The sequence below is a fragment of the Mesoplodon bidens genome (genome assembly GCF_964165515.1).
Source record: "Mesoplodon bidens genome assembly, chromosome: 11".
Lineage (NCBI taxonomy): Eukaryota > Metazoa > Chordata > Mammalia > Artiodactyla > Ziphiidae > Mesoplodon > Mesoplodon bidens.
Genome location: NC_138167.1, coordinates 32,949,891 through 33,078,999, shown reverse-complemented (window position 1 = coordinate 33,078,999; position 129,109 = coordinate 32,949,891). Strand labels below are relative to the sequence as shown.

The 129,109-nt window shown below is 38.1% G+C and overlaps 1 protein-coding gene across 1 annotated transcript; it reads left to right on the top strand.

Annotated features, from left to right (window-relative positions):
* The first annotated feature begins 30,851 nt into the window (after positions 1–30,851).
* CAND1 (cullin associated and neddylation dissociated 1) lies at positions 30,852–74,109 on the top strand. The gene is made up of 15 exons (XM_081250121.1): positions 30,852–31,236; positions 46,256–46,399; positions 55,177–55,331; positions 57,146–57,269; positions 58,574–58,830; positions 58,911–59,016; positions 60,243–60,388; positions 63,595–63,887; positions 65,510–65,651; positions 66,005–67,498; positions 68,621–68,716; positions 71,115–71,284; positions 71,363–71,527; positions 72,658–72,765; positions 73,548–74,109. The coding sequence occupies exons 1-15, from the start codon at positions 31,169–31,171 to the stop codon at positions 73,770–73,772; spliced, it is 3,693 nt and encodes a 1,230-aa protein (XP_081106247.1). The 5' UTR covers positions 30,852–31,168; the 3' UTR covers positions 73,773–74,109.
* The last annotated feature ends 55,000 nt before the right edge of the window (positions 74,110–129,109 follow it).

Below are 129,109 nucleotides of genomic sequence, written 5' to 3'. Positions count from 1 at the left end.
ATTAAGCGGTGGGAGACAGCAAACCCTGAGAGACAGAAAACAAGTGACATGAGCCCTATTGTTGCCCCAACTTAGCACCCTGAGTTTCCAGGCCAGAGCACCGGGGAGGGGGGGAACCCAGGCAAATCCTTGTGGACACCCTGAGTTGAGAAGATACAGCTGAGAGTCTGAGGAGACCAAGACCAGAAATTCTAGAAACTAGAAACGAGAGAGCTTCACAGAGAGAGAACTCTGAACATCTGCAGAACCCCCCTGAAGCATTCAGCAAAGTACTCATTAGTTCATCAGTGTGAAGAAGTCATCCAAGGTTAGGATAAAAATCAAATCAAAGCATTAGAAAACTGTGCCTGGTGCTCAAAAGGGCTGGCAGTTGTGCCTATTCCCACCAGACAGACTAGACAAAAAAAACCATAATTCACAGGACAATGGGTAATAAGCTCAGGAAGTTGCCTCAGTAGTTGAGAATAATTCCATGGAGAACTACTCTGGATCTGGGAAATAAGTCATAAAAGGATCACATTGTTTGTATCCTTGTATCTAAATTCATTGGATCCCGGAACAAATCTCAAAAATATTTACAGGAATAAAAACACATATACCTAACAAGGTAAAGTTTCAATATCTGGCATCCAGTCAGCTGATGAGTGAGTTAGCGAGGTTGCAGAGCATAATATAATATGTGAAAAGACATTATATTTCTACGTACCATCAGCGTACAACCAGAAATTGAAATAAAAACATTTTAAATAGCATCAGAAAGATGAAATATTTAGGGATAAATCTGTAAAAAGATGTGAAAGTCTTGCAAACTGCAAACTGTAAATGACTGGATTGCCTGGCCTGAATGGCAGGGAAGCTTCTTACATCTTATCTTGGACCTATTGCAGAGCCCCTCTTGCTCTGGGTGTCTTAGGAAATGGAACCTTTCTGCGTCATCCAATAAGTAGTTCAAAGCAGTATTCTGTATTACAGTATGTACTTCCTCCAAACTCCAGGGGCCCACAAAGCACAGTGCTTATTTTCTTGTGGCACGAGGTGTGAGGTACAAAAATAGATTCATCTTGGAAAGAGGTATCCCGGTAAGGCCCAGTCCATTGGTATATAGAAAACTATAGCAACATGGCAAGCTTTTGAATCCCCATAGGGCTTTTCTTCCACTTTCTAGTACTAGGCCATCATCCAGGGTACTTGCCACTTCTTGCTCACCAGATTCAATCTGCATGATGTCATCAGTAGAGTGGACCAGAGATGTTCCATGAAATATCAAGATGACGAATAGCCTGCAGACACATTATGACAGAGAGCAAGAAACTTAACATAGGTCTGGGTCAAGACAATAAGTATACTATGCAAAAGCAAACTGCTCTTGATCCTTTCTACTGATTGAAATTGAGCAAATCAATAGTTGGATATTGAATACCATTGGCTATGTTGATGTGCTCCAATAAAGTTATCATATTTGACATGGCTTTTGCAGTAGGGGCTACCACCTGTTTATATTTATGATATTCCAATAATATCCCCCATTATCCATGTGTTTTTTACAGGAGCAAGAATTAAACCTTGAGATGATAGGGGGCACCATTCCTGCATCCTTTCAGTCTTATAGTGGTACTCATCTCTGCAATTCCTCTTGAATGGTATTGCTTCTGACTTACTATCTTTGCCAAGGAGGTCGGGGTGACAGTTTCAGGAACTCTCACTTGGCTCTTACTACCATTATGGGCCTTACTTTGCAAGTCTATGGTCAAATGTAAAAGTTTCATTTGTGCCAAGAATATGTATTCCAATTATACATTCAGTACAGGGAAAATTACCACAAGACGGATCTGTGGACTCACTAGATAAGCTGTAAGATGCACTTGGACCAGTTGGCTCTGGGTCTGTGTACTGTCTTAGCTCTGGAAAGTGAATGAGAAATTGTAATTTCCTATTATAATAGCTGACATCAACTCACTAGTCACCAACTCTCACTATTAAAAATTGTTTTGTTGTTGTTTTACAAATCAGGTGGATTTTTAGTCCACTGTCCTTGTATTTTGACCGTAGAAACATCATGATCTAATAGCCATCACCCTAGATCCCTGTGGATCAAGGCATCCTGGTTGCCATTCCATTCTTTCTGTCCATTACTAGGATGACCAAAGACTTATTGTCTAAACCAGGGTGTCAAGAGTGAAAGCTGGCACTATTAATAATTATACTGGGACAACATGCAAAAACTGTCTGGAGCAAACTATGACGTGTGTTGTTCTTACTCATTTTTGTAATTGGATCCATCTTGACTCCGATGATTCAGTGCTGCCACCTGGCTTATGACATTTCTTAATGCCTTCATTCTCCTGAATTCCAAGGATTACAATTCCCATGCAGCATCTCACACTGTCAGCTCCAGTCTATGTAAGACAGAAACCATCAAACTTCTCAAAGATATTGGTGACTCCTTCACAGGTACATTTTTTTACTCCTTTAGAAAAGGAGCATCCATTAGGACCTCTCATGAACTGTTAGGTGGTGGGTCCTTCAAACTTTCCCATATTCTTGAGCCCTCTGAATGCTTTCTGAATCTCATGCCAAGGAAATTCTGGCATCTCCTCTTCACTTATTAGAAGGTATTGCTGTATCCAAACTTCAGAGAGCCATCTCAGCAGACTGGGAGGACTAGGTCCTGGTGTCTTTGCCAAAACATTGAATCCCAAGTCATAGATGAGTGACCTCATATCAGTAAATTACCCGCATCTATCCTTATATTTCAAATTCCTCCCCAGTCCAACGCTCTAAAGATCTGGTCCCTCACACATTCCGCTAGTTAATGCCTGTACATATGATCCACATTACTCAATTCCCTTGACATGTAAACTATTCCTTCCTGGAGCAGACTACTTCTTCATTCAACTTGTGCTAAAATTTGACCCTACTTTTCTGCCTGGGGTAATGGGGTGCGGGTGTATGTGCTAATAATTAGCATGATCTTATGAGATACCTGCTATAGCTGAGGTCATTGCTTGGTCTTCAGGTACAAGAAGCTCTCTCTCCCTAGCAAGTGGAAGGATCTGCTTTTGTCAGCTTAGAGGGTTTAGAGGAATTTAGGCATCATGGACTCTCAAGCTCACCTATCTAAATGTACCAATTCCAGATCTCAGGACCCCATCCTTTTTCTATCAAGGCCCCGTCATTTACATAGGAAATCTGTCAAGTTTGTGTAGTCTCCTTTGCAGCATCTCCACCCTTAAAATCAGATCCAGGGCCTGATTTTCAGCACAGTCTACCTTGTGGCTGCAGGAGTTGAGCATTGTCTTGTAACCTATTCTAGAAGCTGACTCAGCCACGTTCTGAGTATTTCCTCTCCCTTAGCAAACAGTCATGATAGTAATTGACTGCTATATCTCTGAGAAAAGCTTGGAGGAAGAGTTACAGTATATACTTGTGGCCACTTTGCAGGGTACTTTCTCAAGGGACTCACCCTCCTCTTCAATCAAAGGGCTTTGAGTTTGTGAACTGGCTTAGGTCCACAAGCTAGATGAAAGGTCTTGACTCAAGTCAACTTTCTGGGCACAAAACCTGGATTTTTTTTTTTTCTGTTACAAGGATCAAGTAACACTTCAGTAGAATGTCTATCTATTTCATTTCTGTGGCTGGCGGCCAAACATTCTGGTTAGCCCTTCATCTGTGATGTTCCTCACCAGAAATGTGTCCCCATTATCCCTAGTAGGTAAGTGCTCTGCTGGCACCCCAACATTCTCATTGAAATCGGGGACCCATTGCAATGGCAGCATCTCTCAACATCCTGCCTGGCTTACAGAGGACAAAGACTGTAGAGCTTTTCTAGGATACTGGTGTTCCCCTCATCTTCACTGGTGCTTAGTGCCCTAGTGAAGGAAGCATCCTGTGAGTCATCCAAGATGATGTAATGAGGGTGGGTCAAGGGTGTTAGTGTACAGGTCACTGATGATAAGTCTACTCCAACATCCCCATCCTCTGAAACCTTTAAATTTCATCTTCTGCATTACATGAGGGAAAGTTCTGCATCCCCATCCCAATGAATGCAGGCCATCATTGAACCCAAGTTCTGTCAACCAACCAAGTAAACTATTAGAACCAATTTCAGATATACCAGATAATACATTACTTCCATAATCTCTGGAAAGCGTACCCCTTTCGATTTATTTGACTTAATCCAGTTGTATAAGAAACAATGTGTCATAAACAATTGGTTAAATGGATATCGAAAGACTGAAAAGGCAAAAGGAAAACATTGAGAAAACACAGAAATAATGGCATAGAAAGAAGCTAGCATTCCAGGGACTGGGGAACAAAGGAAAGAGGTTGGATTTATTAAAAAGCCTAGAGGCTTGAAGAGCCGCCATTAGAGCAGGAACTCAGGCCTCTGAGGAAAGGTGCTGGAGCTGGTATCTGTGACGGGTGATGTTGACAGACACAGAACACAAAACGGGAGGGGGCTGATGGTCTCTCCTCCAGGCTTTCAGTCTCCCTCTAGTGTTCCTTTGTGGAAAAACCTAACAGGGAGCCCGCTGCTAAAGCAGAAATGGCAGAAATGGCTCATAGAGCCTCACGAAGCATAGTATAGAAAAGTGGGATTGGAGCTGAGAAACAACAGCTTTGTAATCAGCACGGTGTTCCTCAGACTATCAAAGTGGCAACTGGCTCAGTGTGGCCTTATTTGGGTTGCCCAATGCTATGAACAGGATCCAATCTCCTTCATAATCCTCATGCTTATGATTGTTCCCGTATACCCGAGACATGAGATGTGCGATAGCCCCAGCACATGCCAGAGCCTCACTTTCCCTTGTACCTCATCCCAATTAACCCTAGATAAAAGTCTTAGTGATTCTGATGCTATTGCAAGCAGGAGTTATTGCCACCTCCACTTACCATCAGCAACAGAGTCTCTACTGACATCAGACCGGAGAGAAACAACTCCAAAATCCTATGCTGAGGGGTCTGCTTTCAAGGGTTATGCCTGGTTCCAGCAGTCTTAGCCGGAGTTCTCCAGAGCATAGAACCTGAGGCAAACACCTATGTGTTGCTACTTTACCCGAGGATGCAAGACCAGGAGTGAAGGAAAGGGGGGAAAAGGCAGGGAAGTAGGGGGAGGCAACACAAGGTATATTACTGTGCAGGCTTCCATCTGGTTTCAAACAAGATCTGGGAGATCTTGTGGGATCCTAAGACCTTATGAATTACTGCATTTCAGGACAGTTGCAGGATGGAGGGAGGTAGGGTTGATCATTTTTCTGCTGGTTTCCATCTCCCATTGTTCTAAGATTCACTCTCTCATTCTCTTTAAGTTTCCTTTTCCTGCAATTCTGGTTTGAATGCAAGGGTGCTGAGCCTGTCCTGGGACATCTCATACCTCAGGAGCAACAGGGGGACCCTAAGTTAGGACAGAAAGTCACATGTCTTGGGCATTGGACAAGGCACTGTCTGGTTGGAGTAAAGCATAGCTCGTGCTAGATTGGTCATCACAGGAGTGCGAGAGGAAAAATTAGTGAAAAAGGATCCTGATGAGGCTGAAATGATCCAAGTGATGTCTGTTACAAACATCATTTATAACAACAAAAAGTGAAAAACAATCCAAAGGCTATCAATAGGAGAATGATTGAACAAAAAATATATAATATTATGTAGCTATAAAAAATTAGAAAGTATCTTATGTAGTGTTATGGAAAATCTATAAAATATATTATTAAGTGAAACAGAAGGGTCAGGATGAGTATTTATAATATGTAACCTTTTATTAAAAAGTAGGAAAATGAGCGGGCTTCCCTGGTGGCGCAGTGGTTGAGAGTCCTGGAGAGGCCACAACAGTGAGAGGCCCACATACCACACACACACAAAAAAGTAGGAAAATGAGACTATATGTATTATTATATTCATGAAGACCATCTATAATGACGCATGGGAAACTAAGAACAGTACTCGCCTGTGTGTACCATGGTAAGAAATGAGCATATGGGGACAAGTATGGAAGGTTGGGTTTCCACTGCAAAATGTTTTGTACTTTCAGGCCTTTGAGCCATGAGAATAAGCTAAGCATTCAGTGAAGAAGCTGGGGTGGGGAGAATCATTAGAGAAAATCTAGAAAAACAAAAGGTAAGGAAATACTACTTATCTTCTCACAGGCATAACACTTTTTTTTGTTTGTTTTTGCGGTACGCGGGCCTCTCACTGTTGTGGCCTCTCCTGTTGCAGAGCACAGGCTCTGGATGCGCAGGCTCAGCGGCCATGGCTCACGGGCCCAGCTGCTCCGCGGCATGTGGGATCCTCCCGGACCGGGGCACGAACCCATGTCCCCTGCATCAGCAGGCGGGCTCTCAACCACTGCGCCACCAGGGAAGCCCAACACTTTGAAACAGATAAAAATGACAATGATAGTAAAAATTAGTGAAGATTTTTTTAAAACCCAGATTTTGTTCTTCATAAAGTTTAATTAGACAGCCATGCAAGACTAATACATAAAAAGAGAAAATATGAAAATAGATAAAATACAGAATGAAAAACAGGGATGAAAATGCAAACACAATAATACAGTGTATGCTAACCAATTTAAAAACTTTGATGAAAAGGAAAAATTCAAAGAAAAATATGATGCTGTAATTAAAAAGTGAGAATTTGAAGAAAACACTAAGAATTAAAAAAATCAAAGTGGTAGTCAGTGACCTCCACTCCACCCCATCTCACTCCCAAATTATCCCAGGCCTGAATGGCTTTACAGTGAGTTCTATCAATACTTTATGGAAAGGTTAGTTCCTATTTGATGCAAGTTTTATTAAAGGTGGAACAAAAGTTGCCCAGATCACTTTATGAAGCCAAGGAAATCTTGGTTCCCACAACACAAGGACAAATCAAGGAAAAAGATTACATGCCACTGATTTTATAAATATAAATGCTACTTTCAAAATACAAGCAAAATCTGACCACTTATTGCCTCCTCAAAAATCTAAGCCACCATTATCTCTCATCTGGACTTTTTGAAACGTGTCTCCCTGGTCCCATTCCTGGCCCACTGTCATCTATTCTCCACACTGGCAAGAGTGGTTTTTGTTTTTAAATGTAAAACATCACCCTGTCATTTCTTTCAGATATCTGCTCAAATATCTCTTGATAAAAGAGGGTTTCATCTTCTTCCACAGCCCCATCATCCCTTAATATGTATTACTTTGTTTTACTTATTACCAGCAGATATATTATGTATTGCTTTGTTTATGCTTTATTGTCTGTCTTCCCAGTCCAGAATTAAATTTCATGAAAGCAGTGATTTTGTTCTGTCACTATGTTTGCTCTGTACTTAAAAGAGTGGTTGGCACAGAGTACATATTCAAGTATTTACTGAGGAATGTCATTTATATAACTACATGGAAGTAATAGTGTATACTACACAGTATTTTAATATATATGAGAAACCTAAAGACATGCATATGAATGATAGCCACCAAATTCAGGACAGTGTAATCTGTACATAGGGTAATGTTTTATTTCTTATGTAGAGTGATAGGTACATAGGTATTTATTATATTATTTTCCTTACCTTTTTAAGGTACATGGACAGTCAGTATACTAGTGGTCAAGTATAGACTCAAGAGCCTGACCAACTAGATTTGAATTCTGTCTCTGCCATTTAGAAGTTGTATGACTTGAGAAGTTCCACTTAACCTCTCTGGGTTTCAGTGCCTTTCTCTGTAACATGATGATAGTAATACCCATCTTATCTGTGAATATATGAAAAGTGGTTGCACATAATCAGTGCTATGTAAGACTCTTCCCCTATTTCCTGCTATTGAGTTCAAATTCCACAGAGGATTCTACTCTAAGCAACAAAATAACAACAGGCCCTCTTGGCATGACCCATCTTTGTATCTTAATGAGCACAGAATAGAGGAAAGAGACATATCTATGTTTAACTTTTGACCATGCCACTTCCTAGTTATGTGACCTTCAGCAGCTTATTTTCCTTTTATGATCCTCACTTACTTCTGAAAAATGGGAATAATAACTTACTCTTTTATCAACAAACATTGACCAAGTGTCCACTGTATTCAAACACATGAGACAATGTCTAACATAGAATAGGTTAGCTATCATTGTTGTTGCCTAGAACAGTGATAGCACTGTAGAATATAGATAACAAACACATTGACCCTATTCTTAAGGAGCTTATACCCTAGTGGAAACAGTCTGACACCTAGACAAATTATAATGCAATGTGAAAAGTTCAACACTAGAAATAACATAGATAAGGGACTAGTTAAAATATGACAGAGTCCAGTGAGGTTTACTGGGAAGCCTCCCTCTAAGTGCCAGAGGAAGCTGTCCATGGGGGATTCTACATACTTTTGACCTCTGCACTCTCCTTCTTTGTGCTTCCAGTGGGCTCCACTGATGAAGCTTAACACTGTGCCAGCTGTCAAGGGAGAAATGTTCCAATATCACCAGCTTGGCAATGAAGGGTGAATGTGGAGCAGAGAGGCAATAGATTGATAATGGTATAAACCAGTGAATCCATAATTATGTTAAATGTAAGTAAACCAAATGATTCAATGAAAAGGCAAATTTTTTGAGACCATTACAACTAGGTGCTGTATAAGGAACACATTTAGAAAATTAAAAACATGGAAGTTTAAACAAAAAGTTTCTATTTCAATTATCAGAAATAAAGAAGGATGATAAGAAGTTCAATTTGCAAGAAATTTATAACAAATGAAAAATTGTATGCATCTAATAACTTAGCCTTAAAATGTCAGAAGTAAAAATTGATAGTTACAAAGTGAAATATACAAATCCACAATCATATTGAGAAATCATAACAGTTTTCAGTAATTGATTAAATAAATAGATAAAAATCACTGAGGATATAGAAGATTTGTGGGATTGTTACAATGATAGACACATAGATCAATGGAACCATAAAGAGAACCTGCAAACAGACCTGTACATACATGGATGCTTGATTTATATCAGAAGTAGCACTGGAGTGCAGTGAGGGAAAAGATCTTTTCAAAAAGCATTTTTAGGACAAAGGAAAGCCCTTAAAATAAAGGAAAAAATTGATATGGTGGACTAATATTAAAATTATGAACTTCTGTTCCTCAAAAGACACTAGGAAGATATTGAAAGACAAGGTATAGAGTGGGAAAAGTCATTTGCATAACATTTATATTACATATACTAACAAAAAGATTACATACAGAGCATAATGAAAAAGACAACTCAATTAATAAGGGGGGGACAAAATCTTAAACAGGCATTTCGCATAAGAGGAAATGCAAACGTGCTCAATCTTATTAGTAATCAGGGATGTGAGATTTAATGTAAAATAAGATCTATACCCACTGGAATAGCTAAAATTAAAAGTCTGACAATACCAAGATTTCGTGAGAAAGTGGTACAAAAGCAACTCTTATCCACTGCTGCTTAGAGGGTAAATTGGTGCAAATACTTTGGAAAACAGTTAGACATTATATAGCAGGAACAAAGATACATATGTTCTATGACCCAGCAATTCTTCTCCTAAGTATATACTCTGCAGAAATGCAGGCTTAGATGTACCAAAACACACGGACAACAATTTTAATCGCAGCACTTTGTGTAATAGCCAAACAGTGGAAACAAACAAAATGTTCATGGATGATAGAGTGAATTAAAATAGAAAATGTGGTATGTTTATTCAAATGAAAATTATACAGCAACAGAAATGAATTAACTACAACTCACATTTATAATGAGGGTAATTTTAAAAATAATGTGATAAGTACGAGGAATTCCCTGGCGGTCCAGTGGTTAGGACTCAATGCTTTTACTGCCAAGGCCTGGGTTCAATCCCTGGTCAGGGAACCAATATCCTGTAAGCCATGTGGTACGGCCCCAAAATCATCATCATCATCATTGTCATCATCATAATGATAAGTAAAAGAAGGCAGCTAGAACAGATTGTATATAAAATTCAAAATCAGGTTAAACCAAACTGTAATATGTAGCATGCATACCTATGTGGTAAAAAAAAAAAGAAAAAAAAAGAAAACAAGACAGTGATAACTGTAAAAGTCAAGAAGGTGGCTACCTTCTGGGAGGGAGTGGTTGTGATTAGGTATAGCAAAGACGTATTTCTGGGGTAACAGCAATATTCTATTTCTATATCTGAGTTTCAGTTACATGAGTGTTTGCTTTTTAATAATTCATTTAGCTGAATAGACGTGTTTTTGCACTTTTCTGTGTGTTCTATTTCATAATAAAATGGATTCAAATACAAAAAAAAGAAACAAATAATCCTAACATGGGTGAACCATTGTGCTGGATATTTCCTCTTTGTTCTCTCTTTTAATTCTCATAATAATATTATGAGAACAGTATTACAGTATTATCGTCCCTATTTTAGGGGTGTGCACTATATTTTAGTCATCTTTGTCTTTTAAAATCTAGCACCGTATCTGGCACGTGACAATACCCTATATGTTTGTTATTAACCTAATGCTCAGAGAAGTGAAATGCCTTTTTTCCAAGGCAGTGTAATTCACAAGAAGTGGAACCTACAAACCCCAGTTTTCCGAGTCCAAGTTCTGTCACATTCGCCTCTCCAAATTTCTGCTGTGGCAGATAGAAGGGCTCCCCGATTCTGGTCACCCAGATGCACACACAGCTATATAAAAAACCTATTTCCAACCATGGACTGCAAGTAGATTGCAAGATTAGAGGCATCCAGAAAGTTGGGGGAAAAAAGCCTTGACACACAGACTCTACCCATGGTAGGACAAAATGGGAATTGTGCACCTTTTACTGCTGTACGAAACTGAGATCAGACAAGGAACCAGAATCCCTTCTTCCAGGCAAGAGGCACTGTCCCTTTGCCCTAAGCAAAATATTTGTAGTTGTCATTCTGGAAGCAGCAGAGATAATGTTAAATTTTTATTTTAAAGTACTTTGCATTTCCCTCTTTTTTTCCCCATAGCTCATCATAGGTTTAACAAGTTCATCAGAATGGAGTTAAGAAGTATTAGTATAAAGATTATTTGAATACTGTCAAACGAACTTCAGACCTAGGTCTGTGGGCATATTTGTCATTGTGGACCTAACAAAAATCTGTCTCCTACTGGTTTTTGACATACAGAAATTATACAAATGTCTAACAGAACAGAAGGGTTTTACCCTGTACCCTAATAATGAGAAACTCAACAGACTCTCAGCAGGAGAAGCAAGTTTTAGGGACTCTCCTGAGAAGGGGGTTTTCAAACTGCAGGTCACAATCCATTGGTGGGTCCCAACCAGTTAGAAAAAAAGTGAAATAAAATAGATCAGAGGGCCTCCCTGGTGGCGCAGTGGTTGAGAGTCAGCCTGCCGATGCAGGGGACATGGGTTCGTGCCCCGGTCCGGGAAGATCCCACAAGCCGCGGAGCGGCTGGGCCCGTGAGCTGTGGCCGCTGAACCTGAGTGTCCGGAGCCTGTGCTCCGCAACGGGAGAGGCCCCAACAGTGAGACGCCCGTGTACTGCAAAAAAAAAAAAAAAAAAGATCAGAAAATATTAGACTGTCTGGCCTATAGTAAGTACTGTTTCATGAAACGTTTGTTTCACATTATCTGTGCGTGTGTAGATACATGCCTTTTTTGAGTTCCTGACCCAATTTCAATGTGTGTCGGGGGGAGGGGAGGAGGAGTTACTTCCCTACACACCACCATGCAGTACTAGCTGGATGTTCCACAATTTAACTTAATTCTGACACTGTCTACCCAGAGATAGCATCAGATCCCACAGGTAAGGGGTCAGTCCTACAAAACTGCCCCTCACCCCTTTCAGATGCCAGTCACAAACCCAGGTTATCACCTGTGTTTCTGGCTGACCAGCTATAGTATGGAGGTTCCAAAGACCTCCTTCAACTCAGGACGCCAATTCCAAGTCCAGGTTGTTACTGGTACTTCTGACAGAGTGGGTATAGATCAGTGGTTCCCATGACCCACTCCTTGGGTTCGATTAATTTGCTAGACTGGCTCACAGAACTCAAAGAAACACGTTACTGACTAGATAACCAGTTTATTATAAAAGCATATATCTCAGGGACAGCCAGATGGAAGAGATGGATAGGGCAAGGGATGGGGAAAGGGTGTGGTGCTTCCGTGCCCTCTCCAGGTAGGCCACTCTCCCCAAATCTCCATGTATTCACCAGCTCCGAAGCTCTCCAGACCGCATCCTTTGGGTTTTTATGGAGGCTTCATTACATAGGGATGAATGATTAATTCACTGGGCATGGGTGATTCATTCAACCTCCAGCCCCTCTCCCTCGAGGTTAAGGTGGTGGGACTGAAAGTTCCAATTCTCTAATCACACAGTAGGCTCCACTGGCAACCAACCCCCATCCTTGAGCTTTCCAAGAGTCAGCTCATTAACATGACAAGAGGCACGTTGACTGCACTCAGCACTTCAGAAATACCAAGGGTTTTAGGAGCTCTGTGCCAGAAATGGGATGAAGACCACATATATGTATATTTCTTTTTTTTTTTTTTTTTTTTTCTTTTTGCGGTATGCGGGCCTCTCACTGTTGTGGCCTCTCCCGTTGCGGAGCACAGGCTCCGGATGCGCAGGCCCAGTGGCCATGGCTCACGGGCCCAGCCGCTCCGCGGCATATGGGATCCTCCCAGACCGGGGCACGAACCCGTATCCCCTGCATCGGCAGGCGGACTCTCAACCACTGCACCACCGGGGAGGCCCCAATGTATATTTCTTATATAAATCACAATATCACACATGCATATGTGTGTATATATACACAGTCGTATTTATCAAATATATCGAATATATATTGTATATATCAAAATTTTGATCCATCGTTGGTTGATGTGAGGATGCAAAACCCTTGGATGTGGGCCAACTGTATCTATAAATTTGCATGTCCTGAGTTGTGATATAGAATGTTTTTCTTAATGTGTGACATGGTAAAAAAATATGTTTGAAAATCCCTGCTTTGGATATTTTTCTTTCATACTCCGTAAGTTTCATGTTAAAAGCCCATCGTTTTAAGTGTTCACTTTTGTGGTAATTCAGATTGTAAAAAAAGAAATATTGGAGGTGAATGGTCGCTCATAGCACACGACCTAATTTATCTGAATAAGTAACTTGATAGTGGCCCAGAAGCAAAGCTAGAAAATTCTGTGACGTATTAAACTCAAGCAAGGAACAACTATTCCTTTTTTTTTTCCACACACATACACTGTATTTTATTTTTACAAGAGATAAATAAGCTGACACCAAGCATTGTAAATGGATGACCACAACAAAAGCAACAATGATTGCAATTACCAAACACGAAACACACTCATACTGTGTCATAATATTGACATTCAGTTCGGTAATCCTCCACTGTAACAGCTCCTTTACTTTGCAGTGAAAATTGATTTGTATATTTTTTGCCTCTGAGTCCTTGTGGGATTTTTTTTTTTGGGGGGGATTTTTTTTTTTAATTCAAACAGAAAGTCACAAAAATTATAATCATCCAACTATTCTTAACTGTTATTTTAACGTTGTCCAAAAGCCACAAAGTGACACACAGCTGAGAGCAAGGTCTGTGCCAAGGCACACTGAAGACTAATCCTCTAACTGATCCTGACACCACCAGACTCTAGAACCACTCAGGTCACCGACCTTCAGTTAGATGTTGACCAAAAAACCTGATGAGGAAGCAAAAACTTCTTCACCATGTCTTTAAATATTTCTCCTTACTTAATTTAGGAACTCCTTTTATTTTAGTGTTTTCTGTTCACCTTTGTCCCTGTGAATGAAAAATGTTACCAGCCATATAAGCAAACTAAGGATGCTGCAGCCATCAAGCCATCAGCCACTACAGCTGTCCCCAACAGTGTACCCTGAGGCGACTCAGGATGGGAAAGAACGGGATACTAGCCCTAGATAGCTAAGGTGCATATGAAAGGAATGATTTTGATGAACCCTGATTCTTGCATCTTCCCATACATAGAAAAGTGCTAAATTCATTAACTTTAGATATCTGGTTTTCTTTAATTAAACAGTAATCTTTGGAAGTTCCAACTACTTGGTCTTCACTCCTATATATCTTGGCTTCTCCCCTACCACTTTGGAGCAGTGCCTCCTAGCTGAGAGGTTGCCTCCTGGGCTTGAAGTCCTCAGAATGTATACCAAATAAGACATAATTCTCAACTTAAAGCTTCTGAATTTTTTTTTTAGTTGACATCTCTAATGGCACAGGGGTTAGTTTCATATATGAAAGAGATTTTAAAGTTACCTTGACTCCGAATATTTCTCTTTCTAGCATAATGATCTTATTTATATACTGAATTATTTGGGGTCTATGAAAAAAACTCTTTAATATTGTTAAAACAAATTTAAAAAGAGATCCAGGAGTATCCAGAGGTAAATTTGCCCTTACAAACTATACGTAAATAAGAGTTTTGTAAATTGATTATTTTTCCATTGCTTCATTGCTTAAGAGCACCTGACATTTTAACTTCACGCTTCTCAACCAGCCCTTTGTCTTCTTCAAGAAGCTAATGATAAAGGAATTCTGATGCGAATAACCACTCCCTAAGCAATCTATTTGACACACTTGAAATTTTTTTTGTGATTGCTAAAAATGAAGACAAAACTATATTCAGTTATTACATTTGTGGTAAGAACTGCTTGTCTATTGGCCCAAAGCTTTACACAAGTGCAGAAGCATATATGTATGTTATGAAGGTTTGTGAAGTGATTTGGTAGAGATAAATAGGAATAAAGACAAAATTCTGCTTGTGCACATAAATAGGCTAGGTATCTTTTGAATTTCTTATGAGCACAAGCAATGGCCTGGCTGAATCCTGGATGGATGTAAAAGAGGCGGACATAGATTGAAAAGCAGGGAGAGCTGAATTTTGTATCTGATTCTACACAGAATCGATTACCCTTGATCAGCATGACTTCTTTTACTCAGAAGTTTCCACGGGAATGACATTCATAGAACGTTTTAACTTCTGAGAATAGTTTGCTCCATTTCTGAACTATGGAGCTGAATACTGCTGATGAAAAGAGAGGAAACATTTGGAGGGGAGATTAACTGTTTTGGGGGTTTTTTTCCCCCCAAAATACAAACACTACTGCTAATTTCTTACAAACTTTCAGTCTCCAGGAAGAGGATATAGCCCTGTTTTAAGACTTTGACAGGTACTTCCCTGGTGGTCCAGTGGTTAATACTCCGCACTTCCACTGCAGAGGGCTCAGGTTCGATCTGTGGTCGGGGAACTAAGATCTCGCATGCCGATGGGCACCGCCAAACTAAGATTAAAAAAGAAAAGAAGACCTTTGACAGGTTAGCACAGCATCGCTGTCAGCTGCCTCCTCACAGAAGGCTTACCCATGTGCCAGATGCTGAGTAAGTCTTGTATCTGTGTATTTCCATTTTGTCTTCACAAGAAACTTATGAACTAGAAGTTGTTATTCTTATAAGGCTAGTTAAGCTCTGGATCCTCTTTTCTAACTCATGCATTTCTATCCAACTCCAAAGCCTTATGCTGCTATCTGACAGCATTTTGCTTCTATCTCTTATGATGCTCTGTGCTACCAAAAAACAATTCAGAAACTTCAAGTAACTTAAAGGCAAGATGATATTTATATCTAAAAATCATAAACTGCCCCTATATAATTATGTATTTGTTGGAAGGCCATCCTGTACACATAGCTATTATTTATAAGCTGTACAAATGGATGCAACACTTTACATTATTATTCAAAAATTTTATTAAGCACCTCATATTCTAACAAACTGTTAGAAAAAAATTATTGAAAAAAATTATTAGGTGATTTTTTTCATGCTGAATTTTTTGCTTACTCTTCAAGCACTAATTTTAGGAGAGACTACTGTTCGACAACACTCAGTGTCATGACCGGTACAGAAATTATATCCTTTGAGTTCACCTTTTAAGGTGAAAATGTTTCTTTCTGAAAAGACTAGAAGCAAGTATAGGCTCACCACTAGAGAGGACCCAGCATAAACAAGTACTGCGTGTCTTATTTCTTGTAGGGTGGATGATAAACCCTTTCATCTCTGAGATTACGTGTACTCAGCAGTGAGCTCATTATGTAAAACAAACTTGATAGCATGTACTGGCAGAAATGGGAAACCAAGAAGAAAAGCAGTTACCTTTATACCTAAAAATTCCAAATGCATGTGGTTGTAGGATCTTTCTCTATTTTTTTATATTAGAGAATTCTTATCCTTCCTGATGAAAAAAAAATAACACGAGAAATACTCTCAAAGTATACTCTCAAGTATACTTTCAAAAGTCAAGTATTTGAAAAGTCAGAAAACAGGATCAGAAAGAGTGTTAAATGTTTCATTAGGCTACATCAGTATTCTCCTAAGATTTATTTTTTAAGGTACTGGTCACTCAAAAGAATGCTTGAAGTAAAACTAGACATAATAGATCCCCACCCCAGTTGACCAGAGTCTCAATTTAACAATAACAGTCTGACAGTGACATATTTTCAGAGAAAGGGGTAGATGATAAGAACAGGATGTCAATTTAAGTATTTTGTGAAAAAAATCCCTAAATGTCAGGTGTTTCCTTGAGGTCAGTACACACTGTTTATTCTCCTACTGCTGTACTTCTAGGGATTGAAACTTGGTATCAAGAATGGTAATCCTGAATCCTTATAAAATACTTTATCAGGAAAAAAGAGAGAGAGAGATTTAGTCATCTTTACTGTAATGAAGTATGCTATAACATCTTGAAATCATTTATTTTATTGAAGTATAATTGATTTACAATGTTGTGTTAGTTCTGCTGTACAGCAAAGTGATTCAGTTATACATATATATACTCTTTTTCATATTCTTATGGTTTATCACAGGATATTGAATATAGTTCCCTGTAGGACCTTGTTGTTTATATATTATCTATATATAATAGCTTGCATCTGCTAACCCCAAACTCCCAATCCATCCCTCTTCCACCCCCCTTCTGGGTTGGCAACCACGAGTCTGTTCTCTGTGTCTGTTTGTTCCCCAGATAGGTTCATTTAAGTCATATTTTATATTCCAAATATTAGTGATATCATATGGTATTTGTCTTTCTCTTTCTGGCTTACTTAGTATGATAATCTCCATGTCTAATCATGTTGTTGCAAATTACATTATTTCATTCCTTTTAATGGCTGAGTAATATTCCATGGTGTGTGTGTGTGTGTGTGTGTGTGTGTGTGTGTGTGTGTGTACACACACATATCTTCTTTATCCATTCATCTGTCAATGGACATTTAGGTTGTTTCCATGTCTTGGCTATTGTAAATAGTGCTGCTATGAACATAGGGGTGCATGTATCTCTTTGAATTGTAGTTTTGTTCAGATATATGCCCAGGAGTGGGATTGCTGGATCACATGGCAACTCTGTTTTAGCTTTTTGAGGAACCTCCATACTGTTTTCCATAATGACTTCACCAACTTACATGCCCACCAACAGTGTAGGAGGGTTCCCTTTTCTCCACACCCTCTCTAGCATTTGTTATTTGTAGACTTTTTAATTATGGCCATTCTGACCAGTGTGAGGTGGTACCTCATTTTAGTTCTGACTTGCATTTCTCTAATAATTAGTGATGCTGAGCATCTTTTCATGGGCCTATTGGCCATCTGTGTATCTTCTTTGGAGAAATGTCTGTTTAGGTCTAATGTACATTTTTTGATTGGGTTATTTTTTTGTTATTCAGTTGTATAAGCTGTTTGTATATTTTGGAAATTAAGCCCTTATTGGTTGCATCATTTGCAAATATTTTCTCCCAGTCCACAGGTTGTCTTTTTGGTTTGTGGTTTCTGTTGCTTTACAAAAGCTTATGTTTGATTAGGTCCCATTTGTTTATTTTTGCTTTTATTTCTATTGCCTTGGGAGACTGACCTCAGAACACATTGGTAAAATTTATGTCAGCGAATGTTTTGCCTATGTTCTCTTCTAAGAGTTTTATGGTGTCATGTCTTATATATAAGTCTTTAAGCCATTTTGAGTTTATTTTTGTGTGTGGTGTGAGGGTGTGTTCTCACCTCATTGATTTACATGTGGCTATCCAGCTTTCCCAACACCACTTGCTGAAGAGACTTTTTCTCATTGTACATTCTTGACTCTTTTGTCGAAGTCCACAGGTGTGTGGGTTTATTTCTGGGCTCTCTATTCTATACCATTGATCCATATGTCTGTTTTTATGCCAATAATATGCTGTTTTGATTACTGTAGCTTTGTAGTATTGTCTGAAGTCTGGGAAGGTTATGCCTCCTGCTTTGTCTTTTTTCCTCAGGATTGCTTTGGCAATTCTGGGTCTTTTATGGTTCCATACAAATTTTAGAATTATTTGTTCTAGTTCTGTGAAAAAATGTCATGGGTAATTTGATAGGGATTGCATTAAATCTGTAGATTGCTTTGGATAGTATGGCCATTTTAACAGTATTCTTCCAATCCAAGAGCATGGGATATTTTTCCATTTCTTTAGATCATCTTCAACTTCCTTTATTAATGTTTTATAGTTCTCAGTGCATAAATCTTTCACCTCCTTGGTCAGGTTTATTGAAGTTATTTTTAATACAAGCATTGGTTAAAAAGCATTTTTTTTAGATTAACCAAAATTTATTCTGGGAAAAAAATCAACCAGAGCATCCTTCATTCCCCCCAATTGAGAGGATCTCTCATTAACAGCCTTTTTTTGGGGGTGGGGGGTGGAGCGAGGGTGGTGGGTGGGGGAGGGGTGGTGTTGGTGGTCTGGGGCTTCCCACAGGAAGAGTTAACAAATAGTTTCTACATTCGAGATTAAAGTCCTCCTCTTCTGGAGCCAAGGCAGGTAAAAGAAGCCTGTCACTGTGATCCATTATATTTTCCATGAGATCCAAAATTATTCAATAAGCAACAACAGTGTGCTTTGTTTCATTATGAAGATAGTATTAATTGTTATTGAAAATCTCAAGCTGATAAATCAAAACAGTACAAGGATATTTACTAAAACCAGGGCCATGGGATAGAGTACTTTTGTGGTTTAAAACAAAACAAAGCAAAACAAAACAGCAAAACACCTACATCCGTGAAGCAAGTACAAAAGTCCAAATCTCACAAGTGTATCTAGTCTCTGACAGAAGATATGTTGAATGACATCATGGGTCTGGCTTTTTCCTGCTGTGTAACCAACCCTGGCATAGTCCCCAGAGCACAAGATTCAAAAGGCACTAATTCTCCTTGTGCAGTGTTTCAGGACCGCAGCAGCTTCTGACAGGAGCACAGGGTGGTGCCCACAGCCCACAGAATGAGGCAATCCAGGCTCTCTTGGACCTGATGCTGCATCTGCAAAATGGGAAGAAGAGGGTGTGATGTTTCTCCATTTCACCCCCCATCCAGTGTTTTTAATTGCATATCCCTAACATGTAAAAATGATTGAGCACATCCCCCCAACATAGGTAAATGTATTTATTTACAAATTGTATACATACGTTATTATACTAATAAATGATGCACATAGTAAAACTTATACAAATAGAATTTTTAAATTAAAATACGTAAACCAAATTTCTCCTATTTTCCGGCTATATCTCAATGGGTTGTTTTCAGCAATCCCTGGAGTGCACATACCCACCCTCCTCCCACTGTGTGCACCGCTGGCCTGGATGGGACAAGTACAGGCTGGTCTGTCCTTTCTTTCAAATCTACGAGTTCCCTGATTAGCAACTATCTTGATGGCCTTAATTGTTAAGAACAATATGAAGCAACATTTGAAAAAATTACCACACTTATTTATTCAGGAACAACATTTCTAGAGACTGTGTGCCATTGTGAAAAAGAATTTCCCTGGTATCTAAGCTATTGGTCACATTGTGAAACATTCTGCTCAAAACAGAGTTAAAGCCAGTTTGAGAGGAACCAGTAAAACACATTCAGGGTTTTACAAGATTTTAATACAAGTTTAGTTAAAAAGAATCTGCTGGATAGAGATGGGCCTAATGTGTGGAAATCCTCAGTTTTTACTTTAAAAGTAATTTTTGGCTAATTATATATCATAGTGAGTTTAAAATGTACGTATTTTGGGTTATATCAGATCATAACTTTTTCACAGCATATTCATTTGGATATTTCACAAAATATAAACAATAAAATGGCAGATTTATATATATATGTAATCATAAAATAACATTTATATTATTTAAATGTTTAAGTCAAATCATAAGGCATAAATATTTTTAAACTTTGAGTGTTTTATTCATAAACCAAACAATATTGTTTTTCTCCTGGCCCCGCTGCAGTTCCACCTTCTGTAGTCGTAGCCATGTTTCAAAGTTCCCCTCTAATTTTATTTCTTTATCAAATATTTTGAAATCACTCCTCACTATAGTCAGAACTAGTCACTTCCCTCTAGTCCACATGTTGCATATTGTGGCGCTTTTCATCATCAGCCTGAATAATATCAGTTATTTTGCTCAAGATCATAGTTTGTAAATGACAGATCTAAGAAGAGCTCAAGTCTATGTGACTGCAGAGGCCAAACCCCTCTGCATACAGCATCTTACGAAGTATAGCGACTATACTGGGATCCCCAAAGGCCTGGCATGGTAGTACTGCAGCATCTAACCATCTAACCACTAATGTATTATTAACCATCTACTGTGAATTGGGAAGAGTCAAAGAAGAACAAAAATTTTAGACACAGATTGTAAAATGAGCCCATTCTCTCAAGTAATGAATTTATTTTCTTTTCAATATCTCCCCATCTAAATTGTATTCCCCTGTTTCCTAATCCTTTTCTTTAGAATAGTACATTATTGTAATCCATTGATTTTCTCCCCATATTCCTTTCCACATTCTTTTCCTTAAAAAACTAAAAAGGGTGTCCCTGGCGGCACAGTGGTTAAGAAACCGCCTGCCAATGCAGGGCTCACAGATTTGATCTCTGGTCTGGGAAGATCCCATGCTGCAGAGCAACTAAGCCCGTACACTGCAACTACTGAGCTTGTGCTCTAGAGCCCATGAGCCACAACTACTGAGCCCATGTGCCACAACTACTGAAGCTCGTGTGCCCTAGAGCCTGTGCTCTGCAACAAGAGAAACCACCGCAATGAGAAGCCAGTGCACCGCAACGAAGAGTAGCCCCTGCGCACCGCAACTAGAGAAAGCCCATGCGGAGCAATTAAGACCCAATGCAGGCAAAAGAAAAACTAACACAAGTATATTTAAGGAACAATATGCGTTTTAAGTGCCAATGCAATGACTTATTAAATTATACATTAATACATATAATTTGAATATATATATTCAAAGTTTTTTTTTTTTTTGCATTTATCATTTCAAATTACCAAACATTTGTGATTCCTCATTTTGTACAAGGTCCTATGCTAGAAGCTACAATACCATGCCAGGCCTTTGGGGACCCAAATCTAGTCATTATATTTCATAAGTACTAGATATTAGTACTTGAACATATCTTTTGGGGGGATATAATTCAACCTACAATAGTTCCCAACAGAAATGTGAGTTTAAGAGATGCTGAGTTTATTTATTTACATGATTATTATTATCATTTTTCCCTACTGACTGTAATGTGTATTATATATTTTGACCCCTCTCTGGCAGGGGCTGACAAATTACAGCCCTCACGTGAATTCTACCCAACCACTTGTTTTGACAAGACTCATCAACTGAAAATAGATTTTTAAATGATTTTAAACAAATCAAAAGAAGAATATTTTATAACATGTGAAATGTATGTAAAATCCCAAAATAGGTGCCTACAAATACTGTTCTATTGGAACACAGTCACTCATTTATTTGTGTATTTTCTATGGCTGCTTTTGTTCTGCAATGACAGAGTTGAGTAAATACAAGAGACTGCAGGCCCACAAAGCCTAAAATATTTACTGTGTCTTTACAGAAAAAGTTTGCCTATCTCTGATTGATAGTGATGAAGAAGAAAAGGGGAGGAACATAAAATGATGAATATGAATGCATAGAGAATTCTCCAGTGAGTTCATGAATTCATATTTAAGACTCTTGAAAAAATGTGAAAAGAAATATGAGGGAAAGTTTCATAAGAAGGAGAAGAAGGAGAGGAAGAAATAATTTGGAGAAGTAGCAGGAAATGTATGGAAATGTCAGTGAGGCTAAAAGCTCAGAAGATTCTGAAGCTTGTGACAACTATAAACAGCAAGAAAAATGACTCTTGTTTATAAGTTAAGGAAATAAGAATAGCGTATAAGGCTACCACTTGGGGTGAATGGCACAATGCTACTGAATAGAGAAAATTAAGCTGATTACTTAACTCTCTAACTCTACTACCTCCCTAAGTATGTTTCTATCTTTTATATGAAGATTTATCATCATCTGAGAAGAACAAAATTAATAGTAATAGGAAGAAATGGAGATTAACAGAGTAAAATAGTGAAAAATACCCATCTACTCTAGTTTACCTCGGGCTTGGGTGAACAATATCTCAAGATACCAAAAAGATATCATCATCTCAATCTACCAAAAAGCTAGTGGTAATCTTCAGGAATTTGGAGAGAACTGAAAAGGTGCTTAAAATATAGAGTTAGATTAAAAGTCTCATTTAAAAAAAATAAAAGGATGCTGCAAACTATGGGACTGAGAGCTTGCCATGACTCCCAGTAAAACTGTACGATTAATTGTTGAGCCTTTAAGAACTGAGGAAGGGAACCTGAGATCAGGAAGAGAATAGGTTTATTAAGAAAATCATACCAGATAAAACCTCATATCAGTTTTAGATAGGATTATAATATATATCTTGATTTTAGAAAATCCTTTGATAGGTTCTCTCAAAATATCCTTTGTAGAAGATTTAGAAGGGATGATGTTTGCAGATTAGGAAGTATCATCAGTGCAGTTATGTGGATTTGTAATTAAAGTACTTGATTAACGATATTCTCCAAAGTGCTGATGAATGAACTAATGCCAAGCTATGGAGAATTCTCCAGGAGTATGTTACTATTTCTCTCTCTCTCTTTCTCTCTCTCTCTCTCTCTCTCTCTCTCTCTCTCACACACACACACACACACACACACACACAAATGATTCGGTTAAGGATATTGCTGCACGATACCTAAAGTTGCAGAAACTCAGTAGCAGCAAAGGGTAGCTAGCATGTCTCGTGGTAAAATCAGGATCCAAATAAGATCTTCAGAACCTGACGCAAATCCTACAATTAGATCCCAAACAAAACAAAGCAAAACATGAACAAACAAAACCAAAAGCAAACAAGCAAAACAAAATTGTGGTTCTCAATGCCAGTTGCACATTAGAATTAGAGATTATTATTTAATTGGTCTTGGGTGCAGCCTGAGCATCAATAATTTTTAGAGGCATTCCCGTTGATTCGAAGTTCAGCCAGAGCTAAGAATCACTTGGAATACACTAACTATGAAAGATGAGGAGGGCATGGTACGTGGAATAACCACAGTCCAGTTCAAGTATGGAAATGTTTAGAGGATTCTGTGGACCGTAAAATCAATGCAGCCATGGCGAGATGCGACAACTTAAAAAGCTAAAATGACTGTAAGTTATAAATATTGAACAGAATTCGGAAATGGTAAAAGTAGCACCCATTTGTCAGGCAATTACTCTTGTATCAGGCACAGTAAAAAGGACTTTTAGTGCATTATACAGTCATCCCCAGTTTACGGTGGAGAAAACTGAAGTTTAATGAGGTTAACTGACTTGCCTAAATCACCCAGCTAGCACCTAGTGTGGCTACAGTTTACTGAATTACTAGGTAGTAATGAATTGACAGCCTGAAGAGACTAATTGCACTGGGAATTTATTAGAAAGGGAAAATCTAAGTGACATTTTAAGGAAGAATTGGTATTAAAGTGAATATAGATAATGAATATAGAATGTAGATAAATACAAAATTCAAATATTTTCCCAAGATTTTCAGTCTACGAGATGGGAGTATTTGTAGGACCTACGAAAAGAAATGTGGTGGTAGGCAAGAGGGCTCATTTTTCTGTAGAAAAATAATTTTGGTTTTTAATAATAGGTATTATTTATAAAGTACGTGTGCCAAGCATTTTACATTCATTGCATTGAAACCTCATACAACCCTAGGTTCTATTAGCATTATTCTATTTTAGAGAAGTTGACCAGGTGGAATAAGTGGTACAGCCAGGATGTGAACCTAGGTCTTTGTGAGTTAGAGCCTGAATCACCTGGCTATACAGTATCACACAGTGAGTGTAAGGTGACTATGTAATATCTAAGCAGAAAAATGCCAGAACAGTTGGAAATATGGAGTAGAACACAGGCAAAATGATTGGATTATATGTTCAGGTAACTAATAGTTTATAAATATATCTACTAAGTCCTTTTATTTATTTATTTAATTAATTGAAGTATAGCTGATTTACAATGTTGTGTTAATTTCTGCTGTACAGCAAAGTGATTCAGTTATACATATATATACATTCTTTTTTGTATTCTTTTCCATTATGGTTTATCACAGGGCATTGAATACAGTTCCCTGTGCTATACAGTAGGACCCTGTTGTTTACCCATTCTATATGTAATAGCTTACATCTGCTAACCCCAGCCTCCCAATCCATCCCTCCCCCACCCCCTCCCCCTTGGCAACCACAAGTCTGTTCTCTGTCTGTGAGTCTGTTTCTGTTTCATAAAAGTTCATTTGTGTCATATTTTAGATTCCACATACAAGTGATATCATATGGTGTTTGTCTTTCTCTTTCTGACTTAATGTGGTGGTAGGCAAACTTCACTTAGTATGATAATCTCTAGGTCCATTCATTTTGCTGAAAATGGCATTATTTCATTTTTTATGGCTGAGTAGTATTCCATTGTATATATGTACCACATCTTCTTTATTCATTCATCTGTCGATGGACATTTAAGTTGTTGCCATGTCTTGCCTATTGTGAATAGTGCTGCTATGAACACAGGGGTGCATGTATACCAACACTTGGTATGATCACCCTTTTTGATTTTAACTATTCTGATGTAGTAGTGTCTCAAGTAGCTTTAAATTATCTTTCCCTGATACTAATGATATTGAGTGCCTTTTCATTTGTCATTCTGTAGCTTCTTCTGTGAAGTGTCTGGTCAAATCTTGCTCATTTTTAAGCCGGGATTTCTGTCTTCTTATTACGGAGTTATATAAGTTCTGAATAAAAGTCCTTTGTCAAATATGTGTTCTACAAATATATTTTTTCTGTGTTAAGCCTTGGTTGTACTGTTAAAAGAAATAGTTTGCCCCAATCAATAAACATTTTCTTCTAAACCAATTCTAGGCTGCAACATATCTTAAGCATTAATAACTACATCCATTATAACAAAACTCTCGCATTTAGAAATTGATGGAAAAATATTGCATTCTCCATGAAGTAAAAAGGGTTTACCTGATCATACAGAAAAGTCTGTATTTTCCAAAATGATATAAATAGAGCAAAAACACATTTTACATAATTGGCAACTTTTTTCTAGAATGCGATATTTTTACCACTTTATCTAATAGTATAAGTGATAATGATGGACTTATTTCATTGTATAAATATTCATTGCTGAGGGAATCTCAGTACCACTTCATTAAATTTATTTTCACTAAAGTTAGTATTTTTCCCCGCCTCATTTTTTTTCAATTTTTTCCAATCCCTGATCCTATGGGCTAATGATTTCTCTTTAATTAGTCTTTCACACCTTTTTTTCCCCAAAATCAAAACTTTCACTTGGTGGTAAGCAGAATATCTTTTTAAGCAGTGCTTCAAGTCATCAGCAAACATCTGTATTTAAAGCAAAATGCAGCATTTGCTGAATTCTAGCCTTTTCTTCTGCCTCCTTCTGCCAAAACTGATAACCAGCTTTACATATGTAAAGTTATATTTTCAGTTGTTTGGAAATCCTGGACAGTGCTTTTATAAATTCATATCGGAAAATGTTACGATTTTAAAATGCCAGATGATGGTTAATACTACTATAAAAGTCGAAAGTGAGAATGAAATGGAAGATATTCCAAATGAAGCAACTTTGTGACTTAGTCTTTGTAATTTTCACTAATATGATGCAAATGTATTTCTAACTCTAAAAAAATAATTCCTTCAGAGAGTAACAATTAAATTTGATTTAGAGTGCCACTAAAAATTAACCAAGAGCTTCTAGCAGTTGTTTAGAAGAGAGTAAATCATAGAAAAACTCTAGTTGCTGGGCTGTTTTCAATCAAATGGAAATCTTCTTAAGATTAATGTTATGTAGCATTTACTTCCTTTTGCATCTAAGTTGAATTCAGTATTGACACATGGTCTGTAACAGGAAGCATTTTGTGTCTGTTTATTTGTGTGCAAAGCTGTCTACCCTGAAATGCAAATCAGAGCTGCCCTTTTCCTCTCTCATTAACATATCAGCTTTGACATTCAACAAAGAACTATGTTTCAGAAACTAATAACTAGTTGAATAAATAGCTCTATTTTCTTTATTTCCTTTAACTCAATTTATAGCAAATGTATGAAGTAAGCACAGTCCACATTTACTTGGCATAAGGTTGTGCTAAAATGAACGTCAAATAAACTTATTTTCTACCAAGACTCTCCTCCTCCACATCACCCATTCATCATTCAGTTCAGAGAAAAAAAAAAATTACCAATGGAACAGTGATTTCCAAATTATGTTTTATGGTACTCTCATCCCTTGAGATGGTAATAGGTAGGACCTTAAAAAATTCTACACTTGAATATGTCAGGTAGCTGCACACTTGTATTAGTCAGCTTGGGCTGCCATAACAAAATACCATAGAGTTCTCTTCCTGGCTTTCAGATGGCTGCCTTCTTTCTGTGTCTTCATATGGAGGAGAGGAAGGGGAGTGGGGGTGGGGAACACTCAAACCAAACTTACTTTGGAGGGAGTTGTCTACTTTGCCTGCTGGAGACCCATGCATCCTTGCCACACTAAATGGAGGGAGTTGGTAGTATGACGGTAACAAGTCATTTCTAAAAAGGGTGATTGGCACCCCCCTTGGTGTGTGTCTTTATTTTTAAAGGAGGGAGTGCAGCTGCTACAATGCAGTATCCCTATCTATCCTCCATTTCTCTTCTTCCCTCCTCAAATGGGCACGAATCAGTAGGTGGCCAGCCAAGGGATGAATAATCTGAAGCTTTGAGGGTACCAAAGTGAAATATTTCTTTCTTGTTTTGTTTTCCAATTACTGCTTTCTAACACACTCCGTCAAATATTTTCCTTCACCCGGAATAACATCTTGGGCAAACCTCAAAGCTTTCCAGGTCCTTCTCTTCCTATGGGGATTCTCATTTCCTCTGAGTGGTGGGGTTTTTTGTTTGTTTTGGGTTTTTTTTTTTTTTTGAGGGGGAAGGGAAGGAAAGACCCAGCACCCAGCACTCTGCCAACTAATAACCATATTTCTCTTAGAATCCTCTCTTCCCATGGTGGTCCTGATATAGACAGTAGGGTGTGCTTGGCACAGTGTAGACACTCAATAAATGAGAAACAAGTTAAACTACTGGTTGATATTTGAAGAACCTCCCAACAGCTTGAAAGACTCCATTTTTTTTTTTTTTACTTTTATCAAATGTCTTATCTCAGTTTTGCATTATAACCACTAAACGGAAAGAAAATTCTTAGAGGATAGCCTTACCTAGACTTACTTCCTTTTGCACTTAACATTAATTTAGCATTTACAGATCCTTAAAGGAAAACATTTTCCCACTGTTTAGCAACAAGCTATATTCAGTGATACACAAATCAAATTTCTAAGTGGTCAAGAATACAAAATAAAATTAAGTACTATTGAGTGCCTATTACGAATTTGGCAAGGGCTAAGTACTTGAAAGAAGCAGAAGTGATTTCAAGTTGGTATAAGCTCTTAAGGAACTTACACTGTAGTTGGAGGCTAGCATATAAACATTATGATTGGTTCAAGATCTTAGAAAGTGAGATAGGGGAGGTGAGAGGCATTCCAAGTAGGGAGAGGCATTCCAGTACAAGGTTTGGAGTATGGACTCTGAAGCAACACCTGCCTGGGTTTTCATCCTGACTGCTCTTTATTGCTGATCTTTGGCACGTTACATAACCAATCTGTGCCTCTCATACTTAAAAAGCAGATGAAATGAGTTAATGCAGCACTTCACCTATAAGTAAGTGCTTATTATTATGATGACAGTAATGATGTACAAAAACTTGGAGCTGGGTCTTTGAGGTACTTAAAAAAATTGACCCGAGCAATTCCTATACTGTATTAGAATAGTGGGAGAGAGATCAGAAAGGGTTAGGGACAGATGAAGGAGGTCACTGATTGCAAACATTTGGACTTTATTTAGTAGCAGAAACCTGCTGAACTTTTAAAACTGGTGAGTAGCCCTATAAAAACAATGTTTTGGGAAACTCTAAACTGGCTATGTAGGATGGTTTGGGATAGGGGCAAGACTGAGAATGTAGTCATAATAACAATAGCCAACTTTTATTAGATGTGTTCCATGACCTTTGTAAGTATGCAAAAAAATCAGTCATAAATATTATTATTATGTTCGGACAGTGTGCTGAGCACTTTATATGGGATATCTGTTATGGACTGAATTGTGTTGTTCCTGCCCCCCACTCATATATTGAAGCCCTAACCTCCAGTATGACAGTATTTGGAGATAGGGCCTTTAAAGAGGTAATTACGGTTACATGAGGACACAATAAAGGCTAAATGAGGTTAAAAAGGTGGGGTCCTAATCCAGTATGATTGGTGTCCTTATAAGAAGAGAAAGAGATACCAGGCTGTGGGTGCATAGAGAAAAGGCTTTGTGAGAACAAAGGAAAAGGTGGCTGTCTGCAAGCCAAGGCCTCAGGAGAAACCCACCTTGCTAGCTCACTGACCTTGGACCACCAGCCTCAAGTGAGAAAATAAATTTCTGTTGTTTAAGCCACCCAATCCGTGGTATTTTGTTATGGCAACCCTGGCGGACTAAGACAATAGCTAATTTGACTCTTAAAACAGCCCTATGGGGAAATACTCTGATGATCATTGTGCTACCCATGAAGAAAGAGAGGCTCAGAGAGCTTAAAATGAATTGCCTACGACAGCTAATAAGTGGCAGTAAACAGGATTTATATTTAAGCTAACTACAAATATTATAGTTCAGTTGGAAATTGATAAATGAAAGATTTGTACACACAAAAGGAAAAAACATGACTTGGTTCTCATTAGATTCAGGCTAAAAAAAAGGGTTATCACTAGATGGTTCAGATTTTAGGCCTTGAGGTTCACACAAGATAAATGACTGGCTTGTTCGTGTGTGATGTGTGTGGGGTGTGTGTGTATAGTTTATATTAAATACTGTGAAAAGGTTGTTCAGAGCAGAATGGAATTGTGGCTGAAGCACTCATGGAACCTAATAATAGCTAACTTGGGTAAAGTACAGGATACGTACAGGTAAACGAGTAATGAGGGGAAATTTAAATATGAATTATTAGGTCAGAAAGTGTTTCATCTATTTTGTTATTGCCTATAACTATGCCTGTCTTTTCTAAGACACTAAATAACTTTTGGTGAATATAGGAAAGAATGGTGAAGAAATGTTGAGATTTATTACCTGGAAGAAAGGACCTATTTAAATTCTTTTTTCCCCTAGAAAACTAGAGCAATAACAGATTTAGACTGAATTTTCCTTGTCTCTTAACTGGGCTTTCTCTCTCTCTCTCTCTCTTTTTAAAAAAAAATTATTTTTTTAATTTTTAGGAAGGCCAGCTCCAATTCGAATGAAGGAGATAAAAACATGGATACTGAAACACATGATTCGGTATCTCCGATTGCTGTGTGTGTATGTTTTAGGGAACAATAAAATAGCTGCAGGAATATTAATTCCACAAATGCTGAATACAGAGAGTAATCATTTAGCTATTCCAGATAAAAGGAATAAGCCCTGAATACAATCATCGGTCATCGGCCTTTGGTCTTACTATGGTCCTTCTTGCTTTAGGGGGCTGGCTCTTCAATGCACGTTGGGAGTGCCCAGAAGAGGCTCAGCTGCCTTCAGAGGATGAGGCGACCATCACTCTCATGGATTAGTGCTAGGAAGCCTCTACTAGGCCTCTGCCAAGAACATCAACTCATCCGCAATGCGCCTGCCCAGACCGCAGCAGCCTAGCTCTGCAGACACCCCACAACAGCCAAAAACAACTGTAAGAGAAAATTCGAATCTGCTGTTGAAACCTAATCCACCGTACTCCAAAGGATTTACTCAACACAGCTGCCTCGCCAGACTACAAATCCCAGCATTCAGGCCTCCCATGGAGCCAATGAGGAAGCTACAAGTTCCTTCAGCCAATCATATCTTGACCCAGTGTAACATATGGACTGAATTCTGGGATTTGTGGTTTTCACGTGGCAACATTACACCATCGTGGTTAAAGCAATGCAGGCCACGCGTCTGATTCAGAACGAAAGCTCCTTCTAATAACTCTTCTGTTGGCCCCGAGTCTAACCTGTTAATTAGCTTTACTTCTAGGCCTTATGCGCCTTAAAAATCGTAATCTTTTCCTCTTACTGTCGTACAGGAAAAACAAGTTATTTTCGGATGAAGATATCCTCGTTCCAGTGGTTCCCCAATACTTTAACCGCCGCTTTCAAGTCTCGCGACAACAGCCCCTTTTGGCCGTTGTCATGCCTCCTGAAGGGCGGGTCACGCGAAGATTGATACAGGCTTTAGCCAACAGGATTGTCCTTTACTAGCGTCTCCGCAGCGTGCGTGGGGAGACTTCCTTGAACCCTGACCTCAGCTTTCCGTAAAGTCCCGCGTTTGCCGCGCCCTCCCCCGGAGCGAAGGAGGCGGGTTTTGGCCTCTTGCCTTAGGGAGCGAGTGCGGAGGGAGTGGGAGTGGGACGGCCCCGAGTGGAAGTGTCTGCCTCTCCGGAGAGAGCCTGCTGTACTCCTCGCTGCTCATGAGTTCGTTTTCCGGTGAGCAGCGCCGTCGTTAGCCCGGCCCCATAGCCTCTGCTTCCCCCGGGACAGGCCCACGCCTCGCCGGGGAGGGGGCAGCCCGTCGAGGCGCCTCCCTTGTCAGCGTCTGCGTCGCGCTGCGACCCTGGAAGCGGGAGCCGCGGCGAGCGAGAGGAGGAGCCCCAACGGCGGCGGCGGCGGCGGGCAGCAGCACGAGCAGCGCCGGCGGGCGGGATCGAGGCCGGCAACATGGCGAGCGCCTCGTACCACATTTCCAATTTGCTGGAAAAAATGACATCCAGCGACAAGGACTTCAGGTGAGGCCGAAATCCGACCCTCAGCTCCCCTCGGGGTCCCCCATCCGCGGCCCTGGCCCTCACACAGGCCTTGCCCCACCCCTTTGGCCTTAACTGGTTGCTCGGCTTTGCGGAGGTCTCCAGGCCACCCTCCGCTCCCCGATTCCGGCAGGTCCCTTTCCTCGCCCACCTTCTAACCCCCTTCCCCCATTCTTTCCTCTAGGCCGTTGCCCGTCTCCGGTCCTAGGCCTCTTCTGCGTCCCCCACCGCATGCTCTGCCCTCCCAGGACGTGACTTTCGCGTCCCAGGTAGCGTGAAGGGGCGAGATCACGCACCATTGTGGGCAACGGAGTCGCTCTAGGCTTGGAGACCCGGAGGCCAGGCCTACCCGCCGGCCTGCCCGAGGCGCTAGGCCGCCCTGCTCCCGGGGCCAGAGCTGCTGCTGCTGCCCACTCGGGGTCCCAGCTGCCGCCTCCTTTCCCGCAGACGTGAGCGGGCCTAGGTGTATTCAGCTCGAACGATTTGCTTTCTTTTCCAGCCCTTCGGGGATTGGGCTATAAACTTTTTCTTTGGATTATCCCTTTCGTCAAGGTGGGAAGAAGGTGGAGGGGGAGCCAGGAGGGTGGAAACTTGACTCGTAGGCTTTTCCCGCCAGCATTTCTTGTCATTTTCCCTCGTCAGGCAAAAACCCAAGCAGGATCTCGGGGTTTCAGTCTCATTTCCTTATATCCAAAATTACTGCCAGAAAGGTGAATTGCTGAACCTGAAACAAAAAGGTGCAACAAGCAAATGGGTCTTACTGAAAGGGGTTTTCTAATATGGGGATGGTGAATGTGAAGGTTTGTTATAAAGTTCTGTTCCAGGAGACTTGTACGGTTGGTTCCAAACCTTGGCCACATGCATATTGAAGAATTGTTATATGTTCACGGGTAATCTTGGTTTCTCTCCCTCTTTTTTTTTTTTTTTTTGCACTACGGTAATTGTTAAATTCCTTCCTTCCCGCCTTCTATCCTATCACAAAATCAGTCAACTCCCGATCTAATTAGCTTTTTAAGGCTTTGATACTTGTTTTGTTCTCTAGTGGTTTTATTTTCTGTGCATTTTAAAGGGAAGAACAAATAGTCTTCAATTTAAATTGTGGCTGACGGGCTTATTTGTCTTTTTTTTTGTATGAACGGTACGTTTTAACACCCGAAAACACGCCCAAACCTTATGTACTGGGGAAACATTTTTTGATTTGTGAAAGGAGAACCAAGAAAAATGTAATAATCTGTTCCTAATTAAGTTAATATGCTGGCATATTAAAATGGCCAATGAAATACATTTTGGTTCTGTGACTTCATAGCCAGAAATGATTCTCAGAAAGTTTTGCTATCTAGGGAGATTTTAAGTATTGTATTCAAAAGTTTTAAAATCAGTTTGCTAATAATAAAGGTTCGAGTGTTCGTTTTTGGAAGAGACGTGTTTATTTTGGGCATTAATATTTTTAGATTTGTGAGTTCTAGGGTCAAAATGAAGATTAAAATAAATAAAAGGTTTTGTTTGTTTTTTAAGGGATTAGAATGCTGTTTACTTCCCTTTGGAACTTTGCTTGCTCCCAATGCAAGCCATTAAAATTCAAATAAACATTTGAATGGAACATACATAAAAAACTTTAAGTAGTGTAGAATGTGTGGTGTGATTTTACCCCCTCCCATTTCTGTCAGTTTGGCTCATTCTGTAAAAGTACTGAGTTTCATTATGATTGTGTTCAGTTTTAGTCTAAAGATAGGACTTTCCCTATAATAGTACAGTTTTGTTCCACTAGTCAGACTTGTGTATGGATAATATGTTTAGAATAAAGAAGTCAAGTCATGTGATAATACTGCATATGTGATTATTGACTGAAGCTTCCTTTCTTAAATTTCTTCTAAAGGAAAGGTAATACATACATGCTTGAGGAGTTTTTTGTTTTTTCTAATTATATGGAAGAGTAATGCTCTGATGTTAAGGTATACTAGTGTTGAACTTGATAAGGATTATCTACCAATTTGGGCTTGAATAAGTTAAAACATTGCTTGGAGGATTACTCCTAAAAATGTGATACTGATAATATTTTTAATAGTTGGTGAATATTATAGAAGATATGCCTAAGAACAGTAAGTGACTTCCAGTAATTTGTCATTAAGATATTTTTAACAACTAAGTTTTTAAGACTCAATACGCTCAGACCATTCAGTAATAGACAAGTCTTGGGAACCAAAGAACTATATGTATTAAATTACTGACATTTAAGATATTAATTAAAATAGCGTTTGCAGTCAAGTGTTTTGAAGATTTTTCCGTATTTGAATACGTGTTCTATTTTTAAATGATGCTTTCTAATTTCTCATTAGAAATTTATTTACTTGTTTATTTTGCTCTAAATATCATAGTTATTGTTACATGTTTTAAAATACCTAGTGCTAGAAGGATCTTGAGGACAAGATTAATTAACATTATAGAAGATCTAACATGTGCAGACCACTCTACCTTGTGCTAAGGGGAGAAGATAGTACATCTAAAAGGAAGAAAAAAACATTTTTCTCATGGTGGAATCCAAAGGGAATATGACCTACCAGTTACAGATATGGGTTCTAGTCCTGTAGGATTCTTTGCTGTGAACTATCTGATATCTTGGGCAGGCTACTTAGTTTGGGATTAAATTCACTTTTGAGAGACTTGTACATGGGTGATTACAAAAGGTCCCTTATAGGCCCAAATTTTCAGGTGTCTGAATAACTAAATAGTTTTTTTAATGTAAAGAAGGGAAAGAAATGGATGCAGACTTCAAAATTTTGGAATGTCAACGTTTTTTTAAATTTTTTTTTTTTTGGTAAGACTTAAATTATAGGCTCAATTTATTGGGGGGAAAACCTAGTGTCCTTTTTTCTTTCATGTTTTAGTGTTCTGCGTTCTTCGAAGGTAGGATACTATGGTTTAGTGGCAGTAAGTAGTGATTCTGTAGATAACAGAATGAAAACTTTAATGTGTATAAACAAAGTGAATGCGCACCTATAAATATTAATACTGAATATTCAGTGGGTTGAGGTAACTAATAAGGTTCTGCCTTTATTTTCATATGCTTCATCACCAGCTTTTATTTTCATATGCTTCATCACCAGCTGAATTCCAGTATTCCAAGGAATCAAGAGCTAAAAAAAAAACTTTTACCATTCTTTTATTTCTCTGTACATAATTGTTAATGCTTACTGTGGACTTTATACACTTGATCCTTACAACTTTAGTAAAGTGGATACTAGCAATCTCTGTTTCAGCTGAGGAAACTTCAATCTGGTGATGCTGAGTGCTTGCCCAAGGCCAGTTAAACAGTAGTAGATCAGGGATTTCCAGATACCCCCAGAGCATGAACTCTCAACTACCATATTCTACTTTTGCAAGATTTTGACTAGGGGACATTAAGAGTAAGACCTTACATTTCAGTTCCCTCTAAGTTAGGCTTAGGGAGTATTTTGTGCTAGAAGATTAAATAATTCACTGAGAGGGACTACAAAAAGTTGAAGATAGGGCTTGCCTTCAGCATTCTCTGCACGCTTGTTGAGTGGTTAAGGCATTTGTAAAAACATAAATAACCCAGGGCAGTATGTAGTGTTCAGGCTTAAGTGTCAGAGAAGATGAAAGCAAGGAGATTCATTCATGTTCAAGGAGTGATCTGAGCTAGGTCTTGAAGTTCTAGGTAGGTGTGAAAGCACACAATACAAACACCACTCTCAGGGGTGGGGATAGGAACGGGTAGGGACCTTGTCTTACTGAACTGAATCCTTCACTTTATTTAGTGCCTTGGCCATGTGGGTTCTCAATAGATAACTTGTTTTAGTTGAATTTGATTTTAATTCCAGAGTTAAAAAAGCATGTAAGGATTGGGGAAGTTTAAGAAGTCATTGTAAAATCTACCAATCTATTTTTTTAAAATACCATTTGATACAATCTTAAAATAATTCACTGCATTGTAGAATTTCCTAGCTTGATTATGGTTTATGTCACCAAATATATTTATGTGTTTTGACTATTGGAAGGCATTTCCCCTTGGAAACTGTTTATAATGCTAATAAAAATCTCGGGCCTGTTACAGAGTCAGTTTTCAGAGTTGGAAGGGAGCTTAGAGATCCTATAACATAGCTGAAAGTACTGTGTGGGCATTTACAGTAATGTAACAGGAAAGACTACATTATCTGGACTGCTTGTGCTTGAAGAAAAGTAAGTTTAATCAGAAGAAATAGATTTGTATAGATTAAGAAGGTGATTTCTGAGCATTTTCTAAGTTCTTTGTGCATTGATGGATGGCATTAAGTTACACGATTTCACTTGTGATTTGGTGGGGAGGGATACAGGTATAGTACTGCTAACACTCATTATCAGCAATGATGAGGGCTCACTACTGAAAAAGAGGAGAAAGGGACCTCACTGAGGAAACTGTGAAGAAGAAAGATGACTAAACATTAGTTTTATTTACGTGAACAATATTAAGACTGTCCCAAGTTAATTCATAACTCTAGGAGAATAAATGAGAAAAAGCGAGACAGCAGTGGGGTGTGTACAAGATACATGAAGGATAATTGGTTCACTGGGTGATGCAGTTGGCCGATAGCATTTCGATTTCTGTTGGAAACAAGGGTAAAATTGTGTTTATATGTTAGGGGAAGGGTTTTGGAAACCACTCATTGTGCAGTACAAAGTATCTGTTTCTACCATTATTTTTGCTTCTCTAATTGGATTTACTAAAGATGAATAAGTTCTCCCCTCAGTGGACTTTCAGTTGCCAAGTGTGTGTGTTGCAGTCTGACTGTCTTGCTCATAACTTTGCAGAGCCTGGCACAGTTTCTAATGATGGTACCCCCAAAATACTTGAATAAATGAATGAGATGGCACTGCCTGTAGGTTAATCCACCTGGGACTCCCATAGAAGTCTGAAAGTTAACATCTTAACTTCCTCCTCTCCCACCTTAAATCTTTTTTATTCTTATTTTGTTGTGTTATATTACCATCCACCAATGTCCCAGTTGGAAAGCTTGATGTCACCCTTTCCTCTTTACCTTAGTTCCCTGATGAGTATTTCTCAAATAAGTCTATCTCAGGCCTCTTTTTAATCCAATCTTTTGGTAATTCTTCCATTAGAATTTTCTCCCTAAATATCACAGCTGATCACTGCCTTCTGCACTAATTCCCATAGACTATGAGATAAACTCTAAACTTAGAGGTTGCCCGCCTAGGCTTACTGAAATTACTCTCCCTCAAATCCCTAATAATCTCCAGGTAACTAATTTAGTGGGTGTTTTCTTTGCTCTTTTATTTGATATGTAATGATATGTAATGTAAGCACTGTTTACCACTTTTTTCTTCTTGATATTCTCTTATATGTATAGATGTCCCTCACACAGGTTTGGTTTGTTACCATTTAGCGAGGGAGAACACATACTATGGGATATCTCAGTAAGAGGGTGTTAGAACCTATTTGGGTAATTTTGGGAAGGAAGCAGAGGTTTGCTTTAGATTGGATGTTGTCAGAAAGGGGCAATTCTTTTTAAATTTTTTTATTATTACTTTTTATACAGCACATTCTTATTAGTCATCAATTTTATACACATCAGTGTATACATGTCAATCCCAGTCACCCAATTCAGCACACCACCAGCCCCACCCCCCCGGGACTTTCCCCCCCTTAGTGTCCATACGTTTGTTCTCTACATCTGTGTCTCAACTTCTGCCCTGCAAACTGGTTCATCGGTACCATTTTTCTAGGTTCCACATACATGCGTTAACATACGATATTTGTTTTTCTCTTTCTGACTTACTTCCCTCTGTATGACAGTCTCTAGGTCCATCCACTTCTCAACAAATGACTCAGTTTCGTTCCTTTTTATGGCTAGGTAATATTCCATTGTGTATATTTACCACATCTTTATCCATTCATCTGTCGATGGGCATTTAGGTTGCTTCCATGACCTGGCTATTGTAAATAGTGCTGCAGTGGACATTGAGGTGCATGTCTCTTTTTGAATTATGGTTTTCTCTGGGTATATGCCCAGTAGTGGTATTGCTGGATCATATGGTAATTCTATTTTTACTTTTTAAAAGAACCTCTGTACTGTTCTCCATAGTGGCTGTATCAATTTACATTCCCACCAACAGTGCAAGAGGGTTCTCTTTTCTCCACACCTTTTCCAGCATTTGTTGTTTGTAGATTTTCTGATGATGCCCATTCTAACTGGTGTGAGGTGGTACCTCATTGTAGTTTTGATTTGCATTTCTCTAATAATTAGTGATGTTGAGCAGCTTTTCATGTGCTTCTTGGCCATCTGTATGTCTTCTTTGGAGAAATGTCTATTTAGGTCTTCTCCCCATTTTTGGATTGGGTTGTTTGGTTTTATATTTTGGAGATTAATCCTTTGTCCGTTGTTTCGTTTGCAAATATTTTCTCCCATTCTGAGGGTTGTCTTTTCATCTTGTTTGTAGTTTCCTTTGCTGTGCAAAAACTTTTAAGTTTCATTAGGTCCCATTTGTTTATTTTTGTTTTTATTTCCATTACTCTAGGAGGTGGATCAAAAAGATCTTGCTGTGATTTATGTCAAAGAGTGTTCTTCCTATGTTTTTCTCTAAGAGTTTTGTAGTGTCTGGTCTTACATTTAGGTCTCTAATCCATTTTGAGTTTATTTTTGTGTATGGTGTTAGGGAGTGTTCTAATTTCATTCATTTACATGTAGCTGTCCAGTTTTCCCAGCACCACTTATTGAAGAGACTGTCTTTTCTCCATTGTATATCCTTGCCTCCTTTGTCATAGATTAGTTGGCCATAGGTGCGTGGGTTTATCTCCGGGCTTTCTATCTTGTTCCACTGATCTATGTTTCTGTTTTTGTTCCAGTACCATATTGTCTTGATTACTGTAACTTTGTAATATAGTCTGAAGTCAGGGAGTCTGATTCCTCCAGCTCTGTTTTATTCCCTCAAGACTGCTTTGGCTATTTGGGGTCTTTTGTATCTCTATACAAATTTTAAGATTATTTGTTCTAGTTCTGTGAAAGATGCCAGTGGTAGTTTGATAGGGATTGAATTGAATCTGTAGATTGCTTTGGGTAGTATAGTCATTTTCACCATATTGATTCTTCCAATTCAAGAACATGGTATATCTTTCCATATCTTGGTATCATCTTTAATTTCTTTCATCACTGTCTTCTAGTTTTCTGCATACAGGTCTTTTGTCTCCCTAGGTAGGTTTATTCCTAGGTATTTTATTCTTTTTGTTGCAGTGGTAAATGGGAGTGTTTCCTTAATTTCTCTTTCAGATCTTTCATCATTAGTGTATAGAAATGCAAGAGATTTCTGTGCATTAATTTTGTATCCTGCAACTTTACCAAACTCATTGATTAGCTCTAGTAGTTTTCTAGTGGCATCTTTAGGATTCTCTATGTATAGTATCATATTATCTGCAAACAGTGACAGTTTTACTTCTTCTTTTCCAATTTGGATTCCTTTTATTTCTTTTTCTTCTCTGATAGCCATGGCTAGGACTTCCAAGACTATGTTGAGTAATAGTGGTGAGAGTGGATATCCTTGTCTCGTTCCTGATCTTAGAGGAAAAGCTTTTAGTTTTTCACCATTGAGAATGTTTGCTGTGGGTTTGTTATATATGGCCTTTACTATGTTGAGGTAGGTTCCCTCTATGCCCACTTTCTGGAGAGTTTTTATAAATGGGTGTTGAATTTTGTCAAAAGCTTTTTCTGCATCTTTTGAGATGATCACATGGTTTTTATTCTTCAATTTGTTAATATGGTGTATCACATTGATTTGTGTATGTTGAAGAGTCCTTGCATCCCTGGGATAAATCCCATTTGATCATGGTGTATGATCCTTTTAATGTGTTGTTGGATTCTGTTTGCTAGTATTTTGTTGAGGATTTTTTGTTGTTTTTTTTTTTGCAATACACGGGCCTCTCACTGTTGTGGCCTCTCCCGTTGCGGAGCACAGGATCCGGACGCGCAGGCTCAGTGGCCATGGCTCACGGGCCCAGCCTCTCCACTGCATGTAGGATCTTCCCGGACCGGGGCACAAACCTGTGTCCCTTGCATCGACAAGCGGACTGTCAACCACTGCGCCACCAGGGAAGCCCTTGCTGAGGATTTTTGCATCTATATTCATCAGTGATATTGGTCTGTGATTTTCTTTTTTTGTAGTATCTTTGTCTGGTTTTGTTATCAGGGTGATGGTGGCTTCATAGGATGAGTTTGGGAGTGTTCCTCCCTCTGCTATATTTTGGAAGAGTTTGAGAAGGATAGGTGTTAGCTCTTCTCTAAATGTTTGATAGAATTCACCTGTGAAGCCATCTGGTCCTGGACTTTTGTTTGTTGGAAGACTTTTAATCACAGTTTCAATTTCATTACTTGTGATTGGTCTGTTCATATTCTCTATTTCTTCCTGGTTCAGTCTTGGAAGGTTATACCTTTCTAAGAATTTGTCCATTTCTTCCCGGTTGTCCATTTTACTGGCATAGAGTTGCTTGTAGTAGTCTCTTAGGATGCTTTGTATTTCTGCTGTGTCTGTGGTAACTTCTCCTTTTTCATTTCTAATTTTATTGATTTGAGTCCTCTCCCTCTTTTTCTTGATGAGTCTGGCTAATGGTTTTTCAATTTTGTTTATCTTCTCAAAGAACCAGCTTTTAGTTTTATTGATCTTTGCTGTTGTTTTCTTTGTTTGTATTTCATTTATTTCTGCTCTGATCTTTATGATTTCTTTCCTTCTGCTAACTTTTGGTTTTGTTTGTTCTTCTTTCTCTAGTTCCTTTAGGTGTAAGGTTAGATTTTTTATTTGAGATATTTCTTGTTTCTTGAGGTAGGCTTGTATAGCTATAAACTTCCCTCTTAGAACTGCTTTTGCTGCATCCCATTTGGATCGTTGTGTTTTCATCGTCATTTGTCTCTAGGTGTTTTTTGATTTTCTCTTTGATTTCTTCAGTGATTTCTTGGTTATTTAGTAATGTATTGTTTAGCCTCCATGTGTTTGTGTTTTTTACATTTTTTCCCTGTAATTCATTTCTAATCTCATAGTGTTGTAGTCAGAACAGATGTTTGATATGATTTCAGTTTTCTTAAATTTACTGAGGCTTGATTTGTGACCCAAGATGTGATCTCTCCTGGACAATGTTCCGTGCGCACTTGAGAAGAAAGCGTAATCTGCTGTTTTTGGATGGAATGTCCTATAAATATCAATTAAATCCATCTTGTTCAATGTGTCATTAAAAGCTTGTATTTCCTTATTTATTTTCATTTTGGATGATCTGTCCATTGGTGTAAGAGAGGTGTTAAAGTGTCCCAGTATTATTGTGTTACTGTCAGTTTCCTCTTTTATAGCTGTTAGCAGTTGCCTTATGTATTGAGGTGCTCCTATGTTGGGTGCATATATATTTATAATTGTTATATTTTCTTCTTGGATTGATCCATTGATCATTATATAGTGTCCTTCCTTGTCTCTTGTAACATTCTTTAAAGTCTATTTTATCTGATATGAGTATGGCCACTCCAGCTTTCTTTTGATTTCCATTTTCATGGAATATCTTTTTCCGTCCCCTCACTTTCAGTCTGTATGTGTCCCTAGGTCTGAAGTGGGTCTCTTGTAGACAGCATATATATGGGTCTTGTTTTTGTATCCATTCAGCAAGCCTGTGTCTTTTGGTTGGAGCATTTAATCCATTCACGTTTAAGGCAGTTATCGATATGTATCTTCCTATGACCATTTTCCTAATTGTTTTGGGTTTGTTTTTGTAGGTCCTTTTCTTCTCTTGTGTTTCCCACTTAGAGAAGTTCCTTTAGCATTTGTTGTAGAGCTGGTTTGGTGGTGCTGAATTCTCTTAGCTTTTGCTTGTCTGTAAAGCTTTTGATTTCTCCATCGAATCTGAATGAGATCCTTGCCGGGTAGAGTAATCTTGGTTGTAGGTTCTTCCCTTTCATCACTTTAAGTCTATCATGCCAGTCCCTTCTGGCTTGTAGAGTTTCTGCTGAGAAATCAGCTGTTAATCTTATGGGAGTTCCCTTGTATGTTATTTGTTGTTTTTCCCTTACTGCCTTTAATAATTTTTCTTTGTCTTTAGTTTTTGCCCATTTGATTACTATGTGTCTTGGCGTGTTTCTCCTTGGGTTTATCCTGTATGGGACCTGCTGCGCTTCCTGGACTTGGGTGGTTATTTCCTTTCCCATGTTAGGGAAGTTTTCAACTATAATCTCTTCAAATATTTTCTCTGGTCCTTTCTCTCTCTCTTCTCCTTCTGGGACCCCTATAACGCGAATGTTGTTGCATTTAATGTTGTCCCAGAGGTCTCTTAGGTTGTCTTCATTTCTTTTCATTCTTTTTTCTTTATTCTGTTCTGCAGCAGTGAATTCCACCATTCTGTCTTCCAGGTCACTTATCCGTTCTTCTGCCTCAGTTATTCTGCTATTGATTCCTTCTAGTGTAGTTTTCACTTCAGTTATTGTATTGTTCATCTCTGTTTGTTTGTTCTTTAATTCTTCTAGGTCTTTGTTAAACATTTCTTGCATCTTCTCGATCTTTGCCTCCATTCCTTTTCCGAAGTCCTGGATCATCTTCACTATCATTATTCTGAATTCTTTTTCTGGAAGGTTGCCTGTCTCCACTTCATTTAGTTGTTTTTCTGGGTTTTTTTCTTGTTCCTTCATCTGGTACATAGCCCTCTGCCTTTTCATCTCGTCTGTCTTTCTGTGAATGTCAGAAAGGGGCAATTTTGTCATTAGACATCTTAATAAATGTTATAAGGAGGGCATAGTAAAGCAGAGGAAAAGCTATAATTGGTAAAGAAGTAGCAGTCACTCATTTAGTTAGGAGGATGTTTGGTATTTTATGTTGCTAAGTGAACTTACCTGAAATGGATGTTCTGTGTGTTTATGCCCAGGAAAAAAATATGCTTTCCCTGAAAGCATCAGATCTGTTTGGGTTATTCATTTGGATGTTATCATTTAAGTTTAGGTATGAGCCTCAGAACAGTTCCTGGACTGTAGGGGCTGCTGGGTCACCCCCACCCCCTTGCCAGTCCTTACTTTTGGCCAAGGGCAGACAAAGTTGGTCTACAGGGCACTAAGTCACGTTGTTGATGTCTTCACTTTGGCTGCGATTTTGCTGATTAGGATCAGAGGAGTGGCCATTCAGTATAGTCTGTAGTTGAACCAGGCTTGTTAAATCTCTCTTCCTGTGTTGTAAGATGAGTGGTTGAACCGTCTAATGTGTGACAGTGGTTATTCAATAACACTAAGACTGGACAGGACGTATACCGACTATAACACCCAAGTCCTGTGGTTTCCCTTCTACTTCTTTGTCCTTTTCCTAACTCATCCTTCACCATCCCCATATCTAATCCATTTCAAAGACCTATAAACTTTAATCATGTAAATCTCAAATAGGGTTTGTTCTCATTATATTATTCGCAGTAGTTACTTATCTAACATGTATTTTTTCTGGAAGACACATCATGGCCTTCTTGTATTTAGGAACACTAGGTAGCACTTCAACACCATGCTTGGGGGTCATTTTAAACAGCAAAATTACCAACAGAAAGCACAAACATGCAAAAAAACAAAACAAAAAAACATGTGGCACCAGATAGACTGAGAAGAGGATGCTTGTTTACAGTATGAGAGCTGAAATAGGCAGAGTGTCACCTGGTGCAGTGTGAGCTGGGAGTGTGTGCAGAATGTGTGCTTTGGGTGATTCAAATATTTCCTGGTTCTTCACATGTCTGCAAATGTCATGAAAGCGCTGGAGAATTGATTTGGGGGTAACAACAAATTTTACTCTGCTAATAATGAGAATTGACTGTGTGTCCATTTTTTCCGTCTCCATTTACTGTCATGACCCTAATTCTGGCTACCATCATCTCTCACTTAGACTGCTGCCATAGCTCTCCTAACTGTTCTCTATCCAGTCTGCTAAATGAAGTTTGGTTCTCTCAGACTGTTTTCCACAGTGTAGATGGAGTAATACTTCTGAAATGTAAATCTGATCATTCCATTTACTCCCCATCTCTACCTCAGATGAGTAGCTTTCCATCACTTTTATTTTATTATTATTTTTTAATTTTAAAAAGTTGTCTGGCCACGCTGCACAGCATGTGGGATCTTAGTTCCCGGACCAGGGATCGAACCTGTTCCACCTGCATTGGAAGCGTGGAGTGTTAACCACTGGACTGCCAGGGAAGTCCCTCCCATCACTTTTATTTATTTATTTTAAAACATCTTTATTGGAGTATAACTGCTTTACATTCTTATGTTAGTTTCTGCTGTATAACAAAGTGAATCAGCCATACATATACATATATCCCCTTATCCCCTCCCTCTTGCGTCTCCCTATCCCACCCCTCTAGGTGGTCACAAAGCACCGAGCTGATCTCCCTGTGCTATGTGTCTGCTTCCCACTAGCTATCTATTTTACGTTTGGTAGTGTATATATGTCCATGCCACTCTCTCACTTTGTCCCAGCTTACCCTTCCCCCTCCCCGTGTCCTCAAGTCCATTCTCTACGGCTGCGTCTTTATTCCTGCCCTGCCCCTAGGTTCTTCAGAACCATCCTCCCATCACTTTTAGAATAAAGACCAGAATCCTAGTAAGATTTTCAAATCTCTTTAATCTTTTGGCCCCTGCCTACTTGGCCATAACCTCTCCACTCCCCACACACAGTTCCTTTTCATGCTTAGGATCTCAGTCTTCCCTGATACACAACTTTCATTCCAGTCTAGGTCATGTTACTTTGTTATCCCATTATCTTTTCTTTGTGCCACATTCCTTTCCTTCATAGCATTTATCTCAGTTCATAACTACATGTGTAAGTACTCATATATGTAGTTTAAAAAAAATCAATATGCCTCTATTCAACTGTTATGTAAGTTCCAAGATAGCAGGAAGCAACTGTGTTTGCTTTTGCCAGCCCTAGTATCTGTAGTACCTAGCACAGTACCTGACACATAAAAGGTTCTCAGTACATAGTGAATGAGTATATATAACCTTTCCCATCTTGACCTCAGCCTACATTTCCATCTTCCTGTTAGGTTTCTATTTCGCTCTGCCTCAGACACACTGAATTGCTTCACTCTGAGGTATTATGCCGCTCACCACCACCACCACCACCACCATGCACACAAATACATTTAAAATCCCGAACCAGCTTTCCCCATGCAAGCCCTGGTAATCCTTTGAGATCCAAACTAACTATCGGTTCTTTGGTGTGATCATTGCCAAACACCCTTGAGTGTTTTAGAAAATGTGTGTGAGATTTTTCCATTTACCTGTCTGCTGTGTTAGATGAGTAAGTTAAGAGGAGGGGACTGAGTATAAATTTATCATCTCAGCCCTTAGCCCCATACCTAAAGCAGTAAATGCCTAAGAGACGTTTTACAAATTGACTTTTGAATCTTCCATAGACAGCTTTCAAACTGGTCAAACAACTTCCTTATAAGATTTATAGTGCAAACCTTTTAACACATGAACAGAAGGAACTTTCTGGTTTCAGGGTCACAATTAAAAAGTAGTCCTTCTTAAAACCTCATACTATCTCAGTCCAGGTTTTCTGAGTTTTAAAAATATTATCTATTGCTAATTTTGCCGGTACTCATTTCAACTTTTAAAAAATGTTTAACCGTTAATTATTGATTTTTGAAAATCAGTAGACTTGTTTATTAGAGTATAAGCTCTCCGAGGCTAGGAGTCAAGACTTAGGTCTTATCTGTTCTTTGCTTATAGTCCAGCCTTCGTAACATCATAACAGGCAGTGAATAAATAAATGGTAAATAAAGGAAGGAATCTGTGTAGCAGTATAGTTACTTCAGAACTATAAAGTAACTTTTTTTTTATTGGGATTACATGCTTTTTTACTTAAATTGATGATCACTATGTTTTCTCTTCAACCAGCTGATTAACATTTCAGGGGTTCTTAGAGGTCCTAACTGGTATGGTTGTTTAATGGATTTTATCTAAGTAAAATAGTTAAGGTGGTTTTCATGCTTTGTGTGTAGATATGCCTGCATTAGTGTTCTATTCAGTTTGTTCTTTTAACTTTCTGGAATATTGTGTGGTTTTAATTTCATTTTGTCATCATATAAAATGGGGAGGGGCTTCCAATTAGGAGAGTGGTGTTAATTTTTAAAAGGCCCATGCTTAATTTACCTTGTATTATCCCAATTTGAACATATGCTTTTCTTTATAAGCAGTTTAATAAGATTTGATAAGAACTGTGCTTGCGCATAGTTTAAAACTTTGTCCTTTGGTAGTGGTTCTTAAGGAAAGGGGGCTGGATGTCAGTTGGGATAACTTTTGGAATCACCTCTTCATCGTTTTGAAAATACATTTGATCCTGGTGGTGGGAGTTGGGGTGGAGGTGAGAATTTGCATTTTGGAATTTTCCCAGTGATTTGTAATATGTAACCCCCAATCCAACACAACAGTATTACACAGGAAGGTATTCTTAATGTTAAAGACTTCCTAGATAAAATTCAAATCACATGCAATGAAAAAGTAAAGAGGAGCTTTTCTTCCCCTAAAAGCAGTGATGCAATTACAGCTGACCCCTGAACAATGGGTTTGATCTGCACGGGTCCACTTATATGGGAAATTTTTTCACTAAATATGTACTACATGTACTACACTATCTGTGGTCAGTTGAATCTGCAGATGCGGAAGTGCGGATGTGGACGGTGACTGTAAAGTTATACATGGATTTTTAGTGAGGTGGGGGGAGGGTGACCCCCTTGACCCTCACGTTGTTCAGTGGTCAACTTTATTAGAATGAAAGAGCATTCATTGAAGGTCCGGTCAGTAAATTTGAAATCAAGACTAACCCGGGGAAAATAATTTTAGCCAATGATACCTTGTTCAGGAGAGTAGATCAGGACTTAGATATGAATGATAGCATTGGCTTTGAAGATACGAATGATAGCATTGGATTTGAAAACTGTGATTTTTTTTATTAGTGCTTAAAAATTTTTAATTACCAACAAATTTTAATTTTTTGACAGGTTTATGGCTACAAATGATTTGATGACAGAACTGCAGAAAGACTCCATCAAGTTGGATGATGATAGTGAAAGGAAGGTAGTGAAAATGATCTTGAAGTTACTGGAAGATAAAAATGGAGAGGTACAGAATTTAGCTGTCAAATGGTAAGTTGTTTTTTACTTGCTTCCTACCGCCTTCACTTTCCATTAAAAAATTCAGTGTAATAACTGTTAAATTATCTTAGTCTTGTACTATGTCTTTCTGGAGTTTTTCTTTAGAATTTGTAGGTGGTTTGGTTTAGTATTTGTTCTTGGTACATGAGACACATTTCCTTATATGTAGTTTCTGTATTGGCTGGACATGTTATTTTAATTCTTATGAAATACGTGTAGGAAACTCCAGAAAGAGTAGTTCTCTTACTTGTTTGGCCAGGTTTTTTAGCTAGGTTAAAAGGCCTATCCATCTCTGTATTAGTTAAAACGCTTTCCATCTCTGTATTCTGGGGAGGAGCGGTGGTTTTAAGAACCAATGACAAGGAAGTTAAAAATAAGACTTGATAAAGGATAACAACAGTTAAAACCATAGTTTAATTAACACTGATGATACCGTAGTTACAAAGAATCTTTCCTAAAAATTGAGAATTCCAATTACCTTTGTGTGTACGGTGCACTGACAACATCTCGTTAGATGTGATATTGACAGCTGGACTCTTATTCTTAGTTAAAGGTACAGAATTTGAGTTCTTGGTAGATTGTATTAGTGCATCTATTTAATTTATGCATACCAAATATTAGAAACCCTTAAAAATTTACAAGTAAGTTATTAGTAAGTATAACTTCTGGTTTCATATAAAAATTAAATTATAGAATTTTATGTCATTTTATGTGGCATATAATATCTGGTATCAATTTAAATAAAGTATTGTCTCATTATTACCTTTGTTGGATTTTCTTATAAAGGTTTTACATTTATTTTAGGCTAAGGTTTTACATATCTGCTGTAAAAACAGGCAAAAGTATGAGAAACCATTGGTCAGCATAGAATTTCTAGACATGTAGTACAACTTTCTTTAACTTGGGACATTAGCAAGTTTAAAATCAAACGGGTCTTCAAAAAATGGTAAGTTGCAGAATAATGCGAATGAGTCTAGTTTTACTTAAATAATTATTTTTCATCTTTTGTTTCTTTTGCCATGTGCTTATTAATAAACAAAATTTTTTGGTTCAAATTATGTGCTGAGCAATAAGCAGCCTTTAAAAATGATAATAAAATGTAAGCTTTGTCTCAGATTGAGAGGTGAGAGGTACACAGGTCTTTATTCACTTGAGTATGAATCTTGTTAGAAACCTGAGCGTTTGAGCTTTTGATGATCTTCTATACTTAAAATTTAACAGGTTGGGGGGAAAATGACGTATATTCAGGAAAATTAGAAAGGAATTAAGATATTAACAAAAGTAATATATTAGGTGATAAAACCCAAGAACTGATTCTTGGAGGAGGGAAAATCCTAATAGATAGAAATTGGAAAATTTATCAAAGAACTCATCACCCAAAAGAAACTCATGCCCAGAAATCTTTCACACAACTCTTTGAAACCTCGAAGAGCAGGTAATTCCAGTATAGATAGTTTTTGAACTATTTCAGAACATAAAGTATGAAAACCTTCCAGTCTTTTTTTTAAACCAAATACTGATGATAAATTCTGACTAAATACAACACTAAAAAAGAAAACTACACACCAGTTTCATTTAAATGTTCAAAATAAAACCCAACAATACATTAAGTATAATATACTTTGACCAAGTGAGGTTCATTCATCCCAAGAGTATAAGGACAGTTTAATATTATGTGCTTTATTAATATTTTTATTCCATCATGTTAATAGATCAGAGGAAGAAAAAAATAATATAAACAATAATTCAATGAAGGAACTGGATGTAAAATTAATGAACAAAAATAAGTAGCCTTCACATAAGCAAATAACCAGTTAGAAGATACGGAAGCAAATGTCCATTTATTATAGTAACAGAAAGACAAAATGCCTAGCAATAAATGTGACAAAAAATGTTACAGTGGTGACCTTGGGTGAGGGTGTTGCATAGTTTAAGGTAAGGTTACAATTTTCTTTTTAAAAACTTTCTTTTATAGAAGAAAAACTTTACTCTTGACCAATAACAAAAACATACTTGCAGAAAAATGTACTTGGAACCAATGGAAAGACATCTCAGGTCCTTGGATAGGATAACTCAACAGGGTTGTCAGTTCTCTCCGGGTTATTTTAATGCTAACTTAATTCTAAAAATCAGTAAGTTTTTTCCACAGGCTAGACAAGTTGATTCTAAAGTATATTTTGGTGGAAGGGAGAAGAGGGACAGGGTATTTGCTCAAGAGAGACAAAAAATTCCCTGAAAATTTCTGGAGGTGGAGGTGTGTTGGCTAGCCCTACTAGATACGAAAACATACTATTATGTTTATCTAATGAAAGCAGTGAGGTAGTGAGGCATTAATAGACCAGTAGTGTAAAATAGAATGGAAAGTATTCGATACATGTTGCAGTTGGTGGCATCATGAGAAAAGCTGGACCTTTTTTCAAAACACTGGATAACCATTTGAAAAAGATAAAATTGTGTCCTTACCTCACAACTTCCCTACTTAAGGTCAACATTGTTCACCTTAAATTGGTTTTATGTTGGATGTATTAGTGTTTTGTGACTTTTTATTACTGATTAGTAGTTCACTGATAGCACAATGATATCTTCCTAGGTTTGGCTATTGTGAATAAAGAGACAGTGAACATTCTTGTGTGAGTCCTTTTCAGGACATGTGTCTTTATTTCTTAGGAAGAGTGAAATTGCTGTTGTCCATTTAGATTTTTAAGAAACTGTGGAATTGTTTGCCAAAGTATTTTTACCATTTTACATGAAAGTACCAGTTGTTCCACATTATCATCAGCAGTTGGTTGTGTCACTCTTCTTTTTTTTTGGGCCGCGGCATGTGGGATCTTAGTTCCCCTACCAGGGGTGGAAGCGTGTAGTCTTAACCACTGGACCACCAAGGAAATTTCGGTTGTGTCACTCCTTAATTTTAGCGATTCCAGTTGGTGTATAGGTGTAGTTTTAATTTACATTACCCTGATGACTAATGATGTCTAATGTTATTTTGTTTATTGGCCATTTATTTATTTTTTTGTGGACTTTTCCCTGTTTTTAAAATTGAGGCTGTCTTTTTACTATTGAATTATAGGAGTTCATATATTCTGGATATAGGTCCTTTGGCACATATATGTCTTATAGTATTTTCTCCCAATTTGATGATCTTAAGTTTTTAATTTATTTTAAAATTTAGTTTAGTTTGATTTAATTTATAAATTAATTTCAACTTTTATGGTTATTGCTTTCTGTGCTGAAGAAATCTTTGTTTACTTTATGTTGCAAAGATTTTTCTCTTGTGTTTTCATCTAAAAGCTTTGTAGTTTCAGCTTTTAATTTTAGTCCTGTGATCTAGAATTAATTTTTGTGAAGTAGGAATTGAGCTGTTTTTTTTCCATATGGAAATACAGTTGTTGAAGTACCAATTTATTGAAAACATCTTCGTTTCGATCCTGAATTGCTTTGACATCTCTGTCAGAGTCAGTTGACTATAAAAGTGTAAGTCTATTTCTAGACTCTGTTCTGTTCCCACTGATCTATTTGTCTGTTCTAATGCTAGTACCATACAGTTTTATTAGCTTAGCTCAGGCTTTTTCAGGCTTGGCGCTGTTGAGTTTTGGGGCCAGATAATTCTTTGTTATGGCAAGGTATCTTGTGTATTGCGTGTGTTGTTGGATGTTTAGCAGTATCTAAGCCTTTACCCACTATTTTTCCCAGTAGCATTCCTTCATCCTCCAGTAGGAACAACCAAAAATGCCTCCAGACTTTGCCAAATGTCTGTTGAAGGGCAAAAGTCACCCCTGGTTGAGAAACGCTGGTGTAGATCTATAGAAGTCTGAAGTAAGGTAGTGTAAGTTCTCTAGCTTCATCCTTTTCTCAAGCGTATTTTGATTTTTTAAGTTCTCTGTATTTCCATGTAAATTTTAGAATGTTAATTTCTGTTTTAAAAGTAAGCTTGCTCAAATTTTGATTGAGATTGTGTTGAACCTATAGAAATATTAGAAGAGAATCAACAATTAACAATACTGAATCTTTTAACTGCAAACTGTAGTATCATAATTATTACAGTAATTTTTGTTGATTCCTCGGGATAGTCTATCTAAACAATCGTCATCAGTGAATATCCCCCTCTTTCGATCCTGATTTTGGTAATTTGTGATTTCTCCCCCCCCGCCCCCGCAATTCATTTAATCAGGGATTTACCAACTTTACTAATCTTATCAAAGAACTGACTTTAGGGTTTGTTATTTTCCCTATTGTCTGTTGCCTTATTTAACTGATTGCTTCTCTTTTATTATTCCTTTCTTTCCACTCATTTTTTTCCTTTCTAATTCTTAAACATTTAAAGGTATATATTCTCTTCTTAGTAAATTGTGGTTTTTTAATTATCATTCAGTTTGAAATATTTTTAATCTCCATTGTGATTATTTAGAAGCAATTTTCAAATATTTGGAGGCTATCTGGATCTTTATTTTTATTTTTAATGGTTTCTAACTTAATTGCGTATGGTCAGAGAACCATACTCTTTTAAGGTTTCAGGGAGGTTTATTTGTTTGTTTTGGTTTCTTTTGTCTACTCATTGAGATTGGTTTTATGGTTCAGCATATGATAGGTCTTGGTGGATGTGGATGTTCCCTGTCCACTTGAAAGAGTATTCTACAGTAGTTGGGTATGATATATTATAAATGTTAGGTCAGGGTAGCTGGTAGTGTTGTTCAGATTTATATCCTTTGTGATTTTTTTTTCTTTTCTTAATATTAAATACTGAGAAAGGAGTGTTAAAATTTCCAACTATAATTGTCAATTTATCTGTTTTTCTCTTTAATGCCAATTTTTGCTTCATGTATTTTAAAGTTGTATTGATTAGGGGCATACGCATTTATAATTATGTCTTCCTAATGTTTGATGTTTTTTTTTTTTTTTTTTTTTTTTTTTTGTGGTACGTGGGCCTCTCACTGTTGTGGCCCCTCACGCCGCAGAGCACAGGCTCCGGACGCACAGGCTCAGCGGCCATGGCTCGTGGGCCCAGCCGCTCGGCGGCATGTGGGATCTTCCCAGACCCGGGCACGAACCCGCGTCCCCTGCATCGGCAGGCGGACTCTCAACCACTGCGCCACCAGGGAAGCCCTGTTTGATGTTTTTATGAGTATAAAATGTTTCTTTTTAAATACATTTGGAACATATTTTTTCTTGGAATATATTTTTTCTTATGTTCATATAGCTGCTCCAGTTTTCTTTTAAGATTAGTGTATCTTTTTCTATTTCAGCTTTTAATCTGTTTTTATTTGTATTTGTTTATTTTTTGGCTGCATTGGGTCTTTGTTGCTGCTCGCGTGGGCCTTCTCTAGTTGAGGCGAGTGGGAGCTACTCTTCGTTGCGGTGCACCGGCTTCTTTCTCATTGCGGTGGCTTCCCTTGTTGTGGAGCACCGGCTCTAGGTGTGTGGGCTTCAGTAGTTGTGGCACACGGGCTCAGTAGCTGTGGCTCATGGGCTCTAGAGCACAGGCTCAGTGGTTGTGGCGCACGGGTTTAGTTGCTCCGCGGCATGTGGGATCTTCCCAGACCAGGGATCGAACCCGTGTCCCCTGCATTGGCAGGCTGATTCTTAACCACTGTGCCACCAGGGAAGTCCTGTGTTTTAAAATTATGCGTCTTGTAGACAGCAGATGGTTAGGTCTTGCTTTTTTTCCTTCTATTCAGTTTCATAATTTCTTCCCTTTGATATGAGTGTTTTAGTCCATTGTTGTTTATTGTAAGTATTGATGTAGTTAGATTTAGGTGTGCCATTTTACTTTTTTTTTTTTTCCATTTGTTTCTTTTGTTGTGTGTTTTTTTGGGGGGGGTTGTTTTTAATTGTTTCTTTTCATGCCTTCTTTTGGGTTAATCAAATATTTTATAGCAGCAGTTCTCAAAATTTGATTTGGGGGTCCCTGGGACATCTGTGACCACGAAAGTTCAAAACTGTAGTATGAGTAACACTAGGTGTTACCCTTTGATACTCATTTTCCCATAAGTATACGGTATAATTTGCTCATTTTCCCATAAGTATACGGTATAATTTCCACAGGCTACATGACATGTTATATCACAAAAAAATTGAATGCAAAAGCAGATGTGAGAATCCAGTTATTTTAAGCCCAAATATTAATTTGCAAAAATGTGAAACAGCTATTTTTCTCATTTTTTGTTTTTTGGAAAATATAGTTATTCCTTTAAAATGTTAAATTTATGTTAACATGTGCCTTTATTATTGTTATTTTTAATTGTTATTGTGGTAAGCATTGACAGATACATACAGCCCACATAAAGAAAAATTCTTTGGGGTCTTCATTGATTTTCAAAGTGTTAAAAGGGTTCCTGAAACCAAAAGTTGGGAAGTGTCTTGTTTTATAATATTTAATTTTGATTTCGTCTGTTGACTTTTCAGATACATCATCTTTGTGTTATTTTTAAAATTGTCACTCTAGGCTACGGATTATAAATTGCATCTTAAATTTACCACAGTCTTAAAAGTTAACATTGTACCACTTGATATAAATTATATAAACCTTGAAATAACATTTTTCCATTTACCTTCCTCCTGGCTATGTGCTACTCTTGTTTTTTAAATTTGTGTGTGTGTGTGTGTCCATAATACAGTATTATTGATAGTTGGGAGAAAAACTATATAGTCTCTTAAATGTAGCCTTTTAGGTATACACACATTTACCATTTCTGGTGATCTTTATTCCTTTCTGTAAATCTGAGTTATCATCTGGTTTAATTTTCCTTTAGCCTAAAGAACTTCCCTTGGCAATTTCTGTAGTATAGGTCTGGTTGCCATGTAGTCTCAGCTTTTATCTGAAGTTGTCTTTAATATAAATTTTTATTATTCATTTTTAAAGGGTGATTTCACGGAATATGGAATTCTAGGTAGACACCTTTTTCCATCTGTTTTTAGTTCCATCATTATGCATTCAAATTGTTCTCTAAAATACAGTTTTAGAGATTTTGTAATTGTTACCTGCAGGAGGTTTAGTCCAACAAAGTTATTTTGCCATTTTATTTAATGAATGAATGAATGAATGAATTTTTAAAAATAAATTTATTTATATTGTATTTTTGACTGCGTTGGGTCTTCGTTGCTGCGTGCAGGCTTCCTCTAGTTGTGGCCAGCAGGAGCTACTTATTTATTTATTTATTTATTTATGTATGTATTTATTTATTTATTTATTTATGGCTGTGTTGGGTCTTCGTTTCTGTGCGAGGGCTTTCTCTAGTTGCGGCGAGTGGGGGCCACTCTTCATCGTGGTGCGCGGGCCTCTCACTGTCGCGGCCTCTCTTGTTGCAGAGCACAAGCTCCAGACGCGCAGGCTCAGTAGTTGTGGCTCATGGGCCTAGTTGCTCTGTGGCATGTGGAATCTTCCCAGACCAGGGCTCGAACCTGTGTCCCCTGCATTGGCAGGCAGATTCTCAACCACTGTGCCGCCAGAGAAGCCTTATTTTGCCATTTTAGAAGCTAGAAGTCTTTAAATTCATTTTTGGAATTCCTTTTATTTTCAATCCCAATTTGTATTGTTTCACATTAGGTCTCTACATATATGCTGTGTCTCTTATTATCATTTCCATCCATTTGGATTGAGCTGTTCTTGGATTTCTCCAACTTTTCTGTTTATTTTTCTTCTTTCTTAATTCCCCAGATCATACTGCCTACTACATTTCTAGTCAAACAGTCAGTCAGCTGTTATTTATTGAGAATCTGTATGTGAAACATTGACCTGAGCATTTATCAAATTAAATTATTTTCATCATGTCACTAATGATTGAGAAAATGCATTGGCTCCCAACTTTACCATATCACATGTAAATTTATTGGCCTAACTTTAAAGACGCTCCTTAATGTCCCAGGTGTTTGCCTTTCCTATTTTGTGTTTCATCTGCCTTTTGCATCAAGCAATTCTTTTGACTTCTCATTTCTTTCAGCATGTATTCTATTCATTCTAGTCTCTCATTTGAAATGCTCTTTTTTTCTAACTATACCCCATAAATACAAGTACCTAAAAATCTGTCTCCAAGGTGCAGTCTCCTGTCTGTAAATAAATACTAACATTGAATTTAAAAGTTTTTTGTTTTTAATTTTGCAGAGTAGTGAATGCCTGCATAATTTCTAAAGTAGTTATGTGAGTTCCTTACCTCACCAACCAGATGGTAAATTTTTGAAGATAGGGGCCATACTTTTGTTATTCAATACAGTCTTGAATACAGTGGCTCCTCAATGAATAGTCATGCACCAAACGTTATCTCCGATGTGCTAAATTCTGTGGAAAGGACACAGTGGAAGAGCTTTTCCCAGTTACTTGATACTTCTAAAATTTAAACAAGAAAATAAAAAGAATAGAAATTTTTTGGTTCATGAGTTGGAGTTGGTGATAGATGGTAGGAAGGAAGGGTCACAGTTGGCAAAATGTGATACACTGGATGGAATTTCTATTGCAGGTAAATCATAGGATCCTTGTTAGGAGCAGACTCCTAATTAGCCTTCTTATTAAAAGATGTTGTGTGTATTCGAAGGGTTTGGCGGGAGAGGGTGAAAGCATCTTGAGTTTCATGATACTGTGATGAAAATAAGTGGGAAAAAATTGGAAACTGCAAAGAGCTTATTAAGAATTTTTTAACACTTGTTCATATACTGTCTATGTTACAGGCATAGCATTTATTTCGTGTTGACAGTTGCTAGGCAGAAAAGTTAATGTTTTCACTCATCTGTTTTTGTTTATCTAGATTAAAAAATGTTTTTTCTTCCTTATGTTACAGTCTTGGCCCTTTAGTGAGTAAAGTGAAAGAATACCAAGTAGAGACAATTGTAGATACCCTCTGCACTAACATGCTTTCTGATAAAGAGCAACTTCGAGATATTTCAAGTATTGGCCTTAAAACAGTAATTGGAGAACTCCCTCCAGCTTCCAGTGGTAAGCAAGAATGCTTTTTTCTCCTATTTCCCTTTTATAAATGGAGGTATTTCTCCTCCACCGTTTTTTTTTTTTTCCCTCCTGACCAGGGAGGGAGAGAGGTATCTATCCCTAAAAGATCTTTGTAAAAAAAAAGTCCAGAGTCTTATTTTTGCTTAAAAATATTATTTTGATTGAATTTTAGTATCTCTTTGAAATGAATACCAGTTCTGAAGGATTTTTATGTTGGAGCAAGATTTTATATTGTATTAACTGTGACTTGCAGAATAGAGTTAAGCCAGCCTATGCAATGAGAGAAAAGATAACCAAAATCATGAGTTATTTCTGATTAGGTTTCTATTTTCAGTGTTAATTTTGCTTTGCTTTAGAATATATGATGTAAAACTTAGCACCATTAAGACAGCTGTGAAAGAGTTCAGTTTACTAGTATCTTTAATTAAGGCTGAGCCTTTTATAGCGACTTATAATTTTTAAAAAATTTAAAACTACGATTAATGAATTTGTCAGGTAATTAGCTTTTGACCTCTGACAGATGTTTATGTAATGTAAGTTTTAGAATTTGTCTTGACTGCTAAGCTATAGGCTAAAATTGCAGCCTAAAGTTACTGTCTCATCTGCAAATGGGGTGAAATTACTCTCTTTCATGGAAAGATGTATATTGGTAATAATGTAGTCTTAGTATGTAGTTTTCACTCATTTACTTAATAAATATTTATTATTCTCTATGCTAGGTATCATGCTAGATAGTGCGTGTATATTATTTCACTGTCTAAAAATGTCAGTCATATGGGAGGTCTTAAATGTAGATTGTTGATAAGGGAACTGAAATTCAGAGATTAAGTTAATTCATCCAAAGTTTTGATTACCTGGTTGGATGAAGATTCATACCCATTATCTTTTAATCCAAAGGTGATGGTTTTTTTTCACTATATCATGCCAATGTTACTTTATTTCACCAACTCTGAAGTATGTTATTTGTAGTTGTATTAGCTACATTGATATTTTCCTCATTTTTTCCCTCTCATTGAAACATGTTTGTTTTTAGCTGATTTCTGGCTCTAACAAGAATTCTATTAACCATTCAGATTTTTACTTTCACAGTTTCTTGTTTCCTTTTTTTTCTCCCTGGTCAGTAACAACACAGATCTACTTTAAAATAGTCATAATCTTTATTGATGAGTCTCCTGGAACAACATTTCTACGTTGTTTGGATTGGAAAGGATCTTATTAGGTTACTAGTAAAGAGGACTTAAATAGAGAAAAATGTCATCGCTGCTTTCTAATCTAGAGGTGTAAGCACTACAGTTACTTTTAGCTCCGTAGCTGGCATTTGTGCCAGTGCACAGAAATAGTTGTCCAGTAGAGTTTACTGAATCGATACTGTTTTCCCTGTGTCGTGTACTCCTGCAGCGGGGTCTAATTCTTACTTATGTCTAATAAATTGATTGAAAAACAACCTGTTTTGAAACATTTTTCTTTTTTAAGATTTTTTTTTGATGTGGACCATTTTTAAAGTCTTTATTGAATTTGTTACAATATTGCTTCTGTTTTATGTTTTGGTTTTTTGGCCTCGAGGCATGTGGGATCTTAACTCCCCAACCAGGAATCGAACCCTCGCCACCTGTGTTGGAAGGCGAAGTCTTAACCACTGGACCGCCAGGGAAGTCCCTTGAAACATACTTTTCTGACATGGATCTCTTGAGTCAGTTTTAAAATCAAGTTTAGAGTTGCTGAATATTTGCTAACTAGCATGAATATAAGGTGGAATTCAACATACTTGCCTTGAAATCATAATGGGTTTCTTATTCATGCAGGCTCTGCATTAGCTGCTAATGTATGTAAAAAGATTACTGGGCGTCTTACCAGTGCAATAGCAAAGCAGGAAGATGTCTCTGTTCAGCTAGAAGCCTTGGATATTATGGCTGATATGTTGAGCAGGTAAACATGACTGTTGTTTGTATTACTTATAATACAAATATTTGTGCATTTATTAAGAACCCTTTTGGATAAATATAATAAAACTTGGTCTAAAATTATTCATGTTTAAATTGTGTCTGTTTTATAAATGTGTGTGGTTAGGAGGGAGGGAAGAAAAAAGCTAATTATATTATCATGTAATACTGCATAGCAAGCATATTTCTTGTAGTTTTGAAAAATAATAAAATTTGTGATTTAAACATTTCAGCAGAGTTTTTATATTTTGTTTTACTCTTTGATGTTCTTGAATACAATGAGCTACTTGGATAAGGAGATGTGCTGGTAGGAGTGGCAAGTTTTCCAGTTAAAATAATGCTGGTATTCTTCAGCAGCCATGTTTTTTTAGAGCATGTGTTGTGAGGGTGGAAGGAACTTGGCTTTATATATTTGTTGCTTTTCTACTTTTCCTCTGGAAGTCAAACATGGGAATATAGAAAGAGATCTAAGCAACTCCAAGGGGGAAGTAACCTTAAAAGACTTGTCAGTTTCAGTTTGTCCCTGATTCTTATAATCATTATATGTCATCATTATTTGTCTGTTATTTATGGCTAATTCACTTGAACTTGAAAATAATCAAGTGCCTTCATGTGGTACAAATATAGTAAAAGTGAAGAGCTATCATCCTAGCCCACAAAGAGCTTATACTTTGCTATAGGAGGTAAGAACACAAATGGCTATAATGTAAGGCAGAATTGGACTAAATATTAACGGAGAGTATAGTGTATTTGGGGGTTTAAAATGGAAGGATCCAAGAAAGTTTGTTATGGAAACAGTGGCGTTTGAATTTAGTTTTGAAAAGTGGGTAGGGCACAGGTATCTGTGCTTAAACATAGAATATATCAGAATATGTAAGTAGTCTTGAGTTGGGAAACACTGTATTCTAATTTTCCAGAATCTAGAATGAATAGAAAAGTGGTAGGAGATCATTTTGATACATTGGAGTCTTGTTGAGGAGGGTGAGGAATTTATGCTTAATTTGATAAGTAGTGAAAATTCAATTAGACCTTTTGTCCCGTGTGTGACTTGATCACTAGCACTGTCCTGGCAAGACACAGACGTTTGACTGCTATTGAGTCATTGAACTGCACATGTGAAATGATTTGAAAGAGAGGGTTGGACCAACAAGATCTTTGAAACTTAGTGTGTAGATTTGTAGAGGAAAGACAATAGGGAGAAGGGGTAATCAAGAGATGGTCAGAGGGCAGACATTTCAGTAGTACTTGGACATTTTGTATTTATTTGTTTTCTTTTTATTTTATTTTAAGGCAAGGAGGACTTCTTGTTAATTTCCATCCTTCAATTCTGACCTGTCTGCTCCCCCAGTTGACCAGCCCTAGACTTGCAGTGAGGAAAAGAACCATTATTGCTCTTGGCCATCTGGTTATGAGCTGTGGAAATATAGTTTTTGTTGATCTTATTGAACATCTGTTGTCAGAGTTGTCCAAAAATGATTCCATGTCAACAACAAGAACCTACATACAATGTATTGCTGCTATTAGTAGGCAAGCTGGTCATAGAATAGGTAAGAAATATTTATGTATTGAAAAGTTTTCTTTAAAAAATATTAACGAATGTTTATAAGAACTAATATGCTTTTCTTAGGTGAATACCTTGAGAAGATAATTCCTTTGGTGGTAAAATTTTGTAATGTAGATGACGATGAATTAAGAGAGTACTGCATTCAAGCCTTTGAATCATTTGTGAGAAGGCAAGTTTTTAAGATCTATATTTTTCAAATAAAAATTTTTCTTAAGAATAGAGTAATAATTAAGATCTAGATTAGGTGGGTGAGGAGAAATGGGTTTTACTGACAGCTGGGATTGAGTTTTGGATTTCAAATGTGTTTTAATTAAGTTTTTATTAAATAATAACTGATAACCAATACAGTATTTGAAGTGCATATCATCTTTATTTTAAGATACAATCCTTACATTTATTTTGAAATGTTTCCTTCTTATTGTTAGGACTTTTCTTAAAGAACTTGGGAAAGGTATTTATAATTGTCTTTCAGTTTACTTTAATGATGTAGTCTTTATCCTGAGAGAGTACCAGGATAAATTAATTATCTGGTCAGAAATGTATACTAGTGAATTTCATCTCCAACAGTTTTTGAGATGTGTTAACAGCCATTTTGCTAGGGCAGTGATTCTCAGTTTTGGAACCTTGGTTCTAATAATAAAAACTGTATTTATGTACAAGAAGGCGATACCTGCAAAGTAGTGAGATTTGGGTTTTGTTTTTTTTTTTTGCTTTTGGCTAGAATTGACAGTGTAGTAGCACAGTGTCTTGAGACTTCACTGTTGTTATTTGCAGTAATTATAAGTAGTTATTTGCCACTCATGGTTTTTGATAAGGAGCTTTTATAGTCGTAGCAAATTGTTAAAATCAGAAATTGTGGGATTCATTTCTGTCCTTTTAATTGAGAAATACAAATTATTTCTTTATTGTTGGGCATTTATTATATGTTCTGTCTTTTCTCAACATAAAGTTAGAAGACCAAGCCTAGATGAATGTACACTGGCATTTTCACCAATAATCCTAGTTACTGAAGATACATTTATCTGGGTTTGGTGTTCTAGTCGTGTGTTGAGAAGATAGAGCGTATACAGATTTCTCTGTGTGACCCCACACTAACTACGTCATACCATTTATTATAGGAATCATTTGACTTCAGAGATGTTAAAGTGTGTGTGGGGGTGTGGAGTTCATCTTAAAATTGATTAAATAAGAGTAATTTGAAAAGTAAATCTTTTTTAAAACATGAAGTCAGTGGGAGGGAAAGATGAAGGATCATTGGTGTTGAGGGCTGGAAACCATTTTCCTATACTATGTTAAAGGGAAGGGGGAAAAATCTGGTAATAAAGCAAAATTGGCAAATACTGAATCAAGGAGAAAAGTATAATTATTCAAGGCAGCTTTTGTTTTCTTCTTCAGATGTCCTAAGGAAGTATATCCTCATGTTTCTACCATTATAAATATATGTCTTAAGTATCTTACTTATGATCCAAATTATAATTATGATGATGAAGATGAAGATGAAAATGCCATGGATGCAGATGGTGGTGATGATGATGACCAAGGTATTTCAAATTAAGTAGAAGGAATTTGTTACATTTTCATGAAAGACCCAGTGTTATAGATGGAGGTGATTCTTACCCATATTGTACTGTGTTTGTTTGTTTATGATAGTGAAAGTGGAAATAACCACAATATTCAACAAGAGCAAATTGATTAAAAAAATTATGGGGCATCCATGTACTGAACTGCTATACAACATGTTCAAAATCATGTTTTTGTTAAAGCAGTTAATAAGTTGAATGAAAAGTGGGTAGCAAAAATTACTCTGTCCCAGTTTTATTTTTTTAAATATGGTGAAAAAAATGTTACTAGTGTTTTTCTGTTGGCAAGCAATTATAAGTGACTTTTGTTCTTTATTTTTCTAATTTTCTACAAAGTGTTTTTGTAAGGAGGGAAATGAATGTTATTTTAAAAATTGTACCTATCGATAACATATTCATAGCAGTTTGGTTGGTTTCATACATAGTTACTTTAATGAGAAATCCTAAATATTGTTTGAGGCTCCATTTAACTTTCATGAATAATTTAAGCATTTCTGAGGCTCGTATGATTGATGTCATTGTGCTGTGATTTGTGGTATTTACTCTGGAAAGGAGTAGCTCTTCAAGGACACAGGGTTGCTCATGTTTAGTTGTTTCTGCTAGTATTAAAAGAATCATAATAGAAATGTTTAAGTTATTGGGTATATGCATCGGTGGGTTTCCTGTTAATTATACTTTTAAGTTTGATTCTTTGAATGAATTTAGGTAATGACTTTGCTCTAAAGTCTGTAATTTCATCCATCTTTTTTTTTTAAAGGTGGAAAAAACCTCTCTTAATCCCATTTTAGAGTCAAGCAGATACTGCCCAATTTCTCTACACTACAACAGAACTCTTCAAAAGAATGCATGTCCTCCAACTCCTTTTTTTCCTCTTTTTCTCTTAAATCCAGTCTTCCAGTGGTTGCCAGTGACCTCAAATGTTTGAGTCTGCTTATTCTCAGTTCTCAGCAGCATTTCTTTATTTAACTTCCAGGATACCACACCGTCCTATCTTTGTGATTACTCCTTTTCAGTCTCTGTGCTGGTTCCTCTTCATCACCCTGACCACTATACTTTGGAGTATTTCCGGGCTTAGTCCTTGACTTCTCTGTTATGTTCTTATGATCTTGTTGATTTCATCTAGTCTCTTAGCTTTAATATCAATATGCTGAAAAGCCAAATTTTACCTTTATCCCAGACCTTTCCTATGAATTCCAGGTTCATATATGCAACTGCTTAATTGATTTACTGCTTAGATGTCTAAAATATCTTCTCTCCACCCTTCCCCCACTGCCTGCCTAACCTGTTTCTTCTTTAGACTTCTCCATCTCAGAATGGCACCTCCATTCTTCTTAGTTTTTCAGGCCAAAAACTTTGGGGTTATACCTGATCGCTTCTTTTACACACCCTCCTCATCCAGTCTCCCATCTCAGGGCTTTCCCCTTACTTCATACTCATATCTATCTCCCTTTGCAGCATTTTTATTTTCTTCATTACACCTAATCATTTTCTGATACACTGAAATTATTTTCTACTGTACCAGGATGTAAGCTTCATGAAGGAAGAGATTTTAATTTTAGTCTTCTTTATCAATTGCTTTATCCCAGTGCCTAGGACAGTGCTTGACACACATTAGACACTCAGTAAATGTGTTATATTAACGAAGGGAAACCTTAGCTTATAATAGGAATATCCTTTGAAAAAAGAAGTAGCATTTTATGTTCCAGATTTTTTGATGGTTGGTTTTTTTAGTGTGGTAAGTACCGATGTTGAATAACAAACCAGGTCCTTCGGCTGCTTTATCAGGTACATGGATTATACCTAACAAATATCTTTTTATCATAGTGTTATTATTGTAACTTATAAAACCAACATAATTTTTGTGATTAGGCTGTTTAATTTTTTATAACCTTTAAGTATATTTCTGTAAAGTAATTCCTGTAGTTGGGTTGCCATTGGAAATTTTTCATTTATTTATGTGCTTTAAAATAATCTATTTGGTAGTACCCTATAATTTTTCTTCAAATAGGTATTGGCAAATAAATCAAATGCCTTGGTTTAGCAGTATTTGGTTGGGTTTTACTATAAACTGCTAAGATGAAATTAAGTAAGCCTTCTGGAGATTGGAAAAATTTCCAAGGCATAGTTGGCTACATTTAGCTATCACTAAGCTAATTGGAATATAAGCCAAAGAAGTGATGATACCTTTTTTCCCCCACTGAGGAATCATTTCAGGACTATAGTTCTTATATCTAAGAATAACGAAATTATTGTTAGTAATTTTAGACTGTCCTGAGAACTGCTAATATGTAGGCCATCTTCCTGACTTCATGTTACCCAACTGATTCGGCTTGATGGTGTTAGAAGGAAATAATTTTCAGAGATTTCACACACACAAAAGTTAGCAAGAATAGTAAGTGAGAGAGAATTGTTAATGCTTATGCTTGGAATATTGCTTTAATGTTTAACAGGAGTTTGGAGAAGCTGGTGCTCTGTTATGTGGGCAGAATTTTCTTGTTATAATTGAGAAAGTAAAGTTTATTTAAGCTATATTAAGGTAATATCTTGATAGGTTGAGAATATGCATATTTGTTCCTAATAGCCCATCAACAAATTTAGTGAAAAGCCTTGTAGTCACAAAGAAAGCTGATGTCAGGTTTCTTTTTCTCCCCTGAAAAATTAGTTTCACAGCATGACCTGGGATTGGTGATCATTCTTTTTATCACATCATCTATACCACAAATCTGTTTTATAGTTTATCTTATAAACTCCCCAGTTGTTTATTTGATTTTCCTGTAGTGTCAAGTGAATCTTTTGAATTGAACTTCTATTCCCATTATAAAAGGCTGGGACATTTATGATTTCATAAATATTTATGATCTGAAGAAGTTTAATGTGTTAATAAATGATTTTAAAGAGTTAATAAGCAGCTCATGCCCCATAAATGAGAAGATGTTTAACAAATTAAAAACACAATCAGATAATTTTTCTTTAGAGGTTTGTTTATGTGTAAATTTTTATAAGTAAATTCTGCCTCCGATTTAAGTACTAGTTCTTTTTAAACCTATCTATTGCTGTATATCTTAGTGGAAAGTTAGAAAACTATCTTAGTTATGAATATCAGTTCACTTTCTATATTAAACTTTTCTTATGATTAATAGCCTGTTAACATTAAAACTTCTCTTTAGGGAGTGATGATGAATACAGTGACGATGATGACATGAGTTGGAAAGTGAGACGTGCAGCTGCTAAGTGCTTGGATGCTGTAGTTAGCACAAGGCATGAAATGCTTCCAGAATTCTACAAGACCGTCTCTCCTGCACTGATATCCAGATTTAAAGAGCGTGAAGAGAATGTAAAGGCAGATGTTTTTCATGCATACCTTTCTCTTTTGAAGCAAACTCGTCCTGTGCAAAGTTGGCTGTGTGACCCTGATGCAATGGAACAGGGAGAAACACCTTTAACAATGCTTCAGAGTCAGGTCAGTTTAAAAGTGTGTTTTAAAAGTCATGCTAATAAATGTGATCTTTTAAAGTGGTGTTTTTATATGGAAATATGAGTTCCAGAACAGCTTTAGAGAAACAGTTCTGGGATGTGTTTGTATAGTAGTTTATGGATGCTCATTGATATGGACACTGATTGCTGGGTCGCCTTTGAAGATAGATTTGAGGCCTGTCCTGGGAGAAGGGGTTCCTATCCTTGCTTCATTACTTGTAAATAATTTATTCTGATTGAAGTTTTCTTGATTTTTCCTGGCTAAACAATATTAGCTTTAAGATTCAGTGAAGTAGTCTTTATCTTTGATTAATGGAGAAATCTTAGGGCGATGGAATTAGACTACTTGTGTCTTCCCTCCTGATCTAGCTGTGTGATCTTGGACAAGTTATTTAGACATTTTATTAAGCCTCACTTTTCTCATTTGTAGTAAGGGTTTACTTAGAACTGTCTACCCAAGGTAGAGATGATATGATCTATGTAAACATACAATGAAGCCTGCTACATAGTATTTATATATACCAGCTATTGTTATTGATAAAATACATATTTTTTTCACTTGAGGACATCTTTTCTAAGATCCTAAATGTTAGCTCTGTATAGCCCCCATTTGTTGAGCATTTATCACATGCTAGGTATTTTCCTATCTTATATGCAGTCTCTAGAGCAGCCCTATGGGGTACATATTTGTCCATTTTTGTAGATTACAAAACAGATCTTGAGAGGGACTAAACAACTAAACCAGAGGAGAGGATATACATGCCATATCTATCTTGTTTTCAAGTAGTAAAAATTGTAAAATTTGTGATGAACTTAAAGGTGAACACTAAAGATTAATTGTAGAGGAAAAAGATAAAGTGTATGGAGGACATAAGCAATTGACTAAGTATATGGAAAGCAGATAAAAATCACAGGAAATTTCGATGATGCTGTGGTGAATTAATTAGATAGATGTTTTCTTTTGCCTCTAGTTCTCGCACATCATTGTTCGATAATGGTATGTGTCTGTATCCTGGCATCCATAAGATTTATTGGTAAATTCCCTGTTTAGGTTTTACTGACTGACATTAGGAAGTTTAGAAGCAGATGTCTTTGAATCTTATTCCTGCTGCTTGTAACTACATTGGAAGTGAGGTTGATTTCATTGTAACAGGCCAACAAAAAGCAAACACAAGGACCCACTTAATGGTTTCTTTTCCATAATTTGTCTTTTTTCTTTAATTGCTTCTATGTGCTATTTCAGTTTCAAAAACCATTTATAAATTATGCTCCTAAAGTTTTGGTTGAAAATTATTTTATTGTTTAGATCTCTGTTTAGTCTTACGCATTTCATAAGTAAAATTAATCAAGGAAGACTTTTTTTGCTCTGTAGAAAGCTAATGATAGCTTTTCTCTGCTCTCTTATTTATCAGTATCAAGCAAATACAGTTTCAAGAGAACATATATAGTAGATGCAACAAAGTTTGTATTGTACAAACTGTTGACAGTGGAATTAGGAATTTGACCCAAAAAATTCTTCCATTTGTCCCCAGCCCCCTGTAATTTGTGTTAAGTGTACTGAGGAAGTACCAATAGCTGAACCAGCTAATGAGCACTTGATAATTACAGGTTCCCAACATTGTTAAAGCTCTGCACAAACAGATGAAAGAAAAAAGTGTGAAGACCCGACAGTGTTGTTTTAACATGTTGACTGAACTGGTAAATGTATTACCTGGGGCCCTAACACAACACATTCCTGTACTTGTACCAGGTATGAAAGAAATAGTAAATCACTTTTGGGACTTATTATAGACTTTATTAAGACTTAGATAAGCTTAAATAACTGTTTCCTTGAAAAGGATAATTTGTGACAACTTTGCACATGGAACTAACTTTTTTACAGAACCATTGAATATCTAAAGTTAAAAGTTTAAAATCGTACCCTAAAATTTTTTACTTTAATGTTTATCGTAGCTTGTGGAATTTTGACTGCTTTAGAGATAATATATAGTGGGAACTTTAGCAATCTTTTAGGGATTCGTTTTAAATTTTAAAACTAGCTTTAAATTCATAAAGGTGCCATGGATAAAAATACTGGATTTTTCTTTTTTGGTTGGGTTTTAGGAATCATTTTCTCACTGAATGATAAATCAAGCTCATCAAATTTGAAGATTGATGCTTTGTCCTGTCTATATGTAATCCTCTGTAACCACTCTCCTCAAGTCTTCCATCCTCATGTTCAAGCTTTGGTCCCTCCAGTGGTGGCTTGTGTTGGAGATCCATTTTACAAGATTACATCTGAAGCGCTTCTTGTTACTCAACAGCTTGTCAAAGTAATTCGTCCTTTAGATCAGCCGTCCTCGTTTGATGCAACTCCTTACATCAAAGATCTATTTACCTGTACCATTAAGAGGTTAAAAGCAGCTGACATTGATCAGGAAGTCAAGGAAAGGGCTATTTCCTGTATGGGACAAATTATTTGCAACCTTGGAGACAATTTGGGCTCTGACTTGCCTAATACCCTTCAGATTTTCTTGGAGCGACTGAAGAATGAGATTACGCGGTTAACTACAGTGAAGGCGTTGACACTGATTGCTGGGTCGCCTTTGAAGATAGATTTGAGGCCTGTCCTGGGAGAAGGGGTTCCTATCCTTGCTTCATTTCTCAGGAAAAACCAGAGAGCTTTGAAACTGGGAACCCTTTCTGCTCTAGATATTCTAATTAAAAACTATAGTGATAGCCTGACAGCTGCCATGATTGATGCAGTTCTAGATGAGCTCCCACCTCTTATCAGCGAAAGTGATATGCATGTTTCACAGATGGCTATCAGTTTTCTTACCACACTGGCAAAAGTGTATCCCTCCTCCCTTTCAAAGATAAGTGGATCCATTCTCAATGAACTTATTGGACTTGTTAGATCACCTTTATTGCAAGGGGGAGCTCTTAGCGCCATGCTAGACTTTTTCCAAGCTCTGGTTGTCACTGGAACAAATAATCTAGGATACATGGATTTGTTGCGCATGCTGACCGGTCCAGTTTATTCTCAGAGCACAGCTCTTACTCATAAGCAGTCTTATTATTCCATTGCCAAATGTGTAGCTGCTCTTACTCGAGCATGCCCTAAAGAAGGACCAGCTGTAGTGGGTCAGTTTATTCAAGATGTCAAGAACTCAAGGTCTACAGATTCTATTCGCCTCTTAGCTCTACTTTCTCTTGGAGAAGTTGGGCATCATATTGACTTAAGTGGGCAGCTGGAACTAAAATCTGTCATATTAGAAGCCTTCTCATCTCCTAGTGAAGAAGTCAAATCAGCTGCATCCTATGCATTAGGCAGCATTAGTGTGGGCAACCTTCCTGAATATCTACCATTTGTCTTACAAGAAATAACCAGTCAACCCAAAAGGCAGTATCTACTGCTTCATTCCTTGAAGGAAATTATTAGCTCTGCATCAGTGGTGGGCCTTAAACCATATGTTGAAAACATCTGGGCCTTATTGCTAAAGCACTGTGAGTGTGCAGAAGAAGGAACCAGAAATGTTGTTGCTGAATGTCTAGGCAAACTCACGCTAATTGATCCAGAAACTCTCCTTCCACGGCTTAAGGGGTATTTAATATCAGGTGGGTACCTAGATTTTCTTATCTAAAAAATTTTTGTTTATTAGCAGTTGTTGCCTGGAAAGATGGCTAATGCAGAAGTTAAAACATTTCTGTATCTTGTTATATGTAGAACCTATTGCCTTATGTTACGATATGGAGCCATATTCAAATGACACCTTGTTGTTTAAAAGGATAAAGAGAGTGTAGTTAGATAATGATTAAATAAATCTGTTGCAGTTTCTAGTGTTTAATGTATTTTAATGTTACTCTTGTCTTAATGTGGGACAGATGTCTCTTGAATTAATATAGCCAGAGGAGCTTGCTAGAATTAATTACAGTACTAAAATTGGTGAACTAACCTGGTTCAAATGAAAGATTCTAGAAGAGTTTTCACATTACCAGTATCAACCCCTGTTGTCCAAGGAGAAGGTAATAAAGGCCATTCATTCTTAGAAATTGCTTTCGTTTTTAGTAAAAAATCTTGACAGTCATACAGTGGTTTAACCAGTTCCCTTTTGTGAGGGATAGATCCTCCACTGCTGGTCTCGCAGGCCGCCTCCTTCCTGGAAGAAATTGTTCCTTTTGAAATCTAATGGGATTATGTTTCATAAAATGAGTAAACTTTGCTTCATTAGTATCCTGGAAGTAATAAGAAATACCCCTCTTGACCAGAGAGAGGTTTTTTTTGTTTTTTATTATTTTTGGCTGTGTTGGATCTTCATTGCTGTGCGTGGGCTTTCTCTAGTTGTGGCGAGCGGGAGCTACTCTTCGTTGTGGTGTGCGGGCTTCTCATTGCGGCGGCTCCTCTTGTTGCGGAGCACGGGCTCTAGGCACGTGGGCTTCAGTAGTTGTGGCACATGGGCTCAGTAGCTGTGGCTCGCAGGCTCTAGAGCTCAGTAGTTGTGGCGCATGGGTTTGGTTGCTCCGCGGCATGTGGGATCTTCCCAGACCAGGGCTTGAACCCGTGTCCCGTGCACTGGCAGGCAGGTTCTTAACCACTGTACCACCAGGGGAGCCCGACCAAAGAGAGTTTTAAGGAATTAAAGACCCTGGTGTTATTTGAAGTGGTTTGAAAATGATAAAGGTGTCCATGGATTTTAGTTGACTTAAATACCAATAGACTTAAAATTTATTTTTAATTAGGCTCATCGTATGCCCGAAGCTCAGTGGTTACAGCTGTGAAGTTTACTATTTCTGATCATCCACAGCCTATTGATCCACTATTAAAGAACTGCATAGGTAAGTGGAAATGAAGATGAACATACTAAATAACTAGTTAATAGTTAACTGTCAAAAACAAATCATTTCAATAGCTAAATATATCACCAAGGGACTAAAATGCTTTTAAGGGTCTGGTAATTCTTTCATTAAAAAAATAACTTTGCAAATAGCTGAAATTTAGTAAATATGCTAGGATGTCTTTAAAGTCAAGTACACATTTGATAATCATATTTTGGGAATGACCTAAAGTAAACTAATGGGTAAAAGATACATGATCTATCTGACTAATCTGAAGTTCTTCCCAGTTGTAAATGAATCTCATTTGAGCTTGTGATGGCCCCACTTCTTTGTTATTACTTGTATGCCTCCAGCTCCCAAGGGGATCTTTGGAGGCTTTTAAATTTAAGGTAGAAATTTAAGAATAAAAAAGATAATTCTTGTGGTAATCAGTTCTACCAACCTAAGAGGAGCTATCCAAGAAAGAAAAGGGCCATCTCTTTCTATGAAGACAAGAATTAGCTTTTAGTGTTATTTTTCATGATTTTATAACTTCCCTGTGTTGTTTTCATCATCAGTTTTCCTAGAGCTTTTAGTAACTAAACTCTCTGGTGTTTTCTTGAAGACAGAAGAATGGGGATACCAGCAGAGAGGATAGAGGGATATGGCAAAGAAGCTTTGCAGTTTCATGCCATGTAAAAAACAGTCTAAAAGAAAAGAACTACAGAAAGGGATTACCAATTCAGAGTAAGGGGGACATGGGGGATAAATGGGTGCCAACGCTGAGACCTAGAATTAATTCAAAGAAAGTCTCAATCAGAAGAGTCTTGCCTTTGTTCCCCTCGCCTCTTTTTGCTTTGATATATTTATTCACATTTTTGTCATTGTACAAGATACAGCAAAGGAAGACGCCTGTGCCAGATCTTTAGAGACATCTTTCTAGGTTGACAACAGTCAACCAGTGTGCATCGTTGGTATAGTTATTCAATCAGATGATTATCATTCTGTTTGTTTAAAATTGAAATTCCTAGACCAAGTTGTTGGGGACCACTGATCCTAGACCACGTCACCATTTGTCTATCATAATAGTAATACTTTTTGTGTTTTACTGAAAGCAATTCACCATGATAGTAATTCTAAGCAAACAGAGGTGAGGAGGTTTAGTCTGGTACATTTAAATTCTTTTTGAACCCAAGCTACCTCTTAACCTTTTTTGTAGTCAGAACTTTCCTGGGTGGTCAACCTTGAGTTTACCAACCTATGGTGTCTGAAGTATTTTTTTTTCCCCTCCCACTTCTTCAAATTGCTGTTGTGATACATTTAAGTCTTCTCATACCTTTTTTCCCCTGTGCATTCTAAAAGATTGCTTATGGTAGGGTTGAGATTACATAATGATGAGTAGCTCTGTGTGAATACCACATGTGTACCAGACACTGAGTTCAGTAATGTACATATAAAATTCTCGTTTTATAAACTGGGAAACTGAAGTTCTTGCCTACAGTAACTTGCCAGAAGTCGGTCATACAGTTGACAAGTGAAGCAGTGTGGATCACCGTCTGTATGACTCCAAAGATCTTTGCACTATAATTTATTTCCCCTGTGTGGAAGAACAACCAGACTTATATCTGTGTTTAAAGTGGCTAGGTGCTTTCTTTAGCTTTTTGTCCTATGGTAGGTTTCAGTTTCCTCCTTTTTGTATTCTTAGACCTCTTATCTATTTCTTGTTAAAGATAAAAATAGGCTTTTGGAGGCACATTTCTCCATCATCTGATAAATTATATACTTGTTAACAGTATTCCATCTTTATCAAGCAGTGGATCTGTCTCCACCTTGCTTATCTTTTGAACTCAGGTTTTTAAATTTCACTTTTGGAATTTAAAATTTAAAGTAAATATAATGTAAACTTCATCTGAGCATAAATTTATTTGACTTGTCCACAGCTGTATCCCCACTGCTTCATGCCATAAATGCTCAATAAATGTTTTTTGAATGAGTGAAAAAAAAAATTCCACTTTTGTTGGTGCTTTTTTAGTGTGAGTACTAATTTTGAATTTTAAGGAGAATCATTCAAGTTACTAGTTCTTGTGGTTGCTGGTTCCATCACTTTTCTATGTCACCCACCTGTTAAATATCTGTAAAAGTAATGGGGAGCTTTTGGGGCTCTCACTCCTTACCTTTTGCATTTAAAGGTACTGAGAATAGGTTTATCAATTAAGTCCACTCACATTCAGACATAATAGTTTACCTGTTGTCAAAAGAAATTATATAGCTCACTTAGGATTTCATCATATTCCATGACCCACATTGAAGAAGTAACAATAATACCAACAATAATAAACTATGAATTTAGGAAAATAATATAATGCATATTTTATTTTAAGCTTACCATAACTCTGTTGCTTCTCTTTCAATTTTTCAGGTGATTTCCTAAAAACTTTGGAAGACCCAGATTTGAATGTAAGAAGAGTGGCCTTGGTCACATTCAACTCAGCAGCACATAATAAGCCATCATTAATAAGGGATCTTCTAGATACTGTTCTTCCACATCTTTATAATGAAACAAAAGTTAGAAAGGAGCTTATAAGAGAGGTAAGTTAGATTGCACTGTTTACCTAAGCTTGTCTTTTACTTTCTAGTGTATCTATGTATTCTGTTTTATTTCAACAGGTAGAAATGGGTCCATTTAAGCATACAGTTGATGACGGCCTGGATATTAGAAAGGCAGCTTTTGAGTGTATGTACACACTTCTAGACAGTTGTCTGGATAGACTTGATATTTTTGAATTTCTAAATCATGTTGAAGATGGTTTGAAGGACCATTATGATATTAAGGTAAGATGTTTGTGCCTGTTTATAGAATGTTTTAGAAGAAGACTTTGCTAGTGACTTTCACCTTTGTAATTTACTCTTGCTATTAAGTGAGAACGATTGGTTTGCTTGTCATGATTGTAGTGTGTTTAAACTAATATGCAAAAGTAATAGCGATGCAATGTGACCTCAGTTGACATACAGGAAAAATCCAGAAACCTTTTCATTGGAGGAGGAAGTCAATATCAAGAGTTTTGTTAAAGGATAAGAGGAAGAACTGTTTTCAGATACACAAAGCAATCTGTAGAAGCAACCATAGAGAAATTATACTTCATGCTTCTTAGGTTTAGAGCATGAACTTTGCTCATAACTGCTTTTTGTTTTCCTATTTGCTTAAATCCGTTTAAAATGTGAACTATAAAAGCGTGATTTGAAAAATCTTTTTCTTCTACTCAGGACCTTTGGTCAAGCAGGGCAAAAGTGGTCGTTGAGCAGTAATTCATCCATACTATCAGAACTCCAGCTTTCATGTTTCCATAATGTAATGTGGAATAACCTGACCCCTCCGGAACTCAATGAAAAGAGCCCTGAAAGAATAGGATCCTTTTATTTCTACAGTTTATGGTCTAAGAGAAAAGATGATGGGTTACTGGACTTTATATGGATTAATCTGAATAAGCAGGCTTTTTGTTTTGTTTTTTTAAGTGAAATTTGCAAAGACAGTAGAAACTTCTTATAAAGCTTTTCTTCTAGTTCAATTATTTTCTTATTCACTGATTGTTCCATCTGGTGCACATGAGCTTTTTAAAAAATACTGAGTCTGTGGCCCTGTCCCGATGAGTGAAGTAAAAATAGGTATATTTGTTAAGCTCCCCAGCTGTAATGTGCGGTCAAGATTGAGAACCACTTTTTTAGTTCTGTACTCTAGGACTGTGACCATCTATCATGATAGATAAGGTAACTCTAGTACTTGTAGGTAAAATTCCTTAGACAAGATTTGAGGCAATTCTGTGTGATTCCAATGGCAGATTACATTAAAATGAAACTTAATGGTACAGGTTAGTCATTTTCCTTTCAAAAGCTTTGCCAGAATTTGGGCTTTGTCTTTAGAAAATAATGCAAAATCTAAATTTTGTCTCTCTTATTCATAATAGATGCTAACATTTTTAATGTTGGTGAGACTCTCTACCCTTTGTCCAAGTGCAGTACTGCAGAGGTTGGACCGACTTGTTGAGCCATTACGTGCTACATGTACAACTAAGGTAATATTGATGTCATTGATTTAGGCCAGACATAGTATGTTCAGGATCCCTAGTTGATTCTATACTGTGGTTTTCCAAATTTGACTATGCTAGCACCCTTATGTGGCAGTTTGTTGCAAAAGTTAACTTATTATTCCTATTCCTCACTTCCTTCAAATGTGGATGTTTTAGAAAGCTTAGCACTGTTAAATGCTATTCTTAAAAGTTTGTTATAACAATCTGACACGTATTTTTAAAGTACTGATATGGGTTAAAGTGTGATAGGGCCACAAAAGAGGAGGAAATGTTTAATTCTGGTGGAGGAGTGGGTGGGGGTCACAGAAGGCTTCATATGCACATGACAGCATTTAAAATGCACCTTGAGAAGTCAGGATTGTTTTAGGTCCAGAAGGTGAAACAGGACTTTTCATACAAAAATAATTATATGAATTAAGGCACAGAGATGTCAGTACATGACATGTTTGAAGAATAATGAATAAACAAGGTAGCTAGAGGGGTAGTTTCTTGATAGAGGACAAAGTAGGACTTGCTAATAAGCAGATCCTACTCTTGGTTTTTATAATGGGCCTTGTATAGAATATTCCCTTAAAAGGAGATACATAGCTACTACTAAAAAGAAGTTTCAGAGCAACTCTGCTTGAAGAATAATGTGCCTTTTGGATCTATGAAAGAGTAGCTTTGCTTTATTTATATGTGCTTAAATTTCTTTATATGTGCTTAAATTTTGTTTGTATAAGAACTGCCTTTTATAGCATGTAATATAAATTTACTCATTGTTACAGGTGAAAGCAAACTCAGTAAAGCAGGAGTTTGAAAAGCAAGATGAACTAAAGCGATCTGCCATGAGAGCAGTAGCAGCACTGCTAACCATTCCAGAAGCAGAGAAGAGTCCACTGATGAGTGAATTCCAGTCACAGATCAGTTCTAACCCTGAGCTGGCAGCCATCTTTGAAAGTATCCAAAAAGATTCATCATCCACTAACTTGGAATCAATGGACACTAGTTAGATGTTGGTTCAACCTGGGGACCATTACATTGACCATATGATGCACTGAATTGACAGGTTAATCACGAGACATGGAAAGAGAAGTAAAGCTTCAAAATGTTCCACTTTTTGTTTTTCCTTCGTGGAGGCAGTTTGACTTCCTTCCATTGTTGTTTTTGTAGCATTTATTTCAGAAATACGTATTTCCATAATCCAGAGGTTGTAAAACCACTAAAGTTTTAGTGGTTAGGGCAACATTTAAAATGACATCTAAAAGTTAGGATTGATGGAGATAGATAGGGTCCAGTATCTATTTACCCTGTAATGTTTAGGATTAAAATGTTAAAATTTTGTGACAATGAATTTTCTTTCTTTTATAAATTTTCTCTTATTTAAAAATCAAAAATTCTGCAAGACAAAAACCATGTTTCTTTTTCTTGTATACCTTTTTGTTTCAGCAACACAAATTGATTTCTAGCTGTGGCAGACAAGAATATCTGTGTAAGATTTGTTACATTTCGGAGGGGTTGGCAGTTTAAAAGAGATAATATCATTTTTTTAGATATGGGGATTAACAATATCCCTGTTGCGCACACTAATTTTGCATGAGCAAGTTTACAAATATGTATTGTCTGTAAAGCAGCATGTGCAGATTATTCATAATACAAAAGTAAAAATAAGTATTATTGTATTAGTGCAATTTTCAGATATTTATTTTTGCACAGAAAACATATCTGGAGAGAAAGAGAGAGGAGTAAATTTTTGAAACTTTGGTTTTCTTAATGCCAGTGTGAATTTGCAGATGTTTTCAGCAAATCAAGTCATAATAACAATTCGCCACTTCTTTTTCTATTATAAATTTTCCTATACATTTAAACTTTGAATATTTAAGTACTCAGTTTTTCTCAGTTACCCATTTGTGTGCGTGTGTTTCCACTTAGAAATTCTTAAAGCCAGATTTTTCTTTCATTTCCTTTGTATCTCTACATTCCTTATCGAAAGAGTCAAATAAGTATGCTTTTGAATTTTACTTTTAGGAAAATTCTGAAGCTGGCTATCACAAGTTTGTTAGCGAATAATAGTATTTTCTTTTAGTTGAGTTAGGTTTTCCCCCTTTCTTGTAGAGCTAATATACATATTGTATTCGGTAAGCGTTGGCTACTTTTCCTGATTAAAGGGTCTCTGCTTGGGGGAAACAGTACCTTATATTATAGTTAAGATTTTATTTAACATATCCTTCAGTGAGCTCATTTCACACTGTAGCCTCTTCCTTCAAATTTGTGGTGCTCCTGTAACAGTAAGAACTAATTTCTGAAATAAAAGACATCTCCTAATGCTGTGCAAACATAGTTTACATGCATTGAAGGAGGCAGTTGTTAAATTGAGTGACCAATTTTAAGCATTCAGATATTTGAAAACTGCACCCTTTATTTTTGAAACTGTGAATTAGAAATATTTTTCCTGCTGTATTACTTAACCTGCTTTAACATCCAAATATGCAGTGATTTTAATTGGTAACATACTGTGGTTATTACTTGACTTCAGATATTCAGATGATAATGCATAAGACATCATTACCAGTAACGATTTTGATTAGGACATGGACCATTACATGAAGTTGGTGCCATTTCAGAATGTGGCAGGTGATAATCATACCATAATTTGCATAAAACTGTAATAGAAATTTATTTTGAGATGTTGGTATATTATGTACTATGCATTACCGTGATATAGATGTTGTGGATATATTTAAGTATTTGGTTACATGGTTTCACAATAAATTACAATACTGCAGGCTCTAGGACCATATAGGAGACTGACATGCATATGTTGTGTGAATGTCTTAGTTAAGTGTCTGAAGTTAAATCCAAATACTTTTCATGTATTGGATTTCTCCATTCTTTAACTTCTAAAATGCTTACAGTTTTTGTTTTTCTTGAGTCTTGCAAAATGGCTAACTTTTCTAATATAGCTGAAATTCTATCTAACGAAAGATTCTGCTCTTTTCTAGTAGTAGTAGATATGGTTTTAGTGTTTATATATATATAATATGTATTATATGTATATATTCACATATATAACAAAATTAGTAAAAGTAGAATACTCAGATTTTAAATGCTGAGTCATACTGATTAACTTCATACTTCTAGTGGTAATGTCCTGATATTGGAACGGAAGTGGCAAGGTGTGGCGTTCAGTCATAATCTGCCACTCATACTGCTTACTGGTCTTTTAAATATTACTAGGAAGTTCTGCTTAGCAATTCTGCATATGTAGGTTCCTCAGGAGATCTACAATAGTAGGAGAACAGCTGCTCTCTGATTTTCTTGAGAACATTTAAATTGTTTAGATCTACCCAATTTCTTTTTAAAGAAAGCTCAGTATGGGGTTGTGTTTTTAGGTTAGGTTATTTTATGAAACTAAGGCAGAAAGGAAATTTGGTATGGCAAAGCCTAAACTAAAAATTTAAAATCAGTAGCACTGAATGATTTTTTAAATGTGGTCATGTATTCATTAATGATATCTAAATCTGCTTAACCCCTGGGAATTAGAATTCTTAAAAAAATTGGAGTATGGAGATTTCAACAAATGTTTGAATATATATATAATTTTTATGTAACCATAAGTAACCAAATCATTTTTTTTTTTACACTTTTTGTTGGGTAAATGGTAAAGAAATAACATATGGGCATATCTAATTTAACCAGTTTTAAGGGATGTTCTGATATCTTTATATCTAGCTCAGTCTCAGATATATGAATATGACTATATAGGCATGATTGAAGTTTAAAATGATGAAATACACAAAATCCTCAGTCACTGAAAAATTCTGTTAACTGGTTAACTAATAAACCTTGTAAGGTGTGTTTAGCCACATGTCAAATACTTGACAATTTTTTAGAAGTGGAAATAATTTTCTGCCCAAATCAAACATTTTACCAAAAATTTCAATTGTTAAAATTAACTGCCAACCTCTCGATATATTATGGTTAGTACATAGTTTGATATTAAAGCGCTTACCATTTCAGCACCTGTGGATTCTAGCTCTGCCTCAAATACCGAATCCCAGTCTTCAAACTACGGCCACCCCAGATTCACGCCTGTGTTTGAAAGCTTCATTAGTCCTCTGTGGAATGGAAAATGGACAAGAACAACAACAGTTCATTTCACCGTTGGGGAAAAGGATATTCTGGTTTTAACTGATTTGTTTTTCCAGTTAATAAGTAAAACTCCTCTGATGCCTTTGGCTGCAAAATGCAACACATTGGAAGTATTACGTGGCAAGCTGCCAAAATCTCACCAGATATGGCCATTTTCTTAAGAAACATGTACAATGAAATTACATATTTTCCCTTTACAATACAGTAAGTTGCTTATTTTCCTCTTAATACTAGAAAAATAGGACTTTGTGAACACCTACACTGTAATTTAGGACAAGGGTTAACCAGCAACATGTTTTTGGCTCTTTGTAACAACTTTGAAAGCACTTTTCATAAAAACCAACTTCAATTAAAACTAAGGGGAGTATTGCAGATAATTTTACTTTGTTAGACTCTGTAATGTTAATGTGTCAGAATGCTTTTTTAGTAGAGGGAGTCTTAATACCCTGACCCCTTTGTACTTTAGTTCTGATGTTAAGTGATTATCAGTGATTTTGGCAAATTGAATTGTTTCACTTAAGTCTTAGATGAGAAAGAGCTATCTGTGAACTGAAATTCTTTCTAGATTAGGATGTATTGGAATTAGTGTATTTAGCTGTTATCAGTAAATAATGGCTGATGCACACTGAGTGATTTTATTCTAGAATGCTCTCTCACTCACAAGAAAAATCTGAAGAATTGTATTTTAGAACTGGTTAATGTATGATAACCACGATAACCTCATGATTTAGTAGCCCGTAACAATCCTGTTACTTTGAAAAACTATTTTACTTGTTTCGTAGACATTTCACTTTTAATATAAACCCAACTGCTTACTTAGGCAAGAGCAGCTAAATGTGTGTGATGGTATTTTACTGTAATCCTAATGTAGTATTTTTAAGACACCAAATGTGTACCTTACTTGGAATCCTTACCATCCCTGAACTAAATCAGGCTTTCCTAAAAGGTCTGGAAATAAACACCTAGTTTCTTGTTCTAGAAATAAAACCCATGCTTTCCTCCAGACTTTAGACTTAAGTAGAAAAATGCATGTTCTTTTTAGATCAGGATTTCTCAACCTAGCACTATGACATTTTGGACTGAATAATTCTGTGTCATGGCGGCTGCCCTGTGCATTGTAAGATAACAACATCCCTCGCCTCTACCCACTTAGGTACCATTAGTACCATCACCACCCCCAGTTGTGACAACCAAAATTGTCTCCAGATATTGCCAAATGTCCCCAGTGGAGTAGGGGAAGAGGGGGAGAGTGCAAAATTGCCCCAGTTAAGAACCACTCCTCTAGAGAGCTTTTTCTTGTTTCTTGTTAGTAGGTAAGACCAACTGAGATTCTATACATGCAGAAGTTTTCAGACATTCTTAGTGTCAGTTCTTCATCTTCCTAACTAAATATAAGTACTGTTTTTAACCTATTTTCTTCCACCAGTTAGTTAGAACTATCATGATTTAGTGAAAATAGGTTTCTATTCTATATATTACCTCCTCGATTTAAATGGATGGTCTTTATTAAATCCCTTAACATTTTTTTTTTCTGGCTATAAAATGTTTCTCTTACTTAAAGAAATATGCGTATAAAGGGAGCTTCTACTACACGGGAATATGAGGCAATGTGAGTGCTTTGCAACTGGTGTGCTGTATAAAAAGGCAACTAGTACATTTTACTTGAATTCTTGAAAAAGAATAAGTGGATTTTCAAAGTTACTCATTTACATTCTCTTCGAGAACAGTTTGTTCATTAATTTACTTTCTTGAACTAAAGACTTGCTTTCAGTACAGGTAATTTCCTGTTTAGCTGTAATATTTAAAGACATGCCAAATAGTGATGGTGGGGTGTTAGGTATTATTTCAAAACTATATATTTGAAAGTAAATTGTAAAAGTAAAGGTGACTCTAGCAGATTTTTGCTATTTTTCTAGGATTAGTTGATGTTTAGAGACAATAAAATCCTTCTTATGAATCTTGATAACCACCCGAGACTTTAAAGACTGAATGGTGGTAGGCAAGTGGCAGGAAAACTTATCACAAATCAAATTGCTTACTCTTTGAAACGAGACCATTGAATGAGTCATCTTTCAAGCTTCTGAACCATTTTAGTCCCACTTAGCAGAATTGGCATAAACAAAAAGGTTAATTTCCTTTTACATGATGTTTTTTGAAGTATTAATGAGGCTGATTGGTCAGCAGCTTTAGTAAGTTCAGAATGCTGAGTCTGGAAACCTTGAAAAATATAGTCTTTAAAACCTGCATTTAAAAGACTTTGAAATTTGTTTCAGCATCAGTTGCCCTCTGAAGCAGAGTCAAGCATTGTCAGATGACCATGTGTGTATGAGAGGCCCCACTGCTGATCTGCATTGCTGTAGCCCCTGCTCACCGTGCTCTACATGTCAAGCTTTACGTAAAACTTACTGCCACGCCTCCATCCTTGTAAACGGATCAAAGGCAAAGCTAATTACCTTTTTCCCTCCTTCCTTTGGTGCCTCTCTACTCTTTAGTACTATGTGCTTAACGCTGGGGACAGTATGGGGGAAACACTACGTAATTACTGTTAAGTAGTGTTTCAACAGGGGAAATACTCTTAGGGCTCTGTATGATTTGTGGCACAGATTCCTGGTCTGGGGATCAGGACAAGCCTATGCCAAGGGTGCCGTGTACTCCATGTAGTGGGAATAGAATTAGCAAAAGCATAGAGACAGGAGGTCATGCTGTATTCAGAAGCTGAATATGGCTGTAGTCTGGAATATGAGGGAGCACAGTAAGAAGCTAGGAAGGGCAGATTATAGAGGGCCTTGTAAACATTTTGGATTTAATTTCAGGGATGGTGGCAAGCCTAGAAATACTTAAAAGCCAGTCATGTGATCAGATTTGTTTTTGTTTGGTTTTTTTTTGCGGAACGCAGGCCTCTCACTGTTGTGACCTCTCCTGTTGCGGAGCACAGGCTCACGGGCCCAGCCGCTCCGCGGCATGTGGGATCTTCCCGGACCGGGGCACGAACCCGCGTCCCCTGCATCGGCAGGCGGACCCCCAACCACTGCGCCACCAGGGAGGCCCCTGGTGCCGTATAGCGAATGGAAGGAAAGACATTCGTTGATGAGTTAGGATGTTAATGGATAATATATGTGGAAGGGAATGTTGTGCTGAACCAGTCAGGGTGTTTGAGATAAAACTGACAGGACAACAATTGATTGGATGTTGGAAATATGGACAATTATGCTGCAATACATACAGTCCCCCAAATAGGTGGTTTAGAATACATTATCCTACATAGCTATGGTGGATAGCGGGGGGGGGGTCTGCTTCCCACCTCACTGGGACCCTGGATAACGAAGCTGCCACTGGGAATGTGGTCAGTTGCTGTGGCAGAGGGAAAGTGAGAAGTGAGTCACGTCTGTCACACAGTGCTTTTGCTTGACAATGACACACACCACTGCTGATCACATTTTGGTGGCCAAGAAGTCTTATGGTCATACCTAACAGCTGAACACTCATTCACCAGGCATTGGTAAGAACAGTCAGCTCAGTTGAGCTGTGGAGTGGTCCTTTTTTGAGAGGCGAAATGTGGGCAGAAGAGTTAGGTCACATTGCACACCCCACTGCAAACAACTCAAAATCAGACGTTCCCACCAATTCTTACAAGTTCTTTTCAACCACCCTGCCACTGAGTTTCTCCTAAGCTCCTTCTCCACTCACTGTCTGGCTCCTCTCCTTCCTTCATCTCTTCTTTCTTCCATACCCTCCTACAACCATCCTCACACCTTCCAGAGTAGCAATCAAATTTTGTTAGCAGCTTTTTAAGCTGTGGCACCCAGGGCCATGGGAAGTGGCTCCTCTACCTGAAGCCTTTCCCCCCACCCAGAGTTCAGCTGTATTTTTTCCAAACAAAAACGGTCTCCTAAAAGTGCCAGTAATTTTGATATTTTCTGAAATGTACTTATGTAGGTATCATTCAAAATTCCAACCCTATAATTCTTGCTTTTATCAACCTTTCTCTCTGCTATTTCGACCAACCACTCTGAAGGCTACAAGCTAAGATATTTTCATCCAGAGCTGTTGGAAACTCTAATATCCTACTCTAACTATAACATCAAGTTCTGCCCTCACTTGCTGTAAACTGATTTTTGACCTCACAGGGTCCTGTGATCGATATTCCCCACCATTTTCTCTCAGTTTCTTTTAGCCTTTTGTCATTACCTAATCTGGATCTCCTGGTTTTTGTAAATGATTTATTCATAAAATTACTTGTCCTTTTACTGCATCTAGGGATGCCCCCTCTCCCACTCCCTAAATCTTCCTTTAAGTGTTACACTTAACCCTGCCTCCATACTCAGTGGACTACCATTAACATCATTTTATCAATAAAATTAAGGCCATTATTCTTGGCCCTCCACCTAAGAATCTCATATCCATTCCCATCCTCATGTCCTCCTCTCAGCGGCTGAGTTGGTTGTTCTTTGCTCAAGTCCAACCTTTCTCCCAGAGCCCAGCTTCCTCTAGCCTTTCCCAGGTTTTGGTTAAATCGGTCCTCCATCTCTTCCCTTTATCCTCAATACCACTTCCCCTAGTTCCATCTGCTGGACTCTTAAAAATGCACTGAAGTCTCGTCTAAAAAGACAAAAAAATTTTTATTGCATCTTCCACAGGATGTCATCTCTCTGTAGAGAATTAGATATGCTTTCCCAATTTCTTGCCGCCTTTTCACTTCTTAACCTGTTCTAATCTGGCTTTCATCTCTCTGTAGGTGGTCATAGCAAATCAATTTCAGTGAAGTCCTTTATGCCAAAATGGCCTTCAGTCTTTCTCTTACTTGAACTCATTGATATCAATACTGCTGATCACTCCCCCTCCATGAGACTACCTGTTGCTTCTAGGATGTTACCGTCTAGGGGTTTCCTTATACCTGTGAGACCACTGCATCTTAGTTTCCCTTAAATATTGTTCACTAGGGCCTTCAGTTCACATGTCTTCTCATTTATCATCCTTCCTGGATCATCTCATCAATTTCTCATGGTTTACATGTTGATTTCTAAATCTGTGTACCCAGCTCAGTCCTGTATTTCAGACTATTATATCAAACCACTTGCTGGACACACTATAAATATATCCCAAACACAGCATAGCTAGAGCTGAACTCAGCATCTTCCCCTGGTTTTTCCCTGTCTTTATGTCTTTGCCAATGGCACCCCATTTACCCAATCACTCAAGTTGGAAATCTTAACACAAATGTGGAGGCAGAAAGTGTGAATAACAATATAGATATGTCTGCTGCCAGACACTGTCTGGGTTTGAATCTCGGCTCAATATTAGCTAGTTGACTTGGGTAAATTACTTAGCCTCAGTTTCTTCATCTAAAACATGGGGATAAACGTAGTAGCTACCTCATAGGATAATTGTGAGGGTTAAATAGGAATACTTGTAAAGCACTTAAAACTGCCTGGTACATAGTTTGTGCTATATAATTGTTAGCTCTTGTTAGCATTCTGCCCATTTTATTTCCTAAATATTTCTCATGTCCATCTCCAATACTCTTCTGGTTCAAGACCTCATTTCCTTGCCTATTGATTGGACTACTACAAATGCCTCCTAACTAGTATTTAGGTTCATTCATCCAGGAAGCTAATTTATTAAGTACTTTGCTAGGTCCTGCCAGACCTGCAAAGCCAGGTGAGAGGCCATACCTGACATAAAGAAGTGTGCTGGTTACCAGGAGAGACCTGACATAGGAAGCACCATAGAGTTCTACTGTATGAGAAGTGTATTCAGGAGACAGAGTAGGTGACAATGGAGTATATGATCCATTCTACATTGGTGGGGCAGGAAAGGTTCTTGGAAGAGGTGAAATGTCTTGAGATAAGAGGTATTCTACCTTAGAAGAGTTGTTTTCAAATGCGTGTGCAGGGCCCAATAATCGCTTTTTTTTTTTTTTTTTTTTAAACGTTCCCAGGTCCTGATGTCTTCCCAGACCACACTTTGGGACCCGCTGCCTTAGGATACCCAGAGAGCATGCATTCCCGGGTCCTCTCAACTGCCAAAACGATGGTCTTGACCATTTCATATTCTTGCACTACATCGTTCAATTGCTCCTTTTTGCCTTATAGGGCAAGTACAAGCTCTAGATCTGGCTACTGTTTGCTCCTCTAGCCTCAGCATCTGTCACACCTAAGACTGACCTTTACCCTCAGGCAAGAGTGAAGTATTTTCCTCAGCCACCATGCTGCTCCTAACCTTTATACCTTTGCTCAGGTTATACCTTTTGCCTGGAATATCTTGCTTTTTCTTCCCTTTATGTAGCTGGCTGCTATCTTGTAAGCTGAGTCAAGGATTTCAAAAGCCTCCCATGATGCCAGATGACAAGAAGGACATAATCTAGGGGCCAACTCCCATCTTAAAACCTGTCCCCTTTTCATGCATGTAATATAGTCCAATTTCTTTAAAAAGTACCTCTCTGTTAACATTGTACAGATATTGCTGAGTGGGGGAGGGTAGGTGGGAAGAGCTGACTGGTCCAGCTGTTCACAGACAGCCCTTTAAGTAAAACTGAGTACTGCCAGCAACCCTGTCCCTCTGTACCTAATGTCTCACAGGTTGGAGTCCTTTCTGGGGCTTGGCTGGACTAAAAGGACCCCTGCTTTTCTGGTTTGTGACTTCTCTAATGCCTCCTGCTTCTTGTCTTCTAGGAATTTGTCAGAATTTTTGAACTACGTGGGCCTTCCCTTCTGCTCTCTATATTATTTTGGATTTATTTCCATTAATAGATGTTTACTGTCATTTCAGTAAAATTTGGAGACTGAATAAATAGCACACTAAATTTGTCTGCCATCTTGGAGCTTCTGTTATTTTTTGATCTTCTCTAATGCCTTAATGAGAAACATTATAATATGGTTGTTAAGAGTTCAGGCTCTAAACCTGGGTTCAATCCTACCACTTCTCAGTTGTGGGACTTTGGGCAAATTGTTAATGTCTTTAGATCTGTTCTCTCATCTGTAAAATGCAGTTATATATACCAGCCTCAAAGAATTAAGAAGGTTAACACATACACACACATACACACAATAAAGAGGATGGTACATAGTAAGCACTCAAATATATCTGGAAAAATATATTAATTCATGAATGACTGACTATAGGAGCTTAATAGTCTACTCAGCTTTTTCTTATGTTATTCTCGATGATTAATTTGGCTTTTTCTAGAGGGGAGAGAGGGATGTTATGAAATGTACATTGAGAGAAACTTTTTACCCTATATTTTGAGAATGCTAGGATGACTCAGTGTTATAAACTATCAGCATAAACTTACATTAGTAAACTAAAATAGTAAAACGATGAAGGAGGGTTATCAAAAACCAATAAATAGTATCCTAAATGGTGCAACATTAAGCTAATTTGGTTTAAAGCCAGATGCTAGACTGCCAGCATTATTATATACCATGTCTTGGAAGTTTTCAAAAAACAAAACAAAAAGTAATGAATGACATGAATTAGAAGCGGTACAGGAGGGCAGTCCAAGATGGCAACACAAGAAAATCATGGACTTAGCTCCTCCCACTGACACGCCAAGTCTACAGCTACCTATGGAACAATTTCCTCTGAAAAATACCTGAAAACTAGCGGAGCAGCTCCTTCACATGGGTAAATGAGAAAAGGGTCATGTTGAGGTGGGTAGGAGAGGCTGAGACGTAGTCTAGCCATCAACCCTAACCCTGGTATGGTGACCTACAGTGCGGAGGGAACTCAAACCTGGAGCTCTTCCCTGGGCCGCCCCACATCAGGCACCCCAACTTTTAAAGACCTGCACCTGAGACAAGCCCCCAAAACACCTGGCTTTGAAAACCAAAGGGGCTTCACGAGACACAGGGCTGTCATGAACAGAATCACTGCCCCGGGACCCAGCGAAAAAGCAGCTGTTTGAAAGTGCCTAAACTTTATGTGAAAGAGAATCATTAGCTAATCTTAAAGCAACCACCAGAGGGACAGGGGCCTGCAGGGATACTTTTCCAGGGACAGAGGCCCTGGCAGGTGCCTTTTTTTTTTTTTTTTCTTTTTCCTCAGTGGGCGCCATCCTCGCCTTCTCCCTCTGGCCCGCTCCATGGCACCAGTATCTCCCAGAAGGGAGCCTTTACACATGCCTGGTGCCCCAGTTTTTGTGGCTGGAACCCAGAGAATGCCCCTGATTACCTGGCTCTGGAGGCCAGGGTGGGGCTTGCATTCCTGAGTCCCATGAGACTGTGACAATCGAAGAGACAGTTCTTGGAAAACTACCATCCCCAGGGCACTCTGCAGACTGAAGAACACCCTGTCTTTCTGAGAAAGAGGCCCAAGGGGCAGGCTTCTGGGCTGACACTTTTAGAGGCCAAAGAGGTGTTCTCAGGGAACAGGCTGGTAGACCCAATCTTTGTGCTTTACCTTGGCCTTGCTTCAGTTCCCAAAATTCAGCTTAGAACCTTATCTGGTGCCCTCATTTTTGCAGCTGCTGCCCTGGGACACCTCTGCAAGGCCCGGCTCTGGTGGCCAGCAGGGCTTATGCTCGTAGGTTCCACAGGACGGTAACAGAGAGAGAATTCTTCAAAAGCTACCATCCTCATGGCACAGCATGAAGCAAAGGATCCAGGGGTTCAGTCTTTCTGTGAAGGAGGCCTATAAGCTAATCATCATGACTGCGGCCTGCAGGGCAGGCTTCTAATTAAACACAAATCAAAGGGCTGACTGTAAAGCTTTCCTGAGACTTTGGAGGGTGAGCGCTATCTTTGTACTCTCCCTCTGCCCGGCTCCAGAGCACAAGCATCTCTTGGAGGGGAGTTCTCACACATGTTTGATGCCCTGGTTTTTATGGCAGGGGCCTGGTTTGTGTGGCTGCTGCCCAGGAGCCACCCTTTGAACAGCTAGATCTGGTGGGCAAGGGGGTTTGTATTCCTGGGTCTCATGTGGACTGTACAGTCAGAGAGATAGTGCTTGTCAGAGCACTGCACAGATGGCAGACTGAAACACACCCCTAGGCTTTCTGTGAAAGGGGCCTATTGGCTTGTCCTAGAGTTTTGACCTGAGGGGCAGACTTCAGGTTTGACAGACATCTAGAGGTCTACAGAGGTGCTCTCAGGGAATGTAGGGTGGGGGATGCCATCTTTGTACTCTCCCTCTGCTTTGCTACAGCTCACCAGTATCTCTCAGAAAGACGCTTATCTACTCACCTGGGACCCCAATTTAGGTGACTGTAGCCCAGGGCACACTTCCAGATTGCCTGGCCTTGTGGCCAGGAGGGCTTACACTTGTGGTCTCACAGGACTGTATTTATTTGCATACTTTAAAAGCTGCTGCCTGAGTGTCTGGCTTCCAGTCAGCCTGAATCTAGGTGCTGACTGAGAACCCTACCCTTTTAGCACATCCACAAGTGGCAGTGATTAAAAATAAAATAGACTGCTTGGACAATCACAAAGGTTCTAGAGACAACCAAGAGCTAAAGTGAGGTTGAATAAGTTCAACTAATACATATGACCACTCCTTCAAGATTGGGAGAGATGGCTGTTTCATCTAATACATAGAAACCAACACAGAGACTCAAGAAAAATGAGGACATAGAGGAATACATTCTAAATGAAATAACAAGATAAAACCTGGGTGGGGGGGAACCCTTATGATACAGAGATAAGTAATTTACCTGATAAAGAGTTTAAAGAAATGGTCATAAATATGCTCACTGAACATGGGAGAAAAATGGATGAACACAGTGAGAAATTCAGCAAAAGACAGAAAATAAGTATCAAAGGGAACTCACAGAGCTGAAGAATACAATATCTGAACTGAAAAATATGCTAGAGGGGTCCAATACAGGCTAGCTGAAGCAGAGGAAAGGATTAGTCAACTTGAAAACTGGGCATTGGAATTTACCTAATCAGAGAAGCAAAAGGAAAAAAAGAATGAAAAAGTGAAGGTAGCTTAAGGAACTTATGGGACAACATTAAATGGACTAATATTCATATTATAATGGCCCCAGAATGAGAAGAGAGAAAAGGACAGAAAACTTATTTGAAAAAATAATGGCTGAAAGCTTCCCTGACCTGGGGAAGGAAACAGACATCTAGATCCAGGAAGCCCAGAGATTTCCAAATAAGATGAACCTAAAGAAACTCACATCAAGACACATTATAATTAAAATGTCAAAAATTAAAGACAAGGAGAAAATATTAAACTGCAAGGGAAAAACTACTTGTTACATACAAGGAACCCCTCATAACAATGAGGAGATTTTTCACCAGAAACTTTGTAGGCCATAAGGGATTGACATGATATACTCAAAGTGCTTAAAGAAAAAAATCCTTCTAAGCAAGAATACTGTATCCCACAAAGTTATAATTCAGAAGTGAAGGAGAGAGTTTTTCAGACAAGTAAGGGCAAAGGAATTCATCACCACTAAACCAACCTTATCATAAATGTTAAAGGGACTTTAAGCTGAAGAGCACTAATTAATAACAAGCAAACATATGAGAGTATAAATTTCACTGACAAAGGTAAATAAATATATAAAGCTAGCATGAAGGTTAAAAGACAAAAGTAGTAAAATAACTATAATTACAAAATCAGATGAGGAATACACAAGATAAAATAATGTAAAATGTAACATTGAAAACAAAATGTGGAGGGGGAATAAAAATGTAGAGCTTTAGAATGCATTCAAACTTAAAACAGACTGTTTTAGGGGCTTCCCAGGTGGCGCAGTGGTTGAGAGTCCGCCTGCCGATGCAGGGGACACGGGTTCGTGCCCCGGTCCGGGAAGATCCCACGTGCCGCGGAGCGGCTGGACCCGTGAGCCATGGCCGCCGCGCCTGCGCGTCTGGAGCCGCCCGTGAGCCATGGCCGCTGCGCCTGCGCGTCCGGAGCCTGTGCGCCACAACAGTGAGAGGCCCGTGTACCGCAAAAAAAAAACAAAAAAACAAAAAAAACCAGACTGTTTTAAATACAGGTTATATGTAAGCCTCATGTAATCACAAAGCAAGAACCTATGGCAGATACGCAAAAGAGAAAGGAATCTAAGCATACCACTAAAGAAAGTCATCAAACCACAAAAGAAGAGAGCAGGAGAAGAACAAAGGAACAGAGAGGAATTACAAAACACCCAGAAAACAGTTATTAACAAAATGGGTATAAGCACATACCATCAATAATTAAATATAAGTGAACTAAATTCTTCAAAAGATAAAGCAGCTGAATGGATTTTTGTGTGTGTGTGTGTGGTACGTGGGCCTCTCACTGTGGTGGCCTCTCCCATTGCAGAGCACAGGCTCCAGACGTGCAGGCTCAGTGGCCATGGCTCACGGGCCCAGCTGCTCTGCGGCATGTGGGATCCTCCCGGACTGGGGCACGAACCCGTCTCCCCTGCATCGGTGGGCGGACTCTCAACCACTGCACCACCAGGGAAGCCCTGAGTGGATTTTTAAAAAACCTGTCTACATGCTGCCTCCAATAGATTCACTTCAGATTTAACAACATACACAGACTGAAAGTGAAGAAATAGAAAAAGGTGTTCCATGCAAATGGAAACCAAAAGAAAGCTGAGGTAGCTAGAATTATCAGACAAAATAGACTTTAAAACAAAGACTCTAATAAGAGACAAAGAAGGGCATTATATAATGATAAAGTGTCAATCCAGCAAGAGGTTATAAAATTTTGAATATTTATGCACCCAACCTAGGAGCACCTAAATATATGAAGCAAATACTAACAGACCTAAAGAGAGAAAAAGGCAATAATGGTAGGGAACTTTAATGTTCCATTTATATCAATGGATAGGTCATTGAGCTATAAAATCATAAGGAAACATCAGCCTGAAATGACATATTAGACCAGGTGACCAGGTTAGACCAGGTTTCTATGTATGTATTTTCTTGCCAGACATAGAAAATCCCACCCCAAAGCAGCAGAATACACATTTTTCTGAAGTGCACATGGAATATTTTCCAAGATAGATTATATGTTAAGCCACAAAAAGTCTAAATAAATTTAAGAATATTGAAATAATATCAGACATCTTTTTCAACCACAATGGTATGAAAGTAGAAATTACACAAAGGAAACTAGAAAATTAACAAGTGGAGATTAAACTACATGCTCTTGAACAACCAATGGGTCAAAGAAGAAATAAGAAATTTAAATACTTTAAGGCAAATGAAAATGGAACTAAAACATACCAAAATTTATGGGATACAGCAAAAGCAGTTCTAAGAGGGAAGTTCATAGCAATAAATGTCTACCTCAAGAAACAAGTCTCAAATAAACAATATAGTTTTACACCTCAAGAAACTAGAAAAAGAAGAAAAAATGAAACCCAAAGTTAGTAGAAGGAAGGAAATAAAGCTTAGAGCAGAAATAAATGACATAGAGACTAAAAAGACAACAGAAAGGCTCAGTGAAACTAAGAGCTGTTTCTTTGAAAATAGAAAAACAAAACTGACAAACCTTTAGTTAGACTAACCAAGAAAAAAAGAACTCAAAATCAGAATTGAAAGAGATGTTACAATGGATACCACAGAAATACAAAGAACCATAAGAGACTACTATGAACAATTATATGCCAATAAATTGGACAACCCAGGAGAAATAAATTCCTAGAAACATACAGTGTCTAAAGACTAAATCATGATGAAATAGGAAATCTGAATCAACTGATAGTAAGGAGACTGAATCAGTAATCAAAAACCTACCAGTAAACACAAGTCCAGGACCAGATAGCTTCCTTGGTAAATTCTACAAAACATTCAAAGAATTAATACAAATTCCTCTCAAACTCTTCCCCCCACTCCAAAAAAAGAAGAGGGAACTCTTCCAAACTCATTTTATGAGGCCAGAATTACCCTGGATCCAAAACCAGACAAGGATGCCTCAAGGAAAGAAAATTACAGGCCAATATTCCTGATGAACATAGATTTAAAAACTCTCAGCAAAATATTAGCAAACCAAATTTGACAGTACATTAAAAGGATCATACACCATGATCAACTGGGATTTATCCCAGGGATACAACAATGGTTCTACATCAGCAAATCAGTCAATGTGATACGCTACATTAACAAAATGAAAGATAAAAGTCAGATGATCATCTCAATAGATGCAGAAAAAGTATTTAACAAAATTCAACATCCATTTATGATTAAAAAACTCTCAACAAAACGGGTGTAGAGGGAATGTACCTCAACATAATAAAGGCCATATATAACAAGACCATAGCTAACATCATATTCAGCAACAAAAAGCTGAAAGTTTTTCCTCTAAGATCAGGAACAAGACAAGGATGCTCACTCTCTCCACTTTTACTCAACAGAGTATTGGAATTCCTAGCCAGAGCAATTAGGCACAAAAAATAAAAGGCATCCAAATTGGAAAGGAAAAAGTAAAACTGCACTATTTGCAGATGACACGATATAATATGTAGAAACCATAAAGACTCCACCAAAAAACTGTTAGAATAAACATATTCAATAAAATTGCAGAATATAAAAATCAACACTTAAATAAGTTATATTTTTATATACTAATAACAAGCTATCAGGAAGACAAATTAAGAAAACAATATCATTTACAGTTGCATCAAAAACAATAAAATACCTAGGAATGAATTTAACCAAGGAGGTGAAAGACCTGTATATATCGAAAAGTACAAGACATTAAGGAAAGAAATTGAGGAAGACACAAATAAATGGGAAGATATTCTATGCTTATGGATTGGAAGAATTAATATTGTTAAAATGTCCATAATATTCAAAGCAAACTATAGATTCAATGTAATCCTTATCAAAATTCCAATGGTATTTTTCACATAAATGGAACAAATAATCCTAAAATTTGTCTGGAACCATAGCCAAAACTCTGAATAGCCAAAACAATCTTGAGAAAGAAGAATAAAACTGGAGGCATTATGCCCCCTGATTTCAAACTATATTACAAACCTATAACATTTAAAACTGTGAGGTATTGACATAAAAACAGACACATAGATCTTGAAACAGAATAGAGAACCCAGAAATAAACCCATACATATATATCAATTAATATTTGACAAAGTAGTCAAGAATATATAATGGAGAAAATACAGTCTCTTCAACAAATGATGCTGGGAAAATTAGACAGCTACATGCAAAAGAATGAAACTGTACCACTATTTTACACCATACACAAAAATTAACTCAAAATGGATTAAAGACGTGAATGCAAGACCTGAAACCATAAAACTCCTAGAACAAAACATAGGCAGTGGACTTCCTGGTGGTGCAGTGGTTAAGAATCTGCCTGCCAATGCAGGGGACACAGGTTCAAGCCCTGTTCCAGGAAGATCCCACATACTGCAGAGCAACTAAGTCCGGGCGCACAAATACTGAGCCTGTGCTCTAGAGAGCCCATGTGCTGCAACTACTGAAGCCCACATGCCTTCTCCTGTACTCCACAACAAGAGAAGCCACTGCAATGAGAAGCCTGCGCACCGCAATGAAGAGTAGCTCCCGCTCACCACAACTAGAGAAAGCCCGTTCACAACAGCAAAGATCCAATGCAGCCAAAAATGAATAAATAAAATAAAAAAAACATAGGCAGTAAGCTCCTTGACATAGGTCTTTGTGATGATTTTTTGAACCTAAAAAAGCAAAGGAAAGTGAACAAAAGAAAACAAAAAAAGAAGAAGTGGTACCACATCAAATTAAAATTAAAAAGCTTCTGCACAGCCAGGAATCCATCAACAAAATGAGAAAGTAACCCACAGAATGGGAGAAAATATTTGCAAATCATATATGACAAGGAGTTAATTTCCAAAATGTATAGAGAAGTCATATAAATCAACAGTAAAAAAAAATCTGATTAAAAATAGGCAGAAGAGGGCTTCCCTGGTGGTGCAGACGTTAAGAATCTGCCTGCCAATGCAGGAGACACAGGTTCAAGCCTTGGTCCAGGAAGATCCCACATGCCGTGGAGAAACTAAGCCTGTGTGCCACAACTACTGAGCCTGCACTCTAGAGCCCGCGAGCCACAACTACTGAAGCCCGTGTGCCTAGAGTCCGTGCTCCGCAACAAGAGAAGCCACCACAATGAGAAGCCTGTGCACCACAACGAAGAGTAGCCCCCCCTTGCCACAACCAGGGAAAAGCCCACGTTCAGCAATGAAGACCCAATGCAGCCAAAAATTAAAAAAAAAAAGGCACAAGATGTGAATAGACATTTTTTCATAGAAGACACACAGATGGCCAACAGGCACATGAAGAGATGCTCAATGTCACTAATCATCAGGGAAATTCAAATCAAAACCACAATGAGATATCACCTCACACCTGTTAGAATGGCTATTATCAAAAATATAAGAAATAAGTGTTGACAAGGATGTGGAGAAAACGGAATCCCTGTGCACTGTTGGTGGGAATGTAAATTGGTACAGCCACTATGGAAAGCAGTGTGGAGGTTCCTCAAAAAATTAAAAATAGAACTACCAGGTGATCCAGCAATACTATTTCTGGGTATTTCTCAGAAGAAAATGAAAACACTAAACAAAATATATATACCCCATATTGAATGCAGCATTACTTATAACGGTCAAGATATGGAAACAACTTAAGTGTCCACTGATGGATGAAATACACACACACAGAGAAATATTATTCTGCATTTAAAAAGAATGAAGGACTTCCCTGGTGGCACAGTGGTTAAGAATCTGCCTACCAATGCAGGGGACACAGGTTTGAGCCCTGGTCTGGGAAGATCCCACATGCCGCGGAGCAACTAAGCCCATGTGCCACGACTACTGAGCCTATATGCCACAACTACTGAAGCCTGCACGCCTAGAGCCCATGCTCTGCAACAAGAGAAGGCACTGCGATGAGAAGCCCGTGCACCGCAACGAAGAGTAGCCCCCGCTTGCTGCAACTAGAGAAAGCCCGCGCAGCAATGAAGACCTAACGCAGCCAAACATACATACACATATACATAAATAAATAAATAAATAAATAAATAAATAAATAGAATGAAATCTTGCCATTTGCAACAACATGGATGGACCTTAAAAGCATTATGCTAAGTGCAATAAGTCAGACAGAGAAAGACAAATGTTGTATACTATCTCTGATATATAAAACAAAACAAAATAAAGTAAACCAGGCACATAGATACAGAAAACAGATTTGTGGTTGCCAGAGGTTGGGGAGTGGGAGAAATGGGTGAACTGTTTTTTTTTTTTTCTTTTTTTTGTAATTTGTAAATGAGATGTTCTTTTCTTTCTTTTTTGGTTTGTTTCGACCACATTAAAATGTTCGCATGATAAGTACAAGATATTTAGCATTAACTCCTCGTCAGCTACCATCTCTAGGGTTTGAATCAGGATCAGTATGGGTCAGATGGTCTCTGCGATTTCCCTGTAGTACTTAAGCTCCTTCCTTACTATGGTCTATCTGCCCCCCAGTGCTCAAATGGTCTACTCTGCCTCACCAGGGAGCTATCCTTCAGGCGAGCTGTATAACCAGGTGGTTACTGCACTGTCGACCACCATTCTAGGCAAATTGTCTGCACATTCTTTTATCTTGAACTTTTTGCAAATTACCTTAGTTCTCTTTTAAACTAACTAATGTGCATTTTTACTAATGAGTCACTGCTTAATGAAACATTCTGTTTTTAATCTGAAAATCATGATGCTGGATTCTAGGTTCTAGGAGTCATGATTATATTATTGTTGAACTTCTTACACCCTGAGGGTGAGAAGTTGGGGGCTGGATCTCTGGAGCACAATATGATCCCTTATTCTCAAGTCTGGATGGCACAGGCAATCCTCAGATTTCTAAGAGATACCTTGTTTCTCTAAGCTATAAGCCTGCTTTATAGTTAAGATTCAAAAACTCTTTTAAAATTGTGTTATGGGAAAGAACTGTGACATCCTTGGAGGCTAACTCAGCTTTAACAGACCTAAAATATAATATATACTTTATAACGGTAATGACACATACTGTAAAAAATATCCAGACAATAGAGACTGAAGGAAAATAAAAGTCTCCTATAGTCAGGGTTGAGTAAATGCATGCAGTAAAAAGTCAGCTATGCCTGTTTTGCATATTATTATATTTGAAAACCCAGAGATTTATGTTTTTGATGGGGCTACTTTGATTCAGGTGTGGCAAAATGGACTGGTCTGTCAGCATTTTATTTTGGTGACTGCAATAACAGCTTTAGGTGTACGGATATGAGAATAACTAAACAATTCTAATTAACTATGGAGGAACTGAAGTGATTAATGGGGATAGAAAGGAGTTTTCTCTAGAAATAAACATCAGAAATAGTTTATGCCACCCAATGTGATATTAAACTCTTGGAATTCATATGTTTAACATAGTAATGAAAAATGGAAAAAGAATATGGTTTATTATGTGATATTTAAAAGTTAAAATGAAGTATTTTCTAGATTAAAGGAATTCTAGAACATGATAATTATATGATATTGGTATAATGTTTCAAAACCTGGAAAATCTTAAGTCTATTTCAGAATGCTTACAGACTTCTTAAAATTATTTTAGAGATCTTTAACAATAAGTTTTTGCTTATTGAGGTTAATTTTTCCTTTAAGGAAATGATAGTGAAAATGTATATATATATATATATATACATATTTTATAAATTTATTTATTTATTTTTGGCTGCATTGGGTCTTTGTTGCTGCGAGTGGGCTTTCTCTACTTGTGGCACATGGGCTCAGTACCTGTGGCTCGCGGGCTCTAGAGTGCAGGCTCAGTAGTTGTGGCGCATGGGCTTAGTTGCTCCGCAGCATGTGGGATCTTCCCAGACCAGGGCTCGAACCCATGTCCCCTGCATTGGCAGGCGGATTCTTAACCATTGTGCCACCAGGGAAGCCCTGAAAATGTATATTTAATATTAGGCTTTAAAATACTTATAGGAAAAGAAATGACTTACAATATTGCTTATATTTAAAATTCTATAATTCCATAAGATAAATAGGGCTAAAAAAATCTAACTGAAACAAAAGTATGCTGGGGAGGATGATATCCTATGTTATTTATTTCATTAAACCATTTAAATGACATTTGAAAATTATTTATCAACTTTTGATTAGAAGTCGCCATAAACACCTACATGTAAAAGAATGAAATTAGAACGTTTTCTCACCCCATATACAAAAATAAACTCAAAATGGGTTAAAGACCAATGTAAGACCAGAAACCATAAAACTCCTAGAAGAAAACATAGGCAGAATACTCTTTGACACAAATCGTAGCAATATTTTTTGGGGTCTCCTAAGGCAAAGGAAATTAAAGCAAAAATAAACAAATGGGACCTAATTAGACTTAAAGCTTTTGCACAAAAGAAACTGTCAACAAAACAAAAAAAGCCTACTGAATGGGAGAAAATATTTGCAAACGACTGATAAGGGATTAATATTCAAAATATATAAACAACTCATACAACTAAATATCAAAAAAGAAAGCCAAAACCAAAACCAAAACAAACAACCCAATTAAAAAATGGGCAGAAGGGCTTTCCTGGTGGCACAGTGGTTAAGAATCCACCTGCCAGTGCAGGGGACACGATTTCGATCCCTGGCCAGGGAAGATTCCACATGCTGCAGAGCAACTACGCCCGTGTGCCACAACTACTGAGCCTGCACTCTAGAGCCCGTGCTTTGCAACAAGAGAAGCCATGACAGTACGAAGCCCGTGCACCACAACAAAGAGTAGCCCTTGCTTGCCTCAACTAGAGAAAGCCCATGTGCAGCAACGAAGACCCAACACGGCCACAAAAAAAAACCCAAACAAAATAAATAAATCTATTTTTTTTAAAAAAGGCAGAAAACATTTTTCCAAAGAAGACATACAAATGGCCATCAGGCACTTAAAAAGATACTGAACATCACTAATCAGAGAAATGCAAGTTAAAACCACAATGAGATGTCACCTCACACCTGTCAGAATGACTATCATCAAAAAGAGCACAAATAACAAATGATGTGGAAAAAAGGAAACCCTTGTACGCTGTAGGTGAGAATGTAAGTTGGTGCAGCCATTGTGGAAAACAGTAAGGAGGTTCCTCAAAAAACTAAAAATAGAACTACCATATGACCCAGCAATTCCACCCCTGGGTATATATTCGAAGAAACAAAAACACTAATTCAAAAACATACATGCACCCCAATGTTCATAGCAGCATTATTTACAACAGCCAAGGTATGGAAACAACCTAAGTGTCCATGAACAGATGCATGGAGAAAGATGTGGTATAAATAACACATACATATATATACACACACATGATAGAATACTACTCAACCATAAAAAAGAACAAAATCTTGCCATTTGCAACAACATGCATGAACCTGGAGGGCATTATGCTTAGTGAAATAGGTCAGACAGAGAAAGGCAAATACATTATGTTATCACTTACATGTGAAATTTAAAAAATAAAACAAATGAATGAATAAAACAAAGCAGAAACAGACTCACAGATACAGAGAACAAACTAGTGGTTGCCAGTGGGGAGAGAGAAGGGGGGATGGGCAAGACAGGGGTAGGGGATTAAGAAGCACAAACTACTAGGCATAAAATAAGCTATAAGAATACACTGTACAGCACAGGGAATATAGCCAATACTTTATAATAACTTTAAATGGAGTGTAATCTATAAAAATGTTGAATCACTATGTTGTACACTTGAAACTAATATTGTAAATGAACTATACCTTAGTTTAAAAAAGTTGCCATGAAAGTTCATTGTTTTTATTTGATAAAACTATTAAATGTTTTAATATAACAAAGCAGCTTCATTATCACAATGCTCAGAAGATTTTATTTAATGGTTTGAGGCAAGTGTAGTCTAAAATAATGTTTTTATTCTAAATATACTAATGTCACTGAAATTTTAAAAATACAAACAAAAAAAATTTTTAATTTGATCCCTTAAAATAAGTTATTGTGGTGAATCTGTCCAGAATTTTCTGTGAATAGATTTCTTATACAATTGTCAACAGTGTAAACAATTTTAAACTGTACTTTTTACATTTACCATTATATAGTAATAATTTTCTCATTCATTAAAACCTATTTTTTAATTTAATTTTAGTAGATCATGGAATGGATGTCCCACTGTTTACTTACTGATTCTCTTAGTTTGGTTAATTATATTGTTTCAATTTACTCTTGTATACATGAAAAATATCTGTCATCACTCTATCTAGTTATGGTTATAATGTGCATGTTTCAGGTTTTGCTGTTAGAATAAACTTCCATAAAATTACTGGGTCAAAATGGTTTAATAGTTTATACCACCAGCAACCACACAATGATACCGACTATAGATCAAAATGCTTCTAAATTTGGCTTGTAGAGACTAAACTCATAAGCAAAGACTATATCTTCAGTTTTATGATCCATATATCAATTTCAAACATTTGTCTTCATTTCAGTGTAAAGAATAAAGATGATTGTGTTATCCTACAAAAAAAAACTGGTATTCATTTGCTATTATTGTTTTCTTATGAATATGGGAGATTTTGATATCTTACCCACTAAATCACTTTCATTGTTTCTAGAAAATTTTATACTTGCTAAATCTTGGAAGTTTTTCAAAGGGACCAGAGCTAATCCTGTAGCAGAGACCAAACATTTGTGCTCCTCCTTCTACATTGTGGAATTGACATTGGGAAGCAGTTGCCATGTACTACGTTTCAGTCCTGTCTTCATCCAGGTATGGCTGTGGATGAGTTCCCGCCAGGAGAATGTGATCAGAGTGGACTATGCCCTTTGGGCCTCTTTGGTTTTATAAGAGGCAGATATGCCTTCTCTTGGCCCCTTTCTCCATCTTCCATGAGAAATCTGAGTAGTTGCAGCTGTGCACTAACCCCACACCTCTCTGCTTAGTGCCCCTTCATCCTGGGGGCAAGACCCTGGGCAGACCCACTAATTTTTTCCTTCCTCTCTCCTGGGGCTTGACAACGATACTCTCACATCAGTCCTCGAGTGCCACTCAGAGTGTTCCTGTAATGAGGGAAATGTGGGAGGAAGTTTTGTCCCTCCTGTGGCTAGCCTCATACTATGGTCCTTCCTCTGCCTTTGTGGGGCAGAACTGTGACACCGAGGACTGCCAAAATTCAGATGCGAAGATGGGCCCCATCACCCTACTCTCAGATCCCCCGATGTAAGAGGGAGTCTACCTGCAGTGTTCAGCCCACGGAGGATAGGCAGCTGGCAGTCGAATCCATGTTCCATCTTTCTTGAATCCTCTCTTCTTCCTTTCAGCCCGAAGGCTTTTCTTGAAGGGACAGGAAAAGAGCTGCTTTGGCCACCTCATATCCATTTCCAAATCTTCACTTTCTCATTCCTAAAACTTTCCTTGGGCCTCCCTGGTGGCGCAGTGGTTGAGAGTCCGCCTGCCGATGCAGGGGATACGGGTTCGTGCCCCGGTCTGGGAGGATCCCATATGCCGCGGAGCGGCTGGGCCCGTGAGCCGTGGCCGCTGGGCCTGCGCGTCCGGAGCCTGTGCTCCGCAACGGGAGAGGCCACAACAGTGAGAGGCCCGCATACCACAAAAAGAAAAAAAAAAAAAACAAAAAAACTTTCCTTTTTGAGCTTAGAACATTTTCTTGTCTTAACTTCTTTTTGTGTATTGATGGCCCAGCATTTTAGACTGAGTGGGAGATAGTCACAGGGGTGGGTAATTGATATTTCCAATCAGTATTCTACTTCACTTTTTCTTCAAGAAAATAGCACTAGACTGTACCTCTGTTCTTAATGTGTCATATCTTTCCTAAAATGTCAAAAATTCCTTGTCATTAACACATATACATCTCTATTTTCACTGTAATATCTTTATTGAAATTGGTTATCTGAGTGAAGTCTACTACATTGAAAATAATCTACATGTTTTTATTGTTGGATATTTAGGTTATTTCCAGTATTCCTTTTGATAAATACCCTTGGATGTGCATGTAATAAATCTTTGCGCATTTGCACAGTCCCTGAAAGTGGAATTGCTAGAGAAATGCTTATGTACATATGAAGGCTTCCTAACACATATGGTCAAAATGGCCACAAAGGCTCAACAAATTTGCACTTGAACCTGCAATCTGGAGAGTATCCATTTCCCTCCACTCCCACTAATATTGGGTATTATCATGAATAACTCCTGAATAACAGGATGCTATTAGGTATAAATTGATTGAAAAGGCAAATCTTGATGCCAGGATAACATTTAATAGTGTTCTGCCAGGAGTGTGATTCCCGTGTATATACAGGGGATTGATTTCCATCAACTCCAAACAGGAAGTTAATCCTTCCAATAAAAGTGGTTTAAAATCCCTCCCATCAGCAGTTGGTCAAGATGGCAGACTAGAAAGACCCTGAGCTCACCTCCTCTCATGGGCACACCAAAATTGCCACTGTTTGCATAGCAGCTACTGATGAGAAAGACCAGACTACCAGAAAAGATCTTCTACAAAGATATAAAGAAGGAACCACCATGAGCCTTCATTGTGAAGGGGCTGAGTCACCATATAGTCAAGACCCCTACCCCTGGCTGGGTGATCCACAAACAGGAGGACAATTACAATCGCAGAGTTTCTCCCCAAGAACCGAGGAGTCTGAGCCCCACATCAAGCTCCCCAGTCTGGGGGTCTGGCACCAGGAAGAGGAGCCCCCAGAACATTTGGCTTTGAAGGCCAACAGGGCTTAATCTTGGGAGATCTAGAAAGCTGTGGGAAATAGACTCCACTCTTATAGGGCACACACAAAATCTCACATGATCTAGCACCCAGGACAGAAGCAGTAATTTGATAAGAGCCTGGGTCAGACCTACCTGCTGATCTTGAAGATTCTTCCAGAAAGGCAGGAACAATTGGAGCTTACCCTGGGGACACAGACACTGGTGGCAGCCATTTGGGGAGCTAGTTCTACCACGTGGATACTGGTGCTGCCATTTTGGAGTCCTCTTATAAGCCTTGGGACCCAGTCCCTGCCCACCAGCCTGTAGACACCAGTACTAGAATGCCTCAGACCAAGCAAGTAACTGGGTGGAACATGGCCTTACCCACCAGAGGCAGGTTGTCTTAAGACCCCCTAAGCCCTCAGGCATGACTGGATATAGCCCTGTCCACCAGAAGGCCCAGGACCTGGTCTCACAAACCAGTGTGCAGGCACTAGATCTGGGACCCCCAGGGTCCTGCAGCCAGAGATGCTAGGACCCAGCTCTACCAACTCATGGGCAGGCACCAGCCCCAGAACACCCTGGGCCCTGACTCTTCCCACCAGCAAGCCAGCTCTAGACTTGGGACCAGCCTCACCCCCCAGTGAACAAGCACCAGCCTCAGGACACCCTGGGTCCTGGTCCTGCCCACCCTCAGACGGATATCAGCCCCAGGACAAATGCAACCCTGCAGCTACCCTGGCAGGACCCAGCCCACCCACAGCAGGTCAACACCAGCTCTAAGACACCATGGGCCCTGGAACCAGGTGTGTCAGGAAATGGCCCCACCCACAAGCAGTTTGACACCAGCTCTGGGACCCATGGGACCTTCAGCCAGAGACCCCCCCTAGGACCTGGCTCTGCCTGTGAGTGGGCTGGCACTAGCCCCAGGAGCTGGCTTCACCCCCAGGGGTTGGACACCAGCCCCAGGACCATTGCAAACCTGCATCCTGCATTGTCAGGACCCAGCAAACACGCCCACCCCAGGCCTGCCCTACCCGCTAGCAGGCAAATACCAGCTATGAGATACCTTGGACTCCTCAGCCAACTACCCTGGAATACAGTCCCACTCATCAGCACCAGCTTTGGGACACATCAAAACCAGGAACCAGCACACCCACCACTAGGCTGACACTAGATCAGAGAACCCTGTCCATGCAATGACCCACCCCAGAACCCAGCTCTGCCCACTAGAGAACCAGAACTAGTCCCAGGACCCACCAGGGTTCTGCAGCCAACTGCCTCATGACCTAGGCCTGCCAACCAGTAATTGGCAGCCTTGGCACAAGGCAGGGCCTGGCAACCAACTGGACTGGGGGCCAGCCATGCCTTCCAGATGGTGCACCGTAGTCTGCCCACCGCAACAGAAGGACACATGCAACCCACAGAGGGGCCCCCCGTAGAGCATACAGCTCTGGTGACCAGAGGGGAGTGCACTACTGGGACACACAGGATATCTCCTACAAAAGGTCACTTCTCTAAGGTTGGGGAACATATCCAACTTACCAGATATAGAAATAAAAGCAGTAAATGAGGCAAATTTAGGTGACAGAGGAACATGTTCTAAATGAAGGAACAAGATAAAACCCCAGAAGAACTAAGTGAAGTGGAGATAGGCAATCTACCCAATACAGAGTTCAAGGTAATGATTGTAAACATGGTCAAAGAATTCAGGAGCAGAATGGATGTACAGAGTAAGAAGTTGAAGTTTTCAACGAAGAGTTAGAAATATAAAGAAGAACCGAACAGAGATGAAGAATACAATATGTGAAATGAAAAATACACTAGAAGGGGGCTTCCCTGGTGGCGCAGTGGTTAAGAATCCACCTGCCAACGCAGGGGACACAGGTTCGGGCCCTGGTCCGGGAAGATCCCACATGCCGCGGAGCAACTAAGCCCGTGAGCCAAAACTACTGAGCCTGTGCTCTAGAGCCTGCGAGCCACAACTTCTGAAGCCTATGTGCCTAGAGCCTGTGCTCTGCAACAAGAGAAGCTACCACAATGAGAAGCCCGAGCACCGCAACAAAGAGTAGCCCTCGCTCGCCACAACTAGAGAAAGCCTTTGCACAGCAACAAAGTCCCAACTCAGACAAAAATAAATAAATACATTTATTTAAAAAAATACACTAGAAGGAATCAATATATACACAGTGGAATACTACTCAGCTGTAAAAAAAAAAAGAATGAAAAAATGCCATTTGCAGCAACATGGATGAACCTGGAGATTATCATACTAAGTGAAGTAAATCAGACAGAGAAAGACAAACATTATATGATACCGCTTATATGTTGAATCTAAAAAAATGATACAAATGAACTTATTTACAAAACAGAAACAAATTCAGACGTAGAAAACAAACTTATGGTTACCAAAGGGGAAGTGTGGGGGGAGGGATAAATTAGGTGTTTGGGGTTAGCATATGCAAACTATTATATATAGAATGGATAAACAACAAGGTCCTACTGTATAGCACAGGGAATTACAACTATATTCAATGCTTTTTAATGAACTACGATGGAAAAGAATCTGAAAAAGAATACATATATATGTATAACTGAATCACTTTGGTGTACACCTAAAATTAATATAACATTATAAATCAACTATACTTCAATTAAAAAAAAAAACACAAGGAACATTCTCCAGGATCGATCACATGGGAGGCCACAAAACAAGTGTCAGTGAATTTAAGAAAATTGAAATCATATCAAGTATCTTTTCCAGCCACAATGCTATGAGACTGAAATCAAGTATAAGGAAAAAACATGCAAAACCCACAAACATGTGAAGGCTAAAGACTATGTTACTAAACAACCAATGGATCACTGAAGAAATCAAAGAGGAAATTTAAAAAGTACCTAGAGACAAATGAAAACAAAAACATGGCCATCCAAAATCTATGGGAGGCAGCAAAAGCAGTTCTAAGAGGGAAGTTTATAGCGATACAAACCTAACTCAGAAACCAAAAAAAATCTCAAATAAACAACCTAGCCTTATACCTAAAGAAACTAGAGAAAGAACAAACAAAACCCAAAGTTAGTAGAAGGAAAGAAATCATAAAGATCAGAACAAACATAAATGAAATAGAGACTAAAAAAAAAATAGAAAAGATGAAACTAAGAGGTGGTTCTTTGAAAAGATAAAACAGAATTGATAAACCCTTAGCTAGACTAATAAAGAAAAAAAAGAAGAGCCACATCAATAAAATTAGAAATGAAAAAGGAAAATTTACAACTGATACCACAGAAACACAAAGTTTCAATATCTGCAAATCAATATGATACACCACATTAACAACTAAATAATAAAAATCATATGATGATCTCAATAGATGAAGAAAAATTTGACAAAATTCAATATCATTTTATGATAAAAACTCTCCACAAAGTATGTATAATAAAGGCCATAATAAAGGTCATATCTGATAAACCCACAGCTAACATCATACAGTAAGTCCCCTACATATAAACCTTCAAGTTGCAAACTTTCAAAGATGCAAACCTGTGTTCACATGTCCAATCATGTAAGTTAGTTCACATCTGGTGTACATTGTCACATGAGTGCATCCTCTACAAGTGGTTATGCTTTTGTGTACCTTACTGTACAGTACTGTATAGAGTACAGTATCTTTATTTCAAGCTCAGGATGTCCAGAAGCAAGCGGAAAAAGCAGTGGTGATGTAGCTAGTACTGCTACTGGCTCCTGTATGCCCACCATTGTACTGTACTACTGTACTTTTCAAGGTACTGTAATGTAAGATTAAAAATGTTTTCTTTATATTTTGTGTTTGTTTTTTTAATGTATTATTTGTGTGAAAAGTAATATTTTAAACCTATTACAGTACAGTACTATATAGCCAATTGTGTTAGCTGGGTACCTAGGCTAACTTTGTTGGACTTACGAACATGCTCTTGGAATGGAACTCATTCGTATGTAGGGGACTTACTGTACTCAGTAGTATGATGAGGAAGGAGGAAGTAAAGCTCTCACTGTTTGTAGATGACACGATACTGTACATAGAAAACCCTAAAGAACTAGAGCTCATCAATGATTTCCGTGAAGTTGCAGGATACAAAGTTAATATATAGAAATCTGTTGCATTTCTATACCCTAACAATGAATTATCGGAAAGAGAAATTAAGGAAATAATCCCATTTACAATTGCATCAAAAAGAATAAATCTAACTAAGGAGGTAAAACATCTGTACTTGGACAACTATAAGACACTGATGAAAGAAATTGAAAATGACACAAACAGATGGAAAGACATACCATGTTCATGAACTGAAGAACTAATATTGTTAAAGTGACCATACTACCCAGAGCAATGTACAGATTCAATTCAATTCCTATCAGTATACCAATGGCATTTTTCACAGAACTAAAAAAAGTAATTTTAAAATTTATATGGAAACACAAGAGACCCCAAATAGCCAAAACAACCTTGAGAAAGAAGGAACAGAGCTGGAGGAATCACACTCCCCAACTTCAGACTATACTATACTTTTTACAGTAAAAAACAGTATGGTACTGGCACAAAAACAGACACATTGGTCAATGGACAGAATGGAGAGCCCGGAATTAAATCCACACACTTACGGCCAATTAAGCTATGATAAAGTAGGCAATAATATACAATGGGGAGAAGTCTCTTCCATAGTGCTGGGAAAACTGAATAGCTACATGTAAGCAAATGAAATTAGAACATTTTTTCACACCATATACAAAAATAAGTTCAAAATGGATTAAAGACCTAAATGTAAAACCAGAAACCATAAAACTCCAAGAAGAAAATATAGGCAGAACACTTTTTGACACAAATTGTAGTAATATTTTTTTGAATCTGTCTCCTAAGACAAAGGAAATAAAAGCAAAAACAAACAAATGGGACCTAATTAAACTTTTAAAAATTTGATTTGCACAGCAAAGGAAGCCATCGAGAAAAAGAAAAGACAACCTACTGAATGGGAGAAAATATCTGCAAATGATATGACTGATAAGGGGTTAATATTCAAAATATATAAACAACCCATACAACTCAATATCAAAAAAACAAACAACTCAGTCAAAGAAAGGGGCGGAAGACTTGAATGGACATTTATCTAAAGAAGACATACAGATGGCCATGAGGCATATGAAAAGATGCTCAACATCCCTAATCAGAGAAATACAAATCAAAACTACAATGAGATATCACCTCATACCTGTCAGAATGGCTATTGTCAAAAAGAACAAAAATAACAAATGTTGGTGAGGATGTGGAGAAAAGTGAACCCTTATACACAGTTGGTGGGAATGTAAATTTGTTCAGCCACTACAGAAATGGTATGGAGGTTCCTCAAAAAACTAAAAATAGAACTACCATATGATCCTGCAATTCCACCCCTGGATATACAATATAAATGAAAACATTAATTGAAAAGATAGATGCACCCCAACATTCATAGCAGCATTGTTTACAATAGCCAAGATATGGAAGAAACCTAAGTGTCCATCAATAGATGAATGGAGAAAGATGTGGTAATATATTATATACTTATATATACACACATATATATGTATATATATACATACATACAATGGAATACTACTCAGCCATAGAAAGGAATGAGATTTTACTATTTGCAGCAACATGGATGGACCTGGAGGGCATTATGCTAAGTGAAAGGAGTCAGACAGAATAAGACAAATACTGTATGTTATCACTTGTATGTGGAGTCTAAAAAGTAAAACAGGGAGTTCCCTGGTGGTCCAGTGGTTAGGACTTGGTGCTTTCACTGCTGTGGCCTGGGTTCAATCCCTGGTTGGGGAACTAAGATACCACAGGCTGTGTGGTGTGGCCAAAAATAAAAAAAAAAAGAAAAAGAAAGAAAAAGGATAAAAAGTAAAACAAATGAGTGAATATAACAAAGCAGAAACAGACTCACAGATACAGAGAACAAACTAGTGGCTGCCTGTGCAGGGAGGGAAAGGGTAGGGGTAAGATAGGGCGAGGGGATTAAGAGGTAGAAACTACTTTGTATAAAATAAATAAGCTACAAGGATATATTGTACAACACAGGGAATATAGTCAAAATTTTATAACTTTAAATGGAGTATAATCTAAAAACGTTGAATCACCACATTGTACATCTGAAATGAATAAATTGTAAATCAACTATGCCTCAATAAAAGCAAAATAAAATCCCTCCCATCAATAGAGCACCCAGAGTGCCCTGTCAGATGAGAATCCTACAGTACAATATGCTAACAAAAGTCAGTTATTGTCAGCTAATGCAGGATTAGAACTCATCCTGGCTGCTGTCCCTCATCTCCTCCATTGCAATGACTTGGTCTTATGGTTAGATTTCTCAAACTTCCTATTTCCAACTGTGCTCTCCTGGGGAAAATTATCCCTCTATACAGGTGAATTTACGCCAGAACCCTTCTTTACAGGTTTCTAGAAACCTCATTCCATATTTATCCTTGGAGCCTTGGCAAGATAGTTGTCAATTTGGGGGAGATCTTACATAACCATGTTGCACATAATAGGTGTTAAATGTTTCCTTGAATTGAAAAAGCAAAGCAAAAAGAAGGAAAAAGAGTCATATTTCAGAATGCCTTCCTTTTTCTGTGTTCCTTATCCTCGCTGCTGGCACTGCCATCTACCTTGTCAGACAATCTGATACTCTCCTACATTCTCTCATGTGTCCATCTCTAAGTGCATGTGATCACTATCAGTTCTTAATTTTACTTCCTAGAAATACTTCTTGATTTCCCTTATATTCTCTGAACCGATTAGGTATCAGTCTCCTAATTGGTTTCTTGACACTTACAGCAGTGGGGAGGATAGATTGGAAGAGGAAAGAAATCAATGTTGTCTTTTAAAGTAAGATACTCAATTATATTAATCCCTCATTCAAAATCATGCAGTGATTCTCTGTTGCCTAGAGATACGTACAAATCTTTAGGTTTTCGTTATTTATTTATTTGTTTGTTTGTCTTTAACAAGCTGCCCGCAATCTCCTTGTCCTGTTCCATCTCCTGCTAATTATCTCCTGCTTCTCCTAATCTAGACGATTTAGGCTTAAACGTTCCATGCTGGCCTATGTGTTTTCATAGGCTATTACTTCTTTCGGATGCCCTTCCTGCTATTTATCCCGCTCCTGGTGCGCTCACACTCATTGCCAGACCTGTCTGAAGAGCTTCCTCCTGGAAACCTCCCCCAACTTCCCCAGGCAGGTAGTTGCTGCCTCTACTGTTTTCCTATAGGCATGTTCTTCATCCAATACATGCTATTGAGTGCTCAATATGTTTAAGGCATTAAGGTACTAAAATAAAAAAAACATAGCCCCTGACCTCAAAGATCTCAGTCTCGTGAGGATGCTTAAACTGAGTCTTAAAAAAATAATATAGTGGATAAATGTGTTTTAGTCATCTAGTAGCCATTTGCCTTACTTAGGGTAATAGTCCCTGGTTTTCCTCAGGGGATCCATCCCTCTGCCATTCTTGGTCCTTGTGGTCTGGGAGAATAATGGGATAGGACCATGGGTGACAAATAGTGTGTAACCAAGATCTAAGCCAATAAATGCTTTCTGTTTCTATGGGCACAGCAATTGGGTCAGGGGTGGCCATGTGACTTAAGTCAATCAGAACTGCTTAGATCATAGCACAGGGAGATCAGCTCGGTGCTTTGTGACCACCTGGATGGGTGGGATAGGGAGGGTGGGAGGGAGGGAGACGCAAGAGGGAGGAGATATGGGAACATATGTATATGTATAACCGATTCACTTTGTTATAAAGCAGAAACTAACACACCATTGTAAAGCAATTATACTCCAATAAAGATGTAAAAAAAAAAAAAAAAAGAACTGCTTAGATGCCTGGAAAGAGATATTCTCTCATCCTAGCTGGACTAGAACCTCAAGAATATGAGGTTGGAATTATCACAGCCACCTGGCAGTGCAATGACACTGAAAATTAAGTCAACACATGTCAAAAAGCAGAGATAAGCAGAGAGATGGAGAAAAACAGAGTCCCAATGACAAGTTTGGAGCCATGAATCCAGTTATTCCTGAAGCCAGTTTACTCTGGAAATTCAGCTCCATAAGCCAATCCATTCTCTTTATACACGTAAGCCAGCTTGAGTGGTCTTTTCTCCCGCTTGTAATCAATAGAATCTTAACTTATACAACAATATTTTTCAGGTGGATAATGAAAGTAATGTAAAATGAAAATAGCATATGCGGGGGCATGGAGGAATAAAAGAGAAAGCTAAATTACAGGATGCGGAAGGCAGCATAGGAAAGAGACAAAATGGGGGAAAGGGACTAAATGAAAATTGACAAGAGCCGGAAGTAAAAAGCTAAACAGACTGAAGAATCAACAATTTTTCTGGGATCTGTAAGAGAGGTGAGGACACTGGGCAAGCCACTGCCCCTAAGACTGTAGTGACAGGCGAATATAGGGAGTCACAGCTTACCGGAGCAGAGACGAGTGGAAACCACCTGCAGGAACCAGCACTGGGGGAGGAAAGCCCGAACTGTAACTGACGAATTGCCAGAGACTCAGCGTGGACAAGCCTGGGAATTAAAATCTCCAGGAGAACCCAGGCGTAGAGGTGACTCCCACTTTTGTGGAGCTCCACCAGGTTCTCACAGTAGATGTTTGAGAAGAATCTCCTAGTGCTTCCAGCAAGGCGAGGGGGAAAGGAGCCATTTTGAAATACGGCAGAGCATTCTGTTCTTAATAAGGCCTGTTCTCAGGGGAAACTAGTTAACTAAAGCCTAATCTGCTGGGTATTATTATCAGAGACTAACTGGCCCGGGGGGGAAGGGATATACTCAACTCCAGCTGGCTCTAGCTTTTCACGTGGGAGAAGAAAAATAACTGACTTCAGCCCACTCTATCCATCCTGTCCCACCTGAGGGGGAGAAAACACTGAGAAACACGTGTGAAGTCGTAGAAACACTGGCTCACTAAAAGGCTGAGATCTAATCATAGGACTGTAGAACGCTCCCCCCACCCAACTCCACTTCACCTCACCTCACAACCACATTACTAAAGGCCTATTTATAGCAGTTCAATATTCCTGGTCCATAATGTCCAGCTAGGAAGAAAAAAGTGACAAGGCATATCAAAAGGCAAAACACACAATTTTAAGACAGAGCAAGCCTCAGAACCAGACATGGCAGGGGCGTTAGAATTATCAGAGAATTTAAAACAACTGTGATTAATATGCTAGGAGCTCTTAATGGATAAGTAGACAGCATGCAAGAACAGAGGGTCAATGAAAGCAGAGAGGTGGAAATACTAAGAAAGAACCCAAAACAAATGTTAGAGATCAAAAACACTGTAACAGAAATGAAGAATGCCTCTGATGGGCTTATTAGTAGACTGGACACAGCTGAGGAAAGAATCTCTGAGCTTGAGGATATATCACAGAAACCTCCAAAACTGAAAAGCTAAAAGAACAAAGACTGAAAAGAACCAAGTAGAATATCCAAGGACTGTGGGACAACTACAAAAAGTGTAACATATGCCTAATGGGAACAGAAGGAGAAGAAAGAGAGAAAGGAACAGGACAAATATTTGAAATAGTAATAACCAAGAATTTCCCCAAATTAATGTAAGGCACAAAATTACAGCTCCAGGAAGCTCAGAAAACATCAAGCAGGATAAATGCTCCCTCTTTCCCCCTCCCCTCAAACAAACAAACAAAAAACTGTATCTAGGCATATCATTTTCAAACTAAAGGAAGCAAAGATAAAGTCCTGAAGAATGCCAGAGGAAAAAAATATCTTACTTATAGAAGAACAAACATAAGAATTATATCTGACTTCTGCTCAAAAACCCTGCAAACAAAAAGAGTAGAGTGAAATAATTTAAGTATTGAGAAAACCACTGACCTAGAATTTATACCCTGCGAAATTAAACAATGTGATTTTAAAAATAGGCAAAGACCTTAACAGGCATCTGACCAAAGAAGATCTACAAATGGTAAATAAGCACATAAAAAGATGCCCCACATCAAATGTCATCAGGGAAATGCAAATTAAAACAATGATGAGATACCACTACTATCTTTTAGAATGGCCAAAATCCAGAACACTGACAACACCAAATGTGGGTGAGGATGTGGAGCAACAGGAACTCTCATTCACTGCTGGTGGGAATACAAAATGGTACAGCCACTTTTTATTTATTTATTTATCTATCTATCTATCTATCTATCTATTTATTTATTTATTTAACATCTATATTGGAGTGTAATTCCTTTACAATGGTGTGTTAGTTTCTGCTTTATAACAAAGTGAATCAGCTATACATATACGTATATCCCCATATCTCCTCCCTCTTGCATCTCCCTCCCACCCTCCCTATCCCACCCCTCTAGGTGGTCACAAACACTGAGCTGATTTTTTTTTAATTGAAGTAGAGTTGATATACAATGTTGTGTTAGTTTCTGGTGTACAGCATTGTGATTCAGTTATATATATACTATATATATATACTATATATATTATATATATATTCTTTTTCATATTCTTTTCCATTATGGTTTATTACCGGATATTGAATATAGTTCCCTGTACTATACAGTAGGACCTTGTTGTTTATCTATTTTATATATAGATATATATGTGTATGTGCTAACTCTAAACTCCTAATTTATCCCTCCCCCACCTCCAGTTTGATTACTTTAGTTGTCTCATGTTAACGGAATATTTTATAGAATAGATACTTAAAAGTGGAAAGTTAGGTTCAAGTACTATGCACAATTTTAGATTTGGTAGTATGGCCAAATAAACCTCCAAAATTATACATTTTTACATTCCCTGTGTATGAGGATTCCTCTGGTGTCACCAAGGCTGGGTGCTCACATGGTGGAAATTTGGATATTTGAGTCTGTTGTTCCAGAGGAAAAGGTACAGCCACTTTGGAAGACAGTTTGGTGGTTTCTTAATAAACTAAACATACCTTACCATGCAATCTAGCAATCATGCTCTTTGGTATTTACCCGAAGATGCTGAAAACTTATGTCCACACAAAAACCTGCGCATGGATGCTTATAGCAGCTTTATTCATAATTACCAAAATTTGTAAGCAACCAAGATGTCCTTAAGTCAGTGAATGGATAAGTAAACTGTGGTACATCCAGACAATGCAATATTATTCAGTGCTAAAAAAGAATGAGCTATCAAACCATGAAAGGACATAAAGGAAACTTAAATGCATATTACTAAGTTAAAGAAGTCAATCTGAAAAGTCTATAAACTGTATGATTCCAACTTTATGATATTCTGGGAAAGGCAAAATTATTTGGACAGGAGAAAGATGAGTGTTTGCTAGGGGTTGTGGGGGAATGATGAATAGGCACAGCACAGAGGATTTTTAGGGCAGTGAAAATACTCTTTATGATACCATAATGTTAAATACGCGTCATTATACATTTGTCCAAACTCATAGCATGTACAACACTAAGAGTGAACCCTAATGTGACCTATGAACTTAGGGTGATTATGATGGTCAATGTAGGTTCATCAATTGGGACAAATGTATCACACTGGTGGATGTTGATAATAGGGGAGGCTCTGCATGTGTTGGGGGCAGGGTATGTATGGGGAATCTCTATACCTTCCTGTCACTTTTGCAATGAACTCAAAACTGATCTAAAAAAGTCTTAAAAAAAAAAAAAGATACGCCCTGAACTAGAGTTATGTTAGTAGGGATGGAGATGGAAGGAGATATGTGAGAAATATTTAGGAGGTGGGCCTTGTGGATCTTAGTGCCCTATAGGGAAATAGGTGAGAATTCTTTTAGTTTTAAATTGATTTTATTGAGGTATAGTTGATTTAATTTGTTGTGTTAATTTCTGCTGTACAGCAAAGTGATTCAGTTACACATATACATACATCCTTTTTCACGTTCTTTTCCGTTATGGTTTATCACAGGATATTAAATATAGTTCCCTGTGCTATGCTGTAGAACCTTGCTGTTTATTCATTCTATGTATAATAGTTTGTATCTGCTAATCCCAAATTCCCAGTCCATCCCTCCCCACCCCCTTGGCAACTACAAGTCTGTTCTCTATGTCTGTGAGTCTGTTTCTGTTTCATAGATAAGTTCATTTGTGTCATATTTTAGATTCCACATATAAGTGATTTTGTATGGTATTTGTCTTGCTCTTTCTGACTTATTTCACTTAGTATGATAATCTCTAGGTCCATCCATGTTGCTGCAAATGACACTATTTCATTCTTTCTTATGGCTGAGTAATATTCCCCTGTATATATATGCCACATCTTCTTAATCCATTCATCTGTTGATGGACATTTAGATTGTTTCCATGTCTTGGCTATTGTAAATAGTGCTGCTATGAACATAGGGATGTGTGTATCTTTTTGAATTATAATTTTGTCCAGATACATACTCAGGAGTGGGATTGCTGGATCATATGGTAGTTCTATTTTTAGTTTTATGAGGAACTTCCATACTGTTCTCCATAGTGGCTGCACCAGTTTAAATTGGGTGAGAATTGTTTTAGAGGTTGATTCTCAGGTTTCCAGCAGGAATGAATAGAGGGACGGTAGTATCTTGGAGGAGAATGCAGGGGGAGGAGCAGATTTTTTTTTTAACATCTTTATTGGAGTGTAATTGCTTTACAATGGTGTGTTAGTTTCTGCTTTATAACAAAGTGAATCCGTTATACACATACATATGTTCCCATACCTCTTCCCTCTTGCATCTCCCTCCCTCCCACCCTCCCTATCCCACCCCTCCAGGCGGTCACAAAGCACCGAGCTGATCTCCCTGTGCTATGCAGCTGTTTCCCACTAGCTATCTATCTTACGTTTGGTAGTGTATATATGTCCATGCCACTCTCTCACTTTGGCACAGCTTACCCTTCCCCCTCTCCATATCCTCAAGTCCATTCTCTAGTAGGTCTGTGTCTTTATTCCCATCTTGCCCCTAGGTTCTTTATGACCTTTATTTTTTTTCTTAGATTCCATATATATGTATTAGCATACGGTATTTGTCTTTCTCTTTGACTTATTTCACTCTGTATGACAGACTCTAGGTCCATCCATCTCACTACAAATAACTCAATTTCGTTTCTTTTTTTTGGGGGGGCCCTGTGATATGAGGTCACTCCTGCCTGTTTCCCACCCCCTTTGTGATGTGGGCCCTCCGGTGTGAGGTGGTTCCTGCTGGGTTCCTCATCCCCTTTGTGATGTGGGCCTCTGGTGTGAGGTCACTCCTGCCTGGTTCCCATCCCCTTTGTGATGTGGGCACTCTGAAGTGAGGTCACTCCTTCCTGGTCCCCATCCCCTTTGTGATGTGAGCCCTCTGGTGTGAGGTGGTTCCTGCTGGGTTCCCATCCCCTTTGTGATGTGGGCCTTCTGGTGTGAGGTAGTTCCTGCTGGGTTCCTCATACCCTTGGTGATGTGGGTCCTATGGTTTGAGGTCAATCCTGCCTGGTTCCCATCCACTTTTTGTTTGATTTTTTTTGTTTTTTCATCTTTATTGGAGTATAATTGCTTTACAATGGTGTGTTAGTTTCTGCTTTATAACAAAGTGAATCAGTTATACACATACATATGTTCCCATATCTCTTCCCTCTTGTGTCTCCTTCCCTCCTACCCTCCCTATCCCACCTCTCTAAGTGGTCACAAAGCACTGAGCTGATCTCCCTGTGCTATGCGGCTGCTTCCCACTAGCTATCTATTTTACGTTTGGTAGTATATATATGTCCATGCCACTCTCTCGCTTTGTCACAGCTTACCCTTCCCCCTCCCCATATCCTCAAGTCCATTCTCTAGTAGGTCTGTGTCTTTATTCCTGTCTTACCCCTAGGTTCTTGATGACATTTTTTTTCTTAAATTCCATATATTTGTGTTAGCATACGGTATTTGTTTTTCTCTTTCTGACATACTTCACTCTGTATGACAGACTCTAGGTCCATCCACTTCATTACAAATAGCTCAATTTCATTTCCTTTTATGGCTGAGTAATATTCCATTGTATATATGTGCCACTTCTTCTTTATCCATTCATCTGTTGATGGACACTTAGGTTGCTTCCATGTCCTGGCTATTGTAAATAGAGCTGCAATGAACATTTTCATACATGACTCTTTTTGAATTATTCAACATAGGTTTGGAAGTTTTAGCCACAGCAATCAGAGAAGAAAAAGAAATAAAAGGAATCCAAATCGGAAAAGAAGAAGTAAAGCTGTCACTGTTTGCAGATGACATAATACTATACATAGAGAATCCTAAAGATGATACCAGAAAACTACTAGAGCTAATCAATGAATTTGGTAAAGTAGCAGGATACAAAATTAATGCACAGAAATCTCTGGCATTCCTATACACAATTGATGAAAAATCTGCAAGTGAAATTAAGAAAACACTCCCATTTACCATTGCAACAAAAAGAATAAAGTATCTAGGAATAAACCTACCTAAGGAGACAAAAGACCTGTATGCAGAAAATTATAAGACACTGATGAAAGAAATTAAAGATGATACAAATAGATGGAGAGATATACCATGTTCTTGGATTGGAAGAATCAATATTGTGAATGACTCTACTACCCAAAGCAATCTACAGATTCAATGCAATCCCTATCAAACTACCACTGGCATCTTTCACAGAACTAGAACAGAAAATTTCACAATTTGTATGGAAACACAAAAGACCCTGTATAGCCAAAGCAATCTTGAGAATGAAAAATGGAGCTGGAGGAATCAGGCTCCCTGACTTCAGACTATACTACAAAGCTACAGTGATCAAGACAGTATGGTACTAGCACAAAAACAGAAATATAGATCAATGGAACAGGATAGAAAGCCCAGATATAACCCCACGCACATATGGTCACCTTATCTTTGATAAAGGAGGCAAGAATATACAGTGGAGAAAAGACAGCCTCTTCAATAAGTGGTGCTGGGAAAACTGGACAGGTATATGTAAAAGTATGAAATTAGAACACTCCTTAACACCATACACAAAAATAAACTCAAAATGGATTAAAGACCTAAAGGTAAGGCCAGACGCTATCAAACTCTTAGAGGAAAACATAGGCAGAACACTCTATGACATAAATCAGAGCAAGATCCTTTTTGACCCACCTCCTAGAGTAATGGAAATAAAAACAAAAATAAACAAATGGGACCTAATGAAACTTCAAAGCTTTTGCACAGCACAGGAAACCATAAACAAGACCAAAAGACAACCCTCAGAATGGGAGAAAATATTTGCAAATGAAGCAACTGACAAAGGATTAATCTCCAAAATTTACAAACAGCTCATGCAGCTCAATATCAAAAAAACAAACAGCCAATCCAAAAATGGGCAGAAGACCTAAATAGACATTTCTCCAAGGAAGATATACAGATTGCCAACAAACACGTGAAAGAATGCTCAACATCATTAATCATTAGAGAAATGCAAATCAAAACTACAATGAGATATCATCTCACACCAGTCAGAATGGCCATCATCAAAAAATCTAGAAACAATAAATGCTGGAGAGGGTGTGGAGAAAAGGGAACACTCTTGCACTGTTGGTGGGAATGTGAATTGGTACAGCCACTATGGAGAACAGTAAGGAGGTTCCTTAAAAAACTACAAATAGAACTACCATATGACCCAGCAATCCCACTACTGGGCATATACCCTGAGAAAACCATAATTCAAAGAGGAGCAGACTTTATAAGTAAACACACACTGTACTTGATGTGTTTGCAGGGACTAGGAGAGAAAACATTAGATGTCACCATGGAGTTATTTGAAGTTGTGGTCTTGCAATGGAGATACCGGAGAGGGGTACAGAGTGAGTTGGAACCCTAGCATTTTATGAACTGGTGGAAGAAGATTTAGTGGCTAGAGATTTCAAAGGCAAACCTTTCAAAAGCTTTGGACATTGAAGCCACAAGGGAAGTGAGTTTCAAGAATAGATAACTGTTCGACTTTGTCAAATGGTGGCAGAACTATCAAAAAAAAAAAAAAAGAATAGGGGACTGAAAAGCACTCAAAGCTTTGGTGATACAGTGAATAGTTTCAGTTATGGGTGTAAAATATAAATGTGATAAAAGCAAAAATGGAAATAGGAAGTGTAGATTACCCTATAAAAACTAGTCAAAACTAGGCCTAAAATGAGAAACCACTATGCTGTACACCTGAAACTTATATACTACTGTACATCAATTATACCTCAATTAAAATTTTTTAAAAAAAGAGAGGAAGAGAGATTAGATGTCAGAGGATTCTGTTTGAGATAGCAAAGAATTAAGCAGCTTTATATGATAAACAGGAAAATTAAAGTAGGGAGAATATCTTAGGAATTAAAAAAATATATAAAATTTTATGCCTATCTCATTTAACTGCAATTCTGTGTGTTTACTTCTCCAGTTATACTGTAAGTTCTTTTGAGGACAAAGCCAGCTTCTCATTCATCTTCATATTCATGATGCCTGGCACATGGCAGGTGAACACATAATAACATGTCTATTACTTTAGCAACAAAAGGAGACCCCATCTTTCCCTGCTATAATATTCTTTGAGATGCTCATATATAATACAATGCAAGAGGTGGATTTCTCTATATTTTCACCTGAGGCGGTACTCTCATATTTTCTGTTTTCTCTTTTTGTCTCAGATATTTAAAAATCATTTATATTTTTCATTAAAGTAATATGTACATAGTTTTAAAAAGGCAAAGAGTACTTAAAGCTTATAATAAAAATGTCAACCCTTGGCAGCATCTGAGTCTTCAGGGGCAATAACTTTCAGTACTCTTCTCTCTTTCTTTTAATATTTACTTCCAGATTTCTCATTAATGCACTTAAATTGCAACCGCCTGATTATCCAGTTCTTTACCAATTTCTTGTTAGGGAAGATGTGGATTGAGCTTTTTTAGGCCACCCTCCTCCCCCACTTTCCTTCCCATTATCTTCCCCAAAACAGTTGCCTCACCATTTTTGGACAGATAACTGAGCACAATTCCCACCTAACAGTCAGCAAGAAAAATGGGTACTTAGTACCTCAATCACAAGGAACCGATTCTACCACCAACTGGTGAGCTTGTCAAGGGACCCAGGCCTCGGAGGAGACTGCAGTCATGACTGATGTTTCAGGCTGGTGAGACCCTGAGGGGAGTACCCTACTCACCTGTACCTGGACACCTAACCCATAAAAACTGTGATGTAATAATCTGTGTTGTGCTAAGCCACTAAATTTTTGTAATTCATTGTGCAGCAATAGAAAACTAATAGGTTGGTCATGCTTTGTGTTCTTTTGCACTGAGGTAAATGGATATTAAAAAATTTTTTTTTCTTTTTTTTCTCTGAGACTTGGATATGATGTGGGGTCTGGTAGGGCACAGCCCTGATGATGGGTTGGTTGTTTTATTTAACATCTATGCTATTTCTGCACGTGAAGCTATTAGGTTGCTTTCCTTTTACATGTTTCTAAATTATGATAATAACTTAAAGACCATTATCAAGTCTTTATCATTTCTGTATTTGCTGAGACTAATTCATTTGGTAATGAAATAATTACAGCAACAACAATATCAATCACTCCTAACGTTTGCTGAGTGCATGCTACATGCAAGCATTGTGCAAAATGCTTTTTATTTAATCTTCACAAAAACCCGATCAGGTAAGTACAGTTGGCTCTTGAATAACATGGGTTTGACTGGCAGGAGGCCACTTATAAGCAGATTTTTTTCAATGGTAAATATTAGAGTACTATATGGCCTGCAGTTGGTTGAATCCACAGATATGGAGGAACCTCAAATATGGAGGGACACTGCACGTGGATTTTCCACTAGGACAAGGGTCAGCGCCCCTAACCACCCTGCCTCCCGCTGCGGGTTTTTCAAGGGTCAATTGTATTATTATTCCCCTCTTAAAGTTGAGGAAATAAAGTCCTAAGGAATTTGTTCAAGGTCACATACCTTGTGAATGGCCAATCCAGAGTTCTATCCCAGGCTGCCTAACTGCTCAGCCTGCGTATTTAATGACTAAGTTATACTGCCTGCAGGAATTTACAGAACGTCGCATCACTGAAAACAAAACACTGGACCCTAAGCATCTCATGTTGACATACAGTCGGCCCTCTGTATCTGAGGATGCTTAACCCGTGGATAGGAGGGCTGACTGTAAGGGACTCGAGCATCCCTGGACTTTGGTATGGTATCCTCGGGGATCATAGAACCAATCTACCCCAAAGACTGAGGGACAACCATACGCAGTTTTGTCTGCTGGCAAGCAGTGTTGCAGGTTCACGTGATTTTGTTGTAGTGTAGTTTCATATCATTTAAATGTGGAGAGTGGGTAACTGGTAAGGGTACCCAGCTGATGGCCAAGTGGTTCTCAGCCACTGGTAATGTGTGCTCTGATGCTCATTAAGGGATTGTTTCACAGTTTATATGTTGCTTTTATACTGTAGGGTGAAATTATATGATTAGTGAAGTAAAAGGCAGAATTTTAATAGTATTTGGCAGAAGGGACCCAGAAAAGTCTGTGGGAGATACACATAAGGACAAATAGCCGATGGGAAACAAAGGATCATTTCCTGACTGGGGAGAGGGGGGGACTAGCTATGAATGGAGGGAGCTCTTGGCTTCAGTTTGAGGCCTAAATGGAACTGCCTAGCTGCCTTCAAACGTACATCCAAAGTCTGGAATCTTTTACCACTTCTGCTTGGCCTCCTGGTGGAGGAACTTTCATCAGTGACCAACAGGTTGGGGTGTGTGATGGGAAGGAATGAGGCTGCTGAGTTCCAGGGGCAGCCCTGACGCAACGATTCCTGCTGTAGAGAGTGAACAGGGGCTAAGGATTAGTACAGGGCAGGTGGATATTTAACACCTGTTAATAAACATGTCCCACTGAGTATCTTGGACTCTGACTCATCGGATTACCCTTCCTCCTCTCTTAAGAGTATCTAGGATGGGCATTTAAGTATTCCTCCTCTGACAAGGGCAATTACAGCTTTGGGGATTTGAAGAGTCTAGAAGCATCTCCCAAGATGTGAGTTGAATTTATTCTATACATTTATCACATTAATGTATGTCCAGCAGTGCTAATTAGCTGAAGACACTTTGTTTAAGCTTGTTTAAGAATGGACACAATCATTCTTTCCTTTGCTTACATTTGGCTTTACAAGTCCTAAGTCTATGGGCAGAGTGATACAAATAAACAAAGGATAATGATTGGATGGTTTAAACAAAGGTGAAGATGAAAGCCCTTATAGCCTTACCTGTATTCAGGCGTGGAGCACGGTCTGACTTCTAAGTTGAAGGGAATAATCATCAGAGCAAGGGACTGAGAAACAGTTTCTTTTCGAACTGCACTCTCTAGCCTGTTTTCCCACATCATAACTTCTGTTGTGAGGCTGCCTATGTTGTCACCCATAGTCACATCCTATTAAAGTTTAAAGTTGGAAATGGAAGAGATTTTGAAAACTAGGATTAGTTTTGAGTTCCTTATAAACAACTAAAGCCTAGTCCATTTTATTACTGCATTAAAAATATTTTAGTGCATTAAAAATATTTTAATATCTGATTCCAAACCCAGGCTAAATTGCACAGCTATCCTTTTGAGATTAATTATGAGTCCAGAGCTGTCATAACATTTTGACTGGTTTCTCTGGTCACGAGCAGTGTACCTTGTGCTTTTGACTCTCTGATTTGAAAGGTTTTGAAGTTCTGCAGGAAATCTGTGCTGCTTCCTTCCTAGTGAGCTCATCTCCTTCCAATTTTTTTTGATGAGGGTCACATGGGATATTGGATTTATGAACCCAGAGCCTATGGTTTCATTGTTTATATGCTCCAAGACAAAGATACTGAAAATAGTTTAAGTGGAAATAACTTCAGAGGCAGAATATAGCAGAAATTTTTTTTTTTTTTTTTTTTTTTTTTTTGCTGTACGCGGGCCTCTCACTGCTGTGGCCTCTCCCGTTGCGGAGCACAGGCTCCGGACACACAGGCTCCGCGGCCATGGCTCGCGGGCCCAGCCGCTGCGCGGCATGTGGGATCTTCCGGTATAGGGGCACGAACCCGTGTCCCCTGCATCGGCAGGCGGACTCTCAACCACTGCGCCACCAGGGAAGCCCAAGCAGAAATTTTTAATTCATTCAGTCAAGAAAGATGTCTTGAGTGTTTCCTATTTGCCTGGCCCCTATAGGAAGTGGGGACACAGGAATGAACCAAACAACTCCCTGCCCTCAAGGTGCTTCTGTTTTAATGGGGGCAAGAGGAGATGATGATCACAAATAACAAGTGTATAACAAGTAAAGCGTGATAAGTGCTAAGAAAAATAAAGCAGAGAGGGGAGATAGTGCTATTTTACATAGGATATTGAGGGAACTCTTCTCTGATAAGGTGATTTAAGATCAGGGACCTGAAAGAAGTAAGGGCATGGGAGGAGGAAGAGCATTTCAGTCGGAGGAAGCAGCAAATGCAAAGGCCCTGGGGTGAGTGAGCAAGGGTGTTCAAAGAACAGCAAGGAAACCAGTGGGGGTGGGACAGAAGGAACGAGGGAAGAATAGTGGGAGATTAAGTCAGAGAGGAAGTGTCAGGTTGGAAGATGCTAAGTTATGGTGAGGACTTCAGATTTTAGGACTTTTGATGGGGAGACTTTGGAGAATGTATTAGTTTCCTATTGCTGCTATGACAAATTACCACAAACGTAGTGGATTAGAGCAATACAAATTAATTATTTTACAGTTCTAGATGTCAGACATCCCAAGTGCGTCTTACAGGGTAAACTAGCTCGCTGGGGCTGCCAAAACAAAGTACTGCAACGAGATGCCTTAAACAATAGAAATGTATTGTCTTACACTTCTGGAGGCTAAAAGTCTGAGATCCAGGTGTCAGCAGGGTTGTTTCTTCTGAGTGCTGCGAGGAAGAATTGTTCCAAGCCTCTCCCCTAGCTTCTGGTGGTTTGCCGGCAATCTTTGGCATTCCTCGGTTTGTAGAAGCACCACCCTGATATCTGCCTTCTTCTTTACCTGGTATTCTCCTTGCGTGCATGTCTGTGTCCAAATTTCTCCTTTTTATAGACATACCAGTCATATTGGAATAAGACCTGTCCTAATGACCTCAGTTTAAGTTGGATTACCTCTGTAAGAACCCTTTGTCTAAATAGGGCACATTCTGAGGTACTGGGGGTTAGAGCTCCAAAGTATTTTGAGGGGGAGACCCAATTCAATCTGTAACATGGGGATAAAATCAAAGTGATGGCAAGCAGGGCTGCTTTCCTTCTGGGGACCTTAGGGGAGAGTCTGTTCCTTGAATTTTCCACCTTCTAGAGGCTGCCCACATTCCTTGGCTTATTGCCCCCTTCCAGCAATGGCACCCCTCCAACCTCTCCTTCTGTTGTCACGTCTCTGACTTCTGCCTCCTTCTTATAAGGACCCTTGTGATTACATCTGGAAAATCAAGGATAATCTTCCTTCACCTCAAATCATCTACTTAATCACATCTGCAAAGACCCTTTGGCCCTGTAAGGGAACATATTCACAGGTGCTGGGTATTAGGACTCAGATATTTTTGCAAGGTCAGTATTCTGCTTACCTCAGAGGGTTTTGAGCAGGGAAGTGGTATGAGCTGCGTTGTATTGTAAAAGAATCACTCTGCCTGCTGTGTGGAGGAGGAAAGAGTGTGAAGTGGGAGACCCACTGGGAAGCTGTGGCAATGGTCCTAGTGAGAGATGATGGTGCCCTGCACCAGGGCAGAGGTGCTGAGAAGTGGTCAAATTCTGGCCTTATTGTGAAGAGTGACTTGCCAGCGGAATGCACGAGAGGTATAAGATGATAACAAAGAACTCCTCCTTGTCTCTTTTTCAGAATAACAATAACTAACATTTGTTTGACATATCAAAATGTTCTACATGATTTTACATGAATTTTTTCATTAGAACTGCCTACAAGCTTGTTATGTGTTATTATTTTTAGACTCGTTTTATGTAAGAGAGAGTTGAGGCTCAGAGAGGTGATTTCTAATGATTTGATTTTTAGTGCATTAGAATTATTTTTTGAAATTGGCTATTTCAATGCTTTGATGGATTTTAAGCACAGAAATGATGAGTAAGCTTACATCAGTGATAAAAGGAGACAGATATCCTTTGATGTTACCAATGTTTTATAAATAAGTTCACTAATTCCAAAGCCAGAGAGAGTTCCATATTCAGTTTCAGTAAGGATTAAATGAGTTAATATATATATAAAGAGTCTAGAACATTGTGGGCCTGTATAATGTTAGCAGTCATTACAGTTATTATTTATGATTTAGATCCAGTACCTCCAAATGGTACTCGAAATAGCAATTTAGAAAAAAGCAAAACAAAATAAGGAAATAAAGCAGAGGAAAGTTTTATTCTGCAAGTAGCTAGAATCAGTTGCTACAGTCAAACATTTAATTTAGTTCTGAGCATCCAGGCAGCTAGATCAAAAAAAAATTATGTAATGTAGTTCTTGTTGATTTGTAATTTAAATCATATTAGGTTGTCGAAAGAAACAGAACTTTTCACCATGTGTTTCTCTGTTTCTCTTTTTATTTATTGGATAGTTCCATGGCCCCTCGTCCTCACCTTACCACCCTTGGACTGTAATGTAAAATTGTTTTACCATGTCAAAATATTATTAAAAATACAGTTACTTTGACCTCTTTCCAAAAAAGAGGAACAGAACTTTTCATGGAATTATAATCACAACTCATTGTGCAGATCCTCACAGGAGGGGCTTTGGAAACATGATTTTTTGGTCATTTGTAAGAGGGAGAATGGACACTTATGAAAAATACACACTTGGAAATGTGGATTTAGCATAAATCCCAGTGTTGACTTTTCATAAGCGTCCATCCTCCCTCTCATTGCCAGAGTGACTTTTAAAAACGTAAACCTGATCGTGTTACTCCACTGCTTAAAATTCATCCCTGACACTCCATTGCCCACAGCAGTGTTTTCAAGCTTATTTTTAGCCAGAGAACCATTCCTTCAAATTAGAGCTTACATGGAAATCCAATAGGTAAGACAAGATATAAGCTGAGCTGCTCTGGATGGAGTGGGGGTGGGAACCCAACAGCCTGCCTGCCTGGCTGCACCCACCTCTCTCCTCATACACGCTGTGCCATCCTCTGAAACCTCTGGATGAAATCAGTACCCCTCAGTGTGGCCTTAAAGGCCCCTGTTCCACCCTCGTATGTTGACACACAGTCTGCACTTTGGCTGAACTTAGATGAGAATCTAGTTTATCAACCAAACTATTTTTGAGGTAAGACTTGTTAAAAATAACTAAAATCATATGAATTTAAATATATACTTATTAATGAACAAACAGGTTTTATGTTATTGTTGGACATAAAACAATTCCATTAAAAATTGCTTTTAAAAGTCTCCCTAATGGATAAACAACAAGGCCCTACTGTATAGCACAGGGAACTATATTCAATATCTTATGATAAACCATAATGGAAAATAATATAAAAAGAATGTATATATATATATTTAGAACTGAATCACTTTGCTGTACAGCAGAAATTAACACAACATTGTAAATAACTATACTTCAATAAAATAAACTTTAAAAGTCTCTAAAAATATTAAAGCAGATATATTGATTATCTGAATGTTAAAAAAATATGAGCATGATAATTATTCTTGAACCATATTACTATACTTTAATTACAGTTGCTCCCTCGGTATCCACGGGGGGATTGGTTCCAGGAGGCCCCGTGGATACCAAAATCCAGGGATAGTCAAGTCCTATGAATGGTGATACTACTGGCTGCCCTCCTTATCCATGGGTTTCACATCTGTAGATTCAATGAACCATTGGCTCAAAATTTTGAAATTTCAGTTGGTTGAATCCACAGATGTACAACTCTTGGATTTTTGAGACTCCACTGTAGTTTCTCAGTTGGCTCCATCCTTAACTCTATGACATTTTTTTTCTCCTCCCCTTTTGCTCCTCCTTTTTCTTTGAATAAATAATGCATTTTTTCCAATATGAGCCTAAATTTTTTTAATAAAATTGCTTATTATATACAAAATTGGATTTTCTGATGTGTAAATTGGAGATTTTTGACACCTTTAATTGACTTTTCTCTGAAGACCCTATTTTTTTTTACATCTTTATTGGACTATAATTGATTTACAATGGTGTGTTAGTTTCTGCTTTATAACAAAGTGAATCAGTTATACATATACATATGTTCCCATATCTCTGCCCTCTTGCATCTCCCTCCCTCCCACCATCCCAATCCCACCCCTCTAGGTGGTCACAAAGCACCGAGCTGATCTCCCTGTGCTATGAGGCTGCTTCCCACTAGCTATCTATTTTACGTTTGGTAGAGTGTATATATGTCCATGCCTCTCTCTAGCTTTGTCACAGCTTACCCTTCCCCCTCCCCATATCCTCAAGTCCATTCTCTAGTAGGTCTGTGTCTTTATTCCTGTCTTACCCCTAGGTTCTTCATGACATTTTTTTTTCTTAAATTCCATATATTTGTGTTAGCATACGGTATTTGTCTTTCTCTTTCTGACTTACTTCACTCAGTATGACAGACTCTAGGTCTATCCACCTCATTACAAGTAGCTCAATTTCGTTTCTTTTTATGGCTGAGTAATATTCCATTGTATACATGTGCCACATCTTCTTTATCCATTCATCCGATGATGGACACTTAGGTTGCTTCCATGTCCTGGCTATTGTAAATAGAGCTGCAATGAACATTTTGGTACATGTCTCTTTTTGAATTATGGTTTTCTCAGGGTATATGCCCAGTAGTGGGATTGCTGGGTCATATGGTAGTTCTATTTGTAGTTTTTTAAGGAACCTCCTTACTGTTCTCCATAGTGGCTGTACCAATTCACATTCCCACCAACAGTGCAAGAGTGTTCCCTTTTCTCCACACCCTCTCCAGCATTTATTGTTTCTAGATTTTTTGATGATGGCCATTCTGACTGGTGTGAGATGATATCTCATTGTAGTTTTGATTTGCATTTCTCTAATGATTAATGATGTTGAGCATTCTTTCATGTGTTTGTTGGCAGTCTGTACATCTTCTTCGGAGAAATATCTATTTAGGTCTTCTGTCCATTTTTGGAATGGGTTGTTTGTTTTTTGATATTGAGCTGCATGAGCTGCTTATAAATTTTGGAGATTAATCCTTTGTCAGTTGCTTCATTTGCAAATATTTTCTCCCATTCTGAGGGTTGTCTTTTGGTCTTGTTTATGGTTTCCTGTGCTGTGCAAAAGCTTTTAAGTTTCATTAGGTCCCATGTGTTTATTTTTATTTTTATTTCCATTACTCTAGGAGGTGGGTCAATAAGGATCTTGCTGTGATTTATGTCATAGAGTGTTCTGCCTATGTTTTCCTCTAGGAGTTTGATAGTTTCTCGCCTTACCTTTAGGTCTTTAATCCGTTTTGAGCTTATTTTTGTGTATGGTGTTAGGGAGTGATCTAATCTCATACTTTTACATATACCTGTCCAGTTTTCCCAGCACCACTTATTGAAGAGGCTGTCCTTTCTCCACTGTACATTTCTGCCTCCTTTATCAAAGATAAGGTGACCATATGTGCGTGGGTTTATCTCTGTGCTTCCTATCCTGTTCCATTGATCTATCTTTCTGTTTTTGTGCCAGTACCATACTGTCTTGATTACTGTAGCTTTGTAGTATAGTCTGAAGTCAGGGAGCCTGATTCCTCCAGCTCCATTTTTCGTTCTCAGGATTGCTTTGGCTATTCTGGGTCTTTTGTGTTTCCACACAAATTGTGAAATTTTTTGTTCTATTTCTGTGAAAGATGCCAGTGGTAGTTTGATAGGGATTGCATTGAATCTGTAGATTGCTTTGGGTAGTAGAGTCATTTTCACAATGTTGATTCTTCCAACCCAAGAACAAGGTATATCTCTCCATCTATTTGTATCATCTTTAATTTCTTTCATCAGTGTCTTATAATTTTCTGCATACAGGTCTTTTGTCTCCTTAGGTAGGTTTCTTCCTAGGTAGTTTATTCTTTTTGTTGCAATGGTAAATGGGAGTGTTTTCTTGATTTCACTTTCAGATTTTTCATCATTAGTGTATAGGAATGCCAGAGATTTCTGTGCATTAACTTTGTATCCTGCTACTTTATCAATTTCATTGATTAACTCTAGTAGTTTTCTGGTATCATCTTTAGGATTCTCTATGTATAGTATTATGTCATCTGCAAACAGTGACAGCTTTGCTTTTTCTTTTCCGATTTGGATTCCTTTTATTTCCTTTTCTTCTCTGATGGCTGTGGCTAAAACTTCCAAAACTATGTTGAATAAGAGTGGTGAGAGTGGGCAACCTTGTCTTGTTCCTGATCTTAGTGGAAATGGTTTCAGTTTTTCACCATTGAGGACGATGTTGGCTTTGGGTTTGTCATATATGGCCTTTATTATGTTGAGGAAAGTTCCCTCTATGCCTACTTTCTGCAGGGTTTTTATTATAAATGGGTGTTGAATTTTGTCGAAAGTTTCTCTGCGTCTGTTGAGATGATCATATGGTTTTTCTCCTTCAGTTTGTTAATATGGTGTATCACATTGATTGATTTGCGAAGACCCTATTTTTAATGAGAATATATTTATTCTCTCTGCAGAGTTGAAGTACGTAGTAAGGTCTGAACAAATTCTGCTAAAGGAAAGATGTTCTTATTTCTGGGTTTTTTTTTGTATATTAAAATGAGTAAAAATTTTGGCCCAGATATTTTTGCTTCAATCTAGAGTATCTTTTTTTGACATGAATTTTTTTTTTTTTTTGCGGTACGCAGGCCTCTCACCGCTGTGGCCCCTCCCGCTGCGGAGAACAGGCCCCGGACGCACAGGCTCAGCGACCATGGCCCACGGGCCCAGCCGCTCCGTGGCATGCGGGATCCTCCCGGATCGGGGCATGAACCCGCGTCCCCTGCATCGGCAGGCGGACTCCCAACCACTGCGCCACCAGGGAGGCCCGACATGAATTTTTATAAGACAAAATTTGTCAAAAAGGTTGTCTTTATTTGAAACATGTTACCAAATTTAAATGTTGCAAAAGTGTAGGCTTCTCAACTCTATTCCATTCTATTCTGAAACAGAATGCCAGTTTATCCAATTAAAAGTAGGGACCCCATTAAAAATCTTCCCTAAATTGAGATTTTCCAAATTGCAATTATGGACTCTTAAAATTAAATCCTGTACACCGTTTAAATTCTTATTGCTACATTTGTTAACTTCTTTGCTTTTGGGTCAAATTTCATTGCTTCTCTGTTTATAGAGTTTGTTTTAAGAAACTTTAATTCCCTAAAGCGTTTCACAAGCTGAAGTTTTTTTGGCCCTCCATTTGTCAAATGCCTTGATTCTAATATTTTAGGGTAAAATGCAACCAAAATGTAGAGAATTTGTTTACAAAAACATCTAATACCATTGTTGGCTGCTCAAGTTGATTTAAAAAGTGACTTATGTAAAGACAAGAGCATTTTAAAAATTCAACTGATAACAAGCAGCAAACAGAGAAAAGAGTGCCATGCTGAAATACTGTTTTTATTCAATACCAGCTTCATCACAACAGTTTTCTAGTGCAGTTATTTTAATTACGTAAACAGGCAGAGCTCATCTATTGTGCTTCACTTTATTGTGCTTTGCAGATATTGCATATTTTGCAAGTTGAATGTTTGTGGCAACTCTGTGTCATCATCATTTTTCTAAGAGCATTTGCTCACTTTATGTCTCTGTGTCACATTTTGGTGATTTTGCAATATTTCAAACATTTTCATTATTAATATATTTGTCAGAGTGATCTCTGATCTGTGGTCTTCGATGTTACTATTGCAAAAAGATTATGACTCACTGAAGGCTCAGATGATGATTAGCATTTTTCAGCAATAAAGTATTTTTAAATTAAGGTATGTACATTGTTTTCTTAAAATGTAATGCTATTGCACACTTAAGAGGCTACAGTATAGTGTAAATATAACTTTTATATTCACAAGGAAATAAAAAAATTTGTGTGACTCCCTTTACTGCGATATTCACTTTATTGCAGTGGTCTGGAACTGAACCCACAATAGCTCTGAGGTATGACTGTAGTTATATAGCTTATGTAAAAGTCACTCTATTTTCATTGGCAGATTATGGAAGTGTATTTTGGACAGATTTACATATTATATGTGAATTACATGTGAGTGCTCCATGGATTTCTTAATTTAACACATATTGTTTTTACTACAATTTTGATTTTGAACTTCTGGTCTCCAGAGCTGTGAGAGAATAAATTCCTGTAGTTTTAAGTCACAAAGTTTATGGTAATTTGTTACAGCAGCGTCAGAAAACAAATACATATATCTTTCCAATAGTACTTATCACATGTGACTATAGGGTCTCCTGCACTAAACCATAACTTTCTTAAAGACAACTTATTTATCTTTGTATCTCCAGCTTTCAGCGTAGCGCTTGGAATAAACATTCGATTTTTATTTGAATGAATAAATGATGTTAATGCATTAGGTTTTCATTTTTATAGAATAAGGACTTGGAAAATTATAAATATATTTTTAAATATATTCTTAAAAAAGTATAAATTTCTTTCATTAAAATTAATGTAGCTTAGGCACTTCCCTGGTGGTCCAGTGGTCAGGACTCCGTGTTTCCACTGCAGGGGGCATGGGTTCGATCCCTGGTTGGGGAACTAAGATCCCACATGCCCCGCAGCATGGCCGAAAGCAACAACAAAAACAAACCAAAACAAACAAAAAATTAATGCAGCTTGTAAGTCTTCATGTCCACTGGGTAATGGTAAACTCAGTCCTTCCAATTCAAAGTAACTTAGTCTGTTCAGGTTTAAGTCTCTGTCTCTTTCAGAATTCTCTACCCATTTCCTCAGAGGTAGCTCAGGGGGCCCACATACCTAGGGGCCTACAATATATTGAGTGTTTGTGTCTCCACAAAAATCATATGTTGAAACCTAATCTCCAATGCATGGTGTTAGGAGGTGGGGTCTTTGGGAAGTGATTAGGTCATGAGGATGGAGCCCTCATGAATGGGATTAGTCTCCTTATAAAAGAGACCCCAGAAAGCTCTCTCACCCATTCTGCCACGTGAGGACATAGCAAGAAGACAGCCATCCATCAGGAAGTGAGTCCTCACCAGACACCAAATCTGCTGGAGCCTTGATCTTGGACTTCCCAACCTCCAGAACTGTGAGAAATAAATTTCTGTTGTTTATAAGCTGCCTAGTCTATGGCATTTTGTTATAGCAGACTGAACAGATTATGACAGGGATCATACATCCTGCCGGCATTGGAAGTCAGTCCCATCTGTGGCCTCATAGAAGTATGGCACTCTCTTCCTGGCCCTTGGACTTCAGCTCTTAACAGCCATTCCTTCCCTTAACAGTGATCCCGCTGAGGCAACGGGTCAGCACAACCGCTCCCTTCACTCTGCACAGGCTCTCAGCAGCTGCTGGCTGGTTCTCAGCCACTCTGCACACTTCTCGGGAAGCTTGGGAATGCAGAGA

Bases quoted from the DNA above. Each gene is read 5' to 3' on its own strand.
- CAND1 (XM_081250121.1), top strand. From the start codon at position 31,169: ATGGCGAGCGCCTCGTACCACATTTCCAATTTGCTGGAAAAAATGACA. The intron at 46,400-55,176 runs GTAAGTTGTTTT...CTTATGTTACAG, and splicing joins CAGAATTTAGCTGTCAAATG to TCTTGGCCCTTTAGTGAGTA. The intron at 71,528-72,657 runs GTAAGATGTTTG...TATTCATAATAG, and splicing joins AGGACCATTATGATATTAAG to ATGCTAACATTTTTAATGTT.